Source organism: Pleurodeles waltl, chromosome 2_2 (assembly GCF_031143425.1).
Source record: "Pleurodeles waltl isolate 20211129_DDA chromosome 2_2, aPleWal1.hap1.20221129, whole genome shotgun sequence".
NCBI classification, from domain to species: domain Eukaryota; kingdom Metazoa; phylum Chordata; class Amphibia; order Caudata; family Salamandridae; genus Pleurodeles; species Pleurodeles waltl.
This window is the reverse complement of record NC_090439.1, coordinates 651,284,268-651,428,446: the sequence shown is the minus strand read 5'-3', so window position 1 is coordinate 651,428,446 and position 144,179 is coordinate 651,284,268.

Sequence of the window (144,179 nt, the reverse complement as noted above, 5' to 3'; positions counted from 1 at the left end):
TTATTTTTGTTAAATCTTTATCACTAGCTAAGGCTATGGCTATGCACCGATATATTTATTGCATGTTATCCGTTTCTATTTTTCAGTGTTGTCTTTTTCTTCTTTCTTTTTTACTTACACATTCTTTTTGTTCATTGTCTTTGTTTGAATCAGTCTTTATACTTTATTTCGGCTGAAAAGCCATAAAGGTGAACAATTTGACACCATATCATAGTTCAAGAACATATCAGTTTGTAGAAAAGAAGAATAAACGAAATAACACATTATACATTTAAAAACCCTAAATGAATTTTAAAATCAAATAATTTTAAGACAATACAATACAAACATTATTATTCTTAAAATCTTAAAATCCTATCATATTAAATATAAAAGGTTAATGGCTCAATATCTTATGCCAGTCAATTCAAGTAGCAAGTTATTATAATAAATAACTAAGACCAATATGTTAAAACATACAATTATAACAATTCTCTAGTTCTTATAGCCCATGCACTTTGCAGATATCTTGCAACTGAAAAAACTATATTATCATTTGTATCAGTTATCATTAAGCGCAATGCTATATTCCATTCCCTTATCCCCAATAATCTGCATAATGGGGCAATCCACTTCTTCCTCGGGACCACATATCTAGGGCAGAAGAACATAAAATGCGCGAGTGACTCGGTGTTTTTTTTACAAAAATGACAAAATATTAAATTCCGGTCCTCTGCTCTCCATCTCACAGTGAATGACTTGAGCGGGAGGATCCCTAACCTGAACTTAAGATAGAGCGCTTTAGCATAGGGAGGATTAATATTGTCCATATAGGCCTCAAATTTGGGACTACATTTATGATCTAGACACTGCAGGGTCCGACTACCTTTATTATTATACCATGTTTGGACCAAAATATTCTCCCAATAGTACCTATTTATGCGCTCTTTTACTTCCTTGGTCAGATTCTGAGGAGCACTCCACACCTCTTCCATATTAAGAAATCTACACATATCTCTAATGTGTCTAAACCAAGGGATCTTTAATGCACAATCATCTACTAAGAACTCTTCTAATGCTATCTGGAGAGTGGACAAATGCTCAGAAGTCCAAAGCCGAACCCAATACTTGAGTGGTCTTAATGCAATTACATTATGTATCTCATTTATAGCTAAATCAAATCTAAGGGGGATGAGAGGGGTGCTCATTGGCAGTCGTAAGAAGTTTCTTAAAAAGCGATTTTCTACTGCAGTCAAACACCTAGAATTAGTGTGTCCCCAAAGCTCAGCGCCATAGATTGAAGCTGCAACTGCCGCTGCTTTATAAACAGTAATAGGAGGTGATAGCTCCCCTTCTGAAATATTGGCAATTTTCCTCCCTATCACTGTTGACCTCTGCCTAAGGGCCGTCAAACTCTTTCCAATCTGCGCTGACCATCCTTGATCATCACTTAGCCTAATCCCCAAATAATCAAATTGACTGACTCTCTCCACTAGTTTGCCTGCTATAGTCATTTTCCCCCTTAAAGATTTGTGCGGATTAAAAGCCATGAACTTTGATTTAGTTGGGTTTATTTCAAGTCCTCTTTTAAAACAGAATTGGTAAAAAGCATCCAATTCATTTTGCAAGCCCATAGGTGTTCTCGAGATTAATAAAGTGTCGCCAGCAAACATTAAAATGGGAACAGAGGATCCAGCTAGCTTTGGGGCATCATGGTTACAGTTTAGTAGTTGGTCCGCCGCACCATTAATGTAGAGGTTAAACAATGTTGGGGCCAAAATGCACCCTTGTCTCACCCCCCTATTAACAGGTATAGCTTGAGTTAAGTCACCACTTTGGGACCAGCGTACTTTAGCATACGTTCCCTCATGTAAGTACCTTATTAAACTTAATAGTTCGCAATCAAGTTGATAGCTCTCCAACACATTCCACAATAGGTTCCTTGGGACCATATCAAAAGCAGCTTTTAAGTCGATGAAGGCTACGTACAGGTGACATTTCTTTAATGACAAGTATTTCCAACAAAGGAGATTGAATCTGAATACCTGGTCTATTGTACTCATTCCTTTTCTAAAGCCAGCCTGAAAGTCGGAAAGAATATGGGATTCATCTATCCATACCTGTAATCTATTCAACACCTGCTTGCTAAATATTTTTTGACTAACATCAAGCAGGCTGATAGGCCTATAATTAGTAGGTTCTTCCCTTGGCCCTTTCTTATAGATAGGGATTATTATTGCTCCTTGCCACGAGGGGGGAAGTCTCCCCCCCCTCAATAACTCGTTGCTAAGCGCATTAAGATACAGGGACCAAGTTGTAGGTCGGGACAGAAATAGATCACCAGGGATGCCGTCCAACCCAGGGGCCTTCCCTTTGCGGACAGATTGGAGAGCCCGAGTAGTTTCTTTCAGGGTGAAAAGGTCCAGGGCAAATTTAGGTGATGGAAGACCCCCGGAAGTTGATGAGTTTAATGAATTAGGGCAAGAATCGTTGGGTTTTCATAGAGATAGTTGCACTGCTGGTATGAGGTTTCCTATATACGTTTTTAAAATGTGTCACCCAAATTTCTGGCTGGATTCCAGGGTGATTCTCCATACCTTGAGAGTTACCTTTATCTGCCACTAATTTCCAGAATAATTTGGAGTCCTTCCCATGAAGTGCCTCTACCAACCTATTCCAGTATTTGGTTTCCCACTCTTTTTTTGCATTTTTTAGTACAACTTTGTATGCAATCCTAAATTCTCTTATCTCTCTGGGCTTCCCTTCCTTCAGTGCTCCCAATAGATGTGATTTGGCCTAACGGCAGGAGTTTGAAAACCAGCTTATCGATCTTGTCCCATTCTGTGTCTGCCTCCTTACTACCTGAAACTGCGATTTTAACCGGTTAGTCAAGGCGCCGTGCAAGTTGATCAAGTCCACCAATATAATGTTTGCATGCTTCAGTGGGGACAGTGTTTTTACAACTATTTGATAGATTAATATTTGAAAATTAACATCACCCTCCACCCACTCCCATTTCACATTTTTCAAATCATTTGTCTTATCTAGGACATAACCTTCGGCCCATGCTGTCATAGTTTTACAGGTGAATAGAGTAGAAAAAAAGGTGGTACTCAGAGCATAATGATCACTGTCACTGCGAGGGAGAACAACCATGTCTATGAGCGATTTCCAAAGAATATCATCTACCAATACATAATCAAGGTGACTAGAGTATGATCCTCTCCTATATGTGGGCGACGCCGGGGTATCTGACCTGGTGTTCCCATTTACTATTCTTAGCCCCTTTATTGCTATTAGATCTTCTAATAAGTCTACTGCTCCCCCTTCTTTCTTATTTATAAGCTTGACCGGCCCAGATTTATCCCATGTTTCTGCACACTGTATTCCTTTTTGCTGGATATCATCAATACAATTTAGATGCATATTAAAATCTCCTGCAACGATTAGGCCCTGCCCACCCGGTAGCGAATTAAGAAAGTCTGTTAGTATATTAATCAATACTGTCTTGTTCCTATGAGTGCCAGGCCTGACATATATGTTTATGATTACTATACTAAAGGACCCTCTAGCAGTACTAAGTTCAACCTCCACAGCTAGCAAATCCCTTGAAGGGGTTACTAGCTCCCTAACTTTAGGAAACAAATCATGTTTTAACCAAATTATCAAGCCCCCCGCTGCCTTTCCAGATAATGAAGGAAGCGCGGTCTTCTGGAAGGTCCAATAGCCTTCTCTATTAATCACAGATGAAGCCCATGTTTCCTGAAGTAAAATAATATAGTGTTGATCTATAAAACTACACCAGTCAGGGCTAATTGTTTTCTGGAGCAGCCCTGCCACATTCCAGGATAAGAGCCTAATCTGTGGGTCGAGTTCGTCTCCTTTATCTATTTGTTTCTCTCCGTTATTATTCAGGCGAGGCGTGGGGCCATGCGCTGTCCCCTCTGCTGGAGCACTACAATGTACTTTTGTCTCCACTCTCCAAATGTACAATATCAGGTTACTTGCTGTAGTGAAGTCTGGGCTGGATCTACCCTCTCTCCCACCCTTTATCATAAGGGCTCCACATCAATCTATATCCGAGGTTGGAGTGCACTTTGAATTCCTTTGGAGCCTTCTGGAAGTGTCTGTATACAGAGTTGTTGGAATATTATGTCTCTCTAGAGGGATCTGATTTTCCAATGATTGAGGGATTTTTTGGGTAAGTGACACTTGTGACGAAGCGCCAGGTCTCATTCTTAAATCTAATGACAGAAGGCCCTTAACTAAGGTCTGACTCCTCAATTTAAACCCTATGAGATCTGTTGGCAATCCTGCTCTTGAATATCTTTGTGCAGTGACTATGTCATCCCTTATGACAGATCTACATTTCTTTGTCCCCCTTATCCAATGGATTACTTTGTTTATAAGGGAATCCCCTGGCTCATTATAACCGTTGCTTAGCTTAGGAACATTTGTCATGTATATATCATGTCCACTATGTCTAATCTGAGTTGGGGGAGCATTACTCCAGGGTCTGTTGACCTTTTATCCAAAAGTTGAAGTCTATGTGTCTCATGTTTGGCATCTCTATTCCTGGTTATCTCCCAATTATTGGAAGTGTCCACACCAGAAGGAGTGCTTGGGCCCCCATGAGGATTCTGAATTACCACTTCGGTCCTTTTCCCCCTTAGCATTTCTGTCATGGATGGTTCGGCTCGGTGGATTTTCTTCGCCGGGGAGTTAGAGGCAGATTTGGGTATTGATTTCCTTATGTCCCCAACCATAGCAGAGATGCCATCCAACTTTCTCATATATCATATGGCTAAAGGATGTAAGGTATTCTCTGAGACTCAATATTTCAGCTCTTATTTGTACTAGTTGTTGTTCCGCAGAATGTCCCCTCTGAGTGGGTGCAGATGTTAGCGTCTCCTAGTTCTCCCTTAGGATACTCCTCTCAGGGTCACAAGGCACCAATGAAGCGAGAGGTGAAAAGCGGTTAGTACAATTTAATAGAGGGGATACAGCACCCAACTGGGCAGGCGAACACAGATTAGAACTCTCAGTTGAATGATTGAGATTTCCTGACCTATTGAGTTCTGGATTAGGCCCCTGTAAATTAGGTGCCTGTAGTACTCTACCCACAGAGGCAAAGAAAGATTTTATATCCTCCGTAGTATTGTTAGCACCTTTTTTATGAGATTTTGAAGGCTTGGTAGCTAACAAACTTTCCACTTCCTCTATAAGGACGTCAATTTGGGACAGTGTACAGTTTTCAGCAGAGTGCTGAGGTACTTTCTTTGCCCCTCCCTGCTCAGTGGGATTGCCACTAGCTTTCCTCTTCCCCATCCTAGTTAGAATTAAGAGTTTTCCCAAGTTTGATGTCCCAAAAATGTGCGGGGAAGAAAGGAAAGGTGCGATCGCTACAGCAGTATATGAAAATTTATCCTGGCCTGATAACAATAATTAGGAGCTGGTAAATTGGATCCTCAACTTGAAGCTGAATCCATTCACTACAGAAAAAAAGGATAAAAGTGCCAAACAGTACCTCCAGGCAGCCACACTCCCATGTGCTGCTTATCCTGGATCCTTTAGGGGGATGTCAGGGGGGAGGCCCTGCCCTGCCTCTTCCTGGCAATGACCGGCAAGGACGGGCCCGCCCTTGGCCCAGGCTTTGCCCGGGCATGTCCCGCGCGTCCCGCGAGCGGGAGCGCTAAAGCAAAATTTAAAGGGCTCCCTGCCCTGGTGCAGCCCCTCCTCCTCCTGACCCGGACCAAGACACTGTTACATTTGGACAAGTTGGAAATATGGGATGCCATGGTTCTACTTGCCAGTCATCCTTTTACAATGAGGTTCAGACTGTTATAATCCTTTGAGGGAAGAAGACATTTTCTTTACTAGACATTATTTAACAAATTAGGATTATACAGACACTATCATAATACATTATATGATCATCATTTGGCGGATCTTCACTGTTATTCTGCCTTGTCATAGTTTGCTTGTATAGGGAGTAGCTTGCCATTCAGGTCTATTAGTCCTGATCATGTTCCTTGTCTTTGCTTTGTACCAAGTCGTCTGGGTTATACACATCTTTTTATTGTGTGATTGTTGGATGTGAGTGTTTAATATTTTTTTTAGCGTCTTGTTTCCCAGGATTTATATTTATAATTTTCATATCATTTCTATAGATCATATTGTGTATTTATATAACTGCATTTTGAAATAAAAATATGTTAGTGTGTATATTATTGGGTGGTTCCTTTGGGACTGGTGTTTGTTGGCTAACTGTTTATTGTTTCTTTCATTCTGTGTTTTTTGTCTTCCTGTTTTTTAAGCATCTCTGCTGATTCCTCTTTTGTTTTACTTTTTTCTTTCAGTTTTGTATTCTTTTCTTTGTATTTTTATTTTCTGTGTATCATTAGGACTCCTCATGGTAGGAACCTTTTTCCTGAAGTAGGAGTTATTTCAGTACTACCTATAACTATACCTGCTCACTTTATTTTTGGGGGTATAAGGTGGGTATAGGTTTTTGTATGGTAAGGAAATTTTAGGTTTTAGGGTGGATGTAGGTTTTTGGGTAATAAGTGTTTTTTAGGTTTTTGGTGGGAATGGGTTTTTGGGTGATAAGTGTTTTTTTGTTTTTGGGTGGGCACGGGTTTTTGGGCAGTAATTGTTTTTTTAGGGTATATGCTGGGCATTGGTTTTTTGGTAGTAATTGGTTTTTTAGGTAAAGGGTGCATATGGTATTTTGGGTTGTAAGTGTTTTTTAGAGTTTAGGTTGGGTAGGGGTTTTTGGGAGGTAATGGTATTCTTAGGTTTTGGGGTGGTTATAGGTTTTTGGATGGTAAGGTTATTTTTAGGTTTTAGAATGGCTATGGGTTTTCAGGTGGCAAGTGTTTTTTATGGTTTACAGTAGGTATGGGTTTTTCGGGTGGTAAGTGTCTTTTTAGGGTATAGGTTGGGTATAGGTTTGTGTACGGTAAAGCTATTTTTAGGTTTCAAGGTGGGTATGGTTTTTGGGTGGTAAGTGTTTTTTAGGGTTTAGGTGTGTATGGGTTTTTGGGTGGTATTGGTATTTTTAGTTTTTTTCGGTGATTATGAGTTTTGGATGGTAAGGGTGTTTTTAGGTTTTAGGGTGGTTATGGGTTTTTGGGCGGTAAGGGTATTTTTGGATTTTAGGGCGGTTGTAGGTTTTTGGGTGGTAAGTGTATTTTTAGGGTTCATGGTGGGTATGGGTTTTTGTATGGCAAATATATTTTTAGGTTTTATGGTGGTTATGGGTTTTTGGGTGGTAAGTGTTTTTTTAGGGTTTAAGGTCGGCATGGTTTTTTGGTTGGTATGTGTTATAGGGTGTTAAGGTTTTTTTTTAGGGTTTAGGGCGGATATGTTTCTTTTTGGAAGTATTTTTCCGGGTTTAGGTTGATATATATATATATATATATATATATATATATATATATATATATATATATATATATATAAATATATATATATATATATATCCAAAACCAACAATTGTCAGACATATATATATATATATATATAGTGGTGACTATATATATATATATATATATATATATATATAGTCACCACTAGGTAGTTATAGTTAGCGTTTTTCACTTAAAAAACAAAGGTTAGCAGGATGTTATTGGTAGGCTCACATTTTAAATGTAACCAAACCATAGAAATTCCTGAGTTATAGTTAGAGTTATATCATGTAACTATAACTTGTGCCCTAAGGTAACTATAACTCACAACCCCACCATGCTCAGTTTTTTCCTCAAAAATGTTGCTGCAAATATTACATTGATATTATCAAGGATGTCATCAAAGATGTCATGAGTGCTGTAGTTTGAGGGGTAATTAGCAGTGCATCGTGAGGGCGCAAGTTATTGTTACCTTAGGGCACGAGTTATAGTTACTTGAGATAACTCAGACTATAACTGGTGAGTTTCCATGGTTTGGTACATTTAAAATGTCAGCCTAACTATAACGTCCCTGTAACCTTTGTTTTTTAAGTGAATTGCTATGTTTTAAAAAAAATATATATTTCCTAACTATAATGTCCCTGTAACCATTGGGTTGTTTTAGTTAATTTCTATGTTTATTTCAACTTATAGCAATTTTCATTATTATACGTTAGTCCTGTGGTCAGGCTCTGAGGCCAACCCTCTATAAGCACCCATCCTTACAATGTGCATGGCCTTTATCTGTGTGCAGCAGAGGGTGCCTGCAAGACCTGGGCTGCAGCCAGACCCTACAGCCAACCCCCCTTACCACTCAACCCCATGCTGTGCACTGGCTTTTGGCCATGCACAGCAGGAGTTGGCCTTGGCCTGTCTCTCTCGGTGTGAGAATAGGTGTGACAGGGTGTATCTGGGTGTGAGAGTGGCTCTGAGAGTGTCTGTGTGGGTGTGAGAGTGGGTGCATCAGTGTCTTATTGGCTCTGTGAGTGGGTGCGTTAGTGTCTGTGTGGGTCTGTGAGTGGGTGCATGAGAGTTTCAGTGAGTCCATGAGTGGGTGTGTGGAAGCTTGAGTGGATCTGTGAGTGGGTTCAAGAGGGTCTGAGTACAGCTGTGAGTGGGTGCACGAGTATCTGAGTGGTTCTCTGAGTGGGTGCATGAGTGTCTGAGTGGGTGCATAAGGGCATGAGTGGGTGTGTGCATGGGAGAAAGAGATTAAAAGAGAGAGATAAAGAGAGAAAGCGAGTAAGAGAGAGAGTTTTTAGACTGTGATTAATGGTATACTTAGAATGAGATATTTCTGGACAAGTTGAAAAGAAAAATGTATTTGTCAATTAAGTGAGATCACCTTTCAGTATGAACCTTATACTTTAGAAGTTTAAAAGCAATTAAAAAAAGAGAAAGACCATGGGCACACCTGGAATAGAACCCTCAAATTTCGGTGTGAGGGTCCAGGACCTTAATCTTTAGGCCATTGGTGACTGCTTACTGTGATGCTTCCAGACATTCCCACAACAGTCAAACCGCCTATGTGATTAGAAAGAAACATTAATATTCCATCACTAGGAAGGTTTAGCAGTCAAAACACTTGTAAATAAACTAACACACTGCCAAGCCATACTAGGATTTGAATGTTCAGCCTACTGAGTGATAGCACAAGATCTTGGGCATTGAACCAGCAATGACTTGGTTCGGCTCCGCATCCAAACATAACTATAACATTTGTCCCAAACATCTTGCTAGTCTTAGTCGTTGAAGTCATGCATGAAGGGACCATTTCAATGACAATCTCTCTCTCTTTCTCACTCTTCCATCCCATTATCCCATTATGGGATGGAAGAGAGAGAGAGAGTGACAGGACTGTGGGGGGAGCCTGAAGGCCCCCGTGGTCCTAGCCAGCTCCCTAAGTCCTGTGGGAGCCAGAATTGCTCCCACAAGCAGGGAGTTGCTTTAAATAGCAGTTCCCTGCTTGCAGGAGCACTGTTTTCATCTGTTTCCCTGCACGCAAATTTGCATGCAGGGAAACATATAAAAACTTCACTTTCTGTAAGTGAGATCTGTTTGACAGCTCTCACACGCAGAAACTTGTTTGCTCTGACTTGGTGGGAGCTGTCAAAGCTCCTGCCAAATCAGAGCAAACAGCTATGTCCCGAGGGTGGGCAGCAGGGGACATAGCAGAAGCCGGCCTGGAGGGTTGGTGAGTCCAGTGGCTCTGTGAGGTGGGCCATATGGCACCCATACAACATGCAAATAGCCCCAGGGAGGTGGTGGTCTCTGGGGCTCAGGTTCCAGACCCACTTAATTATTTTACTAACTACCCTGGGGAGGTGGTGGTCGGGCTGTGGGGGGCGAGGTGGCTCCTGCATTGTATTTTATTAATGCCCCGGGAGGTGGTGGTCCCTGGGGCTGCGGAAGGCCAGGTGCCCCCCTGCATTGTCTTTACTTAATGCCTTGGGGAGGTGGTGGTGGTCCCTGGGGCTGCAGGGGGACAGATGGCCCCCCATTATCTTTATTTAATACCTCAGGAAGGTGGTGGTCCCAGGGCTGAGTGAAATCTGGTGGCCCCCTGCATTGTCTTTACTTAATGCCCTTGGGAGGTGTTGGTCCCTAGCAGTGTGGGGGGGGGGTAGATGGCCCCCCATTATCTTTATATAATACCTCAGGAAGGTGGTGGTCCCCAGGGCTGAGGTAGACTGGGTGGGCCCCCCATTGTCTTTACTTAATGCCCTGGGGAGGTGGCAGTCCCCGGGGGGCTATGGGAGGGGCCAGGCACCCCCCAATACATTTATCTGAAGCCCCAGGCAGGTGGCAGTTCCTGGAGCTGCAGTGGGGGGTCACACAGCCCCCGCATAGAATCAGCATTTGATCCTCAGGGAGGTGGAGGTCCCCGGCGTAGAGATAAGCCCAGGAGGAGGGCCCATACCGGAGCTTTGCTCAGTTACCCTAGCGGAGCTTTCCATCCCACAAAGAGCAGACACTGGCCCTGCAGTTGCTTGTATGTGACTTTCAAAAACCTTTGCATCACCTGAGGAGAACAACAAGTCACCATACACTAACCCTACTACTAAAGAGGAAGTTCACTTGCCATTCTTGTAATCCATCTACACAAAGTGGCAGAGGGGAGCATTCAAGCAAAAGTATCAATCAATCAATCAGTCATTTGTAGAGCACGTCGCTGTCAATGCTGGGGCTATCTAGGCATTGGGGTGCAATTTCTCTGTCGAAGAGCCAGGTCTTGAGTCTCTTCCTGAAGTCTGCTGGTGAGGGTGCAGTTCAGAGAGGGAGGGGTAATAATCACTGCTCTCTTGACCTCCGTGAGTTGTCAGTAGTAGTTGCTCAGGGCTGCTTTGTGGGCTGTTCTATCAGAGGAATTCCTGGTGGATCACCATTGTTTCTTGAGTTTGTAGCAGCTGCCCTTGGTGGCTCTGAGTTCCAGAGTATACCAGCTGGTGTTTGTAGAGGCTTTGTTGATTCTGGCTGGTTTCAGTGGAGCAACTGAGTAGGTGCATTTGGTGCTCCAGTAAGAGAGGTTCACGATGACCCGGTCGAAGTCTGATGAGGCCTGGGGGTTTGGATGAGCTGAGGCCCTGCATCCAGTGTGATTCAGTTATTATCCTCCAGTTGCAGTAGTCCTGTGGTTCTTGGTGGTGGTGGTGCGATGGTGAAGAGGACAATGTTGTGGTCAGACCATGAGAGTTCTCTGACGTGGCTGTATCTGACTTTGTCACTGGAGGTGAAGAATGGGGTCAAGAGTGTGTCCGGCCTTGTGTGTGGGTATGTTGACTAGTTGGGTGAGGCCTATGTTGCTCAAGTTCTCAAGGAGGGTGATGGAGTTGGCATTGTTGGGGTCATCAATGTGGAAATTGAACTCACCGAGTAAAATGTAGTGGTTGGAGTCGAGGTATCCAACCTTCTAAAGTCCTGACTGAGCTTTAAGCTTTAAATTGGCCCTTTTCTAGATTTCTGGGATAGCCCAGTCACCTGGTCACTCCATTCACTCATTTGGACGCACCATCAGATTCACATGTGGCCAAACAATGCCTTCTGGAAAGCATTTCTGTTTGAATTTGAGGGGTGCAGAAGAACTTTGCAGACCAAGGGCCTCATTACAACATTGGCGGGCGGCAAGCGCCACCGCCAAGTTGTAACCGCCGTGCATCCGCCAATGCGGCCGCACTGCCGCGGTGCCCATTTCAACATCCCCGCTGGGCCGGCGGACGGAAACCGAGTTTCCGCCCGCCGGCCCAGCTGGGATGTGGGCCGCAACATGGGAGGCGGCTCCAAATGGAGCCGGCGGTGTTGCGGCCGTGCGACGGGTGCAGTTGCACCCGTTGCGCTTTTCACTGTCTGCAAAGCAGACAGTGAAAACCACATTGGGCCTTGGCAGGGAGCCTCTGCGACTCCCCATACCGCCAGCCTTTTCCTGGCGGTTCAAACCGCCAGGAAAAGGCTGGCGGTCGGGGACTCGTAATCCCCTGGGAAGTGCTGCTACCAGCGCTGCCCTGGCGGATTACTACTGCCGGGGCCATTGTGGCGGAAAACCACCGGCCCCGGCGGTGCGACTGTGGCGGAAGTAATGACCCAGGAAGCACCACCAGCCTGTTGGCTGTGCTTCCGTCATTTTAGCCCTGGTGGTCATGTACCGCCAGGGTCAAAATGACCCCCCAAGTCTTGAACCTGAAATCTAGCCTAAGGTCCAGCAAGGCACCAGTCAAGCCCTTCTGTAGTCACCCCAGTGAAGCAGAGGAGACTACCTGGTCCCGTGCAAGTATGTCCTGAGCATTATAAGACATGGCAGCATGGCACAAGAATCCCAGTTTCTGGAAGGTATCTTCTGAGTTGGGGTTTGGTCAGGACTCTCTGGGCCTGCAGAAACCTGTCCTGCGCACTCCAAGGAACTACAGTCTGGCACATGGACCCCAGATTCCAAGGGTCCTCATGCCAGGACAGCCGGAGTTGAGTCCCAGAGCCCTGTCAGTGCCTTTAACCTAGCTCTACTGGGTCTTTATGACCCGATTCTAAGTATGCTGTGAGATACCAGGTCAGAGAGTGGAACCCTGATGTAGGAACCTAAGTTCTCGAGCCAGCCAGAACTCTGACTCGGGTCCAATGAGAACTTCTTAGCCTGGCAGAACATGTTGTGACCCAGCAAGCGGAAGAATGGAGCCAGGGACTTTTATGCATGGAGAGGGTGTGGGGAGGCAGGTTAGAGGGAAATTAATTTAAAAAAACCCCACTTACCTGGCTTGACGCCGCCAGCGCTGTCGCCGCCACTGCGCCGCTCCTCTGGCTCCTCTGCTGTAGGCACAGGTTCCCAGCCTGCCCTGTGGCCAATCATGAAGCTGCTCAGAGCAGCGTTAGGCCTGGCTGGGAGGACCCAGCGCCCAGACTGGGAGACTGTGCCTGCTCTCTCCATCCTGGGAACAGTGCCGGGCTGGAGAGAGCCCTGTGCACATGAGTGTTTGGCCATGCCAAGAGGGCTGGACAAACATACATGCACATTGATGGGAGTGCCCAGTGCACTCCCCTCAGTACTCATCAAAGCCTCTGGCCCAGCCCTTTTTACTACTAAACGATAATTAACAGAGTTTATTATTGTTTTATAGTAAAAGGTTTGCAGCTGCTGCTCCTGGTGGGGGGTGACGCTCCTCAGCCCTAGCGGAGGAGCTGCACTTGACTTCTGGGTTTGGCTCAGCAATACCACTGACCTGGTCAATGAACTGCTCTGCCTCCCATAGCTCCACCAGTAAGTAGATCCCTTGTTCCTCTAAACTCCTTACCTCTGTCAGGAGTTCGAGGCCCTCCTACACCGCAGTCTTCTTCCTGCACCTCATCCCTGGTGTCTAGTGGAAGAGCTCTGCTTTCCTACTAGGCTTCCCTCTGCCTCTCTCCTCCTTTTTCCTGCTTTGCTGTCTGTGTGCTTTCTCTTCCATGTCTGTCCCTTTTGCCTTTTGCTTCTGAGTTACACTCCTTCCTTGTTTTTCTCTCCCCTCATTCTGCTCTCTCTCTCTCACTCTGGCTCTCCCCCTCTCTCTCTCTCTCCTCTGCCACTCCTGCCCCTGCGGCCCCACCCCTCTCCTCTCTCTCGCGCTGCAGCCCCTGCACCCTGCCCCCTTTTTTCATGCTGTTTTCTGCTCCCGCCTCCCATCTGTCCTCTCCCCCCCATTCAATGACGGCTGCTGCGTCGCCACGCAGTGGATGCGGCTAGCGGGCACACGGCTGGTGCACCGAAGGCACACCAAAGGCAAGCCCATCCGGGCCTGGACTGTGCCCAGTGCCAGAACCCCTAGTTCTCGCCCTCCACCGCCGCAATACTCGACTCGCCTATGACGCCACTTCTCTACACGCGCTCAACGCTGGCCACTCATCCACCTGCCATCAAGCCATCCTGCAGCTCACGTGTGGACCTTTCTCCTGCCGGAACTGCACCTTCACCAGCCTCCACGCTAGCGACCCACATCCCAAGGAAGGATGCACTCATCTCAGATGCATCCTACTCTGCACTCGCTCCGTCCACAAATACGCCATCAAACTGTGGAAGCTACTCGATTCAGCCTCCCCAGACGTCATCTTCCTGACCGAGACCTGGATGAACCCCTCCTCGGTGCCCGACATTGCCATAGCCATCCCTTACGGCTACAAGATCACCCATAAGGATCGCACCAACAGACCAGGAGGAGGCATCACCATCGTCCACAGGAATACCCTCAGTATCACGACTAGCACCGAAGACACCGTCAACGCCACCGAAAACCTGCACATCCAGATCCACACCAATCAAAACACCACCCTCAGAAGAACCCTCATCTGCAGACCCCCAGGCCCTGACAGCAGTTCAGCGACTCCATCTCTGACGTCATCAGCGCGCACACCCTCAGATCCACAGACTACATACTCCTCGGGGACCTGAACTTCCACCTCTAAAACGCCGACAACAACTCCACCACCCTGCTCGATAACCTCGGTCTCAAGCATCTCGTCACGACACCCACCCACTCCGCAGGTCAAATGCTCGACCCCATTTTCTCTGCCAGCAAACACGTCTCCTTCAGCCACACTACCGAACTCCACCAAACCAACCACCGCTGCATCCACTTCTCCTTCGAGAAACCCACAACACGCCATCACCTGCAGCGGATTCCCCAATGCAGATGGAACAAGGTCACCGAAGACCAGCTGATCACCATCCTCTCCCGGAACCCACCTATCGACGACACCGACACAGCACCATGCAACCTCAGGCAATGGATCGATGACTGTGTGAAACTCTCGCCCGAAGCCTTCTAACAGATGCCAAACAGAAAGGCCTTCTGGTTCACCGCCAACCTCCAAGAATCCAAGCAAACATGCAGAAGACTCAAGAAAAAGTGATGCCAAGAACAGACACCGGACAACAACACAGCCTTCAAGAAAGCCATCTGCAGACACCGCCAACTCATCCGAACAGCCAAAAGAACCGCCTTCAAAGAACGCATCGACAACGCACACAGTTACAAGGAGCTTTTCAACACGGCTCCAACATCAATGACATCCCGCCATCACAAGACCTCTGTGTCTCCCTAGCGACCTTCTTCTACAGCAAGATAGCAGACATCCATGGCAGGTTCAATACCCAGACCCCTGTCAACCACCGACACCACAGACTCACCGCCCCCCAGCCACACCAGCCTCCTGCTCTCCTGGACTCACGTCAATGACGACTACACCATCAAAATCATGAACACCATCCACACTGGTCCACCATCCAACCTCTGCCCTCACCACATCTTCAACAAAGCGAGCTCAGTCATCGCACCCCAACTCCGGAAGATCATCAACGGTTCCTTTGAGACCGCTACCTTCCCGGACAGCTGGAAACACGCTGAGATCAACACCTTCCTCACCTCAAGAAACCCAAGGCAGACCCAAGGGACCTCTAGAACTCTCCCTGCTCCCCTTCCCGGCAACAGTTATCGAGAAAATTGTCAACAAACAACTGACCCACTTCCTCAAGGAGAACAACACTCTGGACCCATCCCAATCCAGATTCCACAGCAACCAATGCACTGAAACCGCCCTCATTGCTGCCACCAACGATATCGGGACCATACTTGAAAACGGCGAAACCGCAGCCCTCATCCTCCTGGACCTCTTGCCCGTGTTCGACACCGTCTGCCACCACACCCTTTGCACATGCCTCAATGACACAGGGATCGGCAACAGAGCCCTGGACTGGATCACCTCCTTCCTCACCGGCAGAACCCAGAGAGTCCGCCTCCCTCCATTCCGCTCGACCACCAAAATCATCTGCAGTGTACCGCAGGGATTGTCCCTCAGCCCGACCCTCTTTAATGTCTACATCGTTCCGCTCACAAACATCATCCGATCTTACAACCTCAACATCATCTCATGTGCCAATGACACCCAGCTGATCCTCTTCCTCACCAAGGACCCCGCCACCGCCAAAACCAACCTCCACAAAGGAATGAAGGCCATCGCCGAAGGGATGAAGAATAGCTGCCTGAAACTGAATTCTGATACAACTGAGGTCCTCATCCTTGACACCACCCCCCTGCCTGGGACAACAGCTGGTGGCCTGCCACACTGGGAACTGCACAGACACCTACTGACCACGCTCACAACCTGGGGTTTATCCTGGACTCATCGCTATCAATGACCCAGCAAGTCAATGCCATCTCCTCCGCATGCTTCAACACCCTCTGCATGCGTCGGAAGATCTATAAATGGATCCCCACTGGAACCAGAAGGATAGTCACCCAAGCCCTCGTAAGCAGCAGACTGGACTACGGCAACGCCCTCTATGCAGGAACCATGGCCAAGCTCCAGAAAAGACTGCTACGCATACAGAACGCCTCTGCACACCTCATCCTGGACATCCACAGCCACATCACAGCCCATCTGAGAGACCTGCACTGGCTCTCTGTCAACAAGAGAATCATGTCCAAACTCCTCACCCATGCTCAAAAGGCACTGCACAACACCGGACCAGAATACCTCATTAGACGGCTCTCCCTCTACACCCCGACCCCGACAGCTTTGCTCCACTGACCTTGCCCCACCTCACCACGAAGACGTGGAAAACTCTTCCCACTTACAGGACCTACTTACCTTCAGGAGACACCTCAAGACTTGGCTGTTCGAGCAGTAGTAGCCCCCCCTCAGTGCCCTGAGACTCTCACGGGTGAGTAGTGCGCTTTACAAATACTTTGATTGATTGATTGATTGATTGACTCAGTGTTCAGAATTCCAAGCTGCCCTGGGAGTCCCATAGAGGGATAATTTGAAGCTTCAAGATCAGTTACATTCTAGTGGACTTATTGAGGATTAATAGGGTGAGGTTGTTTGTGACCTGCTGTCTACCTATTAGCTCTCCCTGGATGAGGCAATGGTAACAGTCCTGGAAGGCCCATGTCAGTGACCAGTGGCCAAACTCCCCCCAAGGTGGATTAGAAATCTTTGACATGGAGCTAGACCACCGCCAGACCATATACTGGCCCACTGAGTTTTAAAGTTCCTTAGTGGGGACCCCTGCTCACTGTCACATCCCTAACTGATACTTTTCTCTTTTTCTCAATGGCTTAGATTAGGGATTTTTCTTTTATGGAATGCACTTTATGCACTTGCTCTGATATTGATAATTTATATTGATTAACATTTGATTGACATTTTGCTGCTGAACAATAGAGATTTACTTGCTAAAAATGCTGAAATAAAGCATTGAAACTTGCACCAACTCTCATCGACTCCTAAAGGTGAAATTGAAAACTATGATGATTATTTGTTTTTAATCTACAGCTTCTGGTTACTCTCATCAATGAAAATGGGCCCAGATGAGAAAGCAGGGAATTAATGTCTGGGTGAGTTGGTAAGAGTTATGCCATGAATCAAATATTTAACTAAATTCCCTTCTCCACCAAAGGAAAGGCATGAATAGGAGGCCATTTCCTGTACGAAGGAAAGTAGGAATGTGATGCACTGTGTTAGACCAGACAGTCTTAGGGTGGTCACCCCTAACTTTCTGCCTGCCTCCCTCCACTTTTAGATACTGTTTTTGCTGGTATTAAGACTCTGCTCACTTTACCACTGCTAACTAGTGCTAAAGTGCATACGATCTCTCCCTTTAAACATGATCACATTGGATCAAACCCAATTGGATTACTTAATTTACTTATCAGTCCATAGTAAAGTGCACCATATGTGCCCAGGGCCTGTAGATTAAAAGCTACTAGTGGGCCTGCAACACTGATTATGCCACCCACTTAAGTAACTCCTTAACCTTGTCTCAGGCCTGCCATTGCAATCCCTGTGTGTGCAGTTTCACTGCCAATTCGACTTGGCATTTAAAAGTACTGTCCAAGCCTAAAACTCCTCTTTTTCTACATACAAGACACCCCTAAGTTATGCCCTAGGTAACCTATAGGACAGGGTGCTGTGTAGGCAAAAGGCAGGACATGTACCTGTGTAGGTTACATGTCCTGGTAGTGTAAAACACCTAAATTCATTTTTACATTGGGGCTACCCTCATATACTGTTTGATTGGTAGCTGCTGATCTGAAAGGAGTAGGAAGGTCATATTTAGTATGGCCAGAATGGTGATACAAAATCCTGCTGACTGGTGAAGTCGGATTTAATATTACCATTTTAGAAATGCCACTTTTAGAAAGTAAGCATTTCTCTGAACTTAAATCCTTCTATGCCCTACAATCCATGTCTAGCTGGGTTCAGCTGACAGCTCCCTTGTACATTCACTCAGACACACCCCAAACACAGGATACTCAGCCTCACTTGTGTAATCTGCATTTTGAATGGGTCTTCCTGGGCTGGGAGGATGGAGGGCCTGACACTTGCATGTCGAAGGACAGTAGCCTGCCCTCACACAAAGGACTGCCACACCCTCTACTGGCACCCTGGCAGACAGGATTGATCTGAAAGGGGACCTTGTGCACTTCTAAGCCACTCTTTAAAGTCTCCCCCCCTCTAAAGGCGCATTTGGGTATTTAAACAGGGCCTCGGCCCCTACCAACTTAGACACTTCTGAAGTTAGACACTTCTTGACAAGACACTCTTGTCACAAACACTTCCTGGAGAAGAGAACCTGAACCAGAATCTGCAACCTTCCTAGAAGAACTGCCTGGCTGCCTAAAGGACTCACCTGACTGCTTTCTGTGAAGGACTGCTGCCTTGCTGTGGCCCTGCTGCCTTGCAGCTCTCTGGCTGTGCTGAGACGTGCTCTCCAAGGGCTTGGATAGAGCTTGTCTCCTGTTCCCTGAAGTCTCAGGATCAAAAAGACTTACAAGAAGGACTCCTTGTTTGGTGAAAATCCACACACAGCCTGCCAGAAACGATGCACAGCCTGCATTACAGTGAAAAATTCACTGCACGCCGAACCGGAACAACACAGCCCGACTTCGCAAGAAGATCAACGCAGGGTCAGCATAGAGATCACAATTCGACGCACAGCCCACTGGATCGACGCACAGCTCAGCCGGAACAACGCAGCCCGACTTCCAGAGAGGAATCGTTGCAGTGTCTGCCATGTGGTAGAAATTTCCATGCAACCCCCAACAGATCAAAGCAGCCACTGTAACTTCATCCTGTCAGCGCCAGAAATCCACGCATCAACCCCGGGGAATCTGAAAACCCCACAACCCATAGTGGATCCTTGACAGAGCTCCGGAAATCGACGCACAGCCATCCCTGCGTAAAAACTAAATCTTGCATCGCGGTGTGTGGCCTGAGAAATTGACACACACCCCTTGTATTCCACGCAATTCCTCCTCTGCTGTTCTTTGTGGAGATTTTGAACGCGAACCAGGTACTTTGTCCTTGAAAGAGACATTTATTGTTTTAAAAAAACTAAAGACACTTTATATCACTTGTACAGTGATATCTCAACCAATACTTATTGCATTTTAATCGTTTTGACCTGCATCTTCTCAGATAAATATTATGTATTTTTCTAAACACTGTGTGGTGTGTTTTTGTGGTGCTATACTATATTATTGCATTATTTATTGCACAAATACTTTACACATTGCCTTTTAAGTTAAGCCTGGCTACTGTGTAATTTACCCTGACTAGAGTGAGGGTCCTTGTTTGGACAGGGAGTTATACAGTAGGCTTACTTCAAAGGAAAAGTCTCACTTGATTGTGAAATCCTGCCTTGCCCAGGCAAGGCCTCAGACACACACCAGGGGGTTGGAGTCTGCATTTTGTGAGGGCAGACACAGCCCTTTCAGGCAGAGTGACCACTCCTCTCCTCCCTCCTAGCACAGATGGCTCATTGGAATATGCAGGCTACACCCCAGCCCCCTTTGTGTCGCTGTCTGGAGAGAGGTGAAAACAGCCCACCTGTCAAACTAACCCAGACAGGGAATCCACAAATAGGCAGAGTCACAAAAATGGTTCAAGCAAGAAAATGCCCACTTTCAAAAAGTGGCATTTTCAAACACACAATCTCAAAACCAACTTTACTAAGAGATGTATTTTTAAATTGTGAGTTCAGAAGTCCCAAACCCCACATGTCTATCTGCTCCCAAAGGGAAGCTACGCTTTAAGCATGTTTAAAGGCAGTCCCCAGGTTAACCTATGAGAGAGATAGGCCTTGCAAAATTGAAACCCGAATTTGGCAGTATTTCACTGTCAGGACATATAAAACACAATAGTATATGCCCTACCTTAACCATAAACTGCACCCTGCCCATGGGGCTATCTAGAGTCTACCTTAGGGGCTTCTTATATGTAGGAAAAGGGAAGGGTTAGGCCTGGCAAGTGGGGACACTTGCCAAGTCGAATTTACAATATAAAACTGCACACACAGACACTGCAGTGGCAGGTCTGAGACATGATTACAGTGCTACTTATGTGGGTGGCACAATCAGTGCTGCAGGTCCACTAGTAGCATTTGATTTACAGGCCCTGGGCACTTCTAGTGCACTTTACTAGGGACTTACTAGTAAATCAAATATGGCAATCATGGATAATCCAATTAACAGTACAATTTACAAAGAGAGCATATGTAGTTTAGCACTGGTTAGCAGTGGTAAAGTGGTCAGAGTTCAAAAGCCAACAAAAACTGGTAAGGAAAAATAGGAGAAAGGAGGCAAAACGTTTGGGGATGACCCTGCAAAAAGGTCCAGGTCCAACATGACCCACCACCAGCCTAAAGCCAGGGGAGAACAATCAGTATCCTGATGTACTTCCCTGATTGAGAAGATAGAACAAGGACCCAAGCCCTCAACAACAGGGGCATGTTCCAGTTCCACGCCTTCCTGACTCCACTTGGATCCCTCTGTCCATACTCTCAGGGCCCACTAAACTAACCCATGGGGAACCTTTCTCCTCACCTGCGGATACCATCTGTGCAGCACCTAACCTTACTTTGCTCACAGATGTATCCCGGGGGGGGGGAATAACACCACCAGGGCAAACACAGTGGTGTTGCCCACTCCACCCCTGGGGTGTGACTGTTGAGCGCCCCCCAGGGGTAACTCTGTCCACCAGGACAGCAAGCCACAGTGGCCACTGACAGCTGTCAGGGATGAGAGCCAGGCCCCAAGCCTCTCAAAGGTCTTTAACCACTGTGACTGTGGAGAGTGGGGGGCGGTATCCCAAGGTGCTGGACACCCTTTGACCACTCTCCCTTTCACCAGGTCAGGGATGACAGCCTGACCCTGGTCCTCCCCTCTGGGGCTCTGTACCCTCCCTCCTAGAGCGGCACCCCCAGAGTCCAACATTGTCGTCAGAGTGCTTATAGAAGCAGCCCTGCACAATTCTTCTACCAGTGCAGGGGTGTTAACCTGCAAGTGGTTTTCCCTTCTAGGGCCCTGTACCCTCCCTCGTGGATCGGCACCCCCAGAGTCCAGAATTGTCTGGGTGCTTACAGAAGCAGTCCTGCACAATTCTTCCACCAGTGCAGGGGTGTTAACCTGCAACTGGTCTTCCAACCTGGTGTCTGTACCTTCAGGTTGGACTAGGGCCAGGGGTGAGGCTTCCCTCCCCCTGCCCTCCCTCTGGAATCCGGCACCCCCCTACTAGGAGTGCCCCCCCCCCCAGAAGACAACATGGTAGGGTCACCGTTAGCACTAGCCCCTTTCTCCAGGTCAGGGGGGACACCCTGAACCTGGCCTTCGAGTCCAGGGTCTGTACCCTCAGACTGGCCCACTGCCTGGCAAACCAGGACTTTCTAGGGGGCACACCTACCCCCACCAGGTCAGAGTTTAACCCCTGAACCTGGTCATCCAACACAGAGTCGTCACCCTGGGGTTGAACTATTGCCTGGCATGCCAGGACTTCCTGGGGGGCACACTCACCCCCACAAGGGACACACCATCCCCAAGGGCCACGCAAGAGTCTGTCTGGCACAGGTCTCCTGACCTCTGCCCATCTGGCAGAGTCTGGATCCCCCCCCCCAATCCAGAAATGGTCTCACCTAGGTCATTCCTGTGGGGCTCTGCTCTCAGAGCTGACCCCAGACCCTCCATGTCCTCCACTGGGGTCCGCAGCCCCGCTCAACCCTCTGTCTGGACTTCTGCACCCCCTCACTAGGAGTGGTATTGCCAGACACCAGAACTGGTGGGATTCTGGCTACAGTCACCCCCCCAAGTTCTTCTGACACTGCGGGTCTCCCTCAACAGGTAGCCCTACGGCACAGGCTAGGCTCCTCTCTTGGCATTCCCTCATGGAACCCTCCAGGACCTGAGACCAGATCTCGGGCACCCTGGGCCTCAGCCCATCCCCATTCCCTCTCCTCTGAGACTGGACCTGGGGTCCCTCACCCATCCCACTACACTAGGACCTACCTGGGACACTGCAATCCTTTCCCACCTCACCTGGTTGGGAAATACACAAACCGCTCCCTTCAGGACCACCCCAAATGCCTCTTCAGAACCTCTGGTACTCACCCAGAAGTCTGCCTCCATTGTAAGCTCGCTGGCGTCAGAGAACTCACACTCCACCTGATGTTGGCATAGCTCTGGAAAACAAGGACTAGACATAAGCTCTCCAGCAATTACATAGCTCAGCCCCTCACATGTATTAACCAAAGTACCCTTCGCCCAACCATCCAGTGATGCAGCCTTGAAAAAGCACTCTATATTACCCTCCTGAGATTGGTGAGAGAGTATCTGTCAGGACATATAAAACACAATAATATATGTCCTACCTTAACCATACACTGCACCCTGCCCATGGGGCTACCTAGGGCCTACCTTAGGGGTGTCTTATATGTAGGAAAAGGGAAGGGTTGGCAAGTGGGGACACTTGCCAAGTCGAATTTACAGTTTAAAACTGCACACACAGACACTGCAGTGGCAGGTCTGCGACATGATTACAATGCTACTTATGTGGGTGGCACAATCAGTGCTGCAGGCCCACTAGTAGCATTTGAGTTACAGGCCCTGGACACCTCTAGTGCAAAGTACTAGGGACTTACTAGTAAATCAAATATGCAAACCATGGATAAACCAATTAACTGTCCAATTTACACAGAGAGCATATGCACTTTAGGGCTGGTTAGCAGTGGTAAAGTGCTCAGAGTTCAAAAACCCACAATGCTGATCAGGAAAAATAGGAGGAAGGAGGCAAAACGTTTGGGGATGACCCTGCAAAAGGGGCCAGGTCCAACATGTACTATGAATGTTGGAGGAACTGGAGCTATGTTGGTGGTGTTAGGAATCAGTCATGAAGACTGGCTGGAGTTCTTACCTGGGGCCACTCAGATATTTCCAACACAAAGGAGCAGGGGAGCCAACACCAGGCATGCAGAAACCTATCATGGGCTCCTTGAGATACGGCTGCCTGGTTCATGGACCCAGTTTCCTAGGGGGCCTCTCCTGGTGCCTGCTGCTGCTCTGATTCGAGGCCTGGTCAAGACTTTAAACTCTGGCAAGGACTTTACAGGTAAGTATTGTGGTTATATATATATATATATATATATATATATATATATAGTTACAAATCGGGTCACTGGTTGGCAGTCAGTTTGCACTCTGTCTGAACAGGGACCCTCACTCTAGTCAGGGCAATGAAGGTACACACTCAAGATAACCCCTGCTTACCCTCTTGGTAGCTTGGCACAAGCAGTCAGGCTTATCTCAAAGGCAATTTGTAAAGAATTTGTACCATCACACACAGTAATACAGTGAAAACACTACAAAATGGATACCACACCAGTTTCGACAAATAGGTAATATTTATCTAAATCAAACAAGACCAAAATGACAAAAATCCGACTTACACAAGTCAAGTTATGAATTTTAAAAAGAATGAGGCCCTCATTACAATACTAGCGGTAATGCCACCTACCGCCGTGCCGACGGGCACCAAGATACAGTGATTGCGGCGGTAATCCGCCCCAGGTATTATGACCCACACAGAGAATACCGCCACAATACAAACATCCACACAAGTCCACCACACCAAAGGTCAGTGAGAAACTGGCGATAGCAAAACCCACACCGTTAGTCCAACAGGAATACGCCCACAGTATCACGGCCAACAAATCAACCCGGCGGTCTTTCAACCGTGGTAAACCATTGGTGGTACACACCGCCGCGCTCAAAATACACACACACTTACAAAACCACATCACATTGAACAATTCAAAATGCACACACCTGACACACATACACACACCACACCCTCACACTCACACCACTATAAAACACACACCCACATTACCCACAACCCCTTATAACAACAAAAAGAGACCAAGCACAGAGAGACAAGCAAAGAGCACCCACTCAATCAGAGGCACAGAACATCATCACCCATACACCATCCATGCACATCTCAGTATACACCCCAACACATCACCCCACACATCACCTCACATATCCGCACACATATCACTCACACCACATCCATGGCACCCCAAAGACACCCCAGGTTTTCTGAGGAGGATCTAAGGGTCATGGTGGAGGAAATCTTCCGGGTTGAGCCACAGCTATTCGGATCACAGGTGCAGCAGACATCCATTGCAAGGAAGATGGAGCTCTGGTGGAGAATCATCGTCAGAGTCAACGCTGTGGGACAGCACCCAAGAACCAGGGATGACACCAGGAAGAGGTGGAAAGACCTACGGGGAAGGTACGTTCTGTGGTTTCAAGACACCAGATTGCTGTATAGAGGACTGACGGACCCCCACCTCCTTCCCCACAACTAACAACATGGGAGGAGCAAGTCTTGGCAATAAAGCATCCTGAGGGTCACACAGGAGTAGCAGGAGGACTAGACTCTGGTAAGTCAAATCTTTTCTACTATATCCCCCACCCTATCACTCCACCAACTCACATATATCCCACTATTCCAACCCACCCATCCCAATACCAAGCCCTGCATGCAACAACAATGCATCGACACCCATCACAGACCTGCATGGATACCCATCACCAAAGCATGCCCACTAGAGAGACTCACCGAGCCCACAAAATCACCAAGGCGACAGGGAAAGCACAATCATACAGGGAAACACACCCATTGCACAAGATGGCACACACAGATACATTAACAATGCATTTGCATCCCAAAAGGACCCCTACCCAACGTCACCGGAAAGTAGGTCCCAGCTACATTCACCCCCCCCCAGAAGAGGCCCACAGTGATGATGGCAGCCTGGATCACAATGACCAACCTGGCCCATCAGGGACCTCTGGACAGTCGGTTACCCTGCCACACTCCCAAACCACCACAGAGCCTCCTCCTCAGGAAACACCACCACAGCACCCACCCAGCGGGCCCATACCTCTGTTCCCAGGACACCTCAATCAGCAGTGTGTCCACCACTACAGGGACCTCAGGCATCCCCACAAACCCAGGACGATCAGGGACCTGGGTTCAGTGGCAGTAGGCACACGCTTCAGGGGAGAGAGGCACAGGAAAACAGGGAAGCAGGGAGGACTGCTGTGCGACAGGGGGAGGACAGGCCCAGGGAACTGATCCTCCACGAGGCACTCTCAAAAATCATGGGAGCATACCATCATTTCCAGGAGACCATGGACACGGTACTGGCAAAGTTACAGGAGACCCAGCGGCTGCAGAAGGGACAGTACTTGGGGATCAGGGAGGACCTAACTAAAATATACACCATCCTGGTCACCATTGCATGGGTGCTGGCTGACATGGGCAGGACCATGAGGGACGCAGTGGCACAACAAAGGAAGGAGAACCAAGCCGCAAATGGTCCCTGTGATCCAGGCAGAAGACAGAGAACATTGCCAAGACCCCCGCCAGGAAATAAGACTCTCCTTATTGTCACCCTTCTGTCCCACTATGTCACCCTGTTCACCTTGAACTGCCATTGCACCACTTCCTAGGCCCCATTGGACAATGCACCTGTGATACCAATAGACTGGACTCTACCCTGGACCTACCTCCTCCATCACCCCAGCCCCTCCCACTTACCCCCATACTAATTTGCACAATAAATAAACACCCTTGAAACATAAACCATACTGGAGTCAGTGTAATGATTAGAAAGATGTATTCTTACAAGATTCTCAAAGCATTGCAACATCTATGTTCAGTGAAATATACCATAGGATGACAGTTGGTGGGCAGTAGTACATGTAGCAGTAGCCATAATGGGGTTCACAGATCTGAAAATAGAGATTCCAAAGGGAACAGTCAGTGTCCAAAGACAGAGGGTAAGAGGCTGCCATGTACAATATCCAAACGTTTACTGAAATTTAAAGTTGGGTTACAGTCTCTTACCTGTTTGTCACTGGAAGTATTGCTGTATAATGTTTGTTCTGTTGTCCACATCTTCTTCATCTGCCTCCTCTTCCTCACTGTCTACAGGCTCCACCGCATCCACAAGACCATCTCCAGGCTCATCCTCCTGCAGAAAAGGCACCTGGCGTCTCAAGGCCAGGTTGTGCAACATACAGCATGCCATGATGACCTGGCACACCTTCTTGGGTGAGTAGCACAGGGATCCACCTGTCAGATGGAGGCACCGGAACATGGCCTTCAGAAGGCCGAAGTTTCTCTCAATAATCTTCCTTGTAAGCCCATGTGCCTCATTGTAACGTTCCTCTGCCCTTGTCCTGGGATTCATCACTGGGGTCAGTAGCCATTAGAGGTTGGGGTAACCAGAGTCACCTGTAAATATCGAGGGACAACTTTTAGACACACACTACCCCTAAGGACAGCCCCATACTCAGACCCCAACTTATACTGTGTGGGGACCTTGGGCTCACCTATTAGCCACACCCGGTGCCTCTGGAGTTGCCCCATCAAATAAGGGATGCTGCTATTCCTCAAGATATAGGCGTCCTGCACTGAGCCAGGATATGTGGCATTCACATGGGAGACGTACTGGCACGCCAAACACACCATTTGCACATTCATCGAATTATAGCTTTTTCTATTCCTGTACACCTGTTTATTTCTGCAGGGGGGGGCAAATGCCACATGTGTACCATCAATGGCACCAATGATGTTGGGTATATGTCCCAGGGCATAGAAGTCAGCTTTAACTGTTGCCAAATCATCCACTTGGGGGAACACGATATAGCTGTGCATGTGCTTCAGCAGGGCAGACAACACTCTGGTCAACATGTTGGAGAACATTGGCTGAGACGTCCCTGATGCCATGGCCACTGTAGTTTGAATGGAACCACTTGCCAGGAAATGGAGCACTGACCGAACCTGCACTAGAGAGGGTATTCCTGTGGGCAGATGGACAGCCGACATCAGGTCTGGATCTAATTGGGCACACAGTTCTTGGATTGTGGCACGATCAAGTCTGTATGTGATGATTATGTGTCTGTCCTCCATTGCCGACAGGTCCACCAGCGATCTGTACACCGGAAAATGCCACCATCTCATCGTCTGCCTCAGCGGGTGTAGCCTATGGAGGAGAACGGTGAGTAGAAGGTCATATTTCCACATAGATGGCACAACTGTTTTTGAATTTATGTCACAGAAGCTGTGTGTGAAGTCGAGAGTCAGTAGATGTGCCAATATGTGCTGTGATGTAGCAGGTGCTATGCCATGTGTCCCCCTGAAATGGCGGCTACCTGACCTGTGAGGAGGGACCAGGGGAAATGAGGTAAGTGTGCTGGCGCTGGCATTGTGCTGCATCGCGGTAGGCAGACGATGACCGCCGCGCAACTTCACATTGGTTATTATTAGGCCCTATGTGTCCCAGGAGCCAATGGCGATGTACGCCGACGGTGACAGTACACACCGCCGTGGATATCACCACCTTTTTCTAGCTATTCACTCACTTGCTACCTGACCTTCAACAGGAGAGGACCTACACTGCCTGTGCTGCTGTGACCTGAGTCTGGAAGAGACAATGGCTAGAGTGTCTGGCGAAAGGGCCCCTGCTTTCACTGCGGAGGAGTTGGAGAAGCTGGTGGATGAGGTCTTACCCCAGTACATGTTACTCTACGGCCCTCCAGACAAACAGGTGAGCACACTGTGAGCATGATGTGTGGGCAATGCCTGTTTGGAGTGGTGTGGATGTAAGCCACATGTTGGGGGTTGCTAAGGCGTCCTGGCCTGATTGCTGCATGAGAGGTGTTCAGTGTATGTGCATCAGGGCATGGGTGAGAACTGGTGGGCAATGAGTATGACAGTCCGGACGGGTGAGTAATTACATTTTCCGCTGTCTTTTCCCTCTAGATCAGCACCCACCAGAAAAAGGGTATTTGTCGTGCCATCGCCAAGGGGGTGCAGACCCTGGAGGTCTATCACAGGCGGAGCACCCACTGCTGCAAGAGATGGGAGGACCTGCGCAGCTGGACAAAGAAAACGGTGGAGGCCCAGCTGTGGCTGGCCTCCCAAAGTAGAAGGGGTGCCTGTTGCACCATGACCCCCCTGATGTTCCGCATCCTGGCAGTGGCCTATGCGGAGTTGGATGGGCGCTTGAGGGCATCCCAGCAGCCACAGGGGGGTGAGTACAGAGTCTCAAAGCTGACTTTGTGCGCTTTAGGAGCTAGCAGGGTGGGGGATAAAGGCGGTGGGTGCCCCTAGGCCAGGGCGATCATGGCAGGGTAGGTCCCTTGTGTGCAGGCTCTGAAGCACTCCTATCCTAATGGTACAAGTGGCCAACAACTACTGGGCAGGGTCCTGTGGGTGTCAGGTCTGCAGATGCTGGCATTAGGCATTGTACCCCATGGGCTGGTGACTACCTTAGTGACTGGTTGGGCATGGCCTAGTGCATAGGGCTGCTCCCTGTGTGTTGTGTCCGCCAACGGTGATGTTGTTGCTGGCATTGACCAAGTGTATCCTCTGTCTCTCCCCCCCTTTTTGTTTTGTCACCCTGTCCTTGTGTGCATTAGCATCAGCTGGCGGAGGAGCAGAGGCACCAGCGACGGAGGGAGCTGCATCCCACATGAGCCTGGAGGCCGAATCCACTGAGGTTGAAGGCTCCAGTGGGACGGAGGGCGAGGGGAGCTCCACGACGGTGACAGGAATGGAGACCAGCGACAGCGATTCCTCCTCTGATGGAAGCTCCCTAGCAGTGGCGGACACCTCTGTGCCCACCCCAACAACAGGTACAGCCGCCACCCCCCTACCAGCACCGCCCTCCCAGCAGCCCCTCAGCGTGATTCCCGTGCTCACTCAACCAGGAGGGTGGGCAACTCCTTCGCCCCAGGCACCTCATGCCCTGCCCCAGTCAGCCCTGCTGCCCTCATTGAGGAGGCTATTGACCTCCTGAGATCCCTCACTGTTGGGCAGTTAACCATTCTGAATGCCATCCAGGGTGTCGAGAGGCATTTGCAACAAACAAATGCATACCTGGAGGGCATTCATTCTGGTGTGGCGGCCCAACAGAGAGCATTTCAGGCTCTGGCCTCAGCACTGATGGCAGCCATTGTCCCTGTGTCCAGCCTCCCCACTCCAACTTCCACTTCCCAGACCCAATCCCTTCTACCTCACCCTATCCCAAGCACATCTTCAGACCAGCATGCACACAAATCAACACACAAAAGTGGCTCAGGAAAACATAAGCACCACACATCATCTCACAGGCACTCACACAAGCACCATACTCAAGCAAACATACCAACATCCACTACCTCCACTGTGTCCCCCTCCTCCTCTTCGCCCCCCTCCCGCCCAGTAGCATCTCCACTCACACCTGCAAGTAGTACATCGTCAGTCACTACCTCCATCACCAGTACTCCCATCACTACACATTCCTCACGGGCAGTCACCACCCCCACAACCATGCACACGCCCCCTGTGTCCTCTCCCAGTGTGTCTGTGAGCCCTCCTCCCAAAGTACACAAACTCAGGCACACACCGACTCATCAGTCATCCACCTCACAACTGCATCCAGCCCATGCACCTTCATCCAGACTCAGCAGACATGCACCTCCTACAACCACTCCCTCTTCCTCCACTCCCATCTTCCTGTCCCAGGGTGTCAAAAAATTTTTCCTGGCTAACATTGACCTCTTCCCTATGCCTCCCCTCGTCCTTCCCATAGGGCCAGGTTGTCCAGATCCAGGCCAGCACCTCAGCCACCAACTTGGCATCCGCTGTGGTACCTGGGGGGACCCATCAGGGCTGCCAGTGTGCCACGGACCAATGCAAAGGACCACCCGATTTCGCCACCTGCCAAGGTGAAGCTGGGGCCAGCACGCAGTACAGACAAGACGCACGACCCACTCAGCATGGCCTCCTCCAAAAATGCATCTGTCAGTGACAAGGTCCCAGCAGTGTCTGCCAAGGTGGGGCAGGGCAAGAAAACCAAAGGCAAGGCACTTCAGGGCTTGGAGCCTCCAGGAGAGGGACTGGTGACCACCATTAGTCCTGACAGCCCAGCAACCTGTATCGCGGAAAGCACCGCCGCAAGCATCGCCACCTGCACCACCATCTGCACCACCACCTGCACTGCCGCTGCCACAACAACAGTCAGCAGCATCCAGTGGGCAGCCGTCCGAAGCTGCTGGTGACGGCCTGGTGTCTCCCTCCACTACTAATAGCACCTGCACCACGGCCAGCACCGTCAGCATCTCTGCCACAGACACCGCTGCAGGCACTGCCACCTGCACAGCCATATGCACCGCCACATGCCCAGCCAGGGCCAATACATCTGTCATCAGCAGCATCCACAGTGGGCAGCCGTCCGAGGCTGCAGGAGATGGCCTGGACCCACCACTTGAAGCACTACCACCAGCACCAGCACTACCAGCAGTTTGCAGCCTAAGTCGCCACAGGGTGGAGTCTGGCTCTGCCTCCATCGAGTATCATGCTACCTGTTCCCTGCACATCTCGTGCCTCAAACACCCAGGTGAGGGAAGGTGAACTGCCACACCCCAGGTGCAGCAACACTGGGCTCAAGGCCCCCTCAAGAACCAGTAATATGCATCCACTCACCCCCTCCTTGGCAGGATGAAGCAGACTGGCCACAAGGCCCCCTCCAGAACTAGTGGAGATATGTATCCACTCACCCCCTTTTTGGCAGGATGAAGCACACTGGGCACAAGGCCCCCTCAGGAACCAGTGGAGATATGCATCCACTCACCCCCTCCTTGGCAGGATGAAGCAGACTGGGCACAAGGCCCCCTCAGGAACCAATGGAACATGTCACCCAATTGTGAGACTGTGGCTTTGCACTCCACAGAACCAAGCAGTGGGCAAACCACCCACTTGACAGACTGTGGCTTTGCACTCTCCAGGACCAAGCAGTGGGCAAACCACCTACTGGAGAGACTTGAGAGACTGTGGTTTTGCATTCCCCAGGAGCAAGCAGTGGGCAAACCACCCACTTGAGAGACTGTGGCTGTGCACTCCCCAGGAGCAAGCAGTGGGCAAACCACCCACTGGAGACACTTGAGAGACTGTGACTTTGCACTCCCCAGGACCAAGCAGTGGACAAACCACCCACTGGAGAGACTTAAGAGACTGTGGCTTTACACTCCCAAGGACATTGCAGTGGGCATGTTGCCCCTCCAGGAGCAGTGGCGTAGTACCATCTTCCAGCTGAGGTGCCCACCCTTCCTCTTCCCCCTGCAGTGCCTGTGTGTTTTCGACCTGATGCCCCTGCAGTGTTCTCTCCGTTTTGAGGCAGGAGTCAAGTGTGGGCTTCACCCATATTCTTTTGGCCCACTGGGACACGGACATTTACAAATGACAGTGTACGGCCCTCTGTACATATTGTAAATATTTGCATATACTGTTGTTTACAATCGTTAACTTTATCTGCATTTTCTAAATATCACTGATTTGACTACATTCCTTTTGCCCTTGCATTCTTCCAGTGGGTTATGGGTGTACATGTAATGTTGATGCATACTTTTGTGTGTATGGTTTTGTGGGTGGGGTTAGGAATGGGGTGTTGCGTGTGTGGGTCACTCTCTTTTTCCTCCCCCCCGTGTGCTAGGTGCAGTACTCACTGTGGTGGTCGCCGTCGCCTTCTTTGATATTCCTGGTGTAATAGCAGATACACCAACATCGTAAACACCTGTAGTTCAGGCTCCATGGTGTGCTGGTTCTTCGTTGAGTGTCGAAAGTTGAGTGGTTCCCCTTCAGTGTATTGTTTCTGCCGTGCTTTTGATGTCTTTGGTACCGCCCGGGAGAAGCTGGCGGATTGGTGCCTTGTAATAGTGTGGGCGGCACATTGACTTCCGCCTGTCTGTTGTCAGTGACCGCAGCGGTGTATGTTCCTACCGCCTTGGCAGTCAGAGTGTTAAAGTGGCTGTCTATGTTGGCGGATTCCGCTGTGGTCGTTATCCCAGTTTTTTTTTGCCGGCCTGTCTGCTGGTGGTAATACCGCCACTTTAGCACCGACCGCCAGGGTTGTAATGAGGGCCTAAGAGTCTTACTACTTAGAAAACAATGGAAACGTTGATTTCACACAAAGTACCTCGTTTCAATAAAAAATAAAGCCTCACGGGTGAGCGTGCGTTGGAAAAGTCAGCAATGCATTGATTCATTACTTGCAAGTGAGGCAGCATGCTGTTTCTCATCCGGTTGCGTAGACAATGCACAGTTTTTCTCCCTCGCAAGAGAGTGATGCATCGATTTCTGGGCAAGGCACCTCAGATCTGCACAGGTTCATGATGATTTTGATGCCCAGCAACAATGCGTGTGAAATCTGGTCGCATGGTGTTGAAAAACCATGCTTCGTGGGGTTTGCGTCGTTATCAGCAGCCGCAAACGGGTGGTGCGTCATTTTTCCAGCCATGATGCATTGATCTCCCAACCACGTTGCAGGTGGTGCGTCAAAAATTTCCCCACACGGAGTACTGTGAGGGGATTTCAGTTCTTGTTCTGCAAACTTCACCTTTAAGGGCCCAGGGCCTGGATGGGGCACCACTTGGCTGGGCATGAGTCTCAGCAGAGAGCCCAGGTGCTGGCAGAGGAAGATTTTTTATTTCCCTGAGACTTCAAAACAGGAGGCAAGCTCAATCCAAGCCCTTGGAGATTCTTCACAAGCAGGAATATACCACAAATTCTAGTATTTGCCCTCTTTTAGGAAAAAGCAGCAACTGCAGGCCAACCCAGCAAGCACAGTCACAGGCAAAGGGGTAGTACTCCTCCTCCTAAGCTCTTCTCCTTGGCAGAGGTTCCTCTTGAGTCAAAAAGTAATCTTCTAGAAATCCAAAGTCTGGGGTTTTGGGTCCACTACTTATACCCCTTTCTGCCTTTGATGTTGTCCAACTTCAATGAAAAGTCTCTGTTTTGTACAGGGTCCTGCCTTCCCCAGGCCTGGCTCCAGACGCACACCAGGGGCCAGAGACCTCATTATGTGAGGGCAGGCACAGCCCATTCAGGTATAAGTGACCACTCCTCACTCCACTTTAGATCAGATGGCTCATCCAGATCTGCAGGCTACACCCCAGCTCCCTTTGTGTCACTGTATAGTGGAGATTCACAAACAGCCCAATTGTCAGTCTGACCCAGACAGGCAATCCACAAACAGGCAGAGTCACAGAATGGCTTAAACAATAAAATGCCCACTTTCTAATTGTGTCATTTTCAAACTAACAAAATTAAAACCAACTTCACTAAAAGATCTATTTTTAAATTGTGAGTTCAGAGACCCCAACCTTCATTTTTCTATCTGCTATCAAAGGGAAACTGCACTTTAAGGATACCTAAAGGCCGCCCCTGAGTTCACCTATGAGAGAGATAGGCATTGCAACAGTGAAAAACAAATTTGGCAATAGTTCACTGTTAAGACATGTAAAACACATCAGGACATGTCCCACCCTTAACATACACTGCACGTTACCCATTGAAGTACCTAGGGCCTACCTTATGGGTACCTCAGATTTATAAAAAGGGAGGGATACACTTCCCAGGTGGAATTGGCAGTTAAAAACTGCACACACAGACACTGGAGTGGCAGGTCTGAGACATGTTTACAGAGCTACTAATGGGGGTGGCACAATCATTGCTGCAGGCCAACTAGTATCATTTGATTTACAGGTCCTAGGCACCTCTAGTGCACTTTACTAGGGACCTACTAGTAAATCATATATACCAATTATATATAAACTAATCACCAATACAATTTACATAGAGAGCATATGCACTTTAGCACTGGTTAGCAGTGGTAAAGTGCCCAGAGTCCTATATATTTTTTTGGACTTTTATTTGCTTATGCAGGGTCATCCCCAATCTTTTTGCCTCCTATTTTTTCTGACCTTTTGCTGTTGGCTTTTGAACTCTGAGCACTTTACCACTGTCAATCAGTACTAAAGTGCATATGCTCTCTGTGTAAATTGTATGGTTGTATGGTTGATTGGTTTATCCATGATTGGCATATTTGATTTACTAGTAAGTCCCTAGTAGAGTGCACTAGAGGTGCCAGGGCCTGTAAATCAAATGCTACTATGTAGCCTGTAGCACTGGTTGTGCCACCCACATAAGTAGCTCTGTAATCATGTATCAGACCTGCCACTGCATTGTCTGTGTGTGCAGTTTTTAACTGTAAATTTGACTTGGCAAGTGTACCTGGGCCAGCCAGACTCTTGTGTGGCCCTTGGGGACAGTGTGTCCCTTGAGGAGGGTAAGTGTGCCCCTTGGAAGTCCTGGTGTGCCAGGCAATGGTTCAACCACAGGGTGGTGACTCTGGGTTAAATTATAAGGTTCAGGAGGTAAACTCTGACCTGATGGGGGGTAGGTATGTCCCCCAGGAAATCCTGGGTTGCCAGGCGGTGGTTCAGTCTGTGGGTACAGACCCTGGACTGGAGGATCAGGTCCAGCTGGTAAACCCTGACCTGAAGGGAGGGTGGTTTGCCCAATCACCCTCCCTGGTGTGATTTCAAGGGGTAGTCTCCCTGAGGGGGAGGTGCAGAACCCTGACAATAGGGGCAGGGGCGAGAGAGACTCAATGCAATCTAAGGGTACAGACCCTGGATTGGAAGGCCAGGTTCAGGGTGTGCCCCCTGACCTGGAGGAAGAGGCTACTGCTAACAGTGCCCCTTCCATGTTGTCTTCTGGGGGGCACTCCTAGTTGGGGGGTGCAGGACCCCAGAAGGGAGGGCAGGGGTAGGGAAGCCTCACACCTGGCCCTGGTCCAACCTGAAGGTACAGACCCCAGGTTAACATCCCTGCACTGGTGGAAGAATTGTGCAGGAGTGCTTCTGCAAGAACCCTGACAATTTGTGACTCTGGGGGTGCTGCTCCTGGAGGCAGGGTATAGAGCCCCAGAGGGGAGGATCAGGGTCAGGTTGTCATCCCTGACCTGGTGGAAGAGAGAGTGGTCAAAGGGTGCCAGGCACCTGGGGCTACCACCCCCCACTCTCTAAAGTCACAGTGGTTAGAGAGGCCTGAAGTCGGGCTCTCATCCCTGACAGTTGTCAGGGGTCACTGTGGCTTGCTTTCCTGGTGGACAGAGTCGCCCCTGGGGAGGGGACAAGAGTCACACCCCGGGGTGGAGTGGGCAACACCACTGTGTTGGCCTTGGTGGTGCTATCTACCCCCTGGGATACCTCTGTGAGCAAAGTAAAGTTAGGTGCTGCACAGATGGTATCTGCAGATAAGGAGAAGGGTTCCCCATGGGTTAGCATAGTGGCCCCTGAGAGTAACGACAGAGGGATCCAACTGGAGTCAGGAAGGTGTAGAACTGGAACATGCCCCTGCTGTTGTGGGCCTTGGTCCTTGTTCTATCGGCCCAATCAGAGAAGTACATCAAGGTATTGATTGTTCTCTCCTGGCTTTAGGTTGGTAGGGGGTCATGTTGGACTTTTTTTTTGCGTATGCAGGGTCTTCCCCAATCTTTTTTCCTCCTGCCGCCTATTTTTTCTGACCTTTTGCTGTTGGCTTTTGAACTCTGAGCACTTTACCACTGCTAACCAGTGCTAAAGTGCATATGCTCTCTGTGTGAATTGTATGGTTGATTGGTTTATCCATGATTGCACTGGTTGTGCCCCCCACATAAGTAGCTCGGTAATCATGTCTCAGACCTGCCACTACAGTGTCTGTGTGTGTAGTTTTTAACTGTAAATTCGACTTGGCCAGTGTACCCACTTGCCAGGCCTAAACCTTCCCTTTTCTCACATCTCAGACACCCCTAAGGTGGGCCCTAGGTAGCCCCAAGGGCAGGGTGCAGTGTATGGTTAAGGTAGGACATATAGGCGCTCATTCTGACCTCGGCAGCCTTTCTGAAAGACCGCCGAGGTCCCTTCTGCCAACCAGATTATGACTGGTGGCGACCCTTCACTTTTTTTTGGACGGAAAGCCACCAGCAGCCATACTGGTGGTCGGCGGTGTAGTGGAGGCTGCTCCTACGTCACCGCCACATCATCAGAACACCGCCCACCAAATTACGTGCAAGCATTCAGCGTGGAGGTGTTCTGGTGATGGGGTGCTAGCGGCGGAACTGCCCCCATGGAACCCGTTCCCCCCCGGAGGACCACCGAAGCAGGTAAGGTGATTATCCAACAGCGGAGGGGGTTGGGGGTGTTGTGTGTTGTGTTCCTGAATGGGGGTGTGAGTGTAAGTGTTTAGAGGGTGTGTGTGGGTGGTGTATGTTTGCGGGGGTGCAATGTGTGTAGTGGGGATGTAACATGTATGTATGTGTGCTTGTATGTGTGCGTGTATGTGTGTGAGTGGTGTGTGCGTGAGTGGCGGTATGTTTGGGGAGGCCTATGGAGGTCAGGGGCGGGGGTGAGGAGGGGGCCCTACCATCTTTGGGGGGTGGTAGGAGGGTTGTGGGTGTTGGGGGTGGACTCCTGGGAGGGGGAGGTGGGGACCCCTATCAGTGCCAGGGAACGAATTCCCTGGCACTGATAGTGCCTACCGCCATGGTTTTCGTGGCGGTTTAAAATCCATGAAATCCATGGCAGTATGCAGGGTCATGATCCTGCAGGCGGACTAGTGACGGCCGCCGGGCTAGAGACCGTTGTCTCCAGCCTGGTGGTCATTACCGCCGTGGCAGACGGTGTGGTACCTTGGCGGTTTGGCACGTGCCAAACAGCCAATGTCATAATGGGCCGGTAATTACCGCCAGCCTGTTTGAGGTCCAACCGCCAACATTACACCGTCTGCCAGGGTTGTAATGAGGGCCATAGTGATGTGTTTTATATGTCTTGACAGTAAAAAATTGCTAAATTCACTTTTCACTGTTGCAAGGCCTGTCCCTCTCATAGGTTAATATGGAGGCTACCTTTAAATCTGATTAAAAGGTAGATTCCCTTTGGGAGCAGATGGACATGTGGAGTTTGGATTCTTTGAGCTCACAATTTAAAAATACATCTTTTAGTAAATTTGATTTGGAGATTGTGTTTGAAAATGCCACTTTTAGAAAGTGGCATTTTCTTACTTATACCATTTCTGTGACTCTGACTGTTTGTGGATTCCCTGTTTGGGTCAGTTTGACAGTTGGGCTGGTTGCACCTCACACTAGACAGTGACACAAAGGGAGCTGGGGTGTAGCCTGCATGTCCTGATGAGCCATCTATGCTAGGAGGGAGGGGAGAAGTGGTCACTCACACCTAAAGGGCTGTACCTGCCCTCACACAATGCGGACTCCAACCCCCTGGTGAGTGTCTGGGGCCCGGCCTGGGCAAGGCAGGATTTCACATTCAAAAGACACTTTACTTTGAAGTAGGCCTACTTCAAAGGAAAAATTGAGTATAAGAAGGGCACCCAAAACCACAGACTTTAGAAACCCTTCTGGAAACAAGAGGAACCTCTGGCTGGAGAAGAGCTGAAGAAGAAGAGCTGCCCTGCCTGTGACTGTGCTTTGTGGAGCTATCCTGAAGCTGCTGCTTCTGCCAGAGTAAGAGGGCAAAGATTGGACTTTGTGTGCCTTCCATCTTGAGAAGAAATCTCCAAGAGCTTGATTTAGAGCTTGCCTCCTGTTGTTTGAAGTCTCAGGGACAGTGAAGGCTTCTATCTGCCAGCACCTGGAGTCTCTGGAGAGACTCCTACTCTGCCCTGTGGTGCCCATCCAGTTCCTGGGACCCTGAAAGGAGAAGCTGGCAGCCTAAAGAAAAGGAAATCCATGCACAGAGCACCGTGCTGGGAAAAGATCGACACAACTCTGATCTGCGGCTGAAGAAACGACGTGCCGCCAGCTCCGTGGCTGAAAATCGATGCTCGCCAGAAACGCAAACAAAGAATCGACTCACGAGCAAGAGAAACGAAGCGCAGCATCGCTGACAGAGGCTGGGAGATCGCAACCCGCGCTGCGTGGCTTTCGGATCATCATTCAGCTGGATTTCTGTTGCAAGTATCGCTGAGTGTGTAAAAACAATGCAAGGCCTGCCGGGACCCGTGAGTGCTGACCGGATCGATGCATCGCTCTCCTGCACGAGAAGAAATTACGTGCCTGATCCGATGAAAGGAGAAACTATGCACTTTCCCGCTTGTGAGTGGAATCGATGCATTGCAAGCCCTTTTTGATGCACACTCGCCCGTGCAGGGTTATTTTTGACGCACCCAAGGTACTTTTTCACACTAACAGCGTTATTGTGTGTTTAAAAATACTTAAAGTCTCTTTTTGATTTTTAATTGATAACTTGACTTGTGTATTGTAGAGTTTTGTCGTTTTGGTATTGTTTTGTTTAGATAAATATTTCCTATTTTTCTAAACCTGTGTTGTGTCATTTTGTAGTGTTTTCATTAGGTTACTGTGTGTGTTGGTACAAATACTTTACACCTAGCACTCTGAAGTTAAGCCTACTGCTCTGCCAAGCTACCAAGGGGGTAAGCAGGGGTTAGCTGGGGGTGATTCTCTTTTACCCTGACTAGAGTGAGGGCCCTTGCTTGAACAGGGGGTAAACTGACTGTCAACCAAAGGCCCCATTTCTAATATATACATATATATTATATACACACACACACACACACACACATATATATATATATATATATATATATATATATATATATATATATATATATATATATATATATATATATATATATTACCTATTGGTGGTCGCCACTAGGACCGTGGTTCTATAGAAAAAGTGTTTTTTGACTTGCCTATATCTTTTTCACAGTTTGACCAATCCTCAAAAAATGTTTAAAAAAAATTCTAAAAAAAAAATTGTGACCCAGTGGTTCTTTGTGCGTACAGAATGTTTCAGGGTGATCCGTCAAGCAGAGGTTGAGAAAAAGGAGGCAGTCCAAAAAGTTGTGTTTCCCATGTTAATTCCCGTAAGACCTTTAGACAACACTACAGTCCAAACCGCTGGACGGAATTACACCAAATTTGGCAGAAAGCTATCTTTCGGTATGCACATTACACTTTAGCTTATTTGGTGTTAATCCTTTCAGTAGCTTTTGATATATTAGGATGCCTCCTCCCCAGGGAATTGGTCGAAATTAATGCAGGGGGATGCTTGGCCCTCACAGCCCTGGGGACCACCACCTCCCTAGGACAAAAATTAATGAAAGTGATCGGGGGTCCACCTTCTCTCTGGGGCTATTCTCATGGAGCCACTGATGGCCCTGGGTACTGCCATTCCTCAGGGCCGGCTCCTGCTAGGTCCGTTTACAGCTGCCACCAAGACACAGATAACACTCTTCTCGAAACAAGGGAGAGCTGTCAAACAGCCTCTCCCTCTCTGCGATTAAAGGTTTCCTCTGTCTGCCTGTCCGTGGAGACGCAGGAAGGCACACAGAGGAAACTGCTCTCGGTGACATTAATGCTGGCTACCACTGGAGGTGGGGAGGCAGCTGGGACTGTGGGGGCCTTCAGGCTCTCCCACGGTCCCCAACATTCTGACTGGTTGCCCTGGGGGCACCCAGGTCACATGGCGGGGCCCCAGGAGATGGGGTCCCTAGAGCCAAGATCGCCCTTGGGAGGGCCCCAAAGAGATGGGGTCCCAAAGGCCAAGATCAGCCTGGGGAAGGGAGACTACGGGTTGGGTTGTTATAGGGGTTGGCAGCAGAGACAGGCCGCAGGCCAGGCCTGGCGGCCAAACTCCCACTGCGCACAGCCAAAGACTTGCCAGCAGGGCCTGTTGGAGTTTGAATTAATGTATATTAATGAAAAGTACTTTTCGGTAAGAAAACGGTCGAAATTCGAAAAAAACTAAAGTTACAGGGACGTTATAGTTAGGAAATAGAATTTTTAAAAAAACTTAGAAATTCACTGAAAAAGCCAAAGGTTACAGAAACGTTGTAGTTAGGTTCTGAATTTACGTTTACAAAAACATAGACATCTAGCAGTTATAGTTAGAGTTCTTTCAGGAACCATAACTCCCACCAAAAGGTAATTGTAACTCGAGCCCTCACCATGCACTGCAAATTACCCCAGATATTACAGCACTCATGACAACTTTTATAGTCATTAAAAATATAAATGAAACATTAGCAATCAAATTATTCAATATAAAAACTGTGCATGGCAGGCGCGCAAATTATAGTTACCTTAGGGCATGAGTTATAGTTTCTTCAAAGAACTATAACTATAACTGTTCTCTATTTTGATTCATTGCTTATACTAAGTATATGAGAAACCACTTAAGCATGGCGACCTTATCATTGGGCTGTTTCCATAGTCTGCGTAGTCTATCATCGATTTCCATTACTCACTGGTTCCCTTCTACGTGCCCTCATGGTTTACGCATCCTAAGAGATTTTATATTGCGGGCGCCGGTGACAATTTAACACGTAAGGTGCATTTCTTCGTGCGAGTTAGCTTGCTTGGACGACATTTGCTGGATCGTCTCCGTAGGATAACTCCGCGGTAGCTACGGATTCCTTTGCAAGCCGCAGGAGAAAACGAGGAAGGTGATTAAGTAGGGACTTTGTCTATATAGAGATACATCATGGATGGGCGTTTCTGAGGTAGCATCTTGGCAGAGTTCGTCATTTCATAAAGGAATGTGATTTGGAATATATAGAGATAAGCCTAATATGAACCAGTTGCTCTGCTTTTTTGGCTTTTTCTATCTAGGAGGCACATGTTTGGATGACTTACTAGGGACCCCTCTCCATATAATCAGGAGTAAAGGTTCAATAGCCTAGTTGGAAATCAGGAAGTGCCTGCCGGTAATACTTGCACTAGAACCTGTTAACTGATTACACACAAGTCCGTGCTCTGTTTTGTAAACACATGTTTACTAATCTCTCTTTTTTGGACACAATAATAAGGGGACCACTATTTCTATTTATGTTCTTTTGAAGTTGGCCTTATTTTTGTTAAATCTTTATCACTAGCTAAGGCTATGGCTATGCACCGATATATTTATTGCATTTTATCCGTTTCTATTTTTCAGTGTTGTCTTTTTCTTCTTTCTTTTTTACTTACACATTCTTTTTGTTCATTGTCTTTGTTCGAATCTGTTTTCCAAGCCGACAGACACAATAGATTTTTTAAATTTCTAGATACAAGCCTGAAGGTTGATTATTATTCTCCTGGGAAAAATCTTATAAATGTGAAATATATGTGCCCTGAGGAAGGTAGGTGACCATTGTTTGGGTCACGTTTCACCGAAATGCGAGTCAGCATGTTTTGACCCGGATCAAGACACTGTTACATTTGGACAAGTTGGAAATATGGGATGCCATGATTCTACTTGCCAGTCATCCTTTTACAATGAGGTTCAGACTGTTATAACCCTTTGAGGGAAGGAGACATTTTCTTTACTAGACATTATTTAACAAATTAGGATTATACAGACACTATCATAATACATCATATGGCCATCATTTGGCAGATCTTCATTGTTATTCTGCTACGTCATAGTTTACTTGTATAGGGAGTAGCTTGCATTCAGGTCTATTAGTCCTGATCATGTTCCTTGTCTTTGCTTTGTACCAAGTCGTCTGGGTTATACACATCTTTTTATTGTGTGATTGTTGGATGTGAGTGTTTAATATTTTTTTTAGCGTCTTGTTTCCCAGGATTTATATTTATAATTTTCATATAATTTCTATAGATCATATTGTGTATTTATATAACTGCATTTTGAAATAAAAATATGTTAGTGTGTATATTATTGGGTGGTTCCTTTGGGACTGGCAATTGTTGGCTGACTGTTTATTGTTTCTTGTTTCTTTCATTCTGTGTTTTTTGTCTTCCTGTTTTGTAACCATCTCTGCTAATTCCTCTTTTGTTTTACTTTTTTCTTTCAGTTTTTAATTCTTTTCTTAGTATTTTTATTTTCTGTGTATCATTAGGATTCCTCATGGTAGGAACCTTTTTCTTGAAGTAGGATTTATTTCAGTACTACCTATAACTATAACTGCTCACTTTATTTTTGGGGGTATAAGGTGGGTATAGGTTTTTGTATGGTAAGGAAATTTTAGGTTTTAGGGTGGATGTAGGTTTTTGGGTGATAAGTGTTTTTTAGGTTTTTGGGTGGGAATGGGTTTTTGGGTGATAAGTGTTTTTTTGTTTTTGGGTGGGCACAGGTTTTTGGGCAGTATTTGTTTTTTTAGGGTATATGCTGGGCATTGGTTTTTGGGTAGTAATAGTTTTTTTAGATAAAGGGTGCATATGGTATTTTGGGTTGTAAGTGTTTTTTAGAGTTTAGGTTGGGTAGGGGTTTTTGGGAGGTAATGGTATTCTTAGGTTTTGGGGTGGTTATAGGTTTTTGGATGGTAAGGTTATTTGTAAGTTTTAGAATGGCTATGGGTTTTCAGGTGGCAAGTGTTTTTTATGGTTTACAGTAGGTATGGGTTTTTCAGGTGGTAAGTGTCTTTTTAGGGTATAGGTTGGGTATAGGTTTGTGTACGGTAAAGGTATTTTTAGGTTTCAAGATGGGTATGGTTTGTGGGTGGTAAGTGTTTTTTAGGGTTTAGGTGTGTATGGGTTTTTGGGTGGTATTGGTATTTTTAGTTTTTTTTTGTGATTATGAGTTTTGGATGGTAAGGGTGTTTTTAGGTTTTAGGGTGGTTATGAGTTTTTGGGCGGTAAGGGTATTTTGGGATTTTAGGATGGTTACAGGTTTTTGGGTGGTAAGTGTATTTTTAGGGTTTAAGGTCGGCATGGGTTTTTGTATGGCAAAGATATTTTTAGGTTTTATGGTGGTTATGGGTTTTTGGGTGGTAAGTGTTTTTTTAGGGTTTAAGGTCGGCATGGTTTTTTGGTTGGTATGTGTTATGGGGTGTTAAGGGTTTTTTAGGGTTTAGGGTGGATATGTTTTTAAAAAAAAGTTTTTGGGGGGTTTAGGTTGATATATATATATATATATATATAAATAGTCACCACTAGGTAGTTAAAGTTATAGTTAACGTTTTTCACTTAAAAAACAAAGGTTAGCGGGATGCTATGGGTAGGTTCACATTTGAAATGTAACCAAACCATAGAAATTCCTGAGTTATAGTGTTATAGTTAGAGTTATCTCAAGTAACTATAACTTGTGCCCTAAGGTAACTATAACCCACAACCCCACCACGCTCAGTTTTTTCCTCAAAAATGTTGCTGCCAATATTACATTGATATTATCAACTATGTCTTCAAAGATGTCATGAGTGCTGTAGTTTGAGGGGTAATTAGCAGTGCATCGTGAGGGCGCAAGTTATTGTTACCTTAGGGCACGAGTTATAGTTACTTGAGATAACTCAGACTGTAACTGGTGAATTTCCATGGTTTGGTACATTTAAAATGTCAGCCTAACTATAACGTCCCTGTAACCTTTGTTTTTTTAAGTGAATTGCTATGTTTTAAAAAATATATATATTTCCTACCTATAATGTCCCTGTAACCATTGGGTTGTTTTAGTTAATTTCTATGTTTTTTTCAACTTATAGCAATTTTCATTATTATACGTTAGTCCTGTGGTCAGGCTCTGAGGCCAAACCTCTATAAGCACCCATCCTTACAATGTGCATGGCCTTTATCTGTGTGCAGCAGAGGGTGCCTGCAAGACCTGGGCTGCAGCCAGACCGTACAGCCAACCCCACTTACCACTCAACCCCATGCTGTGCACTGGCTTTTGGCCATGCACGGCAGGAGTTGGCCTTGGCCTGTCTCTCTCGGTGTGAGAATAGGTGTGACAGAGTGTATCTGGATGTGAGAGTGGCTCTGAGAGTGTCTGTGTGGGTGTGAGAGTGGGTGCATCAGTGTCTTATTGGCTCTGTGGGTGGGTGCGTCAGTGTCTGTGTGGGTCTGTGAGTGGGTGCATGAGAGTTTCAGTGAGTCCATGAGTGGGTGTGTGGAAGCCTGAGTGGATCTGTGAGTGGGTTCAAGAGGGTCTGAGTACAGCTGTGAGTGGGTGCACGAGTATCTGAGTGGTTCTCTGAGTGGGTGCATGAGTGTCTGAGTGGGTGCATAAGGGCATGAGTGGGTGTGTGCGTGGGAGAAAGAGATTGAAAGAGAGATAAAGAGAGAAAGCGAGTAACAGAGAGAGTTTTTAGACTGTGATTAATGGTATTCTTAGAATGAGATATTTCTGGACAAGTTGAAAAGAAAAATGTATTTGTCAATTAAGAGTGAGATCACCTTTCAGTATGAACCTTATACTTTAGAAGTTTAAAAGCAATTAAAACAAGAGAAAGACCATGAGCACACCTTGAATAGAACCCTCAAATTTCAGTGTGAGGGTCAAGGACCTTAATCTTTAGGCCATAGGAGACTGCTTACTGTGATGCTTCCAGACATACCTACAACAGTCAAACCGCCTATGTGATTAGAAAGAAACATTAATATTCCATCACTAGGAAGGTTTAGCAGTCAAAACACTTGTAAATAAACTAACACACTGCCAAGCCATACTAGGATTTGAATGCTCAGCCTACTGAGTGATAGCACAAGATCTTGGGCATTGAACCAGCAATGACTCGGTTCGGCTCCACATCCAAACATAACTATAACATTTGTCCCAAACATCTTGCTAGTCTTAGTCGTTGAAGTCATGCATGGAGGGACCATTTCAATGACAATCTCTCTCTCTTTCTCACTCTTCCATCCCATTATCCCATTATGGGATGGAAGAGAGAGAGAGTGACAGGACTGTGGGGGGAGCCTGAAGGCCCCCGTGGTCCTAGCCAGCTCCCTAAGTCCTGTGGGAGCCAGAATTGCTCCCACAAGCAGGGAGTTGCTTTAAATAGCAGTTCCCTGCTTGCAGGAGTAATGTTTTCATCTGTTTCCCTGCACGCAAATTTGCATGCAGGGAAACATATAAAAACTTCACTTTCTGTAAGTGAGATTTGTTTGACAGCTCTCACATGCAGAAACTAGTTTGCTCTGACTTGGTGGGAGCTGTCAAAGCTCCTGCCAAATCAGAGCAAACAGCTATGTCCCGAGGGTGGGCACCCGGGGACATAGCAGAAGCGGGCCTGGAGGGTTGGTGAGTCCAGTGGCTCTGTGAGGTGGGCCCATACAACATGCAAATAGCTCCACGGAGGTGGTGGTCTCTGGGGCTCGGGGTCCAGACCCACTTAATTATTTTACTAACTGCCCTGGGGAGGTGTTGGTCGGGCTGTGGGGGGGGTGAGGTGGCTCCTGCATTGTATTTTATTAATGCCCCGGGAGGTGGTGGTCCCTGGGGCTGTGGGAGGCCAGGTGCCCCCTGCATTGTCTTTACTTAATGCCATGGGGAGGTGGTCCCTGGGGCTGCAGGATGAAAGATGGCCCCCCATTATCTTTATTTAATACCTCAGGAAGGTGGTGGTCCCCAGGGCTGAGTGAAATCTGGTGGCCCCCTGCATTGTCTTTACTTAAGGCCCTGGGGAGGTGGTGGCCCCTAGCAGTGTGGGGGGGTAGATTGCCCCCCATTATCATTACATATTACCTCAGGAAGGTGGTGGTCCCCAGGGCTGAGGTAGACTGGGTGGGCCCCCCATTGTCTTTACTTAATGCCCTGGGGAGGTGGCAGTCCCCGGGGGGCTATGGGAGGGGCCAGGCACCCCCCAATACATTTATCTGAAGCCCCAGGCAGGTGGCAGTTCCTGGAGCTGCAGTGGGGGTCACACAGCCCCCGCATAGAATCAGCATTTGATCCTCAGGGAGGTGGAGGTGGAGGTCCCCGGCGTAGAGATAAGCCCAGGAGGAGGGCCCATACCGGAGCTTTGCTCAGTTGCCCTAGCAGAGCTTTCCATCCCACAAAGAGCAGACACTGGCCCTGCAGTTGCTTGTATGTGACTTTCAAAAACCTTGCATCACCTGAGGAGAACAACAAGTCAACATACACTAACCCTACTACTACAGAGAAAGTTCACTTGCCATTCTTGTAATCCATGCACACAAAGTGGCAGAGGGGAGCATTCAAGCAAAAGTATCAATCAATCAATCAGTCATTTGTAGAGCACGTCGCTGTCAATGCTGGGGCTATCTAGGCATTGGGGTGCAATGTCTCTGTTGAAGAGCCATGTCTTGAGTCTCTTCCTGAAGTCTGCCGGTGAGGGTGCAGTTCAGAGAGGGAGGGGTAATAATCACTGCTCTCTTGACCTCCGTGAGTTGTCAGTAGTAGTTGCTGAGGGCTGCTTTTTGGGCTGTTCTATCAGAGGAATTCCTGGTGGATCACCATTGTTTCTTGAGTTTGTAGCAGCTGCCCTTGGTGGCTCTGAGTTCCAGAGTATACCAGCTGGTGTTTGTATTGGCTTTGTTGATTCTGGCTGGTTTCAGTGGAGCAACTGAGTCAGTGCATTTGGTGCTCCAGTAAGAGAGGTTCACGATGACCCGGTCGAAGTCTGATGAGGCCTGGGGGTTTGGATGACCTGAGGCCCTGCATCCACTGTGATTCAGTTATTATCTTCCAGTTGCAGTAGTCCTGTGGTTCTTGGTGGTGGTGGTGCGATGGTGAAGAGGACAATGTTGTGGTCAGACCATGAGAGTTCTCTGACGTGGCTGTATCTGACTTTGTCACTGGAGGTGAAGAGTGGGGTCAAGAGTGTGTCCGGCCTTATGTGTGGGTACGTTGACTAGTTGGGTGAGGCCTATGTTGCTCAAGTTCTCAAGGAGGGTGATGGAGTTGGCATTGTTGGGGTCATCAATGTGGAAATTGAACTCACTGAGTAAAATGTAGTGGTTGGAGTCGAGGTATCCAAACTTCTAAAGTCCTGACTGAGCTTTAAGCTTTAAATTGGCCCTCTTCTAGATTTCTGGGATAGCCCAGTCACCTGGTCACTCCATTCACTCATTTGGACGCACCATCAGATGCACATGTGGCCAAACAATGCCTTCTGGAAAGCATTTCTGTTTGAATTTGAGGGGTGCAGAAGAACTTTACAGACCAAGGGCCTCATTACAACATTGGCGGGCGGCAAGCGCAGCCGGCAAGTTGTAACCGATGTGCGTCCGCCAATGCGGCCGCACTGCCGCGGTGCCCATTTTAACATCCCCGCTGGGCCGGCGGGGATGTGGGCCGCAACATGGGAGCCGGCTCAAAATGGAGCCGGCGGTGTTGCGGCCGTGCGACAGGTGCAGTTGCACCTGTTGCGCATTTTCACTGTCTGCATAGCAGACAGTGAAAAGCCACATTGGGCCCTGTCAGGGGGCCCCTGCAGTGCCCATGCCAATGGCATGGGCAGTGCAGGGGCCCCCAGGGGCCCGTGACTCCCCGTACCGCCAACCTTTTCCTGGTGGTTCAAACCACCAGGAAAAGGATGGCGGTCGGGGACTCGTAATCCCCTGGGCAGCGCTGCTACCAGCGCTGCCCTGGCGGATTACTACTGCCGGGGCCATTGTGGCGGAAAACCACCGGCCCCGGCGGTGCGACCGTGGTGGAAGTAATGACCCACGAAGCACCGCCAGCCTGTTGGCGGTGCTTCCGTCGTTTTAGCCGTGGTGGTCATGTACCGCCAGGGTCAAAATGACCCCCCAAGTCTTGAACCTGAAATCTAGCCTGAGGTCCAGCCAGGCACCAGTCAGGCCTTTCTGGAGTCACCCCAGTGAAGCAGAGGAGACTACCTGGTCCTGTGCAAGTATGTCCTGAGCATTATGAGACATGGCAGCATGGCACAAGGATCCCAGTTTCTGGAAGGTATCTTCTGAGTTGGGGTTTGGTCAGGACTCTCTGGGCCTGCAGAAACCTGTCCTGCGCACTCCAAGGAACTACAGTCTGGCACATGGACCCCAGATTCCAAGGGTCCTCATGCCAAGACAGCCGGAGTTGAGTCCCAGAGCCCTGTCAGTGCTTTTAACCTAGCTCTACTGGGTCTTTATGAACCGATTCTAAGTATGCTGTGAGATACCAGGTCAGAGAGTGGAACCCTGATGTAGGAACCTAAGTTCTCGAGCCAGCCAGAACTCTGACTCCGGTCCAATGAGAGCTTCTTAGCCTGGCAGAACATGTTGTGACCCAGCAATCCGAAGAATGGAGCCAGGGACTTTTACCCCTGGCAACTGGAGCTCTAAACTAGGCCCCTGTCAGAGCTTCTTAACCCAGAAAAACAAGGGAGCCTTCATTAGGCCTGTGGGACCCTGTCCTAGACAAGCCTGAGCTCTGACCAAGGGCCCATTCAGAGCTTCTTACCCCAGCAAAGCTTGCACCCTGGGCATATGGGACCCTGTCAGAGGCACTGTCTGACAAAGTGTGCCAGTGAATAGGGTCCAGGATTGCGGCTTGCACCCCTGGTCCAGTCAGAGCTCAGATTTGGGATCTGGTCAGCGCTTCATAACTAAGCAAAGCAGGGGAGCTGTCCCCAGGCCTGCTGGACCCTGTACTAGGTATGTTCAGACACAGTCAGCTGGAGAATGAAGTCCAGGGTAAGTGGCTTCCACCCCTAGGTCAGCTGAACCTCTCAGCTGGGGCCGGGTCAGAGGTTCTTAACCCTGCAAACCAGGAGAGCACTTCCTGGGCCCGCAGATGCCCGTACGGGGTGCTCTGAGATACAGCGGGCTGAGAAATTCTCAAGGTCCTGGAGGAATCTCATATGGGGTCCATCAGAGCTCTGACTCAGAGCCTGCTTAGGTCTTTTTAGACAGTGAGCAGGGGTCCCCACTAAGGCACTTTAAAACTCAGTGGGCCAGTATATGGTTTGGCGGTGGTCTAGCTCCATGGCAAAGATTTCTAATCCACCTTGGGGGGAGTTTGGCCACTGGTCACTGACATGGGATTTCCAGGACTGTTACCATTGCCTCATCCAGGGAGAGCTAATAGGTAGACAGCAGGTCATCAAAAACCTCACCCTATTAATCCTCAATAAGTCCACTAGTATTTAACTGATCTTGAAGCTTCAAATTATCCCTCTATGGGACTCCCAGGGCAGCTTGGAATTCTGAACACTGAGTCAATCAATCGATCAATCAATCAATCAAAGTATTTGTAAAGCGCACTACTCACCGTGAGAGTCTCAGGGCACTGAGGGGGGGCTACTACTGCTCGAACAGCCAAGTCTTGAGGTGTCTCCTGAAGGTAAGTAGGTCCTGTAACTGTTGAAGGTGAGTGGGAAGAGTTTTCCACGTCTTCGTGGTGAGGTGGGGCAAGGTCAGTGGAGCAAAGCTGTCGGGTCGGGGTGTAGAGGGAGAGCCGTCTAATGAGGTATTCTGTTCCGGTGTTGTGCAGTGCCTTTTGAGCATGAGTGATGAGTTTGGACATGATTCTCTTGTTGACGGAGAGCCAGTGCAGGTCTCTCAGACGGGCTGTGATGTGGCTGTGGATGTCCAGGATGAGGCGTGCAGAGGCGTTCTGTATGCGTAGCAGTCTTTTCTGGAGCTTGGCCGTGGTTCCTGCATAGAGGGCGTTGCCGTAGTCCAGTCTGCTGCTTACAAGGGCTTGGGTGACTATCCTTCTGGTTTCAGTGAGGATCCATGGCATTGACTTGCTGGGTCATTGATAGCGATGAGTCCAGGATAAACCCCAGGTTGTGAGCGTAGTCAGTAGGTGTCTGTGCGGTTCCCAGTGTGGCAGGCCACCAGCTGTTGTCCCAGGCAGGGGGGTGGTGTCAAGGATGAGGACCTCAGTTGTATCAGAATTCAGTTTCAGGCAGCTATTCTTCATCCCTTCGGCGATGGCCTTCATTCCTTTGTGGAGGTTGGTTTTGGTGGTGGCGGGGTCCTTGGTGAGGAAGAGGATCAGCTGGGTGTCATTGGCATATGAGATGATGTTGAGGTTGTAAGATCGGATGATGTTTGTGAGCGGAACGATGTAGACATTAAAGAAGGTCGGGCTGAGGGACGATCCCTGCGGTACACAGCAGATGATTTTGGTGGTCGAGCGGAATGGAGGGAGGCGGACTCTCTGGGTTCTGCCGGTGAGGAAGGAGGTGATCCAGTCCAGGGCTCTGTTGCCGATCCCTGTGTCATTGAGGCATGTGCAAAGGGTGTGGTGGCAGACGGTGTCGAACACGGGCGAGAGGTAAGGAGGATGAGGGCTGCGGTTTCGCCGTTTTCAAGTATGGTCCCAATATCGTTGGTGGCAGCAATGAGGGCGGTTTCAGTGCAGTGGTTGCTGTGGAATCTGGATTGGGATGGGTCCAGAGTGTTGTTCTCCTTGAGGAAGTGGGTCAGTTGTTTGTTGACAATTTTCTCGATAACTGTTGCCGGGAAGGGGAGCAGGGAGAGTTCTAGAGGTCCCTTGGGTCTGCCTTGGGTTTCTTGAGGTGAGGAAGGTGTTGATCTCAGCGTGTTTCCAGCTGTCTGGGAAGGTAGCGGTCTCAAAGGAACTGTTGATGATCTTCCGGAGTTGGGGTGCGACGAGAGAGCTCGCTTCATTGAAGATGTGGTGAGGGCAGAGGTCGGATGGTGGACCAGAGTGGATGGTGTTCATGATTTTGATGGTGTAGTCATCATTGACATGAGTCCAGGAGAGCAGGAGGCTGGTGTGGCTGGGGGGCGGTGAGTCTGTGGTGTCGGTGGTTGACAGGGGTCTGGGTATTGAACCTGCCATGGATGTCTGCGATCTTGCTGTAGAAGAAGGTGGCTAGGGAGACACAGAGGTCTTGTGATGGCGGGATGTCGTTGATGTTGTAGCCGTGGTTGGAGAGGTCCTTCACAATGTTGAATAGCTCCTTGTAACTGTGTGCGTTGTCGATGCGTTCTTTGAAGGCGGTTCTTTTGGCGGTTCGGATGAGTTGGTGGTGTCTGCAGATGGCTTTCTTGAAGGCTGTTTTGTTGTCCGGTGTCTGTTCTTGGCGTCACTTTTTCTTGAGTCTTCGGCATGTTTGCTTGGATTCTTGGAGGTTGACGGTGAACCAGAAGGCCTTTATGTTTTGCGTCTGTTAGAAGGCTTCTTGATCGGGCGAGAGTTTCGCACAGTCATCGATCCATTGCCTGAGGTTGCGGGGTGCTGTGTTGGTGTCGTCGATAGGTGGGTTCCGGGAGAGGATGGTGATCAGCTGGTCTTCGGTGACCTTGTTCCATCTGCAGTGGGGAATCCGCTGCAGGTGATGGTGTGTTGTGGGTTTCTCGAAGAAGTGGATGCAGCGTTGGTTGGTTCGGTGGAGTTCGGTAGTGTGGCTGAAGGAGACGTGTTTGCTGGTGGAGAAAATGGGGTAGAGCGTTTGACCTGCGGAGTGGGTGGGTGTCGTGATGAGATGCTTGAGACCGAGGTTATCGAGCAGGGTGGTGGAGTTGTTGTCGGTGTTCTCGAGGTAGAAGTTCAGGTCCCCGAGGAGTATGTAGTCTGTTGATCTGAGGGTGTGCGCGCTGATGACGTCGGAGATGGAGTCGCTGAACTGCTGTCAGGGCCTGGGGGTCTGCAGATGAGGGTTCTTCTGAGGGTGGTGTTTTGATTGGTGTGGATCTGGATGTGCAGGTTTTCGGTGGCGTTGACGGTGTCTTCGGTGCTAGTCGTGATACTGAGGGTATTCCTGTGGACGATGGTGATGCCTCCTCCTGGTCTGTTGGTGCGATCCCTATGGGTGATCTTGTAGCCGTAAGGAATGGCTATGGCAATGTCGGGCACCGAGGAGGGGTTCATCCAGGTCTCGGTCAGGAAGGTGACGTCTGGGGAGGCTGAGTCGAGTAGCTTCCAGAGTTTGATGGCGTATTTGTGGACGGAGCGAGTAGGATGCATCTGAGATGATTGCGTCCTTCCTTGGCATGTGGGTCGCTAGCGTGGAGGCTGGTGAAGGTGCAGTTCCGGCAGGAGAAAGGTCCACGCGTGAGCTGCAGGATGGCTTGATGGCAGGTGGATGAGTGGCCAGCGTTGAGCACGTGTAGAGAAGTGGCGTCATAGGCGAGTCGAGTATTGCAGCGGTGGAGGGCGAGAACTAGGGGTTCTGGCACTGGGCACAGTCCAGGCCCGAATGGGCTTGCCTTTGGTGTGCCTTCGGTGCGCCAGCCGTGTGCCCGCTAGCCGCATCCACTGCTTGGCCACGCAGCAGCCGTCATTGAGTAGGGGGGGGAGAGGACAGCTGGGAGGTGGGAGCAGAAAACAGCATGAAAAAAGAGGGCGGGATGTGGGGGCTGCAGTGCGAGAGAGAGGAGGGGGGTGGGGCCGCAGGGGCAGGAGTGGCAGGGGAGAGAGAGAGAGAGAGAGAGGGGGAGAGCCAGAGTGAGAGAGAGAGAGCAGAATGAGGGGAGTGAAAAACAAGGAAGGAGTGAAACTCAGAAGCAAAAGGCAAAAGGGACAGACACGGAAGAGAAAGCACACAGACAACAAAGCAGGAAAAAGGAGGAGAGAGGCAGAGGGCAGCCTAGTAGGAAAGCAGAGCTCTTCCACTAGACACCAGGGATGAGGTGCAGGAAGAAGACTGCGGGTGGAGGAGGGCCTTGAACTCCTGACAGAGGTCAGGAGTTTAGAGGAACAAGGGATCTACTTACTGGTGGAGCTACGGGAGGCAGAGCAGTTCATTGACCAGGTGAGTGGTATTGCTGAGTCAAACCCAGAAGTCAAGTGCAGCTCCTCCGCTAGGGCTGAGGAGCGTCACCCCCCGCCAGGAGCATCAGCTGCAAACCTTTTACTATAAAACAATAATAAACTCTGTTAATTATCGTTTAGTAGTAAAAAGGGCTGGGCCAGAGGCTTTGATGAGTACTGAGGGGAGTGCACTGTGCACTCCCATCAATGTGCATGTATGTTTGTCCAGCCCTCTTGGCATGGCCAAACACGCATGTGCACAGGGCTCTCTCCAGCCCGGCACTGTTCCCAGGCTGGAGAGAGCAGGCACAGGCTCCCAGTCTGGGCGCTGGGTGCTCCCAGCCAGGCCTAACGCTGCTCTGAGCAGCTTCATGATTGGCCACAGGGCAGGCTGGGAACCTGTGCCTACAGCAGAGGAGCCAGAGGAGCGGCGCAGTGGCGGCGACAGCCCTGGCGGCAACAAGCCAGGTAAGTGGTTTTAAAAAAAAAAAAATTTCCCTCTAACCTGCCTCCCCACACCCTCTCCATGCGCCACCCCACCCCTAGAAAGCACCACAAGCCGCTCCTGCTAGAAGTGATAAACTTCACAAGTGGCATTGGCATTACACATTTTACATCATCGATTGGCAGTGGTAAAGGTCTCATAGGGACACTTTTTTACACCCATAATTACAGTTTTGCACACCCTTTCTCTCTAGCTGTGGATAGTGTTTTTGAAATGGCATGTAAGAGACCACTGCATATGTGGATTCTGACACTGGCCATGTGGAAAACCAATTAATCCCTCAAAGTCACTGCCAATATAAACTGTTTCCCCAACATGTTGAATTCTACCGGTTTATTCCTGATGTCATAAATATTAAAACCATCATCAACTGGTTCTAAACGTCCGAGGGCTTACTGAATCCGCCAAGGAGGTGCCACATCTCGTAATAATTGTTAATGTCCTTCTACACAGGAAGTTCTGCTCATCAAACCATTCCCTAAGTAAGAGCATAGCTAAGTGGCGTGAGATTTGATTCCAATCAATAAAATACATTGCTTATTTCATGAAGGGCAGCAACAAACTATTACCAGAGCATACCAGGCACTGCAAGTTTAACAATGGATCATCCTGCTTTCTACTAGTCTTAAGAGTGCACACCAGGACAAATGTGTAACAGTTGAGAGAAAACATAAAAATAGTATTGTGAAATTTTGTTAACCTTGTGGCTTGATAAACTCTGTTGATTGGAGGAACTTCGGAAAGTACGATCGTTTTTATTTTATACTGAAAGTGTCAATTATTGCTTCACAGGGGTGCACTGGTAACTTTAAAATTTGCTTGAAATTGTTTGAGTATCAGCTTCAGATTGCACAGAGCAAACACCTCTACTATCCAAATACAAACGTTCAACCCCAAGAAAATTAAATAAAAGTAATAAATTGCATTTAACTAAGTTAATTTGTAAGGGATCAACCGCTGAGTGAGCCGTGCCTAATGGTGGCTTAGATCTCCAACAAATTATTCTTGTGTGACAGAAGAAATTAACACTCTGTTTGCAAATTGTTCTACAGTGAATACATTTCTACGCCATTGCAGAGCTGTCCGTGGTGTTGTGCTATGGCATGCTTTGTGCTCTCCTTGTCTCACTCTTAACACGCTCAGTTATTTGAGGATTCACTCCTCCCTTTTTTTCTGCAACTATATCAGAACATAACAGACACAGCTCGTTTAGCTGCATTTCTAATTATTTAAACGCATCAGTACAAACATTGTAAAATGAGTCCATAAAAAAATAGTGTGGCTTTGTTCTGACTTTTTTTGTAACTACATAGTTGTGATTTGAAAAACTCTGTATGTTGGACAAACTTTACAAGTACAATCCTTTTTTATTTTGACATTATGTAACACAGCAGTCCAGTATTATTTATGGACACTGCCAGAAAAGGTGTTTTACATTTCGGGAGAAAAGCACCTCTACCAACTCAATGCACACACTCTAGTTAGGTCAAAACCTAAACCCAACCTTGTTAGCTATGGCAGAAGCAGGTGATCCTCAGAGTAGGGCATGGCCAATTAAAGCAGTACCAACTATTTTCATCCCTTAGATGCTGTGACATTTTCCACCCTAGTGTTGAACTCTTTTTTGATGTTTGGTGTACTGAGCACCTAAGCTCTAATATCTTTTTCCCACAAAAGGTCTGAGCCAAATTTGTGTTCTTTTTTCCACGTCTTGGGCATTCTAAAGATACTCAGGGGCATATTTGTGACTCCCTAGCACCACTAGAGCATCACTTTTCGTGCAGCTCTGGTGGCGATATGCCCTATGCCATATTTATAAGGTGGCGTTAAACCACTTTTTGTGGCTTATCATCACCTTGTAAAAACGACCCCTTCACACACAGCCCATTGCATGGAAGGGCTTGCAATGGGTGCTGCTGTGGGCAGGCCACAGCAACACTCATTGCATGTTGACCCTGCTCAGATTTCGGAGTTTTCGTAAACCTGAGGCAGTGCCAAAACCTACCGCCGCCCTAGGGGTGGTGTTAGCAAGGCACAACAAGGAGGAATACTTTTACTCCTCCTCCTTTTTGCTTTTTCTATGTGCGCTGCATTCTGCTGCATGCATAGAAAGAGCAGAATACCGGAAATGATTGTTTATGTGTGGGAAGGTGCCCCTTCCTGCACATAAACAATCTTTCAAAATCACACTTTGGCACGTCTGTGAAATCACCATTAATCAATCAATCAATCAAAAAAATTATATAGAGCACGCTACTCACCCGGGAGTGTCTCAAGGCGATAGTGGGAGAGGGTTGAGGGGGGTTACTGTTCGAACAGCTATGTTTTGAGTTTTTTTTCTGAAGAGTAGGAGATCTTTGGTTTTGTGAGGTTGGTGCGGAGGAACTTCCAGGTTGTGGGGGCGAGGTAGGAGAAGGCCCTGCCTCCTGTGGTGGTTCGATGGTTGCTAGTGCAAGGTCGGCTGATCGAAGGTTGCGGGTGGGAGTGTGGAAGTTCACTCTTTCGTTGAGGTAGGTCGGACCGGTGTTGTCGAGGGATTTGTGTGCGTGTAGTGATTGTTTATGTGCAGGAAGGGACACACATAAACACTCACACCCCTCAACGCAGACATCCTTGCACAATGGTGCAAGGATGCCTGTGTTGGTTCTGGCAGCTAGATTTAGCACCACCGCAGGGGACAACACAAGGGTGCACTGTATTCAATTAAATACTGCACATCCCTGCATTGTGAAAGTGACGGTGCCCTATGCTGCCAATTTTGGTGCAGCATCACGCTCTGTCATTTTCCATTAAATATGGGCCTCAGGGTTTATGGATTTACCTGAAAGAACAGAGAAAATACAGCAAAATGTATTTTTAAAAAAAAGAAAATGTGCTGTGCAAGAAATAGTTTTTTTCTACAATTGGCATCAGCAAAAAACAAAAGCTTTGATATGCTAAGATCACCATCTTCTCAGTTTTCAGGGAGAAATTAAGTTCTAAAAGAAAATCCACTTTTTACTATGGTTTTTGCATTTTTCTAACTGGTAGTCTCTGTTCATTTGTTTGTGGTTTCAACCTATTTGCAGTTTGTGGTCGAAAAAGGTGTGAAAATCATAGGTTAACCCAAAAAGTTACACATTTCTGAAAACTGGAGAAAATAGTGGATTAACCAGGGGGTCAAATGTGTTGGTTGCTCGTGGTTTCCAAAAGTAATGAATCATTGAAATAAGAAAAAGCAATGAAAGTTAGTAACAAAAAATAGTGACCGTTAACAATGTTTTCATCTGCACTTTTTTTCCAGACAGCCGATTTACAAAAGTAATACACCAAAACACCTTTCAAATCCTTATGATTTCATTGATATTTTATTTGTTTGTTGGTATTCCAAGAACATACGCAACCCAGAACCAACAACTGAGCTGGACCTTATAATAGTTGTTTGCCTTTTGTACAAACCATGCTGCAATTCCTATGGGAACATATTGTAAATGAAAAATGGGTTCCAAAGGAAAGCTAAAGAAATCTAAAGATTTTTTTTTCAAAATGCGCATATGATGCTGAGTTTAGGAATAATGATTATTTGTACACATCATAATCTGAGATTATGCATACTATCATGTGAGTCATAGGACATTTTGCAAACTGAGTACATTCTTCGACACTGCCTTACATTTGGAAGCCAAAAATGGAGAGAAATCCAATTGGCATTAAAACAAGTAACTATTTTGTGTTCTCAATCTTCTCCTGATAAAAATATCACCTGTGACAGGAAAGACTTAAAATCAAATTTGTAGACATCACATTTGTGGTGTGGAAAAATAACCCTTTTGGGGGATGCAGGTAGCTGTGGAATTTGGGCCTAGACTCTGCTTTCACTCAGGGAAACCTACCACACTCAGACATTTTTTAGATAGCCAGGGGAGTCCAGGGTGCTGTCACTTATGTGGATCACATTAGGCTTACCTATCCACAATCCCTTGCAAACTGCAAACTTTGGCTAAAATCACATTTTCCTAACATTTCTGTGAGGGAAGATTTTGCAATCTGTAAGGATCCATAAAAATCCTACCACCCAGTGTTCTCATCCTTCTCTTAATAAAAACATAACACACTTATGTGGCTGGGCCTAGCATCACCTCAAAATGCAACTTGGAGACATAACATTTTTGGCATGATAAAATCGTTTTCGGGAACATGATGAAATGTGCACAGGGGCTCATCCATCATCCAGGGATGACAATTTGATCTACACATTTCTGAAAATTAGACACCCAGGACTGTATAGGGTATGACATATGTGGATCTTGCTACCTTTATTTTCATCCAGACTCCTCTGTAAACCTCAAATTAAAATCACACATTTTCCTCACCTTTGTGCGGGACAGTGCCACAATATCTGGAGATTTGCACACTATCTGCCACTTAGCATTCCCACACTACTTCCAATAAATCAGTAACCCACTTGTGTGGCTGAGCCTAGTGCCCACCACAGCAACTGAGGAGAATTGACCATATATTAAGTCAATGTCAGTGTGGTGTTTGCATTGTTCCCTTATAGTTCCTGCTGCTGGGAATATGCCCACCCACACAGGTGTGATACAGTTTTTATTGGGAGAATTTGTGGAATTTGTCTGAGTCCTGCTGGATGACCCAGAGCACTGCATCTATTCACAATGTCAAGTGAAAGGAAATTGGGATTTAACCGCTCTTTGCTAGTCCATATGTTAAAACTAGGCCCTAGTAAATTCAAACTTGCAATGAGGATGGGATGTTCTAAGCTCCAGGAAGACAGACATTTTGTTGTGGCATTACTTGTGGGGGTTATGCCTAATGCCTGGGTGGGGCATTCCCTCTCCAATTTGTTTAAAAAAAGAAAAATTGTCCTTGATGTCTACAGGACTTTCTGCCTAGGGGGGCAAATTGTGGGTAAACCCTCAATCTGACTCTAGCAAAGACATAAGAACTGTTTGGCCCATTCCGGGAAGGGGGTAAAGTCCCATTCCTGGGTCACCAGGACCACATCTTCTTTTACAGTGTATTAATTGCCTGATGTCTAGTGGGGTTTCTACCCCCCTCTTGGGAGGAAGATTAGAGATAAACACCCTCCTGTCTGCCCCTGAGGCGGACATAAAGAATTGTGCCCCTGTTCAGGGGTGGGGGATACCCCAGTGGTTTCCACCCTTTATTTTTATGGCTGTTTTTTTAACATGGTATCAAGTGGACATTGTGCCACCACAGGGGGAAAAATTGGGGGCAGTCATTACCAGATAGGTCTCCTGTAGGGTTCAGTCTTCATTCTCTGAGGCCTTTAATCCTTGTGTGAGTCCTCTTCTTCCAGTAGGAGTCTCTTCCAGCAAGGCATTCAGATGGAGACTTCCCAGTTCCAAGAATGTTCTGAGGTGTTCTGAGGTGGTGGTGTTGGTGGAGATACTATATTTATAATGTGCATTGGTTAATGACTGGGCAAATTCTACCACCCAGTCCAATTTTTTCACATTCCAGCCACCTCTTTTTGCAGCATTTGATCTTTGCCTGTTCCAAAATGGCAACCCCCAGTTGCCAGCAAGCAGGCCTTTTTTCAGTTCCCAAGCTGTTGATGTAATATTCATGTTAAAAAGGCCAGATAATAAGTTCCGATGCACACCACATGTTTTGGAGGGGAAGCACAGGCACTTAACTACTGTTGAGAGCGATAAAGTTCCCCAAGTCCTAGAGCTAGCAAAGAATGGCCTAAGGGAAGGATAAAATCAGGGATGATCATGCAAATAAGGCAGATTTGCTACCGAACGGTTTCCTTTGGTGGCGGGTCAAGCTGGTGGATAAATGCAGCTTTCAAAAATGAACATCAACTCTATTTCATTTAGAACATGCCCATTGAGTAGACAAATCCAGACTTCACCCAAAGCAAATGCTTTCTAAGATGGATAAACAAAATATTTTTGAATAACAATTTCTCCTATTACTATAAGGTGGTATGTGTGAAGAGCAGAACAAATTGTCCAATTAACATACATGTTTCACTTTCTGCAAATGTATAAACATCTCTGGCAATAACTTGTACTTGCAGTAGTGAGATACTCTGAAAATGCAAAGGCATGTCTGGTTAACTATTGGAGAAAAAGTGCAGTCACTGTCAATAGAGATAGTTTCTTTCAATAGCCTTAGAACCCAATGCTGCCAATGCTGAGGGCTGTACTGGTTTTTAATGTTCCTGAATCCAAGAAGGTTATTGGAACATTCCATCTACTGAGAGCAAAATTTTATAAATTAAAAAGGGGGAAACAAATAGACAAAAATGTAAATATTGGAACAGAAGGCCTATATCAGCCATTATTAGCCCTAAGACACTCTATTGTCTTCAATGGAGCTCTCAACATTCCAGTCTTCCAATAATAATCAATGTTTTTGCTGGTGAACATCTAAATATGACTGAGAAGGCTCTACTGGTAACTTATTACTGTCTCTGTCCTTTAAGCCTTCTCTACTGTCTCAAATCATATTCAGAGTTAAAACAGCCAAATGTTTCATGGCGAGTTACGATGACAAAGTTCTGAAATATTCCAAATGCTTTGAATTCAGGTATGCATGATCAATATTTCTAGAGAGCAGCATTTTTTTTATTTTCTATATGTTTAAAGAATGTGTATTGCTAGCACAGGAATATCTATCAGTCCATTTAGGTGATGACAGCAGCCCTGACCAAAGACTAGTTCAGTAGACTCTTTCCAGGGATGCATATGTTTCAGCTAACCTATTAAAGCAAACATGGCTGCATACTTTGTTAGAACTAGTAGCACATGCCTTTGAGGACATATTACTGTAGTCATAAGTTAGCTTCACTAGCTTCCCATTGAATCAGTTTTAAAGCCTTGACCACAACCATTGTTTTTTCTAGGGTAACAGCTGTATGTTTGGTTTCAGTTTGACCAGACCGTGTTGGTTTTTACAGTACCAGTGACCATTTTTTAAAAGCTGGCATTTTCTTGCCTTATTTGGAACCTCCTGCCTGTTCTTGGATCACATGACTGGGTGGAGATGGCAGGTGGACTATGTTTATTCCTCCCTGATGACCACATAACTGAGGGATTAGGGATGCTTTGATGGGATAAGGAGAGGGGAGCTGAGCATACCCCACTTGCAAATGAATAGTCTGTGCCCTGCCTTCACACGATGGACTTGTCACACCTTCATTGCTCATGCAGCCAGGTTGGAGTCAGGCCAGGCGAGGCAGGAAACTTCAAACACTTTAAAGAGAATAATCTAGAAACTTCAAGGAAGGCACCAGGTTTAAAAAATAGGACCCTCAGACCCACTCTTCAGTTCACTTTCAGGACCTATAGAAGGGCTCTCAGAGACCTTCCTGCTGCTGTGGCCTGCTGTGTACTTCATAGGACTGCTTTGCTGCTCTACTGCCTGAGATTGCCTCTAACACTCAGAGGCCTGCTCTGCAGGTTGAGCACAGTTCCACTGCTTTAATAAAGGACTACCAGAGTGGTTCTAAGGGGTAGTTGGCTAGCCTTCTGATCATAGCCTCAGGGACAGAAAAGGCTCCAACCATCTTGAATCCATACCTGTACCCACCTTTAGTAAGTCCCAACCCTCCTGTGGTCTTTGTGAGTGGTACTAAAGGTGCCCAGATTGCCAAATTCTACAATTTCTGAATTGGAATTTTGTGGCTAAAGATTGCTTTGAGAACCGAGAGGAGACTGGGACCAACCTGCTCGTCTTCATGCCTAAGGTACATCGCCTCTTGGCCCTACTTAGCAGCACCCTCATGGAGACCTTGTAAGCCACAGCCTCATCCTGCTTGAGACTTTTTGACTTCCAAAAAAGAGATGTAGGACCTATTTATAAGATGATTTGCCTCACTCCTGCACCATGAAATATGATGCAAGAGCAACTCAAACCTTAAGTCAGATTTCTGAAGCCATGCAAGGCAACTTTGCGAGGCTCTGAGAGGCTCCATAAATCTGGAGTGAGGCAACACAGCTCAAATTGTTGTGTTGCCTTACTTTGCGCAAGGGATGCATTCCATGTGCACTGGATGGGTGTTCCTATGCAAATCCTATGTTTTTTTTACACATTTCCAGATTTACCAGAGCTGGTAAAACTGTGAATGTATGACAAAGATACACCCCCCAGGAGAGGTGTAAAGAGGAGAAATGTCCATATTTCTCCTTGTTACTTTGTCTTTCTATGTGTGGTATATTCTATGTCCCTTCCTGCATAAGAATAATCCTGCATGCAAAGCAGGCACCCCTGCATCATGGTGCAAGGGTGCCTGCATTTGCGCCATGCAGCCCATCGTGCACCAGTGCGGTGCAACAAATATGGCACATTCTTTCCCTTTCCCTGTAACACAGTGCAGCAAGGTTATTTGTTGTGCTGTATGCTTTACTATCTCATAAATAGGCCCCATTAGCCTGAACATGGAAATCTTCACCAAGCCAGCGGCTCTCTGACAATGACGCCTCCCCCAGAACTTCTACCTTCTCAGAACATTTTTCCTCATATTCCTTCTAAGTCCGTAGGTAAGTGCAGACCAGACCCATTCCACTTTTGTTAGCCAACTGACGCTCCATTGTGATCAGGCACATTAATTTACTTTATCAGAATCTACTCTATTTTTTACAAATTAGTGTGCAATGTTTCTTGTGTTGTGTTTGCTCGCTATTACTGTTTGAGTACTGTATGAATACTGTAGACATTGCCTTTATTTTAAACCTGACTGCTTTGTGCCAAGTTACCAGAGAGTTAGGCACAAGTTTATTTACTGACAAGGACTGTGATCACTGCTTGAGCAGGGTTAACACCCTACTTAATCAACAACCTAATTTCACACATTGTTGTTCATTGGTGGGGTCCAGTACCTGTATTTGTATTGTGCCATACAGTGATTTCTGTAACATAAAAATCCCATATAAATAATTTGACACCAGAGTTGACTTCTTTTTAAATTCTTCTTAGTTTTCCATTGGCTGTTCATTTTTCTAAATTTAAGTGCTCTGCCTCTGTTTTTGTACTATGGATATAAAGCTGCTCCACATTGACATCCTATCCAGGGCTGAGCTGCTGAGGGTCTGCAAGGTAAGGGGACTAAAGGTGAGCAAGATGGCCAAAAAGTAGGCCTGGGAAGAGTTTGTGAAGTCCTTGTACGCGGAACTCTGCGAAGTGCCAAAAAGCTCTGCTGCACTACGCATAGTTCTGCGAGCAGCAGAGTTTGGGTAAGTCGCTCTGTTCGCACTGATTTTTAGTGCCAGGAGTTTCTTCTGTGCTTTAAAATTAGTGCAAACACCATCATGTGAAGCACCAGAGGGCACTAACTTATTTCTAGTGGCTCGAGTAGATTTTCTACTCAAGCAGCAGCTTCCTCAATGCAAGCGGCAACTTGCTCTTCATGAGTGGATGTGGCATGCTCTGACCGATCGCGTTCCGAAATCTCACTCACACTCGCCAACTTAGCGATTTCTCTTGCTCATGCTCGTCAACTTAACATTGATGAATGTGAGCGAGAGAAAAAACTCTGCTCCATGCCACTTAGTGGAGTTTTTTTTAACTCTGCACTAGTGGGGAAAACTCGGCCGGCAGAGCGGACTTCTTTGCCCACCCATGCCACAAAGTTGAACCTCCAGATAGCCCTCAGAGTCTATGAGGAAATCCAGAGTTGCAGGCCACCCCAGATGAGAATGATCCTGAGGAGGATAGAGAATGCTTGGAAGATGATGAGGAGGTGAAGGACCTAAATCTGAGCCCTGAGCTGCAGAAGGAGCACAACTCACCCCTAGAGGACGCCCATGAGGGGGTATTGTTGTGTAGCCATTTTAGTTATAATTTTATACACGTTATCTTAGCAAACTAGGCCGGCCACTGTGCACTTTAACCTAGATATGTTTTAATCTAGCCTCGTTATATTATTTTAACAATATCCACCTATGCGGTCTTGTTTTATTTTCTCTGTCTAGCTGTTCTTCGCTTACATCAGCACTCCGTTCTTAAATAAGACATTTCTTTCACCCTGTGCTTTTCTCAAGGCTGCAGTTAGATACGTTGCAGGCAAAAGTGGTATGCTTTGTCTCCAATGTTCATAGAAACATACACACTCTTACGTTGGGATCCTTTCTTTGAACATCAGTTGTTTTATTATGAAAACACTATTTTGACCCATGTTTGTTAGAGGGAGATTCCAGCCAGATGACATGACTGTATGCTGATTGCTGAGTGCTTTGCTGCAGCTGCTTATGTAGACTTCTGGCCTCTCTCTCAGGTATGAGGGATGATGTCTTCCCAGGGGGAACCTGAAGGGCAGAATTAGAGCCTAACATGCTGTGCTCTAACATAGCCTAGGTAGGAACTAGGCTTAAAAACCGTAGTGACAACATGGTAGCGTTATTTTTGTGTTTTACTATCCTTGTCACAATCTTATTCCTATTGTGCTTCATCGTCCTAGTTTTTGCAATTCCTGTGTTATTATCTAGGATGCAGTTACTTCAATAAAAACCTTAGCTAAAAAATGGTGAAAGGACCCACACAAAAATGTCAATTAGTCAAGTTCAAAGTTGTGTTTATTTGAAGGAAGAACTGAATATTTAGACTTTCTTTTTCAACACGTAGATAGTTCAATCGGGATACTTGGAAGTAACAGCCAATCGGGATACTTGGAAGTAACAGCCAACACGTGTTTCGCCCCCTCATGGCTGTTGAGCCAGGGCTTTCTCAAGGCTGTGAAAAATGTACAAAGACATATATAATAAAAAGTATAATAAAATATAATGAAATGCTAAAGAAAAAAAGGGTGCTCCCCGAAAATGATGGTTGATTGCTAACAAGCAAATAGGTCAAGCAACCAAGTCTAAATGTGCTCCCCAGGTGGTGAGAAAAAAGAAAATGTACTTTGAAGGAACAAAATTCCAGTTAAGACCAAGACATTAACTAATGAGAAAGACAATCAAAAGTGAGATATGAGTTAACCGTTGTAAGAATACAATAAGATTGAATTAAGGGTATACTCAAAAGAATAACTCCATTGGTAAATGGTTTAAAGCAAACAGTGAGTAAAAGCAAGCTGCCACTCTCCTAGTTATTATGTTAGTACATAGAACTGATGATAAAGTGAAGAGGAAAAGTATCCGATATATATATCTCAGAATGAACAGAAAAAATGGAAAAAAATGCATACCAGTAGTCAGATGCATAGGAGTACTTCAATGGTATATAAAACAATTCATCTAAGCACAGAGAAATTCATTGCTGTCAGAAAGACTAGTACAGTAAATTGAAACGATGGTTAAAAAAGCAAGAAATTAATTGAAAGTTAAGAATAGTTTAGCTGCCAGAAGAAAAGTTATTAAGTATAAATCTATCCATATCATACTCAAAATTAATATATATGTACATGCCAAGAAAATCTATAAGGCAAAAAAAATATATTTGACACATTAAACAGTACCAACATAACAAAAGACATTAAAGCGTCATGACAATTCAAAAGGAAAGTAATAATGCACATCGCGAGCCCGTAGGCGTATACTCAAGATAGGAAAGAAAATAAATCAAGATAATTTGAAAAGGCATCTGAAGGGCAACTCGCCGAAAAACCCCATTAGAACGATGTCACCATACCATATACGAAATAGTTTACATACTGTCAAAGGAGGGACTCGTGAAGGAGCAAGGTAAGGTAACCTCTACCAATGACCGCTAAAAGCGGAGAGGAGGAAACAGAGCAAAACAAAGACTAGAATAGCCAATACGTCTCCGGTGGAAACTCTCACCGATCGTAGATAAGGTAAAGTCTTGTTACGTGTCCCGCGGTGAATCGCGGATGCGCGGTGAAAGTCCCCGCGTTATAAGGCTCCAAAAAGGAGCACCCGCATGTAGTCCTTCCTCTGATCTGAGTCGTGAAAACAGAGGAAGGACTACCGGGATGGGAAATATCGAGATTTAAGTCGCCATCTTTAAACGGGCATACTTAATGAGATAGCATAAACATTAACAGATTAAGATCCAAATGAAAAGAGGGGAAAAGGAACCCAGAAAATTACTATGGAAGATGTTAAATAATGTTGCTAAAAGAGTAAGAGAATAAGGAAAATAAAACAATAAAAGTAATGAGTAAATAGAACGCGAAGTAAGGGAGATATGCATATAGATAGGAGGAGAAAATGAAAGAAAAGAATAAAGAGAAGAAGAGGAAAAGGGAAAAGAAAGGAAAAAGAGGGAAAGGGAAAAGGAAAGAAAAAAGGGGAAAAGAAGGGAAAAAAAGAAAAAGAAAAGAGGAAAAAGACCAGCAGGCCAACCAATGGGTATAAGCATATAAAGCAACAGTATATAGCCTGTAAGGGAAAATCAATACAGACAACAATAAAAAGGAAGTTAAGAGGGAAAGAGGACTAAGATAACAAATACAAATACAAAATAATGGAGGAAAAGACAGAATTACAATAAACACTGTGGTGAAAACGAAAAAGTCAAATTATAGTAGCCAATAATGCCATTCATGATCCTGGTTGAGACCAAGGTGCACTGTGTTGTAATGGATAATGATACGGCTTTCTTCTTGGCGTAATCGTAGATGTAGGTTTCCTCCCCTGGGGGACAAGGAGAGGAAACCTACATCTACGATTACGCCAAGGATCATGAATGGCATTATTGGCTACTATAATTTGACTTTTTCGTTTTCACCACAGTGTTTATTGTAATTCTGTCTTTTCCTCCATTATTTTGTATTTGTATTTGTTATCTTAGTCCTCTTTCCCTCTTAACTTCCTTTTTATTGTTGTCTGTATTGATTTTCCCTTACAGGCTATTTACTGTTGCTTTATATGCTTATACCCATTGGTTGGCCTGCTGGTCTTTTTCCTCTTTTCTTTTTCTTTTTTTCCCTTCTTTTCCCTTTTTTCTTTCCTTTTCCCTTTCCCTCTTTTTCCTTTCTTTTCCCTTTTCCTCTTCTTCTCTTTATTCTTTTCTTTCATTTTCTCCTCCTATCTATATGCATATCTCCCTTACTTCGCGTTCTATTTACTCATTACTTTTATTGTTTTATTTTCCTTATTCTCTTACTCTTTTAGCAACATTATTTAACATCTTCCATAGTAATTTTCTGGGTTCCTTTTCCCCTCTTTTCATTTGGATCTTAATCTGTTAATGTTTATGCTATCTCATTAAGTATGCCCGTTTAAAGATGGCGACTTAAATCTCGATATTTCCCATCCCGGTAGTCCTTCCTCTGTTTTCACGACTCAGATCAGAGGAAGGACTACATGCGGGTGCTCCTTTTTGGAGCCTTATAACGCGGGGACTTTCACCGCGCATCCGCGATTCACCGCGGGACACGTAACAAGACTTTACCTTATCTACGATCGGTAAGAGTTTCCACCGGAGACGTATTGGCTATTCTAGTCTTTGTTTTGCTCTGTTTCCTCCTCTCCGCTTTTAGCGGTCATTGGTAGAGGTTACCTTACCTTGCTCCTTCACGAGTCTCTCCTTTGACAGTATGTAAACTATTTCGTATATGGTATGGTGACATCGTTCTAATGGGGTTTTTCGGCGAGTTGCCCTTCAGATGCCTTTTCAAATTATCTTGATTTATTTTCTTTCCTATCTTGAGTATACGCCTACGGGCTCGCGATGTGCATTATTACTTTCCTTTTGAATTGTCATGACGCTTTAATGTCTTTTGTTATGTTTGTACTGTTTAATGTGTCAAATATATATTTTTTGCCTTATAGATTTTCTTGGCATGTACATATATATTAATTTTGAGTATGATATGGATAGATTTATACTTAATAACTTTTCTTCTGGCAGCTAAACTATTCTTAACTTTCAATTAATTTCTTGCTTTTTTAACCATCGTTTCAATTTACTGTACTAGTCTTTCTGACAGCAATGAATTTCTCTGTGCTTAGATGAATTGTTTTATATACCATTGAAGTACTCCTATGCATCTGACTACTGGTATGCATTTTTTTCCATTTTTTCTGTTCATTCTGAGATATATATATCGGATACTTTTCCTCTTCACTTTATCATCAGTTCTATGTACTAACATAATAACTAGGAGAGTGCCAGCTTGCTTTTACTCACTGTTTGCTTTAAACCATTTACCAATGGAGTTATTCTTTTGAGTATACCCTTAATTCAATCTTATTGTATTCTTACAACGGTTAACTCATATCTCACTTTTGATTGTCTTTCTCATTAGTTAATGTCTTGGTCTTAACTGGAATTTTGTTCCTTCAAAGTACATTTTCTTTTTTCTCACCACCTGGGGAGCACATTTAGACTTGGTTGCTTGACCTATTTGCTTGTTAGCAATCAACCATCATTTTCGGGGAGCACCCTTTTTTTCTTTAGCATTTCATTATATTTTATTATACTTTTTATTATATATGTCTTTGTACATTTTTCACAGCCTTGAGAAAGCCCTGGCTCAACAGCCATCAGGGGGCGAAACACGTGTTGGCTGTTACTTCCAAGTATCCCGATTGGCTGTTACTTCCAAGTATCCCGATTGAACTATCTACGTGTTGAAAAAGAAAGTCTAAATATTCAGTTCTTCCTTCAAATAAACACAACTTTGAACTTGACTAATTGACATTTTTGTGTGGGTCCTTTCACCATTTTTTAGCTCAGTATTTTTACTCAAGGAGGGATTGGGTCCAGACCCTCCGGTGATAAACTCCCACAGCTCTATCTACGGCATTCTATACAGGAAGCTCCTTGCTTTGGACCCTTGCATCACTTAATCAATAAAAACCTTATTGAACTCTATTCTGCCAGTAATTGTGCTTGCATACTTGAGACTAATGTAACTGAGAGGAACGGATGAGATCTGAGTGACCACAATTCACCTGTGGAGTCATTTGTGTCATGCGCCTGGTTGCCCAATCTTCCCTGCTCTTGGGTGGAGATGAAGCACTGTTAGTTAGCCGGAACAAAACCTGGTTTAGACCGACAGGCGTCACATGGTGTGGGCTCAGATAATGATAACCTACATGACAGCATAAAGCAGTGTGTCTACCTTGTGTCTGTTGCCAGAGGAGCTGGAGGACAGGAAGGTAGAAAGGGAACTCAAACTGCATATGGCCAAGATGAAGCTGGAAGCAGAAGAGAGAAAGGCTGAGGCACAGAGGGCCTTAGCTGAAAATACATTTCTGCTAGAGCAAGACATGTACCTAAATACACTGGAGACCAAAGCCAGGCAAGCCTCAGGATTTAGCAGCAATGGTGCTAGGAATACCTGAGAGTCCAGTGGAAAAGGGAGGGTTCACATCTCCAAGGATCTGGTGCTTATCTTTGTTGTAGGAGATGACAATGAGGCCTACAAGTTTGCTTTGGAGATGCACAGGGTCACTCAAAAGGATTGGGGATTGGGGAGCCCATCATTGGAGGGGCACTCCCAATGAAGGGGGGGTGCCCTTTTAGCCATAGGGAAAGGGACAGGATGAGGTATTTCCTCATGAAGGATGCTCTTGCGAGAAAATATGGGCTTACCCGAGAAACGTATAGGCAGAAGTTTAGGGACAGCCAGAAGCTGGCCCAACAGTAATGGATAGATTTTGTGGACAGATTTTGCAAGGCACTGGATGATTGAGTGAAGGCTGTGATGTCAGTGATTACCAAGAGCTGTACAATTTGATTGCCAAGGAGCGCATATTCAACAATTGTTTTACAGCACTGAACCAACCCTTTGTTTATAGTAGGCTCTCTAATTGCAGGGTGCTTGCTAAGGAGGTAGAGCACTGGCTCTGCAATAGGGTCCAGAAGAAGGTATCTGAGGGGGTTTGCAAAAAGGTAGCCATGGTTCCTACAAGAGAAAGAAGGGAGGAGATAAACTCAGGAAAGAGTTCTGTCAAGGACCCGTAAATGGTTATCAAGTTAAAGGGTCCCAGTCCCAAACTGACCACAAGAAACCTAGATGTGGGGACAATGGTAGTGGTAAGTTTATCCTCAAGTGCTGTGTGTGCTACAGGTTTGGACACTCAAAGGGTGATCTCAAGGGCCCTAAGAGGGCACAGATCCTTAATGGTAGGCAGATCAAGGAGTTGGCCAGTGTAGCACTTGGGGAGGAGGTGGCCACAGTTAGTGTGGGGAAAACAGCTGAAGTTACCGTAGTGTTCCAGGGTGACAGAGAGATGGTACCTAAAGCCCACATGCCTTCTAATGCTTCAAAGTGCAGGACGTGTTCACCACCAATGGAAAAAAAATATGGAGGCTCAGAGAGACACAGGAACCACCATGACTACTGTCAGGTGTCCATTTGTGTACTCAGGGCAGGAGATACCCAATCGCAAACAGTGTAAAGAATGGTTTTGCGGCTCTCAATTTGAGACTCGCAAATGAGTCAGAAATTGTGAGTCACAAATCTCTGGGTCGCACGTCTGGCCCTAAGTCTTTTTAAGTGTTCCATCTTTTTTCAGGATCTCATGGAAGAGGACATATATTGGGAAATGGGTAGGGAGACTAGCTGATCTGAAGGACTTGAGGAATGCAAGGCTCAGATGCCTGCAGCAGCTGTGGTAATATTGCTGCCTCTCTACTGCTGGGGTACAATGGAGGCAGCAGCCACAGATTACTTCTCCTTCTTCAGAGTAACTAGCCAACAAAAGTTCATGACATGGCTATGGCCTGCATCTTTTGAAGGCACATCTGAGCCATTATGTCCTGGCAGCAATGTTTTTCCTTCCCCAGGAGTCTCTGGCCCTCAATCCACATACTCCTATTTGCACTAAATGGCATTAATTAATAAATGTGGATAATTTTAAAAATGAGTTTTACTAAAATTGGTAAAAAGTGTAAATTAAATCAATTAATGGGTGAGACTTTCAACATACAGTTGGGGCCTGATTACAATCTTGAGGGATGGGATACTCCGTCACAAACGTGACAGATATACCGTCTGCTGTATTACAAGTTCCTGTATATCTTATGGAACTTGTAAAACGGCGAGTGGGATATCTGTCATGCTTGTGACGGAGTATCCCATCTGTCAAGGTCCTAATCAGTCCCTTGTTGTGTTTCTAAAAGGAATGACTAACTGCAACATCATATTGTCACAGACAGCAGTGGTGCATTACATCTTTGCTAAACAAGTTGTGCAAAGTGGCTTTTCTTAGTAAATACTCAAAATGATTTTGCATCGGGCTGCAGAACAATGTGATGCAACCCTAATGCAAAATATTGGTAAATCTGCCCAGTGGTTTCCATGTGAGACTTTATTTAATACCGGGCCTATCCCTTCCCTGATGCTATTTACCAGTGTTTTCCACAAGCGAATACCTACTGCCCTCACTGTGCCACAGTCACTGCAGATTTGGCATGTCCCTTATTAAGAGATTATTGGCCTAGGGAGGTAGAGCTGATCTCTTCCTTCACTGTAAACCCTGCTCTATTAGGCTGGATATTAGGGGCCCTTGGTGTTTATGAACAATTAAAAAAAATATAAAGTGGCATCTTGCTTTGCAAACCTTTCTCTCCTCAGAGCTAAATACACAATCACTAAATTATGGAAGGACCAAGCCCGTCCTTATTTTGGAAGGCCCTCATTGCATTAGAAAGGCTGAAAGTAGGGCCCTTTTGAAGGAGGAAAATAGGGACCTGCACAGACGCCTGATACCAAGAGTCTGGTATGCCTTACTTGAAACTCAGATAGTACTCTCAATATCAGGTTTACCTCAGCCATTAACTCCCCACTCCTCCTCTTGCACTGTACATCCCCATAGCACTGATCACCTCCACTTCTTGACATAAAAGTAAGGTATTGACTCCCTCCACTTGTGCAATGAGTTATGTGACACTATTTAATCCTACTAGAACAGGCCTACTTTCCCAACCACTGCTCCACTAACTCAACTGGCGTAAACTTGACCAAGCCCACTTTCCAACCTACTCCCTTCCCTATTCCTTATCCCTTCTAAATTTCCTGACTTGGATGTGATCCTAGCCTGTGACAGACAACACTGTGATAAACCACTGCTCGGTGACAGCTTTAAATACTAGCTCGGTCATGAATGAATTTAAAAAACTGCCTTACAGAGCTGTCTGCTTCTATACTAGCTGAAAACAAATTCTAGTCATGCAATACTCAGTTATATCAAATTAATAATTGTCTATAATTGTTATCAAGTCCGGCTTCATTATCTATACTGCGGGTACTAAAAATATCAATGTAAAATATAGAATATTAGATTTTGAGAGCAAAAAGTATTACTATTTTAAAAAGCACAGCCCGAAATATATAAGCATATTATGTAAATGTAATGTAAGATGTATTGTTTAGTTACTTAAAACCATAACAAAGATAAAAAGGAGGCAAACACTTTAAAAAAACTAAATTTGTGATGTTACTAAGTCATCATCGAGGGATTTTGCGCTTTGTCCAGTCGTTCCGATTTGCGCTCCATAGGGGCTCGTTATAAAACATAGTAGAGTATTGCTACTTAAGATTTTGCTTGCTCCACTGTGAGTAGAGCATTGCTTAATGCCATTAAAGTCCATTGTCAGGCATTGAGCTGTGAGCTATCCTCCTGTGAATCACAGGGGGGTTGGTGCTGATTTGTTAAGTCTTGCTTTTGTGATACCTGCAATAGAAGCTTGACCAAAGCACAGTTCAACTGCAGGTCCCCAGGTGCAAAGCACGCCATCACTGCTTGTCTCCATGTCCGTATGCGTTTTTCGTAAAATTTGATCTTTAATAGGGCTTTTCGTTCTGGTGCAAGATGATTGCATGAGCAGAGGACATGGAGGAGGTCTTCTGTGTCCTCACCACACAGGCGGCAGATTGAGTTGGTTGCGTCCTTCTGCCAGGGGGCCGCATTAAAGCAAGTGGTAGGAGACTAAGTCGATACTTTAAGACTTGATCTTTTCTTCATCTCGAGAAGCCCTGGCATAGGTATGACTGTGGTGTCAAAGGCGTGTCAGTGTACAAAGTCATCCATGCGTGAGACCTCTGTGAGAAGGCTGCTTTGTCCTCCAGTAGTGGCTGAAGCCTAAGTGAGTTCCCAGCTGCTTTCTTGAAGGCGTTGTGTGGAATTGGGGTCCTCCAAAGGTCGGTGAGCATGGTCTTCTTAAGTGAATCATCTAAGTGGTTTCAAATGGGGACGTGCTTGTGTGTTCCAGCTCTTGCCAAATATGGTAGTTAAGAGTGTCCAGGAAGGAACCCCATGCTTTGCTCCAGAAGGTTATGTAGGTAATGCGCTGAGCCAGGGATTGGTTCAGTAGACCAAACTCCAGTCTCAGTTGGGCAGGGGAGGTGAATCTGGGGATGTTAAAGATTGTCTGGTAAACTTTGCTCACTGCGTAGTTTAAGATATCTGAATCCCTGTCTCTTGTACTTTACTCCTGTATGTTATTGTGGGCAGGAGTTTGGCTTTTAGCACTTTTAAGAGGGGGGTATATGACGGCCCATTCACTTAGGTTTTTAGTCTTTTTAGAGATAGCGCTATGGCTAGGCCTTTTCACTTTAGGCTTTTCCTTTGATGCAAGAAGTTCGCCGATTTGTCAAATATGACTCTAAGATATTTATACTTGTCTGTTTGAACAAGTCGGGTCTTACCCCAAAACCAAGCTCTCAAGGGTGCCTTTAATCGAATTGACAGTGTACGTGTTTTGCCAAAGTTTGCTGTCAAGGCATTAGTGGCTGAGTAGCGCTGAGTGGCATTTAGTAGTCTCTGAAGGCCTATTTCCTATGGCTGATCAGTATGAGGTCATCAGCGTACATAAGGCATGGTAGTTCAAGGTCCCCAATTTTTGGAGGGTGCGAGTTTGTGAGAGTGAGTGAACCCTCTACGTTTGCTAAATATAGATTGAACAGTGTGGGGGCCAAAACGCAACCCTTTTTTTTAGACCTTTGGTAGCAGGTTTCCACCTTGAGAGATGTGTGCCTGTGCCCAATTTTATCTGGACCCATGTGTCCGTATGAAGGGCTATTATCAGGCATAGAAGTGGATGTGGAAGCCCCCAGGTATCGAGCTTCTTCCACAGCAGATTCCTGTCCACATGGTCAAATGCGGCCTTGAAGTCGACAAAGCATAGATGGAGCTGATGTTTCAGTGTTATAGCTTTGTTGGTAAAAAGGGCAATGGCCATGATGTTCGTGATGGTTCCAGTATGTTTGGAGAATCCTGTTTGAGTTGTGGCGATTATTCCCTTTTCAGTAGATCATGCAAGCAGATGATCCAATAACAGGCTTGCAAAGTACTTTGTGTCATTGTCAATTAAAGCAATCAGATGATAGTTATCAGGGAGTGACCTGTCCCCAGTTTTAAAGATGGGGGAGATTATGGATCCCTTCCAGGACTGCGGAATCGTTCCTGTTAAACCTATTTCCTGGTAGAGAGGTTCGAAAATCTTTTCCCAGAAGGATCTATTGTACTTGAAGACGGCAGGTGAGAGTCCATTTGGTCCCAGGGCGCCTTCTCCTTGGCCCTTGGCTATCTGTTTTTTTATAGTGACCGAGGCAGGGAGTAATGTGAGCAGATTCTTTAAAAAGGGCCTCTGTGGAAGAAGTGTTCCTGGTGAAGTCGTGCTTTGTGTGACCATGCTAAGTGATGACGGGCCGTTGAAATGGACTCCAAGATGTTTGGCCCAGACAGCTTCTGGTATATGCGATGTAATGACACCATGATATGGACGTGTGAGGTTGCATATTGTACGCCAGAAGCGTGCGCTGTTGTTACTCCTTGCATCCAAGTGTAGCCTGGCCCACAAGCCTTCACTGCGATTTCTATTGATTGCCCATTTTAGCTTATTCAGTGACTGTTTGTGATGCCTTAGGATTGTCAGAAGGTCTAGATTGCTGGGGCTGCCAAGGAGACGCCTTATACTGAAGCTGATTTTTCTCTTTGCATCTCATAGTGCCATCCTGTGGACTTGTGCCAAGTGAGTTGCGGCTGCAGGAGGTAGCAGTCGCCTGTTAGTAACAGGTTCAGCAAACATTCCACTAAGCCTGGTTGTGAGTTGTTCCTATTTCTGCACTTCGCTGTCGTTATCCGTTTCTAGTTCAAGTGCGAGATCCATTGCTGCTTCAATGACATGATCAATGATTGATTGCCCACATTTGACATGTTTACAGTTTGTGATGAAAGCTGTAATGTGTGTAATATTAGTTTTCTCCATTTTGGTTATCACCAGGATGATGGATAATTCCTGTGCCCAGTGGTCGCTCTCGCTACTGTTGCCTAAATGGTAAGAGGCTACTTGCTTGAATAGTGGAAAGGAAACAAGTGTGTAGTCAATTGTGGTAGAGGCTGTGGTTGAAAAATATGATGCTGCTGGAGGCAAGTGCTCTGTAAATCTGCCATTCAGGGATCTTAGCTGTAACAATTCTAAGCCATTGAGCAAGGTCCTGCTGATCTTTCTGGGACGGTCGTATTTATTGGTCCCTTGTATGGGAATGTTCCAAGCGCTGCAACGGGCAGTTGTGGTTTCATCTGTTGAGGATCCTAATAGATGCAAATTGAAGTCGCCTGAGATGATGATGTCGGCTGTGTTGGCTATTGACGCCACTGCTTATATAGTTCTTGAGTAGAGCCACTAGATTATTAATATCACTGAGTTTAAGTTTGGCGTGAAGGTAGGTGTTTACGAGAACTATCTCTGCTGTGGATGCACTCATCGTGGTGGCAATTGACACAAAGTTGATGGAGGAGCAAGTGGATTGCAAAGGTGTGACTCTAACCAATAGTGATAAAGAGACATAGGTGGCCAGGCCACCTTGCGAGTGTCCATACTTTGCCTTCTTGGTTGCTGGGGTGATAAAACACATATAGCCCTGCAAGTGGAATGGTTCATCCACCCACGTTTCCTGCATTAATATAATGTCAAAAGTGCTGATGTATTGGATGAAGTCGGGGTCCAGAGCTTTGGAAAGGAGGCTGTTTACGTTCCATGAGCATATGTGGAGGATCTCCTTTGACGATATAGAGCCCTGCTTTTCGTATGAGGTTTGTCACCTTTGCCTATTGCAGTTGTTGATTATTTATGAAAACCTTCTTAGATCATTATTGTTTGTAAAAAAGTTGGCTGAGATGAAGAGTTTTTGGGGCCGAGAGTCGCCCCTAGCAGTCGTGGAGGAATTTGAGGATCCAGGAGAGCAACCCAGAGCGCTCCTAAGTATAGAGCGTGTTTCCCTGCACTGGGGGCCTGATTCAAAGGCAGGATCCGGTGATAGCAAAGGAGTTGGGTAGCCAACCTCACTGTGCATTGTAATATTGATACCACAGTGTTTGAAGGTTGTGCTTTCTCCTAGGATTGTTTGGGCAATGAGGCTTGTCTTCCATGTGGCTTTAGTGGATTCAGGAGCAGTGGTGTTAGTTGGGTAGAGAAATTCTACTGCTAGGAGATCCATTGAATTGAGGCCGCTTGTGAAGGGAATATATGAAAGTAGGCAAAAAATATTCCCCCTTTTCAAAATATCACCAGATCCCTTAGATTTGTAGTGAGGATGAAAAACTAATGAGTTGGTGGTTGAGGGGTCTGGTCAAGTTTTGAGCTTCTGCAGTGGATGCAGAGGGTTCCCTGGGGGGTGTCTCCTCCAAGATTCCAGCAATTGTTTGGCCTGTTGGTTGTAGAATTCCCCACCTGTGTGTGGTGTGTGGGGCTAGGAGGTATAATAGTTGCTCCCAGGACCTGTTGAGGAGGGGCCATTAGCTGGGCCAAGTAAGGATTGTGGGAAGTTGCTTGAGTAAGTTGTCTGTGACTTCCGGTAGATGAAGACTGGAGTTCCCAGGTGATGCCCACCCCTTCTGCAGGCCAGGGGTGGTCGCTTTTGGCAGCATTCTTCTGCTTGGTGGACAAATTAGAGGATGGGACCACAGAGATTGTTGCTAGAGCAGGTGACCCAGGAGACATAGCTTTGTTGGAGGCCCAGATGTAAGGTAGTGTTAGTTTGGGGGCAGCTTCCGGGATCGCTCCATTCCCTGTAATTAGCTTCTTGTGGCCTTTCCTCCGCTGAGTACGTCTCTGCTTGGCATTGAGTTTCACCATGGCATTGTTATCCCCAGGCCTGCCAGTTGAGATTATATCTCTTGAAGATTCGGGTATGGTTACTGTTGGGGTCAGATTGCAAGAGTTTGATATTGCAGGAGTCTCCTGGATGGGGCCGCTTGGCCTGTTATCGCTTTTTGTTCCCAGGCTGATGGTTGTGGTCTCGAGTGGATCCAAGTGAATCTTTCCCAGGACTTGGGTGGATCAGATGAGGGACGCAAGTGTGGGTGCTGACTGAAGGCTCCCATCTTTAGAGATGCACAGAGGTTGGTTAGCCTCAAAGGTAATGTGGCTAGTTTGTCTATTATAGGGCCACATGAGCAGCTCATGGAAAGGCTCATGGAGGTCTCTTGTTAATGCAAGAGGGATTTGAGGTCACCTAAATTCTCATCAATGCCTGCTAAGGACACTGCCAAGGTGTTGAACAGAGTTAGCTGTACATCCATTTTATCAGATTGATAGTGGAGTGCTTCAACTGGAAGCTGCATGGTGTTAAGTAGGGAGGCCCAGGCGCCGTCCATATGTGGATTGAGATGGTTTGTAGCAGGGTCCTGTCCATTTGTTGATGTGGCGCTTGTGTCTGTGCTCGCTCTAGTCCTTGCACCGTCATTGGGAGACAGTTGACTAAGAGATGGAATGGCCACATTGGTCCTTGCTGCGTCATCTGGAGACTGCTGGCTGGGTTCTGAGGTAAGTCGAGTGGCAGAAGGGGAGTCTTGGGAGTATGCAACAAGCATATCTTCCCACTCTTGAGTGTTTAGGTAGGAAAGAGTTTCTTCATCCAGCCCTGTGATGAGGCCCTCTGTTTTCGTATTTGCTGAAAGAGATGAGGGGGAAGGGGCCTGATATCCATCATTTGTTGTGATTCCCTGGCGAGCAGCATCAGGGGCCATCAAAGGTATAGCCAGAGCATCTGTGGGCAGCTGTCCCACCTTGTTGATAAAGTCGGGCTGCAGCGCTTTCAGTCCAACGAATGCTAAATGAATTTGGTGGGCCGCGCTCTGTTGGGGGGAAGCCCACCATGAATTTTCTGGAGTCTGCCTGGGCTCCTCATGCACCTCTGTCCTGAGGAATTTTGCAGGTTGCCCCAGAGGTGTCAAGGTTGTACTAGCTGCGGGAGGCTGAGCAGGGGTTGGGCTTGATGAAGCCTCCATTGTGACAGAGTTTTTTCATGATGGAGAGCTTTCTGCTGTGTTTGTAAGGATCAACGGGATTAATGGTGGCTGTAGCCCCTGTGCGTCATTGCTATTGGAGAGGAGGATTGGTCTGCCATTTTTTAGAAAGGAGAACTTGGTGTAGATGTTTGGTTGGGAGTAAGTGATGCAGCATTTTTTTTTATTGTTCCAGACTGTGCCCAGCCTAAGGTCTGGAGATGGGTTGCTCTTCTACTCCTTCCTGGTCTGGCTCTGACTCAATCTCACTGAGGAGTGAGGCATTCTGTGCCTCATGTTGGCAATTCGGAGCTTGAGGTCTCCTCTTCCTTTTTCCCATTGCGGTTTTGTTAGGGGACATCTTTCTTGTTGTGCCTGACCGCATGGTCATATGGTCTCCTTCCAGCTCTTCCTTCCTTCCCTGATGCATGCACACTGAAGAGTAGATCTAATTGGTCCAGGTATTGCCACCCAGGCTAGATGGGTTGGGTTTCCTTCCGGATTGTGGCATCTAGCCTGTGATGGGATTCTCCAAATGCAGGGGACCAGGGGGCCTGTCTAGCCCGTTTAGCTGCGAGAGCCCCTGGGGGGCAGAACGGACAAAAGGGCGGTCAAGGGCAAGGCCGGGCAATTCGACCAGCACTGACCCTCCTTGCCCCCCTCTGCCTGACCCTGCCTGCTTGTCGGCACCACTAGGTGCTTGACCAGGGTGGGGGGTGGGGGGGCAGGAGTATCAGGGAGGTCAGGTGCTCAGGAGCTGAGGGCTCGGAGGCCCAGGGAGGGCGCAGGTGACAAGACGCTAGGCAAGATGCGAGGCAAGACGCAAGGCAGGGGTGGGCCAAGACGGTGACAAAGGCGGGAGAGCGAGTGAGAGGGGATGGAGAGGGGAGAGCAAGTGAGGGGGGATGGGGAGGGCAGAACCAAGTGGGGGGAGCCGAGTGGGAGGAATCGGGGGTGCAGAAGTAGGGAGAGATGGTGTAGATGCTGATAGCAGCAGGATGGCAAGCCAGGCAGTGGAGGCAAGTGGGTAAAGCCTCTGCCTGGCCGGTCCTGCTCGCCCTGCAACCACAGACCTCAAACACCCCCGTGTCCACACAACCAGCCCCGGCCCAACCAGCCTGACACTGACACCTCCCCTACCCCCACACACTGCATGCCGCTGCAACCACCCCTCCTCCTTACCACCACCTCCTCTCCTCTCAGGGCAGTACCAGCACCAGTGCCTGTGCCTCACCCTACCTCATGCTGCCCCTCAGCCCCCTCGCCTTACCTCTGCCTCCTCTCCTGTCCCCTCCCTCCCTGTCCACGGCACCCCAGCAGGGCATGGATACTGATGGCCAGCGGTGCTCCTTGAGCTCCTCACTCGTCTCGATGGCTCTCGTTACCGTTTCCGGTTCAGACAGAAGCCTCCTTGCTTCACCCAGAACTGGTCAGCGACTGTTCCACTGGGATAAGTGGAAAGTGCAAAGCCAGATATATTATGTACAAAATTTTAGTAAAATCTAAAGGGATTGGCTAACACAAGACCAAAAAATTTATCATGCACCGACACATTTCTTTGCAGCATCAGGACATAACTGCATGGTGCTTTATATTATATGCTGACGGTCAAAGAACCTATTTGCAAGGCACTTGAATAGTAAGTGAAACTGTGGTAAAAGAATGTGGAATAATGCATAAATATGCAAAACGCAAATCAGTTTTTTTGCGCTAATTTTTAGCTAGAAACGCGTCCTTTTGTCAACTTTTGGTGCAAGGACACATTTAAACAAAAGCATCATGAACAACAGCCCCTTGTATTTTATTGTTTCTGTACATTTACGGTCAATTTTAGCTGCAAATTGCGATTACGGTATACATTTTAACCATGAATGACGCGTAATTACACAAAGGGGTATAACTACATAATTTTGGAGATTACAGAAACGTTTGTATGTAACACCATTATATATTTGATTATGGTGTATATTTCTCACTAAAGCATATCATATGCACTCATGAATCTTGCACTGTTGGTGGCAGAGACTGACGATATCAGGCTGCCAGAAACATGAGGATTAAGAGGTTTTCCATGTAACTCAGCTGAACCTTTGTGACTGACTGAAGCTCCGAAGTATATCATAAAGACTGATTGTTGAGCAAGAATAAGGACTGCTTTTAGCTGATTAATATTGCCCTATAACATATTGATGAGAATGAAGTTCTCCAACTATGTTATACCACTATGGACAGCCCTGATGAAGGTGGAGGGAATATGGGATTGTCCCCCTGAAACACATATCAACAGTTTTCAGTTTGTCCATTGTTGTACAAAATTAATGGAAGATGTGGGATAATGACTCATACCTCTGCCCAGTTCTAGGCGGCTGCAAGACAAAAGGGGCCTTGCATTTATCTTTTCAGTGGACTCTGATTTGATTATTTTGTTGGCTGTAGGACTTTATCATCTTACTCCTTTATAATTTATTTCTGGGTGTTTGAGTGGATTATATCTATTTGACTGAATTGATGATGAAATTAAAAGAAAGGAAAACATAATTTATGAATAAGAATATTTTGATGTGCCAGCAGAAGTTACATAAATTGCATGATCAAATCATGCACACTTGTTGCACACATTTTTTACATCAAGATAATGTTGTTTTTATGCACTATCTTACACACTCATGAATGTGTAAAGTATGCATGAATAAATAAGGGTCACATGACTGAGCTACACATGAGCAAGTAATATATTCCATGAAAGCTACCTAAAAATATGTGTGATATGCCACAAACTATTATTATTAAATTTCAACTTTTTGAAAAAAAGAGGAAGAACAAGGGTTACCCAAATGACACACCCACTGTTTAGTATAATACTCAGCCAGATAATGCAAATGATGAGGGTATGCATATGATGTTGTAAAGGTTTTAGATAACTGTAGGAAAGTACCATCTTGCCTGGCATGTTACCTCCATTTTTACATGTATGTCAGTTTGTTTTTGCCTGTCTCGCTGGGATCCTGCTAGCCAGGACCCCAGTGCTCATAGTCTGTGGCCTGAATGTTGTATACATGTGTAGTGACAAACTGTGTCACTGAGGCTCTGCTAACTAGAACCTCAGTGCTCTCTCTGCCTTTAAATTTGTCACTATAGGCTAGTGACCACTGTTAAAAATTTCAATTGGCACACTGGAACACTCTTATAATTGCCTAGTATATGGTACCTAGGTACCCAGAGTATTGGGGTTCCTGGAGAACCGTATGGGCTGTAGCATTTCTTTTGCCACCCATAGGGAGTTCAGACAAGCCTTTATTCAAGACTGCCAAAGCAGCCTGAGTGAAATAATGCACATGTTATTTCACAGCCATTTTAACTGCACTGAAGTAACTTATAAGTCACCTATATGTCTAACCTTCACTTGCTGAAGGTTAGGTGCAAAGTTACTAAGTGTGAGGACACCCTTGCACTAGCAAAGGTGCCCCCACATAGTTCAGGGCCATTTCCCCGGACTTTGTGAGTGCGGGCATACCATTACATGCGTGCACTACATATGGGTCAATACCTATATGTATCTTCACAATGGTAACTCCGAATATGGCCATGTAACATGTCTAAGATCTTGGAATTGTCCCCCCATTCCAAATCTGGTATTGGGGAACCAATTCCATGCATCCCCGGGGCTCCACTATGGATCCCGGGTACTACCAAACCAGCTCTCTGGGGTTTTCTCTGCAGCTACTGCTGCTGCCACCCCACAGACAGGGTTCAGCCCTCCTGGGGTCTGGGCAGCCCAGTCCCAGGAAGGCGGAACAAAGAATTTCCTCTGAGAGAGGGTGTTACACCCTCTCCCTTTGGAAATAGGTGTTAAAGGCTGGGGAGGGGTAGGCTCCCCCAGCCTCTGGAAATGCTTTGAAGGGCACAGATGGTGCCCTCCTTGCATAAACCAGTCTACACCGGTTTAGGGAACCTCCAGTCCCTGCTCTGGCACGAAATTGGACAAAGGAAAGGGTAGTGACCACTCCCCAGTCCATCACCACCCCAGGGGAGGTGCCCAGAGCTCCTCCAGTGTGTCTCAGATCTCCGCCATCTTGAATCCAGAGGTGTGAGGGCACTCAAGAGGCCTCTGAGTGGCCAGTGCCAGCAGGTGACATCAGAGACCCCTCCTGATTGGTGCTTACCTGACTAGGTGGCCAATCCTCCTCTAAGGGCTATTTAGGGTCTCGCCAGTGGGTTTTTCCTCAGTTAACGACTTGCAAGAATTCACCAGAGTTCCTCTGCACCTCTCGCTTTGATTTCTGCCAAGGATCGACCCCTGAGTGCTCCAGGACACCTGCAAAACTGCAACAAAGTAGCAAGAAGACTACCAGCGACATTGTAGTACCTAATCCTGCCAGTTTTCTCGACTGTTTCCTGGTGGTGCATGATTTGGGGGCTGCCTGCCTTCATCCTGCACTGGAAGCCATAAAGAAATCTCCCGTGGGTTGACGGAATCTTCCCTCTACTCCAGCTAGCACTAAACTTCAGCGTCACGGGTACTCTGAGATCCCGCCCATCCTGACGAGCGTGGCCCCTGGAACACAGGTGGTGGACCCAAGTGACCCAGACTGTCCAGTGGTCCAACTGTCCAAATTTGGAGAAGGTAAGTCCTTGCCTCCCCTCTCCAGACAGTAATCCTGTACACCACATGAACTGCAACTACAAGGGCTTCTGTGCACATTTCCACAAAATCCTGCATGCACAGCCAAGCCTAGGTCCCCAGCACTCTGCCCTGTGATGCTCAGCTCTCTGAGTTGATCTCTGGTGTCGAGGGACCCTCTTTTGCAGTGTTGAGATGACTGCTGTGTTCAGACTTCTTAAACCCGTGTTCAAGGACTTCAGCATGTGCTACCTTCTTGTGCATGGGCTCCCTAAGTTGCTGATGGCCCCCTCTGTTTCCTCTCCCAACTGGCGACATCCTGGTCCTCCCTGGGCCCGGAGAGCACCCTTTTTCTTCAACCAAAACTCTTGCAGATAGCAAGGCCTGTTTGCAGTTTTTTGCCAAGGAAACAACTCTGCATCCTCCAGCACTCCATGGGACATCCTCTGCACAAAGGAGAAGTTCCTAGCACTTTTCGTAGTTGCAGAATCTTCAGCTTCTTCCACCAGGAGGCAGCCATTTTGCACCTTCATCCAGACTTTAGTGGGCTCCTGCCCCCCCCGGACACTTTTGCAACTCTTGGACTTTGTTCTCTTCCTTTGCAGGTCCTCAGGTCCAGGAATCCGTCTTCAGTGTTTTGCAGTATGTTCTAGTCTTTGCAAAATCCTCTATCCCAACTTTAGTGTGTTTCTGGGGAAATAGTAGTACTTTACTCCTACTTTCCAGGGTCTTGGGGTGGGGTATCTTGGTCACCCTTAGTATTTGTTTACACTCCCAGTGACCCTCTATACACTACACTAGCCTAGGGGTCCATTCCTGGTTTGCATTCCACTTTCTTAGTATATGGTTTGTGTTGCCCCTAAGCCTATTGCATCCTATTGTATTCAACAGTGTTTGCACTACTTTCTGACAGTGTTACTTACCTGATTTGGTATATTCTGTGTATATTTTGTGTATTTTACTTACCTCCTAAGGGAGTATATCCTCTGAGATATTTTTGGCATATTGTCACTAAAATAAAGTACTTTTATTTTTAGTAACTCTGAGTATTGTCTTTCTTATGATATAGTACCTATATGAAATAAGTGGTATAGTGGGAGCTTTGCATGTCTCCTAGATCAGCCTAAGCTGCTCTGCTATAGCTACCTCTATCAGCCTAAGTTGCTAGAACACTACTAATCTACTAGTAAGGGATAACTGGACCTGGCACAAGGTGTAAGTACTATCTGGTACCCACTATAAGCCAGGCCAGCCCCCTACAGTAACACTCTCCATCTCTTAAAGGTAATAAAGTTCACAAAAAATGTAAATACATTCCTTCTTGCTTTTGTTAGCCCTACAGTTAAGTGTATGAAATGGTGGCATACTCATGGCTGCGCATGTGTGAATGAATTCAAATTACTGCAGATTTCAGGCTCATTAAAAAAGTTACATATTTTTGTGACTTGCATGAGAATAGGAGAACAATGTAACAAAATCTTAAGATTATTCTAAAGGAGTTTACTTTTTGGAGAATTACAGTTAAGAACCTTCCTAACATTCTCTTAAGTTATGAGACTGTAGTAAACCAGCCCTATAATAATTAAATCATTATTTAATTAAATAACATAATTAATATATTAACCAATTAACAAGCAATATCAAATTACATAATATACACTGATAATGCTTCCCACCCTACTCCTATACAAACAATTAATTGAAATACAAATTACCTACATATTATGTAATCAGTTAATGTACATCATTATTTACATCTTTATGTTTATTTAATAAATAAGAAATGTAAAGAAATCTATATATTTTAAATAATTTACCACCCTATTCCCCTACAAACCTGACAACCAGATCCGATATTATGAATTAGTAGTTAAATTATAGAAAAATTAAACTATGCATTAAAAATCATAAAATATATTTCATTAAAATTCCAGTCATTAAATTAAATCATTTATATAATTAATTTCCACATTAAATACAAAACAGAAATATTTATACTAAAAGAATAATTTATAATTTAGATAACTTCTCACCCTAATGCCCTACAAACCCAACCACCAGCTACTAAATTATAAATTACTACATAAATATAAAAGAATGTGACTGCACATCAAAAATTACAAACTATACAATTAAAATGTTTATACTAATAACACTAAAGGCCCTCATTATGAGTGCAGTGGTCTTAAGACCGCCACACTCGCGGTGGCAGTCGGACTGCCGCCATAGTGTTGGTCCCACCGCTACATTAAAACTGTGGCAGAATCGCCATTTTCCAACTGCCGGCATTGCCAGGTTGTTGACAGTCTCAGCGTTCGTAACCTGCCAGGGCAGTGCTGCAAGCAGCTCTGCCATACAGATTACGAGTACCCTTTCCGCCTGCCTTTGCATGGCAGTTGGACCACCATGAAAAGGCTGACGGAAAGGGGGTGTCGGAGCCCCGTGGGGGCCCCTGCACTTGGCATGGGTAGTGCACGGGCCCTCTTGGACTGCCTTGTTGCCCTTTTGCACTGAAAAACATGATGTCGCACCCGACACACCGCAACATTGCCGCCAGCTCGATTTCAAGCCGGCATCAATCTTGTGGTGAGTTTCCCGCTAGGCCAGTCCAGCAGGAAACTTGTAATAGGGCCCAAATAGGGATGGCGGCATAGGAGGTCATCCCGATGCGGGACTTTTGGCGGGCAGCCTCCTCCGTCCCCCAAAGTCGTAATGAGCCCCTAAGACTTTAATATAGTATTTAATATATATCAAATGAAATAAAAAACTATAATTTATGCAGCTCTATTAATGTAAGCAATATTTTAAAGAATATTTTAAAAATTGGTATGAATGAAAACATATTCTCAAATTCTATATTCTTTTCATCAATGTTTCGTATTGACGATGTTTTTGACACAATATTCATACAACTCCATAGTTTGGTTTATATTTGTTTTTTCTATGACATCTGCTGTGTATTTGTGTTCTACGCTGTGTTGTGTTTTAGTTATTGCTGTTTTCTGTGCTGTGATTGCGGATCTGCTATATGTGTTTTTGATGTTCTGATGGTGGTCTCTTGCCCATTATGAGCTACATTTATTTTTCTGGTTTTGTGGTTTTGTCTGTTGTGGTGATGTTACTATTTTATGTCATGTATTGTTGGGCTGTCTTCTGTTTTGTCCGTTTGTTTCTGTTGTTTGTATTGTGAGCTGTGAGTTTTGTTGTGTACTGGTTGTTCGGCTTATTGATATTGACATCTTGATGTCAGTGTTGCACATGCATGAACAGGGTTTCACTGGGACAAAAAAAGGCCCGGGCACCAAAATAAAAGAGGCCCCCATTAGTGAAGAAAATAGCTAAAAATCTGGTAATATCAGTAAAATCAACAGAAAAAAACGGGCCTACTTTGTCATTAAACTGGCCCAATCTGCTAAAAATACCAGATAACATACTGATTTGTGAGATATCCTATTGGGCATTGCCTGATTTCCCTGAAGGCCAGTCCGACCCTAGGCATTTATCGTTTATTCAGATCACTTGCAGGAACAATGTCAGTCTAACTATGTCTCTCTCCAGCATTAAAGCCCCTGAAGTTGGTATGGATACTTACAACATCAAATGGGGGAAAAGGGTTGAGAGAGAGCCAAAACAGGAGAGCTGTTAACAGCAATGGCTTGAGGCTCTGCCAAAACCAGCTCTGCTGCACTGCCAGATGTAATAAAAATACAACAGTGCAAACCAGCCACGGTTTATACAGTGCGTCTACAAAAATACAAATTCAAACTACTATTACATACTACGAGACCAACACATGTTTTTACACATTTGTACCTTTAAAAAGTTGGGGTCACACAATGCTGTGTGTGTGCTGTCTGCTGGAAACAACAATTTTCTCAATTATTGTTTTTGGAATTAGTACTCTTCATAAATCTCAGCTGAAAGAGCAATAAACTTATTTTGTTTACGGGGAATGCACAATTATTCATAACGTTTTCCTCTATCGAACCATAGCGGTATTCCTTCACAATCATGAATTTAGTTCCGAGAGGGCCTGATTACGAGTTGCTCATAATGTTCAGACTAATGCCCCAACTTGTAATTAAGCATTGGCCGGAATTACGAATTTGAAAGTATATAATTCATATCTTGAATAACTCAGCACTTGTTACATTTCAGCAGGTCTAACCTGCTGAAGTTTAACAGGGGAAAACACATTATTTACCATACCATGCACATTTTGGTGCATTAAACACGAAAATTCACATGTTGTTCCCCATAAACTTGTAATAGGTGTTATTTATCTCACCCTATAAATAATATATTATGTGGTATCTTTATTCGGGGTGAAAATAACACCTTTACTCTCAATCAGGTCCTCCGTTTTCGGTTAGTGCCAATTACGGTGTGCTAGTTTGTTCTAAGTTGCAGGTTACTCTTGGGGCATGTTTACTTACTTCTAAGCATCTCTAATATGTGCACCGTTTACATGTGTCTCCTTCTTGCATTTGACTTTATGTCAGCTCTTGGCACTTGCTGATGTAGCCGATGAAGGACCTCAACAAAAAATGCGTAGCTCAGGTAAGTGTACAATAATAATCAGCCTAGCGAAGAATACAATCTGACCTCACAAGTGTTTTCTGTTCTTCGCACATGAGACAACAGATGTATGTGCTAAGACTATTTCCGGATGCACAGATAAATGATTCTGAACATCTTTTTAAAGACCGAAGTGCAACGTTTCAAATGTGAGTCCTCTCACACTAGTTTTCCTTTAGGCCTGATTCATGTTTGCAGATGGGCACAACTTATGTCCAAGCCGCTCCCAAAATGTTGCCAACATCCAATGTTCCTGCAAGACGTTTGACAAGACATGGAGGGTTCCATGTGAATACAATTATATTGGCTGAAAGCCCTTGTCTGCTTTGTAAGCCAACAATAGAAACTAAGGGCCATATTTATACTTTTTGACGCACAACTGCGCCAACGCAGTTGTGCGTCAAAAATGTTAACGTCGGCTAACGCCATTCCAAAGCGCCATGCGGGCGCCTTATTTATGGAATGACGTTAGCAGGCGCAGCTGACTGGTGTGCTTCAAAAAAAATGACCCACACCAGGCAGCGCCGGCGTAGGGGAAAATGGAGCTTGGGCGTCAAAAAATGGGGCAAGTCAGGGCTGAGGCAAAATATTGGCCTCAACCCGATTTGGGCCATTTATTTTTACTCCCAACCCCCATTGAAATTACTTGTGTCTTAGCACAGACAGGAGTCATGCCCCCTTGCCCAATGGCCATGCCCAGGGGACATATGTCCCCTGGGCATGGTCATTGGGCATAGTGGCATGTAGGGGGGCACAAATCAGGCCCCCCTATGCCACAAAAAAATATTTAAAAAATGCTTACCTGAACTTACCTTAAGTTCCCTGGGATGGGTCCCTCCATCCTTGGGCGTCCTCCTGGGGTGGGCAAGGGTGGCAGGGGGTGTCCCTGGGGGCATGGCAGGGCACCTCTGGGCTCCTTCCGAGCCCACAGGTCCCTTAACGCCTGCCCTGACCAGGCGTTAAAAAATGACGCAAAAGCGGCTGGACGTCATTTTTTTTGACCCGCCCACTCCTGTGCGTCATTTTTGCACGGGAGTTTAAATAAGGCGCACATGCCTTGGAGTCATTTTTTAGACGGGAACGCCTACCTTGCATATCATTAACGCAAGGTAGGTGTCCACGCTAAAACATGACGCAAACTCCAAGATCTTTGGCGCTAGACGGGTCTAACGCCAAAGTATATATATGGAGTTAGCTTTGCGTCGGATTTGCGTAAAAAAAAAACGATGCAATTCCGGCGCAAACAGAGTATAAATATGCCCCTAAGGTTTTAGACTCCAGGTGGCTGGTTTCATTGAGTGCTAGAGCAGTGGTGGCCACCGTAAATCTCAAGTGGGGGGATGGGGAAGAATGGAGGAATTAGGGAAATAATTAAAAGAAAGTACCTGTCCTGCTGCCTATGCTGCTGGCCACCTCACTCCTCTTCTCTCCTGGTACCGATGGTGTCCCAGCAGTCCCTGGACACGAGCACAGGCTCCCCCACGCAATCCTGATGCTGCTCTCATGATATACCTAACATGAGAGCAGCACCAGGACTGGCCTGAGCGACTTGGCCTGCCATGCAGACAGTCCATGGGAGTCTGTGGGAGAAACCTAAGTGTGCTTGTCTGTTTGGCCGGCCTAAGACGGCTGGCCAAACTGACATGCACACTTTTAGGTGCACTCCAGTGACTCCAGTCAACTCCACTCCTCCTCCCTCTTGTCATGGCCCGGCCTCTCCCTGCACACGCTGGCTCAGCCAGCAGCTTAAAGATAAAACAATAATAAAATATTGATTTATTTTTCAGCTGCTGGCTCTAAGTCAATGGGACGACACTCCACCGCCATTGCAGGGGAACCGCCACTGTGCTAGAGATGATATCGAACTGGTGAGGGCAAGAAGCAACATTCACTCCTTATGAAAGGGGTTTTTTTATGTGGCTTTTGGGATCCCAAATAGATGGGCACAAGGCTCTAATATTGGGGCCATGACAAAGCAGAGCATGACAGTTGAATCAATGTATTATTTAGTCATTGGGATGTGTTCATGTGTATGTTATGCTATGTTGTTATGCTATGTGATGGGCTATGATTTTGTGTTGATATGTTTCATGTTGATTTGTTTTGTGTTTTGTTTAGTGAATTGTTATGCTAGATTGACGTGTTGTTGTTTCTGTACTATTTATATTTTCCTATTGTGTTGTATTGTGCTGTACCATCTTCTGTTCTTATTGTACAATTGTGGTTGTTATTTTGTTGCGTTGTTGCATTGGATTTGTTCAGTTGGTGTGGTGTTTTATTTTATTGTGTGTTCTTGTATTAGATTGTGTAGTATTGTGTTGTGCAGTGGTTTTGTTACTGCATTGCGGTGTTAAAGCATTGTTCTGTATTGCAGTTGCTATTGTGGTAGTGAGGTATTGTGAAGTGATTGTTAGTGTGTCTTGCAATTGGTGCTTCTCAACTGCACTTTGCAGTGTGAGGTTTGTAGTGCAGAGGGAGCAGGAACATGCTTTAAGTTAGGTTGAACAGTGGAAGAGATATTTTGGTGTTTTTACTTGGTAATGGAGTTGGAATGGTGGCAATGCAATGGTGGTGGGTGCAATGTTTGGTAGGCTGCAATAATGTAATTGATAGTGACTTTGTAGGGCAGTAGTGTAGTGGGGTAGTTAGTTGTTAATGCAAGGGTGGGGATGTAGTGCAGTAGTTGTTTGTTTCTGTGTCTGAGTACATGGTGGTATGGTATGCTGCTGTGAGTTGTTTTTGTAGTGATGAATTTGGTAATGAAGTGGCAGGGGTGCTTGTGTGGTGTTGTGGAGGCAGAGGAGTCCTGGCAGTAGTAGGAAAGAAATACTGATGGTTTAGCTTGGTGATGAAGGGCTAGTAGTGTGGGGTGGCTCTGTGGGGCACTGGGACATAGGTAGCACTATATTGATAATAACATGATGGGTTTGTTCTGTGGTGTGTAGCGATAGATCAAAGTTAATACTCTAAAGTATAGAGGGATGCTGTTGCTGATGGGATGGTTGAGCAGCTGTGGTTGTACGTTTGAAGTTTTGGGGGTGTTAGAGTTGTGTTAGGGTGGTTGTGTGAAGTTGGATTGTGGTAGTGTAGCACATTGGGTAGAAGTGCAGTGTTTGAGAACAGGAACATAGTGTTGTGAGTTGTAACATAGTGTGGGAGTACTGATGTGGTCCGCTATAGAAGTAGTGACATAGTGGCAGTGGAACAGCGGTGTGAAGACCAAAGATGACAACCCAGTGAGATGGGCATCCTCGTGGAATATGATAAGGTGATAATGTTGTCATGGAGCATTGTTGTTTGGTAGTTATAAATGGTAGTGTGGTGCTGTATTGCTTTGATAGTAGCAAGTGAAAGTGTTGTGCCACAAGGTGCAAACGTGATAGTTTTGAGATGAAGGTAGTAGGGCAGTAATGAATTTGGTAGTGTCAGGTGGTGAAGTGAAGGTAGAATGGTAGTTGAGCATTACACGATAAATTCTACAATAACTAACACACAAGTAAGAGTCAGTATTCTACACTTCTGGGCCAACACCACTCTACCCCCACAGTACTGCTAACTTATACACTGAACTACCACTTCATACAACGAAATAGCCGAACACCTCATACTCTACTATAACCACTTGTCCATAACATACCTCATAAGCCGCACTCTCGGGCACCACTCACCCTCTGCAGCACCACACAATCAACTAATAACAGCAGCCAACCAACTTTACCACACAATTACAAATTACTCTTCACTTCAAGTAGAGATGGTGTAACAAAAACTAACTTCTGCAAACAAGCATTGACATAATCAATATGTGTAGCTGTACTGGAGATCCAAGGGTTCCTTCATTGGCAAGTTTGTGTATGGTTGTATAGAGATGTAGTTGTCATAATGTGAAAGTGAGTAAACAGTTCAATGAGGGGATGCATGAACAGATGGATGAATGAATAATTGAAGATGTGAATTATTAATAGATAAGTGAGCCAAATGCACTTTAGTCACAGAGCTGTAGATCAGCAATCAGTACTTCATTTCTGTATCAGGAAGCAATACACTTCCGTTACAGGGCATGAATGATTCACTGCCCATATATTCTAATGGAGGCAATGTGAGGTGCAGTAATATGCATAATAGCTAATACGATTATATGAACGAAAAATACATCTATGGTCTGATCCAGGATGTGATTGATACTATTTCAAAGCGATGACCGAGGTGGGCAGACCCAAATCCCACCCTCCATGAACTGTATTTAAGAGGTCTTTAACTTCACCAGACTTAAAAAGAAGATAGCCAAGGCGCTAAAATCTGCCACAGCATGATGATTTCGCAATATTACATAGCCTGGAAAAAATCTGAGGTCTTGAGCTCAATGGAAACTACATTTGCAACATATAATGAGCCATGCGCTTTCGTTTTCCTGACCAATGCGAAAGAGACAAGCACACCGGCAAAGTGCACTGCACTAACACTGTTCTTTAATCATGTACCTCCTGAGAATGGTTTAAATGTGATCCAGAAGCATCAAGCTAGCAGATACCAAAACCAAATAGCGCCACGAGAGCACTGCATAATGCTATCCCACAAAATGTGGGATGTAGAATGATGTGCGACCAAACAATGCATTTTACAGCAAAATGTTTGAATATATTTTGGTTTTAAAAGGGAATAATGAAATACATTTTCACATTTCTTTCCTGGTTAAAAAGCGCTATTGCAAAGTTTAAATTGTCCAGGAATTGGGCTTTAAATATTGTGAGACACCGTGGAACCCAACTTAGCAAGAATGCATTACATGGAAGGAGAAAAAAGAAGCAGGGACAGCAGTGGTGCCAGTGTTTAATACATAACAAGTAGAGCCCTGATTACAATTCGGGTGGAGCTGAATTACTGTGTTGAATTTTACTCTGCCCAGTCACGATTGACCCAGTGTTCGCGCACTGAACGAAACATTTCAGCCCCTAAAATCGCTTGAGACTTTGCCTGCAACAGGCCACACAACTTCTCCTCCTCTGATCTTTTTCTCATGAAATAATCTTCACCTTTCCTTCCCTACTTTCCATTCCCCCCTCACACCACCCTTGCCAAAGAAGCTATGCACATATTTCCCACCTGCTCAGAGCAAGTGGTTAATGTAAATGTGTGAATCAAACTCCTCTGAGTAGGGAATACCATGTGGAATATCACACAGTAGTTCTGTATCCACACAGTTCCCATCTGAAGAGTTTCACTGATATTTGCATGATTCTTGCAGGGTCTTACCACATGCTAAAGTCATTTAGTGTGCGGATGTTGAACCCCACCGGCGCAGTGCAGGTTGTGTTCAGGGCTCATGTGAATATATAAAGTACCCTTGTTGAGGCAGCTCTCTCATTTTCCCCACTAAGCAAAGCACAATTTCTAGGCTTAGTGACAGTGGTTTACATATTGGGAAAATTAGCAAACTGGTACCGTACTGAAATGTTTAACATATCCCATGATACGTAAACATCATCATTGCTGAGCCAGGTTAACGCACATAGCGCACATAGCGGAGGCACTTTATATGCCGGGAGGAAATGTGGAAATTGATTCAGAAGTAGAATATTATATAAATGAAGAAATATGTGAAGCGGCTTAGCAATGGCGCCTTACAAAGGAGAAAACAGGAATCTTTCGGTGCGGGGGTGTTTTAAAAGAAGGCAAGTAATATGTAGACTGGCTTGGCAATATGTATTTTATATACTAGGGTCTTCTGGCCACGGGGTTATGACAGAATAGATAAAGGATAATAAAAACAAAACACCAGCTTGCCATGGCCCCATTGGTAACAACCTATAAGAAGCGTGGCTTTCAAGCCAAATTATTTGAATAGATGTGTTGTTAAGCAAAAAGCTATTATAAATGTTTAGACTTGAGGGAAACCACCCCACCCTTCCTTCCAATCGCTTGGTCTTGCCCATCTCCTACCTTTGGTTACCTGGAGGGATTTGAGGACAGTATGATTTTTATGTATGTATGTATTTATTTATTTATTATTTTCTTCGTGCTACGATGACTTTCCGGGCCTGGATGTGCACAGTTGCTGCAAAGGATCTTAATGGGTGTTGTGGGGTCACTGAAAAGCAATTAAAACTTCTCAGACTAGAATCATTTACTTCCTGAAAATAGCCGCAGGTGGCAGCTTTTTTCTGCGCCTTAGGTCCCGTATCCCCGTGTGCTACTTACATAAGAGCATCAATCCATTCCAGGCATTGCAGCAAAAAATAGAAAAGCGTATTTGCTGCCACCTCAGTAATTGCACACACAAGAATTTAAGCAGAATGGGCAGTCAAAGCCGTTTTTCTCCTCACGCTTCTGTGCAGTTTTTTGTTATGTTCTTTAAGTGCTGTTTTAACTTAAATCAATTCACTGAGGGTGCAGTAAAAGACCTATAAAAGCTTTCCTTTCCAAAAATTCACACAATTGATTGCTCACCCGTATGAACTGTTTGTAGGAGTCACCCACATTCATGAATTTCTTAGTAGTTATGCCTCTGGTGTATTGCATGTTGATGAAAGAAGAATAGTTGTGTTAAGAGGTAAATGCAACACATGTAGGAGGTATGACACAAGGCACAGCCGATGCCCTCCTACCTTTTAATGAAAAGAAGCAGACTGTGCTGAAGAATACCACATCACTGCTCTTTCTGTTTGGAACAAAATGACCACATTTCATTTTCCATGTTTTTCAAAATTAAGCTAAACTGGTGTAAATAAGCAAGTGTTTGTAATAATCTGTGAGATCCTTTTCAATGCATCAGTACAGCTGAAACAGTACACACCTGCACTTACAGCACAACAGTCCCAGGCAGCTATGACTAGCGGATAGCCACACCTCTGGTCGATTGCTCCTTAGGATTTTTACCCAGGTTCGTCTTCTCTTTGGGATGAGATGCACAGTTCTGCCACCACATTGAAGTTTTTAGTTTTAGCCTTTATTAATAATCTATCCAGAATACACTACCACTACATCGGCAAGGAAGGTATACACGGGCAAGTGTGGAGTTACTCCACACATCCTCATCTACTTATCTGTATTGTACATCTATAGATGTGCATCCACGATTTTACATAATGCAAAACTACACATAGAGCTTCCGAATTATCAAAAAGCTAAGTTTAGAGACGTCTGGGAACAACTGCATTGCAACAGGCCTAAAAAATGACATATTGCTTTAGATAATTAACGGCTGTGTGCCAGTACTATAACTAGAAAATACAATTTAAATGAGAAATGGACCACAGCCTATGGGAAAGTGACCTATGCAGGAACATTTCAGTAACATAGCAGCAATTTCAAAATGAGCCTTGTGCGGAGAAAACTAGTTTTAATCAGTTTACAACAACAAAGCAAATAATATATGAGGCAAAAATACTAGAGTCAGGGAGCATTGCTGTTTTTCCGAGCAACTCGCTTGAGTTGTCACTTCACTAAAACGCAAACATAAAAAGAAAGTAGGAGAAAAAAATGACCACATTTATTTGCACACCCAGACAGTATCAGTTCCCACTGATCTATGGAGATAAATCTGCCCAGAAGGTACTGCATTTGCCACAATCAGAAGCCTTATCACATAAAGAAAGCGTGTCTGCTTAATTTGTGATTGACTACAATAGAATGTAAGAGAGCAGATAGAACTACATAGACATATTTTTTGCCCATGCTGGGAGAAAAAGTACTCGTCACCTTCTCATGTCTTTCATGTATAAATTGTACAAATGTGGTTAAAGGTGATATGATCAGTCCCCCAATACATAGGCGATAACATTCAAATGATATAACATATGAGGCACGACTTTACAACATGAACTTTCCCTGTAGTTCTTTATATGTAGTAAAAGCAATGGGAAAAGCAAAAAAAAAAGTGGAGCTAACATAGATCAAATATTCCTCTACAAGATACGAAACTGACTCTTTGCCAACATTTTATGAGAAAACAACGCACAATAGCTCTAGTAAGATTCCAGGTCCTGGAACATGTTCCTCCGATGGATATGTAAGGGGATGAGATCACTACAAGATGAAAAATGTACTTTGTGATATAGTTTTGCGAGAAACTGGCACCTCAAAAACAAAATAGTGTATCATAATCGTGCCTCCATGGAGATTATTAAAGTCAACACTTGATATTAGGCAGATTGTATGGCAAAATAGTATACATAATGGATTGGATGTCATAGCTACATTGTTGGAAAGTTAGCATGTGAAGTATCAGCAAGTGAACTTCCTAATTCAAAGAGAAAAAGATGCTGAATGCCAGACACACACATGTTCATGCTCGTTTAAAAAAGAGAAATATTGGCATTGACAGTGATAAGTAATTAGAAAGGATCTGAGGGATGGACTTTGAAGAGAAAACCTATTGGTTTGATTTCTGGTTTAAATTTGTGGCTGTATGAACACTTTTATTATGAAAAATGCACCTGCAAATCTGAGATTTTGGTGTTGTACACGCATTAAAGATTAGAACATATTTTTATATATGTTTTCGTAATTGCTTGCTTAGGAGAAGAAGAGTGTATTAAATAGTGAAACTATTATTATTATCTTCAGACCATGTGAATCCCTTCTATAAGAGAAACTGTACCTACCAAATACATATTCTAATAATGGTCAAAAATAGATTGAATGATTCTGAAACATTATTGTATTAGGGTATCGACGTAAGAACTTCAACTAACATGATACATTGGCTGCTAAACAGTTGGTTTGGCATTTAAAGAGTTTTAAAACCCCTTTCTTACCCTTGGGTTATAGCAGCTTTGCTCATATTGAGTCCTAATACTAATCATACCTCTTAGTCTTCAAAAGGAAATTTTTAAACTGTGACCTTAAGTAATGAATCCTTTTATTTTTTTACTAAAGTCCAATCCTTAGTATTACATTACAGTATTGGTTAAAAACAGTCAGTTTTAAGGAGAGAGCTATGTCGTCTCTAACAGTCCACATATTTTTGATTTACCATCAACACATTTTCTATCTTTTGTACCAGTAATCCACAAGTAAACTGAAAAAATACTAATCAATTGTGTATCAATCTCTAACATGGTTTGCTGCCACCTTGTCCCAATGTTATGATCAGTCCTGCCCTTGTTCTTGAAAGAACTGAGCTATCAACTCCAAGGACATTGCATGACAACTCTTATTGGTTACATGCGCACATCATTTTCAAATGGTATGCCAATAAAGTTTTTGTTCCACAGACAATGCAAACCCATATTCCACAGTGGGTAAATTTTGAAAAGCTAGGAATTTGATAATAGACCACGAAACCTAAATTGACCCTAATGTTAAATTTTATGTCTGGTTACTCGTACTTGAAATTCTGAACCTGGAAAGTAGTAGTTAGTATCCTTTCATTATCCCAGAAATGATCTTACATCTACTCTACTAACATAAATATTCTTATTCTCTAAAACTGTGCAGCCCCCTAAGAACATTTACGATGTAGAAGGCCATAACTAAAGATCTTCAAAGTTTTTTCCTTGTCATCGAATTTGCTCCAGAAGCCAATACGGATTTAGATATCACTGTTTTGTTTTTCAAAAGGAGAGTTCCACAAACTGAAAATGAGGAAGAAAGAAAAAGCTAAAATTGGAGGAAACTACTATCTTTACAGTGATATGGGGTAGTAAGGGTGAAAGGTGCCGCACATCTAGGGAGTAAAACCAGTACAGTTGGCTAATGCAAGTACAGTAAGAGTCTGGTGCCAAATGGTCAAGTGCTTTACCACCCAGTAGGCACAAAAGTGAGTACCAATGTACACAGTAACAACAAAAGCAATGTGACCACAGCACACAGAAATAAATAGTCCAATCACGTAGCAAGGATATGTATCCCTGGTAGAATAGTTGAGGTTGGAGAGAAAATACGTGAAGATCCCAAATTCGTTAAAAAATGTGTCTTTAATTGTAGGCACAGTTTGCCTCAGGATTGCGCATTCTTCAAGATACAGCCAACACGTGTTTCGTCACTCAGGTGACTTCATCAAGGCTGCAAGACAATGATAAAAGCAAACTTGTATGTAATAATACCTAGAATTTGGTGAGACCTAAAACGTTTCCGATGGTAAACTAATACCAGTGCTTACAAGAGATTCTTGAGATATATGAATATTATTAGCAACTCAGTAGGCTTTGACTCTTAATATTCTTTCTGGTTTCTTTTTTGTCCTTTCTCTACTTTAACTCACCACTCTGGCATATTTCAGTCTGGGAATTAGCTATAAATTGCATATCACTGTAAAGAACTTAAGGCTTTTACCCAAGAGTGTGCAGTCTTGGAACCTTCTTGACGCCACTAACCCACGGTGGCATGTTTAGATTCCAGCACAACCACTATCCCGTAGGCCAATCTGGCTCTAAATGTTTTGAGATTATGATTCCTTATTCATGAAGATTTTATATGTTTTCCTCATTTCTGTCATGCGATGCTTGTTCTGTGAAAATTTGACCGGTATCCCTTATGGTGGAAGTTTGGACCTGGAATAATATTCAGTTTTGGGAATTTTGGGTCTGGTAATATATGATACAATAGAATTATGGCTATGTTTGATGTTATTTGTTGATATGTTTCGCTTCCAATATATACTCATTATTTCTGTGAATTTTCTTTTTGCATTTGGATCTTTCTCTATAATTCCTGCAACCCTAAAATTGTTGGATATTTTTTCAATTGTAATGGGGTACATTTATTTCAACTATATGATGTCACTTATATGTACTGACTTACTCACTTATATGTCTTTTTTTTTTTTTATTTGGAAAAGAAAGAGTGATAATTACAATCATACATTAATTTACCCATAACATAAGAGATCGAAAAATGATTACATAATCCAATTAACCTAAGAAACAGAGTTTCCATTATGTCAGAAGGGCAACGCTTTGACCTAATCATACATTAATGGAACAGGATCCATTCCTGAAGTTGTCCCCATATTACTTTCCCTTTTTTCCTGGCCGATCTCCCCTTACGTTCATACAATGCAGCTTCCAAATGATACACAAACAACAATTTACCCAGCCACTGCTGCCATGATGGTGGTCATGAGTTCAGCCATGCAGAGGAGATGCATAATCGATAAACCGCCATGGCAAGAAAGATGAACGCTCTATGGCGTCCCCTCGTTTCCTCGGCAACCCCCAAGACCATAATTTCAGGGTTAAGGTCCAGATCATATCTCACTACCCCTTTTAACACAAGTTCAATGCCATCTTTCAATGCCATCAATTCCCCGCAGGTGGCAAACATATGAATGATGTCTGCTCCCTAAACCCCACATCTTGGGCAGTTTGTCCCTAGTGAACCACCCCACTTGACGAGATGAGCTGGTGTACGGTACAAGTCAAACACTGTCTTATAATGTTGTGCTTGCAATGAGGAAGAAAGTAGCATGGTATGTCCCAGTTCTAATGATTTGAAAAAGCTAATGCTTCCATCGGCCAGCTTGCCCTTCCACCTCGAACTATACTTCTCCAAATCATCGGGCTGTTCTGCCATCAGTGATGAGTAAATTAATTTGATTGTTATATTAGGTTTTTCCAAGATATCCTTAAGCAGCAGATTACTTCTGAATCCCTGTGCCCCCCCGTTTTTTTACCCAGAAAGTCTCGTATCTGTAAATATTTGAAAAAATCCCTTTGCTCTAGACCATACTGTTCTTGAAGACTCTTAAACATCTTAACCCCGAGATCATCAAAAAAGTCTCCTAACCTTTCTATGCCTAAAGAAGCCCATTTTACCATATAGTTATCCTTAAATATTTCGGGGAGCGACGGGTTGTTCTTTATTATAGTATAATAATTGATTCTTCCCAACCCATTCTTCTTCCGCCATGACCGCCAACATTTATAGGCCACCTCTAGTACCTTATATCGAGCTTTCTTGTAATACCCAGGTTCATGAAACCTTAACAAACATCCGTTTGCTGCTGATCCTACAAGCAGCTCATAGATGTTTGGACAATACTCTACCTCAGTCTCTTCTGTCTTTCCCCCCATAATGGGCGCATATACTGAAAAGCTGCTGCAAGTTGATATAGTTTCATATTTGGTAGAGACCACCCCCCTTTTCCCGAGGTAGAGACCTAAATTTACCAGCTCTTCTGCACTTACCATATGCCCAAATAAATTTCATAGCTGACCGATCCATCTCCTCAATCCGAGAATTTGTAAAGCTCAGTGGTATAACGCGGAAGATGTACAATAATTTAGGGAGGAGAATAATTTTAACCACATTACACCTCCCCATTATACTCATTTGAAAATTATCTATTCATATTGTATTTGGCTTTCGCCAGCATCGGGTCCAGATTCAAATTGATAATTTCACCTACTCTTGGAGTAATGTCAATACCCAGATATACTGCATCATCAACCCTCCGGTTATCCTGAGTGCTCACATATCGATAAATCAGCAGTTGCATTTTCGTTCTATTAAGCAAATATCCAGAAAACATCCCAAATTTGCTCGTCACCTCTTTGACTTCTTTCAATGCTATATCATTCACGTATGCTAAGACTTTTGTGTCCCATTCATACCTTCACATCGACAGAATCCTGTTATTCCTTTCTAGCTCTCTGAGCAGGGTATCTATATAGAGAGCAAACAACAGCGGGGAGCATGGGCATCCCTGTCTAGTGCCCCACCCTACTTGGATACACTCGGATTGCCCTCCCATTAGCTGTATTCTCTCTCCCGGCGACCTGTATATAGCTTTTATTGCTAGAATAAATTTCTTCACCAAACCATAATTTTCCATAACCTGCCACATATACTTCCAATTTACCCGAACAAATGCTTTCTCTGCATCTAATAATGCGACTGCCATAGGTTCCACCAACACTTCTGTAGCATGGAAGAGCGTGATGACTCTTCGAATATGTTCAGTAGTGTCTCTACCCGGGACAAACCCGTGTTGTCTAGGTGTTACCAATTTCTTAATCACCAAAGATAGTCGAGCGGCAAGTATTTTTGAATAGATTTTAACATCACTATTAATCAATGTGATTGGCCGATATGAACCCGGGCTCTGTGGGGCCTTCCCTTTCTTCAGAAAAACCACAATGTTGGCCATATCCCAAGATGGCGGGGTTTTGCTACCATTCTGTACCTGAATAAATAGCTCCATCATCAGGGGGAGCAGAAGTGTTTTAAAAGTTTTATAAAACTCTAGGGGGATCGCGTCAGGCCCAGAAGCTTTCCCAGTGGCAAGTTCACTTAATGCCTTGTCTAGTTCTAGACTATCAATATGTCCCTCCAAATACAGATAATCTTCCTCTGACAGTTTACTAATCTCGATAGAGTTTAGAAATTCTAGCATCTCTACATCTGAAAATGTAGATGTAGCGTTATATAGCTCTGTATACTACCTCTGGAACACCTTCCTGATCCCATCCGCATCTACCACTATTTGTCCTTGCTGGTCCCTTATCTCTCTGATGACCCCAGCTGCTACTTTATGGCATGCCCTTACCGCCAACAGGTGCCTGGATCTTTCTCCAAACTCGTACCCTTCAGAACGTTGCACCAGATATTTTTCTGCTATTCTTTTTGCAGTGACCTCATTTATTGCTGCCTTTGCTATAGTGATCTGTTCCTGAATGTTGTTTATATCCTCTCCCTTTTCCATGGCTATAATCAGCTGCCTTTCTACATCTCTGAGCTTCATATGCGAGTCCTTTATTTTACTTTGGGTACTTTTTTGTTTCCTAAGGCTAAAGCTAAGGGTTTCCCCCTGTACTCCTGCTTTTAAAGTGTCCCAGACCATTTCTAATGGGGCCGATCCCTGATTAATCCCCCAAAATTTGACTATCCAGTTTCTCATATAGTCACAATATTCAGGATCCTTAAAAAGCCCTCTTTCAAATGTCCACCTCCTGACTTTATGCTCGAGACCATCTAAATCAAAGCCCAATACTAATGGGTTATGATCTGACATAACCCGTGGGAATAGTTCCATGCTAACATGCATTAACAGTTCAGGGGATGTCAAGAAGAAATCAAGCCGAGCCAGCTTCTCATGAGGGGCAGAGAAATAAGTATATCCATGATCTGGGTCACACAGCTTCACCCAGGCGTCCACCAATCCTAGATCTTTCTGAATGCCAACCATTGCATTGAATATGTGAGGCTTGCGTCCCTGATATTTCTTAGCTACGGGTGTTAATAAATCCTGCAATCCATCCCAGGAGCCATTAAAATTAAAATCCCCACAAAGAATATACGGGGGAGACCATCCTGCTAGTTCTATTGCCAGGGTATCCATTACTACCGGATCGTCAGTAACTACCCCATATATAGAGCATAAAGTGAAACATCCTTTTCCATAGCAACATTCTGCGATTGCCCATCTACCATTCCTGTCGGCCTTCTGTCTGGCAAATTTTAGTCTATTGCTCCGATCTAATAATGCCACCCCTTTAGTTTTAACATCTTGTTCTGAGCAGACTATTGTTCTCATACCAAGTGTCCCTAAAATTCTACTATTCTTGTATTCCATATGTATCTCTTGTAGGCAATAGATATCAGCCCTAAGAGTTTTTAAGTCTTCTGTAACTTTTCTTCTTTTTCAGGGATCGTTTAATCCGCAAATGTTAATTGAGGTTATTCAAAGTCTAGTCATTTTCTATTCTTTTTTTTTCTCCTCCCTCCAGTTGCTTTTTTTCTACCTTGCTAAATGGTATCTCGGATATCTTAGGTATTCTTCTATTCTTCGTTTCCTCCCTTGCCCTTGTAATTCTCGCAATTCTCTTTATCCCTTCCTTTCCCATTTTTTCTTTCCCCCGTTCACCCTCCTCCCGTGCCCTTCTTCCATCCCCCTCCCCACACCACTCCCATCCAGCCCCTCCCTCCCCACTAGGACTGGTTGGGATCTCCCTTTCCCAGCCAGCCCCCCCCCCATCCTGTTGAGCAATCAGACCATTGCTGGCCTGAATGTTGGTGAAGTATAGATGTGAGCCACCCGCTTGCCCCCAAACTCATTTTAACATCTTTGACCCCCATATTTGAGCACCGTCAGCTATTCTTTAGCTTGGATCTCTGATGTAAACACTCTTATTTTCCCATTCACTACCGTTTTTAGGCAAGCAGGGGCCATCAAATAAGCTTCCCCTCCCTTATCCAAAAATGGTTTAAGCAGCTGTCGGAGCCGCTATCTGTGCTCAACAGTTGTATGGCAAAAATCAGGCTGAGTAAAAAAATTAACTCCTTCCACACTACGTGGGGCATTTGGACGAGCTTTGTCGAAAATGGCCTGCCGTAACAAGTAATTACCAAAAAAGACTAGGATGGCTATAGGATATTTAGGTTCTGCTGAGTGCCCTCCCTCCCGTCGAACTGCCGGAAACCTATGAACACGCTGAACCTCAGTTTCCCAGTCCCAGTTAGCCAATTACGGGAAAGCCCCAGTAAGAGCTTAATCATGTAGGCCCGAATATCACTCCCTTCCAACCCTTCGTCGATGCCCAAAAAACGCAGGTTATTTCTTCTTTGTCAATTCTCGTAATCTTCCAGCTTCCATATTATATCAGTCAATTGACCATCTTGCGTAACACATTGTTCTCTTAGGGCATCAACGTCCACTTCAAATGCCTCTATCCTTTCCTCCATTGAGCACAATTTAGACTTTGCAACTTTGCGAACTGTTCCATGCAAACGCTTTGTAGGAACCCTTGCGAGGCGATTTTTGATCCTAGTCTCTGTTTGGAGTTCTTTGATTGAGTTGTATATCGATTGCAACATCCCAGAATCAGCGCCAACCGTACAGGCGCTACTTATCGGATCGCTTGTACTTCCTTCCATATTGTTATAATCCATCTGTTGACCATTCGCGGTAGGTATATCTGTTAGTCTAATGCCAGAGTAATCCCATTTAAGAGTCTTGCTACCGCTAGATGTAGAGAATTCAGTGCCCTCGTGGGGGCCAGACTGCATTTTTGTGCATTTACGTTGCCGCCGCAGCTGCCGTACTGTGGGCTTGTTTCTTGATGATACGTTTCCAGTCTCGGAGGACATACTGCTATCGGTTTCGCTTGAACTATGCTCACCGCTAGAAAGATCGGATTCCTCTCTCAGGGAATAAAATTTATCACTGCTGTCTTTAGCCCAATCTGGAGGTTTCAGGCCTCTTTCAGTTTCCTTGTCTCCTTCCATCAGTTTTGGCGGCACATATTGCACAGCTTCAGTACCCAATGTAGCGGTTGTATTATACAGATCACTTGCAGCCTCTCCCCCGGTTAGGGTCTCAGACCGTTGTGCTTGAAGCCCCTTTTTACTAATGGGGGAACCACTCTTCTTTCTTGTCACCACACTGCTATCCGGGGCCCCTGATAGACCATCATCGCCTTGTGCAGCTTTTATAAGGGGTTCCTTAATTTCGGTAAGAACCTTCTCGCTGTAGGTACCCAAGGATATGGTTTCTGTTACAGACTGACTATCTACTGGATGGGGGATTGTGCGTCCAGTGCAACTTTCTTGTGACCCCACTGCAAGAAAAGACATAGGGGGTTATTCCAACTTTGGAGGAAGTGGTAATCCGTCCCAAAAGTGACGGTAAAGTGACGGATATACCACCAGCCGTATTACAAGTCCATTATATCCTATGGAACTCGTAATACGGCTGGTGGTAAATCCGTCACATTTGGGACGGATTACCACCTCCTCCAAAGTTGGAATAACCCCCATAATAATAGACTGACTTTTGTCTTTCCCCCTAACCTCCAAAAGGGGAGTGGTACTGTCGTCAGTCTTGGCATCTTTCTCAAGGCCAGTAGTTTTTTTCCCAGTTGGTTTGACCATTATCGAGGTAGGGCGCCTGCTTGCTCCAGCTGAATCCATTTTATCCTTTCTTATGCGTATTATTTTAGCTCCATCAGTCCTATCGCCAGAGTTCCGGGCAGTTTTTGGTGCCATGTTTATTTTCAAGGTGTAAGGAAATGCTCTCACTAGTCCAGCTAGTCCTATTACTGCTGTCATCACATTCTGTATCACCCTTTTGATAGCACACCTCGCAGACTGATAAGGAGTGCAAGGATAGCCAGCTGTGCCAAGCTGGGTAACAAATAACATTGGAGCTACCAAACATTAATTTAGATTGTAAACATTGGCCTTGAAAAAAGCATATTTCAACTGGAGACCTGGTACTTCGTCTGCAATCGATTGAGATACCCCACAATAGATGACCCTGTAGTAGGAGAGGAGTACAGCTTCAGATAGTACTCAGTAATAATTCGCTTAATAAGTGTCTTAGGGCCAGATGTAGGTAGGTTGAAAATTGCGACTTGCAATTTGCGAGTCCGTGTCGACTCGCAAATTGCAAGTCGCAATTTTGTATGCAGAAAGGTGTATCAGACACCTTCTGCAACTCGCAATGGGGTCGCAGTTTGCGACCCCATTGCGAGTATGGGCACTCACGGGGATGGTGGCCTGCTGGAGACAGCAGACCACCATGTCCGTGACTGCTTTTTAATAATGCAGTTTTTTTTTCTCTATCTGCAGCCTGTTTTCCTTAAAGGAAAACGAGCTGCACTTAGAAAAAAAAACGAAACCTTTTGTTTCGGTATTTTTCAGAGCAGGCAGTGGTCCATAGGACCACTACCTGCTCTGAAAATTTTTTTTTGTGATCATTCACAAAGGGGAAGGAGTCCCATGGGGACCCCTTCCCGTTTGCGAATGGGTTACCATCCACTTCAAGTGGATGGTAACTGCGAATGAACTTGCATAGCTTTGCGAGTCGCAAATAGGAAGGGAACACCCCTTCCTATTTGCGAGTCGGAAATGCATTTTGCAGGTCGGATCCGACTCGCAAAATGCATTTCTGCATCGCGGAGAGGCTTTTGCGCCTCGCAAACAGCGTTTTTCGCCGTTTGCGAGGCACAAATCCTTTCCTACATCTGGCCCTTAGTGTTTTTGTGTTTTTGTCGTTTTAAATTTTTTGTATTTAGCATTTGTAGTGTGCTTAGTCTGCTTTAGAAAAACAAAACTTACAGTTCAGGTGAGTACTGCCAGAGCTTGCCCCTAAATAGAGTCCATTAAAGTACCTAGTGCCTTGTCTAGGGCCCAGCAAGTCCAGCCACCTTCCTTCCCTCCTCCTCTTACTTGATTTCATAGATGCTGGGAAGGAGCGGGAAGGACATCCTCCTTTGTAGCGCTCCCCCGCTGAAACCAATGTCCGGGGGTAGAGACACGGGTGGTGAGCCCAGCGTTATTATGACAGCAGTGGTAACGGCAATCGGAGCACACCGCTCCAGAAATCCTCCTCAGTCCTGTGTGCACGGGCCCTTGCGATCGGGTGCCGTTGCTGTTGCCTCTGCCATAATCCGTCTCGGTTCACAGAAAAGAAGCTGGCGAGCCGATGGAGGGAGAGCAGCTTCTCACCGACCACTCCACGTCCCGCGCGCTGCAAACTGACGGCGTCCGGAATCCGGAGTGGGTGGGGCCAACAGGCCTCGGCTACGCCGCTACACGGCAACCATCTTACTCCATCTCTGCGTCACTTATATGTCTTTTATATGTTCTTTTTTATTTTGATTTCCTTTCTTCTTTCTCTTTTTTCTAATTTTATTTTGAATCTTTATGGCGAATCCTGTTTTGAAAAATGTGGGCTCTTGTTAGGTGCACTGTAACTTAGATATTGTACGTTTTTTATATGATCACTATAAATGGTTTCCTATCCTTGTGCCTACTATGCTGTATAACTAGCCTTTAAAACGTCTCAGGATTGCTAGCTACTTGGGGGCGAAACACATGTTGGCTATTGTGTACACATTCTTTCCTGACTTAGTACAATATAGATACTGACAAGTGTAACACATTTTTCCCTTTCAGGCTTGTGTAAATGATTGCAGATTCCTCCGCTTTACATATAATCTGCATTGGAGTCTGGTTGCTTAGCAGTGGTATTCATTTGACACAAAAATATGTGTAATGAGGAGTTTATACTCTGAAATGGACTAATCTAATCTATGAATTAAATTGCTAGGTAGAGTGCTGCATTGCGTGTCACCTGAATTAAAATCAGTGTGAAAAGTAAAATAAAGAACAAACATAATTTTTGTTCCAGCCTTCACAACTCTACAAAAAGTCACTGAAAAAGAGACACATGTCAATATGAGTTTTACTCATTTCAAGTTTGTTAACTCATTCTTCACAATGATAGACCTACATTTGGCACTCCTGATTTATGCATTGGAGCAGACTTGCAATGTACAGCCCAAAAACAATTTCAACAATAGTAGCAAAGCAAATAGTTTTTGACTTTAACAGAAAAGTGCAGTGTTGTGGCTTTACCAATGCTTTTTATTTTGCCATTCTAAAATTTCTATCAGTAATGTTGGAACAGTAAACTTGAAAAATATTGCCACTCTGATCACATGCGCATAACATAGTTGTACAATGCATGATGGAAGACACATTGGCATTTGAAGCCAGTTTGGCTTTTTTAACTTTACCACTTCAAAATGACTGATGCCCATTGTAGAACAATATTATTTAAAAATAACAACAAAGAAGAACGCGATCTACCCAGTAGCACTTGGTCACTTGATGGTTCTTGCTTAGACATCAAGAGTGACGAGTGGTCTTTTATATAAAACAAGTATAAAAATAAATTAAAAATTAATAATGTCAATGTGTATTGACTAATTTTAGTTAGCTTTTGCAATATCACTGGCTAAAATATCAGCACCAAATTTATTACCCAAAAAATATAGAGGATATAAATAACGACTTAATATACTTTGGATGTAAAATCAATTATCTTGACAACAAAAATATTGAAGACCTCAACATCATAAACATGAGCTAAGCAAATTGAATTTTTATGATTATGGACTATTAACTTTAAAACATACATTAATTTCAAAATAATATTACATTAAAAAAATACTTGCCATATAAAATACATACATATGTACGAAATGTATGACTTACACACAAATGAAAAAATACACCTTAAAATAATTGAATATATTAAATACTAATTAGAGAAAATAAAAACATTATTCTAAACATAAATAATAAAAATACTGATAATTATAATAGCAAACACTAGATGTCAAAAATAAATAATGTATCCAATATCATTAAAAATCAATGATTTCAAAAATAACAGCTAAAAAATAAATTAAACAAAAGAATATATATTAAAACAACTAAAAATAAATATATAAATTAAATCATATTTAGATTGGTGACATTCATTATTCTCACTCCAACCTGAACAACAGTATTGAAAATTGTGGAATCTGTAGGGATCACATTTAATATTTCCTTTGAACAACGAGAAGCAAGTGCCCCCCGGAAATGTGGCAAGTGGTTAAGCGGCTTTAGATCGAGTGGCTCAAGCGATGTAATACGAAGAAGCGGTCTTTGCCATTACTGAGACTCTCCGCCCATGCCCTGCTACACCATGCAGTAGTATAGATCATGCCCTTACATTGTTTTTGGATCAGGCGGTGGTTTTTAACATGAACTCCAATGCTAAGGTTTAGCTTAAACATGCATTAGGAACACTATAACCTTCATGGCACAAACTATACATTAAACTTTAGCCCTTTGATACAAGCAGTCCCTGCGAATTGAGGATCATAATAGGGACATACTCTAAGCACAACATAAGGATACAACCCTTGCGCTGAGTCACATAACCTGGGGGAGCCTGGGAAAATATCACAGCAAGAGCACCAAATACTGTGAAGAAAATAAGAAGGGTGAAACTACTCTGTTTCTTTATATGATCTAATCTAATTTAGCAACAGCACAAAGGGTCTCAAATAGTTAACCATGTATCTCATTGGTTCCAGAGAGAGTCTTGTACTGCAAACTACAGCGCATGAGACTTCAGCCGCTATACAGCAAATGTATGGCAGCTTTGAGGACCCAGAAGGGGTCCCTTCAAGTAGAGGTGAGAGTGGAAAGCTACAGAAGTGGTCCGCAAAGTCGTGGATGCGGCTTGTGGCTTCCCGAGCTAGGCTCTCTTGCCTTTGTTGCCAAACCACTCCATCCAAACCTTCGCTGTGTGAATCAACGAGTTGGCTCTTAGACAGCAATGGCAAACAGGGCTGGTGAAGCTCTTGTGGGATACTTCATTGCAAGCCCGCGCTGCCAGTAAACCTTCCAAGTCCACTAAATATCAGGGATACAATGCTTCCAAAGCCATAAACAGTCTGGGTGCACAAAAGCATGGACAGTCCAGACAATCCAGCCAGTATAGAGGTCATTTTAGAAACAGTTTCATCTGAGGGCGTAAAGCTGATTATCAATAATATTCAGGCAACCAAAACACCAGCATCACTATGGCCCGCAGTCAACAGGAAATTCACATTTCTGCCTTAGAAATGCTGGGGCTCCAGGAGGGAAAGCCCCCCCTGTGTCTTCAGATATGGAGAGAATGGGAGTGACAAAGACTACTGACGTGAGTCATCAGGTTGTTGCGTGCCCAAACTGGGGCCAGTGTTAGGAAGTCTCACCATTGGCGGTGCCCCCACAAGCGGAGAAGGTGTACCAAGGGCCGTACTAGCCTATCTCATATTCACCATCACTAATTCTAACTAGAAGGACCCACAGGGTCTGCAAGTCCAGCAAGACCAGCGAATAGAAAGAACAGTAACAGATGAAGAGAGGAAAGATGGAATCACCCTTTTGTAACAAATAAATAGTACAGGGGTCACAGATCTAACCCACTTACCAGCAACTCTCCACAAGGAACATGTACCTCCCAGCACTACAAAGGGTTCTCCAGATCAGATTCATAAGGAGGGCAGAGTGACAGATGCTCTTTTAAGCACCCCCCCAAATATGACTCCAGGGCTTCCAGGACAAGATATATCCTCAACCTTGCCATCCACACTCTCAGTGTAGATTTCCCTGCATCAAGTAGTGGGAGAAATCTGCAAGATGAAGATCTCCCAGGAAGAGGCCAATTAAAAAAATGAGTGAACAACTCAGTCAACTCAACACTAATATGCAGCTCCTGAGTGCCCTGTTGTCCCAGATGGAACAAAGAATCTCAGACTTGAAGGACATCAAGCTGAAGATGAACCCAGCATCTTTAAAACTACAGTCTGAACTTGCTGACTTGTGGTGGAAACTTGACAATCTTGAGAATCGATCTTGTCGGGCTAATTTGCACCTCATTGGTATCCCAGAAGGGGCACTAGTAATTGAACTCATAAATAAATATACCTGTCCCGACATGGCTTGCACAGAGGTAGACCTTACAAATACTCAAGCACAAATGCTATTTAACTAAAACCCTAATTTCCAGCATCCACAAACTTTCTTGGTGAACTTTGGAGACTATTAGGTAAAAGAGCTGATACTATCCAGTGCTATCAAAGATAGAGTGTACCACACAGCCAATAATTTATCATTTAGAGTGTTCTCTGACTTGTTACGTTTGACAGCACAATGTCAGAAGGAGATGAAGGGCACGATTGACATTCTCAAAACTCATGGGGCACCTGCAAGAATAGTTCAGCAGTTGAAACTAAAAGTCATATCCAAGGGGCATACACACATTTTCCAGTCAGTAGAACAAGACAAGACCTTTCTGGATCAAATTCATCAGAATTACACAGCTGAAAACTTGGTGACTCATTTCTATACTACAGTGTTTTTTAAAGTTTTTTATTTGCAGGCAAGGGTTTATACACAATAGATCAATTTATGTTCAGGACCCAGATGTATATTAAAAAAGGAATTGTGGGGGAAATCAGATTGGTAGATGGGTTTGAACATGGAAACGTCCTCTAACAATTTTTCTCCTAGGAACCTGCCTCAGATGCCATAGCAATGCACTACTATCAAGGGAAGGGGGGTGGAGGGAGGGATGGAGAATGCAAAGCGGGGAGGGGTCAGGGTCCAAGCTCTCCAACAGGCCCTGGGCAGGGAGGGCTTCAAGGACAAGGAGAGTGGGAGAGGTCCAAGGGGGTAGGAGGGGAACCTTGTGGGGAGGTACATGGGGTAAAAAAGGAGAATCAGGAGAAGGTATATATTATAATCAATGCTTTATCGAGGCCCGAAAGTGCCTCTAAATAGTGGAAGGAAGAGGGCATGGCAATGCAGGCAATAAGGGCCCCTTTATCTTACACCAGGGTAAACGAGGAGGAGCCGGATGGGATAGGATCATTATGGCTAATCAGGATTTAACAGAGAAAAAACCTGTGATCATTTCATGTAATGCAAATGGTATCAATCCTAGCAAATGTAGATCTATTTTATTATGGTTCAAATCAATAGGTGCGCAAATAATTTTTCTTCAAGAAGTGCATCATAAGGTAATCACAAATCAACTGGCTTTGCCAAAATACATATCACAGGCTTTTTTGCATCTGTGGATGTGGCTGTCAATGGGTTCACTATCTTTTTCATTCAAAAATGTACGGGGGAAATGCTACGGGTTGTGTGCAATCCGAAAGCCCAATGGATTTTAGTGTCAGTAGGAACCAACAGCACTACAATCCATCTAGTCAGTTTTTATGGTTCCATAGAAGATAAATCAACACCATTGCAGGATCTTTATGCTATTTTATCCCCTTTAACAGGATTAGTTTTAATTGGAGGAGATTTCAGTCTTACAGAAGAGATCACTTGAAATTGTTCCCAACAAAACACTGAATAAATTGAAATCAGCAAAGGTTTTGGCACAAAGCCAAAGGGATCTCGCTCTGATAGATCCCTAAAGAGCAGATTACCCCACAGAGCAGAAACGTACATGTTTTTCTAAATGTTTCAATACAGCGTCTTGCATCAATTATTTTTTGGTATTCAACATTTGGCAAACAGCAGGATCCGGCTTTCTGTCAAATCCTTTCTCCAATCACTGTGCCCCATTTGTAGATAAGCAACCCAGTTAGAGGGACATTAGGGATGTGCTCTGTATAGGTCTTTGGCATGGAAGAAAGCCAGGGGTATTTGTGTTCTTATTAGTGAAATAGATCAGTAGGCTATGGCCAAATGAAATGAAGCACTTTATTATCCTGTAACGTTTTATATGTACAAATGAATGAAGTGTCAATAGCACATTTTTTTCTTTGTCAAAATATAATCTTGAACTTATACATCTGTATATCTGACTTTCTAATAAAAATAATTATAAGAAATGGAAGGTGTTGGACTTTGGAGGGATCAGATTTACTATTCCCACCCCAATAGTAGGGAAAGTGTTGCACTTGGAAGCTGTCTAACTTACTATTCCAACTCTAACATAAGCAATATTTGGAAAAGTCTTGCACTCTGGAGGTGTCAGATTTACTGTTAACAATCCAATGTTAGCAGCAGTAGGGAAGGTGCTTGACTCTGGAGGGTCCATATTTATTATTTCCACTCCAACGAGAGCAACAGTAGGGAAAGTGTTAGAGTTTAGGGGGGGGTTAGATTTACTGTTCTCTGTCCAATTTAAGCAAAAGCACAGAAAGCATTGGATTTTGAAGGGGTTAGATTTACTATTCCTAGTACAATATAATCAGTAGTGAGATAGTGTTGGGCTTTGAAGGGGTCAGATTTACTACTCGCTCTCCAATCCGAGCAACAGTAGGGAAAGTGTTGGACTTTGGAGGAATGCGATCTACTACATCCATTCTAACATAAGTATGAATATGGAAATAAGAAAATAGGTGGAAAGCTCAGCTGTAATTTTCCCTATCCTAGATTAATGCACAAAAGATTGCATATATGTAAAATGAAAACAAATCAAAAATATATTCAACATTATGTAACCAATAATATACACACATACACATTTTAGTGGTATATATATAAATATATATATATATGTATATATGTGTATAATTAAAATCAAACTAGAAAAAACATTTAAAATACTTCCCTCCTTTTTAGCTTATCAGTGTATTAGATGTTGCAGTTACACCTAAATAAAATGCATGTGCTTATTTCAAACACTAACATACTTTCATTCGAAAAATTAACAAACCGGTATTTGCCTATCAGTACTGCGCGTTTTACTAGGAATTTTACAACAGAGGATCAATGGTGGGAATGCTCACTGTGATCAATGAGCATATTATGAAAACTGCAACAAGATATAGACATGCTGGGGGCATGGCTTTGCGCCACTGGAGTAGGGAGCAGAGGCAGACAGCTCCGGAATCCCCCTTCAGGAACCATCCTGATGCTCTAAAACTGGGGCCACAGCAGTTTTGACACCCTCAGTATAGCAGGGGGTGCCAGGAACCAAAGTCGGGGAACTGGAGAACGCAAGATCTAATAAAGACGGCCCAACCCGGAAGAGGGGCCAGACACGGCTGAAAACAAGATGGCGGGCGTGGTCTGATCCAGACGGCCGCGACCAGATGGGGGCCTGTCCCCACTGAGAGTGCTAGAGTGGTGCCTGTGGCAGAGCGCAAGTGGAGGAGATGTGATGGCCCCGACCGAGGACCAGTTGAGCGGAGGGCAAAGCATGCTGGGCCCGAGTCAGAGGCGGCGAGCAGGCCCGGCCTGGGGAGGAACTGAAGATGGCTTGAGGCTGTGTCCTACGCCTTTGCCCCCTTTGTGTCAGTTCTGAGACGAGAAACTCGAGCGGAGGGGGGGTGGTGGTCAGTGGTGATTTCCCCCCAGCCTTGCCCTGAGTCCCTGAGTGAGATGATGGAAGCTGGTATTGAGGGCGGCGATCGGTCACATTGTGCCGCTTAGCACCTGGAGTGCTGACTAAATTCTCCTGCAACACCAGAGGTGGGCCGGCCTGTGAAGCGGGTGGAAAGTGAAGGGGGCCCAGAAACTACTGCCGTCTGATGTGCGGCTGGCCCTCCCTAGATGTCCTGGGGCCCCTAAGCTGGGAGCCGCAAAAGTAGATAAGGAGCCTGCCATGCAATGGAGAAGCCACTGCAATGAACTTAGATCGATGAATACTGGCACATGAGACGGCGCTACAGCAGAACGAGCAAGGGCCCTAAGATCTGTGCTCCAATCGAGTGCTGATAGAGGACTTCAGGACTATTCCACAGTGGAAAGACAAAAGTGCCCAACATGGACTCATAGATCTCTGATGGAGAAGCGCTACTGTGAGGGACACCCCTCCTTGCTGCCTCCTGCACTGCTCTTCACAGGGATATCTACTGCACCCGCTGATGACCATGGGGAAATCAAGTAAGAAAAAGGACAAGGCTCAGGATAATATGCCCCAGGCAGGAAGCACCGAGAAATGCAACACAGAGATGGAAAAAGCGGCACTCACAGAAGGTCTAGAGAGGCCATGGAGTTCAAGATAGACACCCTAACAATAGATCTGGGCCTGCTGCGTGAAGATCAAAGACGACTGGTGGAGAGAGTCAAAATGGCTGAGTGAGATGTTGTGGATATTAAGCCGGCGCTCTCCGCGACAGGGGGCCAACTAACTACCTTGGAAAAACAAGTGAAGGCCCTCGTGGTCCACCATGAAGACACTGAAAATAGATCTCACCGGAACAATATCTGGGTAGTCGAACTGCCTGAAAAAGTTGAGCGCAATGACATGACTTCCTATCTGGAAACCTGGACCAGCACAGAGGTGGCGCCGGAGGGCCTAACCCCTTTCTATGCCTTCGAGAGGGCTCAAGAGTACCTACCTGACCGGTAGTGGCCAGACTGCTAAACCACAAAGACCGAGACAATATTCTCGGGCAGGCCGGGAGACAGGGGGAGATGAAAGTAGAGAACAGTGTGGTCCGCATCTTCAGGGATTTCTCACAGGACGTGCAAAAACAACTGCTGACTTTCCAGAAGGTAAAGAAGCAACAGAACATGCTATGCTCTTCCCAACCACGTTGAGAGTGGTGGAGGGATGGGGGCACACTTCTTCTGGACCCCACAGGAGGTGCAAGAATGGCTGGATGGACAGCCAGGGGCAGACAACAACCAGATACACCGGGGGAACTGACCGACCCCGGAGTCGTTGCCGGCAGTCTTGGGGGCCCCGTCGCAGCGAGGCGGCACCATTCTTGAAGGAAGTGAAGAGAGAGAGGCTAAGAGCCACAGCAGCCGTGGCATCCATAAGTGGAGGCCAGACCAGCTCCCCGGTCTGCAGTGACAGAGGAAGGTGCGCAACATTCAGAGTCGGATGGGGAATCTGGATCCTCAATGATACCTAGCATGGAACTGCCGATAGTAACACCGGGGACATCAGAGAATATCATATGATGCTCCTAAAGGAAGCAGAGATGAGGACTGCTAAGACCACCTCATGGCGCTTAAGGGAGGACAAGTCAAGCAGTTCTGGGGACACCTGAGGCTGGATGGGGCGAGACCCGGTGCTGAGAGCCCTGCACCTCCTTGGGCCTAGCTGCGCACACCTCATAAGAGAGTTCTTTAATTAAATACTAGTTTGGATGGGGGTTGTTTTTTCATCTGTCCTGGGGCATGGGAGTTGGGAAGTTACTGAGTTGATATTTTAAGGGAATGCTGCTGCTGCACCCCTAGAGGCGTAAATCAGGTGAGTGAAGATTGGCCGACACAAACTGTATACTGCAAGGGAATGCATAGCAGTACAAAGTGTTGTCCTATTTACAAAGAAAAGGGACTCACATAGCGATGCTGCAGGAAACACACATGACTGATTCGGAGGGTGCGGCTGTGCAGACGAGGTGGAGGGGTCAGGTGTACTACATATCCTACTCTGCTTATGCTCAGAGAACTCTCATATGAATTAGGGTGGGAGTCCCCTTCCAAAAAACAGGGACACTCATTGACACCAATGACTGCTAGAGGGTGGTCACTGGCCACCTGGAGGGAAGGGACATAGCACTCATTAGTATCAACGCACCAAATACTGATCAGGGAGCATTTCTGAGGCACCTCTCGGGGCACTGGCCCCTCACTTAATGCATGCAGTATTGATGAGAGGAGATTTCATCTGTGTAGCCAATCCTGACATAGACAGATCACATCCCCCACTTGGGAGTTCCCCGGTATGTAGAATAGCTGATGCGTTTTGAGCATGGCAGGCTAAGTGGGGCTTGGTGGACTTGTGGCGATACCTTTACCCACATACCTGGGGCTACTCCTTCTTTTCCAATAAGCATGACTTACATATCTGTTTAGACAAGTTTCTCGGCACCCCTGAGGTCCATGGCCAGGTTCAAGAAGTGGAGTACCTGGGGAGGACGATATCTGACCACAATCCCGTCCTTCTCCATCTGCCCTGGGAGAGAACCAAACCCTGCATTCCGACTTGGCGGCTCAAGCCAGAAACACTAGAAGACCCAGTCTTCCAGGAACAGATGGGGGGGTCACATTAGATGATCTTTTACAGAAAATGAGGCCACTGCTTTTTCTCCCCAGATCCTATGGGATGCATTTAAAGTAGTGATACAAGGGAATTGTATAGCCAAATCGGTAGGAATACGGAGGACACTACTAGGGGAAGTCATGGCTGTTGGAGAGTGTGTTACAAACACTTGAAAAATGGCACCCTGAGCTGCAAAGGGAGGTGAGCAGGGCAAGGGTGAGAGTGTCAGAGCACACTGAAAGGCTTTGTTGCTTTGACTACAAAAATTATATGATAAGAGCGCATGGTGAAAGGGACAAAACGGGCACACTTCTGGCGTGGCTTGCTAATCCCTCGAAGAGGGGGACACCCATTATAGAAATTAATACCTCAACAGAAAAAGTTGAGCACAATGCCATGACTTCCTCCCTGGAGAACTGGATCTGCACAGAGGTGGCACCGGAGGTCCTATCCCCTTTCTATGCCTTTGAGAGAGCTCACAGAGTACCGACCAGGCTGCCACCTCCGGAGGCCCCCCTGAGACCGGTAGTGGCCAGACTGCTACACTTCAAAGACCAAGACTATATTCTCAGGCAGGCCCGGAGACAGGGGGAGATGAAGGTAGAGAATAGTGTGGTCTGCATCTTCACCGATTTCTCACGGGACGTGCAAAAATAACGAGCGACTTTCCTGGGGGTAAAGAAGCAACTACGGTCACTGAACATGCCATGCTCTTCCCAGCCATGTTGAGCGTGGTGGAGGGACTGGGGGCACACTTCTTCTGGACCCCGCAGGAGGCACGAGAATGGCTGGATGAACAACCAGGGGCAGACAATAACCAGATGCACCGGGGGAACCAACCCCGGAGTCATTGCTGGCAGTATGGGGGGCCCCTCTGCAGGGAGACTGCACCATTCTTGAAGTAAGTGAGGCGAGAGAGGCTAAGAGCTACCACGGCCGTGGCATCCTTCAGTGGAGGTGAGACCAGCCCCCGGTCTGGAGTGACAGAGAAAGGTGTGCAACATTTAGAGTCCGATGGGGAATCTGGATCCTCAATGACACCTAGCATGGAACTGCCGATAGTAACACCGGGGACCTCGGAGAGTATCATATGACGCTCCTAATGGAAGCAGAAATGAGGACTGCAAAGACCACCTCATGGCGCTTAAGGAAGGACAAGACAAGCAGTTCCAAAGACACCTGAGACTGGATTGGGTGAGACTCAGTGCTGAGGGCCCTGAACCACCTTGGGCCTAGCAGCGCACACCTCATAAGAGTTCTTTTATTAAATACTAGTTTGGATGGGGGTTGTTTTTTCACCAGTCCTGGGGCATGGGAGTTGGGAAGTTGTTTGGTTGATATCTTAAGGGAATGCTGCAGCTGCATCCCTAGAGGCGTAAATCAGGCGAGTGAAGATTGACCGCCACAAACTGGATACGGCAAGTGAATGCATAGCAAGAATTGTATAACAAGCAGGCCAGATGTGGGCACCACAGAACTATAAGATTGTGTCCTGGAATATTAGGGGCATGCACACTATGACTTAGCGGTGCAAAGTGTCCTCCTATTTACAGAGAAAAGGGACTCACATAGCGATGCTGCAGGAAACACACATGACTGCTTCAGAGGGAGCGGCTCTGCAGAAGAGGTGGAGGGGTCAGGTGTACTACACATACTACTCGCCCTTGCTATTTGCGCTGGCAATGGAAGCATTGGCCACCCAAGCACGGACAGCTCTTTGGTGTCAGGGACTACAGCATGCTGATACCTCTCACCGTATAGCGCTCTATGCAGACAATTTGCTCATGTTCCTACGAGATACATCGTCAGAACTAAGGGGGGCTCAGACACTCCTAGAACAATTTGGCATGATATAAGGCTACGGGTGAATTGGCAAAAGTCACAACTCTACCTACTGTCAGCAGACTGTGACCCACCGGAGGGCTTAGGACATGTTCACTGGGAACCTAGCTGCATGACCTACCTGGGAGGCAAAATCTATCACACTATGGCTGATCTTTTAGAGGGTAACATAGGCAAAGCCACTAGAGCACTGAAAACTAGTCTGGACTCTTTGTCAGTGGTGGGGAGAATAGCACACCTCAAAATGGTGGCTCTGCCAAGACTCTTATACTATTTTGCGGTCCTGATGCTCTGGATACCTACTGCGGTCTTTATGGAGCTAGATTCCCAGACCACTGCGTTCATTTAGGAGTCTGGGAGGCGTCAAGTTGCCCTCGCCACCATGAAAAGACCAAGGGCAGAGTGGGGACTGGCAGTCCCAGGCTACGAATCATACTATCTGCTGGCTCAACTACAATGGCTGACCCAATGGATAGCGGGGCATCGACTGCTGACTGGTGGTTTGGCTTCAACAGTCCCCCATCTTCCTTTATTGGTGGAAACACTATTAAAGTTCACCGGGCCCACTCACGTAGACACGCCCGAGGTCCGCATCATACGCAAATGTTGGAAGAGATGTCTCCAAAAAACTGACACGGGTACACCTTACTCACCTGACATGCCAATGGCTTGGCTGCTATGGGTGCCCCTCTGTGGAGACTGGGGAGCATCACATCCTGGGTGGTTGTGGGGGCTACACAACTGGGGGACTTGTACAGAGAGGGGGGGTTTCTTCCCTTTGAGGTGTTCCGGCAGGAATATAACCTCCCACAAGGTCACTTCCTGCTATCTCGTGCTGTTACCCTCGCTATCCAAAGTTTTAGCACTCAGGACAAAAAGGACCGCATGCTCATGGAGTCAGCAACTACATAGTAAACTCAGAAGCTACCTACAAGACAGTAACCTGCCTATACGGGGCAATCCGAGTGGGAGCATTGTGCTCCCTGGAGGCTATGCACATAAAGTGGGAGACGGAGTTGGGGATCCAGATACCAGAGATGTCCTGGGAGTAGATATTAGAAAGAGCACCAAAGGTATCTAGAAACGCCCAATTTAAACTAATACTTTTCTACGTACTGCATAGGGCCCATCTCACCCCTGACGGCCCACAAACACTTTCAGGTAGTAGATGCTAAGTGCCCAAGTTGCAGAAAAGCAGCTGCAGAGTTCATGCACATGCTATATGGTCCTGTGCGAACCTAACCGTCTATTGAAGGGGGCTAACAACCCACATGGCGGAGGTCCTGGACCGAGATTTCCCTTGCACGCCTGGACATTCTTCTTCATTGGTTCCCCCACACTCCCAAGAATAGGGCCACTAGCAGACTGTAGGACCTTGCACACATACTAGCAAAGAGGGAAATAAAGAGGAACTGGAAATGTCGAGCTGACCCTAGGCTGGTTAGTTGGAAGAGGGAATTGGAACATTGGGTGGAATATGAGTGATTGGTCTTAAAATGAGAGACCGGGCAGGGGTTTGCCAGAATAAGCACAAGATTGGGAGCACTTGGTGGCGGCCCTGAAGGATGAGGATCGGCTGACCCTCAATGACCCCATAGGGACCTTCCCAGCAGCCTCCCGCCAGGAGTAGACGCATCCCCGAAGAAAGTAATTAATTGCCTATTAGAAAACTTAGGACAGTAAGGCTACTGACCTAGTACTCGCCTAGAACACCTGTAGATAAATACATGCATACATACGGATCACATTCAACTAGATACAGCTCAAGCAAGGGTGGGACGGCACAGGGCTGGGGGGACGGAGGATTACATGCAAATTATTTAGAAGCACTCTGTGTTTGTATGTTGATATACTAAAATTGCCAATAAAATCTGTTTAAAAAAAGATATGGGCATGCTATTTAAAAATATGAACGGATCAACTGATAGGAAAAGAGGAAATGATGCATTATCCATCTACAAATGTACAGTTCTTAGACAACTTTTCCTCATATATGCAATACAATTTGGTGGACGTAAAGTCACACACCGGAAGGTATCACAGGCTTGAGAAATGTTAATGAGAACCAAGAAAGCAGAGAATGGTTGGAAGAGAGGTAAAAAGCTGATCTTGAAGGCCCCCTAAAATTACTTTTAGTGAGGGAACTCAGAAAACTCCCGAAATAATACATCCCAGTTTAGGGTGTATGGTGCACTTAAGGCAGATGATGGTTCCATTAGAGAATCCTTCTATTGGATGTGTGTGTGTGTGTGTGTGTGTGTGTGTCTGTGTGTGTTTGTGTGTTTGCATATGTGTGCATATGTGGGTGTCATGTGTGATGTGTCTTTATGTATTTGCTTGTATGTGTATCTCCATGTGTCAGGTGAGTGTGTATAGAGAGTCAAACTGAGTAAAGGAAAGGTGAAAGATATAGTTATAAAGGGTATGCTCTCCCCTCACCCTTCTCTCCATCTTTATCTTTTCTCTGTGTTCTACTCTGCAGTATGGCACAAGACTTTGAGACCTGTGAGGTAGAGATTAAGTGGAAAAAGGGTTTGAGAGAATTGTAGCAAGAGGTAAAGTAGTACACACGTAGAGAAATAGATGGGTGTCGTAAAAACAAAGATGGGGTTGTGTGAGAAATGAAGTCGATGGAGGAGAAAAACAGGGACAATGAATAGAAAATAAGCAGTGAGGTTCAAAGGGAGGTACAAAATACAGAGAGAGCACAGTTAGAGAAAGAGTAATGAGAATGATAGATATAAAGGTAGGCACAGAGACTAACATAGAAGCAAAACCATGAAAGAGTGGTTGACAGAAATGATGTTGAGGGAGGTGTATTGCGTATATTCAGAGAGGTGAGATACACAAAAGTGAGTTAAAAAGAAATGAGATCGAGAGTCAGGGTGAAGGCACATAGAGCTAAGGAAAGTGAAATGAGACAGTAATATTATGTTTTAATTTAACTGCCACTAACTGCCTGCACATGTGAGGGTTAAGGATGAGCAGGCAAAGGGCCAGTTTATCAACACTTTCAGCTGTGCATATACCAGAACTAAAGCAAACTGGTGCAACGTGTTGGAAAGTTGCCTAAAAGTAATTCAAAGTAGCGCCTCAAGGGGACATTCCAGAGGTGGTACATGTCAATTCCCACCCTATCTCCCATTTGTGACAAAAAAGCATTTTGTATTAACATTTGTAGTGCAAAAAAAGATATGCCACCTTGAGGCGGGCACAAGGTAGGGGTTAAGCCCCTCCCCCCCCCCCCCACTGTAGGTGTGCTTTAAAGGTAGTTTAAGTATAGTGTTTTGTAGTAGGAGGCTACCCTTCCAAAACAACCTATGCTAAACTCATGCACTCAACTTTGCATTATGGTGCACGTGTGTGTGAGCGTGGGACAAAGCAGCCATGCTGTGTGCAGCGCTTGGCAAAAGAGCAGCAGCACCATATCTTTGATAATATGGAGCTGTCCTTTTCTCTCCTTTTCTCACAATGCAGTGCAGCAACTTTGGTTAAGTCTTTAGCTGAAGCTCATGCTACATAGACTCCTGTGACAAAGTGCAGTAAAACACAAAACAGACCTACAAATTGAAATGCAAGTAATTTGCCATCATTTCCCATGTTTACCACCTCTCCTTGTCAAAGGAGTACTATGTGCGGAACCACAGCGAGCGGGGATGCATCTGTGACTGTCTTTTTGGGAATGGAACAGAAACGATTGCGAACAGAGAGCAAGAGTTTTCGATTTATGGCCGAACCATGTTTCAGGCACATACAAAGTCTTAAAAGAACTATTATGCGATTTGGCATCTTAAGACATTCAAGTACCTTGAATCACAGACCTGACAGTTCTCCATTCCTAACTTGTTCTAGTGTGTTTAATAAGTGATAGGAAACTGTATGTGAATCTGTCTGTTTCTCTGTACAGTGCTAAAACAAGACGTGTTTAATGGAGATTTACAATAGGAAGCTCGGAACAGCTACCAGGCGTGACCTATTAGTGCGGGAATAAGTGCCTTTTAAATGGCAGGCGATAGACACAGGCAGCCATTTGTTCATTACGCGCAGACAAGCTCCAGTCTGGAACAGCTACACATTGCGGTCCCTGGAAAGGCCAGACTGATGTCGCAAATGGATGTCTGCAGACTGTGAGAAGCTAAGCAACTGCAAATGGGCTTTCTTTTTCCATTGTTATTTAAAACAATCAATATGAACTTCTAAACACGCATTTTTTTTCCATAAACATAGTATGTGAATCGTCCGCATATAATGCTTATACCCTCTTTTTGGACCTATCGGCTTTGCTATTTCTGTTTGCGATGCTTCCAAGTATGCGCTATATGGAAATTGCTTTTGTTGATGCTGTACTGTAGCTACAAAAAATAAGAAAAAGGCTTGATGAAATGGCTTCATTCTGTGGGCACGTGCATGCGTCACTACGAATTTGTAGGCCTGCAGAATGACACATGTATACTTTTCCTTTAAGTGTATTGACCGATCTAAAACAATAGATAGTACTTATATCGGTAAATAAAACAAAAATACTGGGGAAGTGAACTGGTTTTGATCTTGTTGAGCGCAAGGCAGCTGATAGCAGCTGCTGGGAATTCCAAACAAAAATATTTAGACGTCTGCGAGGCGTGACAAAGCAGCAGAGGATACATTTGTGGAAAAGCAGTGGTGGAATTAAATAAAAATAAAGCCAGGTGTGAAGGAGAGACAAAGTAGCACACGAGGGAGGGAAGAGCTGCGGCAGGAAATATAAAAATAGTTAATTCTAAAAAACGAGGTGAAGTTTTTTTTTCTTATAATGCGTAAGTATATTGTTTTTAAAAATTCATTAAAACATAACTTTCAATCACCTTTTTGGAAATAAAATGAAAGCATGTTACTAAGTGTGAGTGACTGTATTTTTAAATTGTTTATAAAATAAATTGATACACGTAAATTATTTGACAAATTATTTCGAATTTAATTTTGGAATGTGTATTAATGTAAATTTTTATTTATTCATGTAAGTTATTGAACACAATTTAAAATTAATTTACAATTATATTTTCCAATAAATATGTATATAAACTTCAATTATTTTGCTTATATTTTCGTACTTGGAGTTCTCTACCTCGGTGGTAGGTGTCTCCACAAACACCAGAAAGTTACTAATAATAAGTTTATAAGGTAAAGTGGGTTGTATGAAGGTCCACGCCTAGGTGGAAATCTCTATGAAGTGGTGGATATAAAAAAGTGGAGATTTACACCAAAGTGTCGGAGCAGGTGTACATGTAGGTAGATATATACATATTTATATTTTGCTTTTGATTCATTGCATTAATGTTTTTTTTTTTATTATGTGTTCACATTGGTTCTTTCCTTCTCTGAATTACCCATAGTATGTAATCCTCTCTTGTAGATATGTCTCTTGTTTCAAATTACATGTCTTGTACGTATTTTTTAAATGAGCCAGTCTTTTGTTACTCATCTATTGTTAACTATTTTTGTCATGTATTTTTTTTTTGTAATGGCTTGCCTATTACCAGGCACGGCTCCTCTGCTAAAGCGGAGGAAGGTTGCCCCCCCCACCAGCAGCAGCAGCTGCCAAACCTTTACAATAAAATGATAATAAACTATGTGTAACCATGTTTTATTGTAAAAGGGGTGTGGCCATGGGCTGTGACGAGTACGGAGTGCACAGCACTCCCCTTCAGTGCACATGCCCATTAGGCTCTCTCTAACCAGCCACTGTGTTGCCAGGTTGGAGATAGCAAGCAGAGACTCCCACTCTGCCTTGGAGCACCATGGCTTGGCGCTCCTACCAATCCAGATGCTGCTGTCATGCTGCCAGCAGCATGACAACAGCGTTCACATTGGCGACTGGGCAAATTGGGAGTCTGTGCCTGGGGCTGCAGTGAAGGCAAGAGGAGCGACGTGGTGGAGGCAGCAGTGGAGATGATTCAGATAAGTGTTTTTTTTCTTTTCTTTCCCCTGCCACATGCTGCCCCACCCCCTCAACGCACCGCGATCCGCTCCTGCCTATTACCCATAGGAGTACTGTCTTTCTCATTTTTCTCGGTCTGCCTTAGTTTTCTTAGCTAGCCACCCATCTCAACTAAAAGTGATTTTCACTGGCTCTGATCTTTGCAGGCCTGGAATTTGATAGATTGCAGTTTGAATGGAGAAAGTAGTGCCACCATTCAATTTCTTACTGTAGGAAGGAATTATTAATTGGAGTGCCAGTCTAGAAAGACAAGTCTTGGTTTGGGAGTATTTTGTGATTTTTGCATGAATTTATTTTGTTTCCTTGCCATTGATAACTGTCTGAGTGATGTAAAGTACTTTTTAAACAGGAGGTTCTTGACAGCCATTGATGGGTGAGTACAACAGTTATGGATGAGTGTGTTTGTGTAGCAAGGAGTAATCAGGATTTACTGTGAGTCTTTAAGGTGTTAGATGGAGGAGATTTTGAGGGTGGGTTTGTGAAAGGTGAGTATGAGGAGGTCTGTGATTTTTTATGGTGGTGATGCTGTTTTGGTGTTAGATGGAGATTATTGGTAAGTGATGGTGTGTTTGAGTCATGTTTGAGTGGGACGTTTTGTGCATGAGGGATTAGGTGTTAGGCTGTATATCATAGCCTTACAGCACGCCGTAGTGGGCTATACCGGCCATTAAAGGCCCGCCCCAGTGTTAAAGGCCCGAGCCGAAGGCTCCCGGGAGCGGGAATAGCTATAAGGCTATTTTAACATTCTGACACTAGATGGCAGAATGCTGTAATAAATAAAACAAAGTCCTTATGTACCCCCAGGAGTTTAAAATCCCCTCCGGCTCTGTGAGGCCTTTGTTCACAGCAGTTGCTGTGAACAAAGAACATTGGAATTTTGACGCTCTGGGCTTTTACCAGCCAGTAAAAGCCCAGAGCACTTCACTGGCTCCAACGGAGCTCCCAACATTTCAATGTTCTCATTCTGGATATATATTTATGTTCAGATGTCAATGTCTGGGCTGCATGTATCCAAATTCAATTTTTGTATCATGACAATGCCCATTCTGTTGTACATGCATAATCTCCTTTGTATTAAATAAGAGAAAGTATGAAAGTATAGACCACATAATTAAAAAAAAAAAACATGTATAAGTGGAAAAATATTTTAAGCTATGGACAAGTATAGTCTACACCTGCTACACAAATTGTAGCTCAGGTTATACTCTTGCATATCTAAATAGCAGAGTCAAATGCTCTGGTGGCATTTATAAAGAGATCTTTAACTTCGGAACTCCATTGTCTGCATTGTTGATCCATTAAAGGAAAGGTTGTCTCCTAAATATTAAGCAGCAATTTGCAGCCCATCAGCAGGTGTTCGGTCAAGTATGAATATATCCTTTACATGTAATAAGCACTACTAAACTGTAGTTTTACCTCGGGCAGGAGTTGAAGGAGATATATCAGATAAAGCTAAATAATATAGGGCTAAATATACACCCTGATACAAGTATCTTATTTAATAATTCTCAAGGGTCATCTAGTACAGTTTGTGGCCACGTTTCAGTATGAAACATTCTTACTTGGTACAAAGGGCGCCTTGGAAATGCTAAGGATGCTAACTTCTACCAGACTCTCTCAATCTACAGTATGGCAGCTAGGTTAGAGTGCACCGAGCAGGAAGAAAAACAACTCTTGTTACTTCTTATTGATTTCCCACGCCATATTCCAGAATGAGACTCCCAATGGGTAGAGCACATGCCTTCTCAAAGGCCAGCCTGCTTTCATAGAATACCTGAGGATATAGCTCAGGCCTGCACACACTAAGCAAAGGCAAGCAAAATGTTAGCAGAATTAACAGCAAGATTAACCTATGTGATGCAGGATTGTGTATATCACTTCTTTTTCAGAAGCAGCCTTATAGATGAATCTATCAATCTTCCTGACATCCAAACGCACCTAAATAATGGTAAAAAAAAATAAAAAACCCGGCCAGACCAGCTTTTCCCAATAACAGAAAAAACAATTCCATTGGGGGTCTGACCCCACACTCTGCTAGGGTCATCACAACCCCATCTGCTAGCTTGGGAAAGTTAGTCATTCCTTTGCTCTCCTTGCAAGAAGTTTCCTGCTGCAGAGGGGCATGCAATGGGTGTTGCTGTGGGCAGCCGATCGCAACACCCATTGCTTTTACCGCTGCCCCAGATTTACAAGAATTTGTGGTGTTCGCTTGGTGCAACGAGGAGAAATACTTTTATTTCTCCTTGTTTTTGCTTTTTCTATGTGCTGTATTCCGCAAAATGCCATGAATGTTTATGTGCAGGAAGGTGTCCTTCCTGCACATTAACAATCATTCAATAATGACGATTTGTTACTTCTATGTGTGCTGCATTCTGCAATCATTCCCTTCAACGCAGACTGCCTGGCACTATGGTGCAAGGATGCCTACGTTGGCAGGTAAATTTAGCACCAGCACTAGGGCGAACACCGGGTTGCACGGTTTTGTGTAAATACGGAGCATCCCTTCATTTCAGAAGTGATGCATCACGGCGCTGCCAATTTTAGTGCAACTCTGCCCTTCGCCACATCTGTGTAAATATGCTCCATAGGACACATATTTTGATAATCTTTAAGCAGTGGTGTCCTCACTAAGGGATTTCCATGAAAAAAACTCCTTCAAAAAAGTAGGTCACTCAGCCATGCTGTATGAGGTCTTCATTGGAAACAAAATAGATAAACACAATTAAATTGCCAGTGTCAGCTGTCCCCTAAGCATAGTCATGCGGTTTGTCAGAACAATATATTTCCTGCAAGTAGCTGCCAGAGGTATAAATCATGACAAATACACATGGGAGCTCTGTGTGGACAGTAAAAAGCAGTAGTCATAGACTCCAGTGCCTTTCAGTCTCCTCTTCCAACATTTTTTTGCGGTTTTCAAAATAAATAAAAGAATACAGTTTAAACTGAATGCAATGCCCTGCTTCGATAATCATGAATTCTGAGGCGTTTTCAATTTCACAGGTGAACAATGACACTTGAAGAAGGCGAATAAAGGGTAAATAGCTTCAGATTGCCTGAATACAGTTGCTCCACTGCTAACAACCTCAGGCGGGGAGGGTAAATGGACTACTGTTTATGTAGAAATTACGTTTCCATAAAAAATGAAAAGGTTAATTTATTTCGAAACTTTCTTTCACAATTCCTTCTACACCATTGTGATTTTTTGTTTTTCTTTGGGCCCAGGAGAGCTTTACTGCAGCTATCTAGCTCTATTTCTTCTAGTCCCAAATGCATCATAGGAGATGCCAAAATCGGCAAAGAAACTTATTGTAGCAATCTCGCGAGCTACCTGACAGGTTATTGAATGTGAATATATTTTGATTTTTACAAAAATGTTACTTAGGGAAATCACTGATTATGAGGGTGTTTCAACCCTCCAGGCAGGTGACCTTAATGCTTTGAGTTACATAGTTGGTGATGGTACGAAAAGACTCACAAAGTATATGACAAGTAGCCTCCAATATAGTCTAAGGATGGAGCTGGAACATCAAACTTTTTTCAACATTTGGGTGTCAATTTGAATTCTGTATAGATCTAGGGTCTATGAAATCCTAATCACTTCCCTTTCCGTAATTGTGTGAAATGTTTGAAAACATACATAAAGTTTTGAAAAATGTAAGCCTGACATTTAATACTATATTCAGTGGAAAATGCATCCTCGTATTCATTTTGGAAGTGAGTACACTATTGCATTTATGAACCGGCTCAAAACACAAGTTCTACGAAAAATAGCCTCTCACATTGTGTTTGGTCATGTTGGTCTCATGTTTCCTATGATATAATTTTTTATCCAAAAATACACAATGCTTTATTTGCACTCTGGGCAGGGGAATGCAAGGGTCCACTAAACAAGGGACATTCCCATCCCAACCATATGTAAATTGGTGCAAGAAATATGGAGAAATAGGCAGTCTTGAGTGTCTCTGTTTGATGGCTTTGGGGTGCAAAAAGGAATGGTGTATAACAATACACACTTCCCATGCCAGCTTCTCTCCTAGGTATCGCACAGGAAATGCCTGAAGTCAGGTTACCAGCTTGGCACATCCTTGCATACATAAAGGCTGGAACAGAGAAGATGCATGCTCACCTCACATGTATTAACACTGGGATGCCGTAGAGCAAGACTTGTAGTAATGAAGATCACAGGCAAGTATTTGGGACATCCCTTCTCTCTTAGTTCCCAATGTAATTAAATATTTTCTACTTACAGGCATGGCTACTTAGCATAACAAGGCACCTTTTACTCAAACTGCGGCTTCCCATCAAACTACTGACTTTTCACCATGATAAGATGAACACCCATATAGAACATTAACAAGTCTTGCTACTTGAGAAAGAAGTGCTCATTTGACAATTGTTGAGTTTTTGTGTGTCATAGAGTGGATTGGTTATTGGGTTAATGAAAAAAGGGGCGATTGGTTAATGAGTGGATAGGTGAGTGATTCCATGGATAGATAAATGATGGGTGACTGTATGGCTACAAGGCTGTAAACATATGTATAAGTACCAAGAGAAACTATTGTTATAGACAGATATTTGAATGAGACAAAGCACCAGAGTGCTTTTAAGAATTGAAGATTGCAGAGATCCCAATGTATTTGCGCTATGTATTCTTGTTTTAATACCTTTCAATGGGTTATTGTAAGACCCTGGTAGTAACACCTGCACCCATTTCCATCTGGGGTGTTTCAGTCATGCTCCAGGAATTGAGGGTGTGGCATGGGTAGTGGCATGGGTAGCCACACCCAAACTCCAAGAAGTAGGAGGTGCTGAATACTGGAGAGCAGCCTTTCACATTACATTCACTGCCTTTGTTGTAGCCCATTCAGGCCTGAGATCTAACACACAGAACAGATAAACCAAGGATAGGATAGCAGCTATACAACCTTTCCTCCCACAAGCCCATACACCCACATATATCCCGTCAACAGTGAAATATTCTCGTCAGACACTATTTGCACACCTTGGGAGGTTGCCTCATGTAGGGTATAGAACTGGAATATAGGTAGACTTAGGCTGCCTTGGCAAAGAATCCACTCACCAGCACCAATCTTGTGCACAAAGATCAAAAGGTTCTTCTAGTTGATTCAGGCCTGGGATACTCAGAGTGACTGTTGACCAGTTCAAAGTCAGGAAGCCCGCCTACTGACAGAAGTCTGTTATTTACTTTCTCAATCAAATACCAGATTTTCCGTCCAACTCTAACCCACCACATAGTCTGAGAAGCCCAACAACCAGCAAGCAATGAGAACCCCACCACAAAATCTCAGTGACTCCAATTCAATCCTCAATTGTCACATTTTCGCATGCCTTTAATATTATATTACCGTCTCTGTAAGTATAGAAGGGACTTGAAAGTGTTACTTGTGACCCTGATTTACAAAGGGTTTCTTTGGGTAGTTGCACCTCATTGTTGACTTACTCCTAGAATTCCAGGAGCACTCACACCTACTCATAAAAGAAAAAGTTATGTCAAGAAATTGCCATAGAATAAAGGAGTCAAGAAAGTGAACAGTTTGAATAAGTGACATTGCAACATATCTTAAAGCATATCTGGGAACATATGCATTACATATACCACAAATGTGAACAACAGTGTGTACCTGGGTTTCATACAAGAGCTTGTCTTGCTCTCCAACTCTCTTTCAATTTTGTCTTTAGGTTTTTCCCTATGTCTATCCCTATCTTTATCTATCCATTTATTTCCCTATCTTCTATTCTTTCTCTCTCTCCATGTCTTCCTTTGTCTTTTTTTCCACTCCTCATCTCTTTCCCTATCTTTGTCTGTCTATCCCAATCAGTCTTCCCTTCTATAAATGTTGTCTGTCTCTCCCAACCTTCTTTGCTTCTCCTGGAAACTCTCACTGTGTTTCTCCCATCTTCTGTTTCTCCTTATCTCCCCCCTCATTATTTCTTTCTCCTTCTGGCATGTTTTTCTTTCTCCTGCTGTCTCTCACTTCCTTTTACTTCTGTTTTTTCTTTCTTTGTTTCTCTCTCTTTTGTAAGCTATATTCCTTCACATATCCCTCTCTCTGTTTATCTCCCACTTTCTAACTTTCATTCTGTGTCCCTGTATTTCACTGTCTTTCTCTCTTTTGCCTTTATCTGTTCTTCCATAATCTTAGTCTTTTGCTGACTTTCTCCATCTCTCCGTCTCTTTCCCTGTATCTTTGTGGCACAATATCTCTCAAAACATAACAGGACAGGTAGGCTTCGTGACCACAATCTGATCCTGCATCCGCAGGGACAGCAGGGGTCTGAGGACCAAATCGGTGCCAGTATCTGAGGGAACAGAAGTGTTTTGTGGCCACAGTCAGTCTCTGCATCTGTGGAGACACAAGTAGGTTGGGGCTCATTCTTTTCCAGGATATTGTGAACCCAATCTGCACCCACACCTGCCGCGACAGAAGTGCACTGTGGGCTCAATCTGTCCCCATGTCTAAGGGGAAAGAAGTGTGATATGGAGCCAATCTGTACCCACACCTGCAGGGCCAGAAGTTTGTTGTGGGCCGAGTCTGTCAAGCATCTACGATCACAGCATCTATATGGGCAGCAGTGCATTGTGCTTCCAATCAATCTTTACACCTGCGGGGACAGAAGTGAGTTCCAGGCCGAATCTGTCTCCTCATCTGCAGATACAGAAGTGAATTGTGGGCTCAATCTATCCCCACATCTGTGGTAACAGAAGTGATTTATGGGCCCACTCTATCCCTAAATCTACAGGGAGTGAAATGCATTGTGGGCTCAATCTTTCCCTGAATCTGCAGGAATAGAATTGCATTGTGGGACCAGTCTCTTGCAGAAGCTGCAGGGACAGTAGTCTCAGTCTTCTCTGGCTTCTGTTTTTCCGGGATTAAGAGATCATTTCCTGTGACCCTGCTATTCAGTAAATGAAGTAGAAGGTTGAAATGTCACACGTCCCTTTTTTAATGAAGACTGACCAGAGAACTTATTTGAACATCACATCATGGTGTTCCTTCAAAAGGGACCAGAACCCTCACCCATTGACAGTGCCATGCTTCATCATCCAGTTCCTCCTCACCATGACCTATCAGCAGTGCTTGGAATCTTTATTTTAACTACTGTTATGGCTTCATGGGGTTTGAATTGTACAAGTCATCCTGTATCTTTCCTTTCATTTATTCAATTGGAAGGTTCCACCATTTAAAAAGACTAAAATAAGTGTCTATTTCTTCCACATTTTTACACGTATTGGCCCTGCACGCTCTCAAATCTCAGACAGCGGCTGAAAGAGGTCTCTCTCACTGGTTGTGAAAAATCTGTGCAAAGAGTTCCTAAAGGCTCCCTCCAAGTACTGCTAAATTGGGCATAGTTAGGAGGAATCCAAAGATAAAAAATGCCTCTAGTGTTGGGTGAGGGTTCTCATCATCTTTTAAGGAACACTATGTCTCAGCTCAAAAAAGTCTTGTTGAGTCTCCCTAAATGAGGGACATCTAACACTTAAACCTTGTGTTTCTCGTACTTTATATTTACATGATTTGTTATGATGTTCTGAGGACACATCAGGCAACACTAATCTTTCTCTCATTACCTTATTGTTGTTGATGACTACTACCCACTGCCACAGCATGTATGCTCTGACCCTATAGTTGCATTGGTAAAATTAGTTTGACATGATTGGTCTATTTAAATTTCTGAGTAGATCATGGTAGATGGCTGTAAAGAAATGGCTCCCTGTTGCAGTTACCCCCCACTTTTTGCCTGATACTGATGCTGACTTGACTGAGAAGTGTGCTGGGACCCTGCTAACCAGGCCCCAGCACCAGTGTTCTTTCACCTAAAATGTACCATTGTTTCCACAATTGGCACAACCCTGGCACCTAGGTAAGTCCCTTGTAACTGGTACCCCTGGTACCAAGGGCCCTGATGCCAGGGAAGGTCTCTAAGGGCTGCAGCATGTCTTATGCCACCATAGGGACCCCTCACTCAGCACAGACACACTGCTTGCCAGCTTGTGTGTGCTGATGGGGAGAAAATGACTAAGTCGACATGGCACTCCCCTCAGGGTGCCATGCCAACCTCCCACTGCCTGTGGCATAGGTAAGTCACCCCTCTAGTAGGCCTTACAGCCCTAAGGCAGGGTGCACTATACCACAGGTGAGGGCATATGTGCATGAGCACTATTCCCCTACAGTGTCTAAGCAAAACCTTAGACATTGTAAGTGCAGGGTAGCCATAAGAGTATATGGGCTGGAAGTCTGTCAAAAACGAACTCCACAGCTCCATAATGGCTACACTGAATACTGGGAAGTTTAGTATCAAACTTCTCAGAATAATAAACCCACACTGATGCCAGTGTTGGATTTATTAAAAAATGCACACAGAGGGCATCTTAGAGATACCCCCTGTATTTTACCCAATTGTTCAGTGCAGGACTGACTGGTCTGTGCCAGCCTGCTGCTGAGAGACGAGTGTCTGACCTCATGCGGTGAGAGCCTTTGTGCTCTCTGAGGACAGAAACAAAGCCTGCTCTGGGTGGAGGTGCTTCACACCTCCCCCCTGCAGGAACTGTAACACCTAGCAGTGAGCTTCAAAGGCTCAAGCTTCGTGTTACAATGCCCCAGGGCACTCCAGCTAGTGGAGATTCCCGCCCCCTGGACACAGCCCCCACTTTTGGCGGCAAGTCCAGGAGAGATAATGAGAAAAACAAGGAGGAGTCACTGGCCAGTCAGGACAGCCCCTAAGGTGTCCTGAGCTGAGGTGACTCTGACTTTTAGAAATCCTCCATCTTGTAGAAGGAGGATTCCCCCAATAGGGATAGGATTGTGACCCCCTCCCCTTGGGAGGAGGCACAAAGAGGGTGTACCCACCCTCAGGGCTAGTAGCCATTGGCTACTAACCCCCCAGACCTAAACACGCCCTTAAATTTAGTATTTAAGGGCTTCCCTGAACCTAAGAATTAGATTCCTGAAACTACAAGAAGAAGAAGACTGCTGAGCTGAAAAACCCCTGCAGAGGAAGAACAGAAGACACCAACTGCTTTGGCCCCAGACTTACCGGCCTGTCTCCTGCCTTCCAAAGAAACCTGCTCCAGCGACGCTTTCCAAGGGACCAGCGACCTCAGAATCCTCTGAGGACTGCCCGACTTCAAGAAAGACAAGAAACTCCCGAGGACAGCGGCACTGCTCCAAAAGAACTGCAACTTTGTTTCAAGGAGCAGATTTAAAGACCCCTGCAACTCCCCGCCAGAAGCGTGAGACTTGCAACACTGCACCCGGCGACCCCGACTCGACTGGTGGAGAACCAACACCTCAGGGAGGACCCTCCGGCGACTCCGAGACCGTGAGTAACCAAAGTTGTCCCCCCTGAGCCCCCACAGCGATGCCTGCAGAGGGAATCCCGAGGCTCCCCCTGACCGCGACTGCCTGAACTCCATTTCCCGACGGCTGGAAAAGACCCTGCACCCGCAGCCCCCAGCACCTAAAGGAACGGAACTCCGGTGGAGGAGTGACCCCCAGGAGGCCCTCTCCCTTGCCCAGGTGGTGGCTACCCCGAGGAGCCCCCCCCTTGCCTGCCTGCACCGCTGAAGAGATCCCTCATTGAAATCTACAGAGAACCCGACGCTTGTTTGCACACTGCACCCGGCCGCCCCCGCGCTGCTGAGGGTGTACTTTTTGTGCTGACTTGTGTCCCCCCCCCCCCCCCCCCCCCCCCGGTGCCCTACAAAACCCCCCTGGTCTGCCCTCCGAAGACGCGGGTACTTACCTGCTGGCAGACCGGAACCAGGGCACCCCCTTCTCTCCATTGAAGCATATGCGTTTTGGGCACCTCTTTGACCTCTGCACCTGACCGGCCCTGAGCTGCTGGTGTGGTAACTTTGGGGTTGCTCTGAACCCCCAACGGTGGGCTACCTTGGACCCAAACCTGAGACTTGTAAGTGATTTACTTACCTGACAAAACTAACAAAAACTTACCTCCCCCAGGAACTGTGAAAATTGCACTGTGTCCACTTTTAAAACAGCTTATTGTGTTTTATGTAAAAAGTATACATGCTAATGCAATGATTCAAAGTTCCTAAAGTACTTACCTGACAAAACTAACAAAAACTTACCTCCCCCAGGAACTGTGAAAATTGCACTGTGTCCACTTTTAAAACAGCTTATTATGTTTTATGTAAAAAGTATACATGCTAATGTAATGATTCAAAGTTCCTAAAGTACTTACCTGCAATACCTTTCAAATGAGATATTACATGTAGAATTTGAACCTGTGGTTCTTAAAATAAACTAAAAAGATATTTTCCTGTAACAAAACCTATTGGCTGGATTTGTCTCTGAGTGTGTGTTCCTCATTTATTGCCTGTGTGTATGTACAACAAATGCTTAACACTACTCCTTGGGTAAGCCTACTGCTCGACCACACTACCACAAAATAGAGCATTAGTATTATCTCTTTTTGCCACTATCTTACCTCTAAGGGGAACCCTTGGACTCTGTGCATACTATTCCTTACTTTGAAATAGTGCATACAGAGCCAACTTCCTACATTGGTGGATCAGCGGTGGGGTACAAGACTTTGCATTTGCTGGACTACTCAGCCAATACCTGATCACACGACAAATTCCAAAAATTGTCATTAGAAATTGATTTTTGCAATTTGAAATTTTTCTAAATTCTTAAAAGTCCTGCTAGGGCCTTGTGTTAGTCCCTGTTAGCATTTCCTTTTAGAGTTTAAAAGTTTGGTAAAAGTTTGAATTAGATTCTAGAACTAGTTTTTAGATTCTTAAAAAGTATTCCAACGTTTAGAAGCATAATGTCTAGTGCAGAGATGAATGTGGTGGAACTCGACACCACACCTTACCTCCATCTTAAGATGAGGGAGCTAAGGTCACTCTGTAAAATAAAGAAAATAGTAATGGGCCCCAGACCTTCCAAACTACAGCTCCAGGAGCTGTTGGCAGAGTTTGAAAAGGCCAACCCCTCTGAGGATGGCAACTCAGAGGATGATGATAGTGACTTGGAGGGTGATTCCCCCCACCAGTCCTATCTAGGGAAGATAGGGCCTCTCAAGCCCTGACTCCACAAATCATAGTCAGAGATGCTGGTTCCCTCACAGGAGGGACCAACCTCTCTGAAATCACAGAGGATAACTCCAGTGAAGAGGACATCCAGTTACCCAGGATGGCCAAAAGATTGGCTTTGGAAAGACAGATCCTAGCCATAGAAAGGGAAAGACAAGAGATGGGCCTAGGACCCATCAATGGTGGCAGCAACATAAATAGGGTCAGAGATTCTCCTGACATGTTGAAAATCCCTAAATGGATTGTAACTAAATATGAAGATGGTGATGACATCACCAAATGGTTCACAGCTTTTGAGAGGGCTTGTGTAACCAGAAAAGTAAGCAAATCTCACTGGGGTGCTCTCCTTTGGGAAATGTTCACTGGAAAGTGTAGGGATAGACTCCTCACACTCTCTGGAAAAGATGCAGAATCTTATGACCTCATGAAGGGTACCCTGATTGAGGGCTTTGGATTCTCCACTGAGGAGTATAGAATTAGATTCAGGGGGGCTCAAAAATCCTCGAGCCAGACCTGGGTTGATTTTGTAGACTACTCAGTGAAAACACTGGTTGGTTGGGTAACTGGAAATGAAGTGCATGACTATGTTGGGCTTTGTAATTTGTTTATGAAAGAACACATTTTAAGTAACTGCTTCAATGAAAAGTTGCATCAGTATCTGGTAGACCTAGGACCAATTTCTCCCCAAGAATTGGGAAAGAAGGCGGACCATTGGGTCAAGACTAGGGTAACCAAAACTTCCACTGGGGGTGACCAAAAGAAAGGGGTTACAAAGCCTCCCCAGGAGAAAGTGGGTGACACTAGAAACAAAGAAAAAGAGTCCTCTGTAGGCCCCCAAAAACCAGACCAGGTGGGTGGGCCCGAGACACAACCCAAAACAAAGGTGGGTACCAGGGTAAGAACTGGGATGCCACTAAGGCATGGTGCCATAACTGTAGACAGACAGGGCACCACACCAAGGACACTTCTTGTCCCAAAAACACCCCCCCTAGCAAAATCCCAGGGGTGACCAGTGTAGCCATTGGGGATGACTCCTCAGATGAGGAGGTCTTCATAGCCTTCAACTGGAAAAAGGGCCCAACAGGTGAGTTGGAGATTCCAGAGGGAAGTAGACACTTCCACCACCTACTGGTGAATGGAATCCCAGCCACTGCCCTGAGAGACACTTGTGCCAGTCACACTATTGTGCATGACAGGCTGGTGTTCTCAAACCAGTACATCCCAGGTGAGATGGCCAGAGTAAGAGTTAGCCCAGACAGGGTCACTGATAGGCCTGTGGCTTTCGTGCCCATAGAAGTGGGTGGGACTTTTAGCTGGAGAAGGGTGGTAGTCAGTACAGACCTCCCCCTTGATTGTCTCCTTGGAAATGACTACCCAGAGGTTAGTCAGAGCCCAAGAGAGGCACTGGTCCAGTGCCAGTCCTCTCCCAAGGATTCTGGAGTTCCTGCCTCTGCAGTAAATGCAAGTAGGCCCCAGAAGAAAAAGAAAAGAAAACAGTGTAGGAAGGGTGGACAACCTTTAGCCAAGGTTCCAGCAAGCCAAGGAGATTCTGCTCCAGTAGGGGAGAACTCCAAAAGTGGCACTGGTAAAGTCCAACCTGATCCACAAGAAGTCCTGGCTAGTCAGGCAACTGTTCAGCCTGAGTGGGTGGCTCCTCAGCTAACAGAAGAAAGAGTGGAAGAAGGGTGTTTACTACAAGATGTGGTAACCCCCCACTCTAATACAGCAGACAGGCACCCTGAACCCAAAGAAGCCTGTAACTTAGCCCCTTCCCTTGTAGGTGAAGAGCTAAAGGTGTGGTTCTGGGCACTGACAGCTGTCAGTGGCCTCTGCTGGGTGTTAGCCTTTATGGCTGCACTATCCTTGGCATGGTGGTCTGACCCCATGCCAAATAGCAAGTTAGGCCCCCTTACCCTGTTGGTCATGGTGGGGTTACTCCAGCTCTGGGTAACCTCTTTGGGTAAGCTAGGGGTGACCCTGGCTAAAATAAGATTAGCAGAGGTGGATACCTCTAACCCCAAAATAGAGAGAATGGGTGAAGACATAAAAAGCACAGACAAGAGGCAGTTCAGACTAGGTCCTATCACTGTGGAAGTGGGTCAGTTCCCCAGAGGGAATGACCTGAACAGGAGGATGTAAGGCAGAGTAGGCCCTGCAACAAACCAGCCTATTTCCTCTACTCTTCCTCGCCTGACAGACTAGGAAGACTCTCCCAGCTTTGGCTGAGTCTCCTGGCCTGTGGGCTGGGGGGGGCTTGTGTAAAGAAATGGCTCCCTGTTGCAGTTACCCCCCACTTTTTGCCTGATACTGATGCTGACTTGACTGAGAAGTGTGCTGGGACCCTGCTAACCAGGCCCCAGCACCAGTGTTCTTTCACCTAAAATGTACCATTGTTTCCACAATTGGCACAACCCTGGCACCTAGGTAAGTCCCTTGTAACTGGTACCCCTGGTACCAAGGGCCCTGATGCCAGGGAAGGTCTCTAAGGGCTGCAGCATGTCTTATGCCACCCTAGGGACCCCTCACTCAGCACAGACACACTGCTTGCCAGCTTGTGTGTGCTGATGGGGAGAAAATGACTAAGTCGACATGGCACTCCCATCAGGGTGCCATGCCAACCTCCCACTGCCTGTGGCATAGGTAAGTCACCCCTCCAGTAGGCCTTACAGCCCTAAGGCAGGGTGCACTATACCACAGGTGAGGGCATATGTGCATGAGCACTATGCCCCTACAGTGTCTAAGCAAACCTTAGACATTGTAAGTGCAGGGTAGCCATAAGAGTATATGGGCTGGGAGTCTGTCAAAAACGAACTCCACAGCTCCATAATGGCTACACTGAATACTGGGAATCTCTGCATCTGTGGAGACACAAGTAGGTTGGGGCTCATTCTTTCCCAGGATATTGTGAACCCAATCTGCACCCACACCTGCCGCGACAGAAGTGCACTGTGGGCTCAATCTGTCCCCATGTCTAAGGGGAAAGAAGTGTGATATGGAGCCAATCTGTACCCACACCTGCAGGGCCAGAAGTTTGTTGTGGGCCGAGTCTGTCAAGCATCTACGATCACAGCATCTATATGGGCAGCAGTGCATTGTGCTTCCAATCAATCTTTACACCTGCGGGGACAGAAGTGAGTTCCAGGCCGAATCTGTCTTCTCATCTGCAGATACAGAAGTGAATTGTGGGCTCAATCTATCCCCACATCTGTGGTAACAGAAGTGATTTATGGGCCCACTCTATCCCTAAATCTACAGGGAGTGAAATGCATTGTGGGCTCAATCTTTCCCTGAATCTGCAGGAATAGAATTGCATTGTGGGACCAGTCTCTTGCAGAAGCTGCAGGGACAGTAGCCTCAGTCTTCTCTGGCTTCTGTTTTTCCGGGATTAAGAGATCATTTCCTGTGACCCTGCTATTCAGTAAATGAAGTAGAAGGTTGAAATGTCACACGTCCCTTTTTTAATGAAGACTGACCAGAGAACTTATTTGAACATCACATCATGGTGTTCCTTCAAAAGGGACCAGAACCCTCACCCATTGACAGTGCCATGCTTCATCATCCAGTTCCTCCTCACCATGACCTATCAGCAGTGCTTGGAATCTTTATTTTAACTACTGTTATGGCTTCATGGGGTTTGAATTGTACAAGTCATCCTGTATCTTTCCTTTCATTTATTCAATTGGAAGGTTCCACCATTTAAAAAGACTAAAATAAGTGTCTATTTCTTCCACATTTTTACACGTATTGGCCCTGCACGCTCTCAAATCTCAGACAGCGGCTGAAAGAGGTCTCTCTCACTGGTTGTGAAAAATCTGTGCAAAGAGTTCCTAAAGGCTCCCTCCAAGTACTGCTAAATTGGGCATAGTTAGGAGGAATCCAAAGATAAAAAATGCCTCTAGTGTTGGGTGAGGGTTCTCATCATCTTTTAAGGAACACTATGTCTCAGCTCAAAAAAGTCTTGTTGAGTCTCCCTAAATGAGGGACATCTAACACTTAAACCTTGTGTTTCTCGTACTTTATATTTACATGATTTGTTATGATGTTCTGAGGACACATCAGGCAACACTAATCTTTCTCTCATTACCTTATTGTTGTTGATGACTACTACCCACTGCCACAGCATGTATGCTCTGACCCTATAGTTGCATTGGTAAAATTAGTTTGACATGATTGGTCTATTTAAATTTCTGAGTAGATCATGGTAGATGGCTGTAAAGAAATGGCTCCCTGTTGCAGTTACCCCCCACTTTTTGCCTGATACTGATGCTGACTTGACTGAGAAGTGTGCTGGGACCCTGCTAACCAGGCCCCAGCACCAGTGTTCTTTCACCTAAAATGTACCATTGTTTCCACAATTGGCACAACCCTGGCACCTAGGTAAGTCCCTTGTAACTGGTACCCCTGGTACCAAGGGCCCTGATGCCAGGGAAGGTCTCTAAGGGCTGCAGCATGTCTTATGCCACCATAGGGACCCCTCACTCAGCACAGACACACTGCTTGCCAGCTTGTGTGTGCTGATGGGGAGAAAATGACTAAGTCGACATGGCACTCCCCTCAGGGTGCCATGCCAACCTCCCACTGCCTGTGGCATAGGTAAGTCACCCCTCTAGTAGGCCTTACAGCCCTAAGGCAGGGTGCACTATACCACAGGTGAGGGCATATGTGCATGAGCACTATGCCCCTACAGTGTCTAAGCAAAACCTTAGACATTGTAAGTGCAGGGTAGCCATAAGAGTATATGGGCTGGGAGTCTGTCAAAAACGAACTCCACAGCTCCATAATGGCTACACTGAATACTGGGAAGTTTAGTATTAAACTTCTCAGAATAATAAACCCACACTGATGCCAGTGTTGGATTTATTAAAAAATGCACACAGAGGGCATCTTAGAGATACCCCCTGTATTTTACCCAATTGTTCAGTGCAGGACTGACTGGTCTGTGCCAGCCTGCTGCTGAGAGACGAGTGTCTGACCTCATGCGGTGAGAGCCTTTGTGCTCTCTGAGGACAGAAACAAAGCCTGCTCTGGGTGGAGGTGCTTCACACCTCCCCCCTGCAGGAACTGTAACACCTAGCAGTGAGCTTCAAAGGCTCAAGCTTCGTGTTACAATGCCCCAGGGCATTCCAGCTAGTGGAGATTCCCGCCCCTGGACACAGCCCCCACTTTTGGCGGCAAGTCCAGGAGAGATAATGAGAAAATCAAGGAGGAGTCACTGGCCAGTCAGGACAGCCCCTAAGGTGTCCTGAGCTGAGGTGACTCTGACTTTTAGAAATCCTCCATCTTGTAGAAGGAGGATTCCCCCAATAGGGATAGGATTGTGACCCCCTCCCCTTGGGAGGAGGCACAAAGAGGGTGTACCCACCCTCAGGGCTAGTAGCCATTGGCTACTAACCCCCCAGACCTAAACACGCCCTTAAATTTAGTATTTAAGGGCTTCCCTGAACCTAAGAATTAGATTCCTGAAACTACAAGAAGAAGAAGACTGCTGAGCTGAAAAACCCCTGCAGAGGAAGAACAGAAGACACCAACTGCTTTGGCCCCAGACTTACCGGCCTGTCTCCTGCCTTCCAAAGAAACCTGCTCCAGCGACGCTTTCCAAGAGACCAGCGACCTCTGAATCCTCTGAGGACTGCCCGACTTCAAGAAAGACAAGAAACTCCCAAGGACAGCGGCACTGCTCCAAAAGAACTGCAACTTTGTTTCAAGGAGCAGATTTAAAGACCCCTGCAACTCCCCGCAAGAAGCGTGAGACTTGCAACACTGCACCCGGCGACCCCGACTCGACTGGTGGAGAACCAACACCTCAGGGAGGACCCTCCGGCGACGCCGAGACCGTGAGTAACCAAAGTTGTCCCCCCTGAGCCCCCACAGCGATGCCTGCAGAGGGAATCCCGAGGCTCCCCCTGACCGCGACTGCCTGAACTCCATTTCCCGACGGCTGGAAAAGACCCTGCACCCGCAGCCCCCAGCACCTAAAGGAACGGAACTCCGGTGGAGGAGTGACCCCCAGGAGGCCCTCTCCCTTGCCCAGGTGGTGGCTACCCCGAGGAGCCCCCCCCTTGCCTGCCTGCACCGCTGAAGAGATCCCTCATTGAAATCTACAGAGAACCCAACGCTTGTTTGCACACTGCACCCGGCCGCCCCCGCGCTGCTGAGGGTGTACTTTTTGTGCTGACTTGTGTCCCCCCCCGGTGCCCTACAAAACCCCCCTGGTCTGCCCTCCGAAGACGCGGGTACTTACCTGCTGGCAGACCGGAACCAGGGCACCCCCTTCTCTCCATTGAAGCCTATGCGTTTTGGGCACCTCTTTGACCTCTGCACCTGACCGGCCCTGAGTTGCTGGTGTGGTAACTTTGGGGTTGCTCTTAACCCCCAACGGTGGGCTACCTTGGACCCAAACCTGAGACTTGTAAGTGATTTACTTACCTGACAAAACTAACAAAAACTTACCTCCCCCAGGAACTGTGAAAATTGCACTGTGTCCACTTTTAAAACAGCTTATTGTGTTTTATGTAAAAAGTATACATGCTAATGTAATGATTCAAAGTTCCTAAAGTACTTACCTGCAATACCTTTCAAATGAGATATTACATGTAGAATTTGAACCTGTGGTTCTTAAAATAAACTAAAAAGATATTTTCCTGTAACAAAATCTATTGGCTGGATTTGTCTCTGAGTGTGTGTTCCTCATTTATTGCCTGTGTGTATGTACAACAAATGCTTAACACTACTCCTTGGGTAAGCCTACTGCTCGACCACACTACCACAAAATAGAGCATTAGTATTATCTCTTTTTGCCACTATCTTACCTCTAAGGGGAACCCTTGGACTCTGTGCATACTATTCCTTACTTTGAAATAGTGCATACAGAGCCAACTTCCTACAATGGCACATACATTTTTACCTGTAGTATAGAAGTTAAATGTTAGGTGTGGGCTGAAGTGTGTGTTCACACCTCCCACATGTGACAAAAATATATGGCTGCCAGGAGCAACGCTGTGCTGTGGTCCAGGCTGTAGTCTAAAATCATTGTAATAACACACAGCGAGAAAAGTGTCTTTGCCATGCAAGTTGTTATATTCCCACCAGGCACAGAGACTAATATATGAAAACAAATCTTGTACACTCTATATTTCATAATGGTGCCCTCACAACGATTGAAGGCCTAAAAATCCTTTCTATTATGTAGAAATAGCTACATTCTAAACAAGACAGGCTTGGGTGTGACCAACACATCTATTTTCAATCTTTGCTTGGGAAAATGCTAAATAAGTTATTCAAGTTATTTTTCCCTTAATTTCCAAATTCGGATTTAATTGTGAATTTCAGATTTTTGATAGTGTTAATGGAAAAGTAACAATAACATACTTTAGGCTGTCTGACTCTGAAATTGCCTAAAACTGTTCTGTTACTCATTCTGTCTCAAAAACTGGTATGCACAACTTTAGCTGGGAGGGAGAGTCAGAAGACCATAGCCTGCCTCTGAGCCCAGGACAAGCAGGGTAATGTTAACTAATGGCATCTTAGCAGCCTGAAAAACATTAACACTTTTTCTTTAAGATTGCTAATCTCACATGGGGCTGATAGGATCGGATCTCACTCATTCCCAGAGTGTAGGAGGCAGGCCTGGCTTATAGTGGGTACCTGATGGTATTAACACCTTGTGCCAGGTCCAGATATTCCTTATTAGTAGATTAGAAGTGTTCTAGCAGCTTAGGCTGATAGAGGTAGCTATAGCAGAGCATCTTAGGCTGAACTAGGAGACACGTAAAGCTTCTACTATACCACTTACATGATATAGCACTATGGCCCTCATTCGGACCTTGGCGGGCGGCGGAGGCCGCCCGCCAAAGTCCCGCCGTCAGGTTACCGTCCCGCGGTCGAAAGACCGCGGCGGTAATTCTGACTTTCCCGCTGGGCTGGCGGGCGGCCGCCTTCAGGCCGCCCGCCAGCCCAGCGGGAAAGAGGCTTCCACGATGAAGCCGGCTCGGAATCGAGCCGGTGGAGTGGAAGCTGTGCGACGGGTGCAGTTGCACCCGTCGCGTATTTCACTGTCTGCGCAGCAGACAGTGAAATACATTTAGGGGCCCTCTTACGGGTGCCCCTGCAGTGCCCATGCCAGTGGCATGGGCACTGCAGGGGCCCCGCGACCCCCCCCCTACCGCCATCCGGTTCCCGGCGGGCGGGCGGACCGCCGGGAACTGGATGGCGGTAGGGGGGGTCGGAATCCCCTCGGCGGCGCAGCTAGGAGGATTCCAATGGGCGGCGGTACACTGGCGGGAGCCCGCCAGTGTTGCCGGTCCGACCGCGGCTTTACCGCCGCGGTCGGAATGCCCATTGGAGCACCGCCGGCCTGTCGGCGGTGCTCCCGCGGTCCTCCAACCCGGCGGTCATGGACCGCCAGGGTTGGAATGACCACCTATATCACAAGAATCACAATACTCAGAGTTACTAAAAAATAAAGGTAATTTACTTTAGTGACAATGTGCCAAAATATCTCAGAGGATATACTCTCTTAGGAGGTAAGTAAAATACACAAAATATACACACAAACCAAAATCAGGTAAGTAAACAGTTAGAAAGTAAAGTGACCCTACTTCCTCAGAAACACACTAAAGTTGTGATAGGAGATTCTGCAAAGACCACAACTGACTGCAAAGCACTGAAGATGGATTCCTGGACCTGAGGACCTGTTAAGGAAGGGGACCAAGTCCAAGAGTCAGGAAAGTGTCCCGGGGGGCAGGAGCCCACTAAACCCCAGATGAAAGTGCAAAATGGCTGCCTCCAGGTGGAAGAAGCTGAAGATTCTGCAACAACGGAAGGTACCAGGAACTTTTCCTTTGCACAGAAGATGTTGCATGAAGTGCTGGAGAATGCAGACTTGTTTCTTTGGAGAAAGACCGCAAACAAGCCTTGTTATCTGCAAAGAAACACAGCAACACAGAGAGCCCACGCACAAGAAGGCAGCACCCGTAGAAGTACTTGAACACGGATTCAAGAAAACTGAGCACGGCGGTCGTCTCAGTACTACAAAAGAGGTTCCCATGAAGCTGGTGGTCAACTCAGCCAGTTGAGCAATGCAGGACAGAGTGCTGGGGACCTGGGCTGTGCTGTGCATGAAGGATTCCTTGCAAAAGTGCACAGAAGCCCTAGCAGCTGAAGTTCAGACAGTACACAGGGTTACTGTCTGGAGAGGGAAGGCAAGGACTTACCACCTCCAAATTTGGACAGTTGGACCACTGGACAGTCTGGGTCACTTGGGTCCACCACATGTGTTCCAGGGGCCACGCTCGTTAGGATGAGAGGTGTCAAAGAGTACCGGTGACGCTGAAGTTTGGTGCCTGCTGGAGCAGGGGGAAGATTCCGTCGACTCACAGGAGATTTGTTCTTGGCTTCCAGTGCAGGGTGAAGGCAGACAGCCCCCCGAGCATGCACCACCAGGAAATAGTTGAGAAAGCTGGCAGGATTAGGTGCTATAATGTCGCTGGTAGTCTTCTTGCTACTTTGTTGCAGTTTTGCAGGCATCCTGGAGCAGTCAGCTGTCGATACTTGGCAGAAGTCGAAGAGGGGAATGCAGAGGAATTCTGGTGAATTCTTGCAAATTGTTATCTGAGGAAAAGCACACAGGACAGACCCTAAATAGCCCTCAGAGGAGGATTGGCCACCAAGAGAGGTAAGCACCTATCAGGAGGGGTCTCTGACGTCACCTGCTGGCACTGGCCGCTCAGAGGCCTCCATTGTGCCCTCACACCTCTGGTTTCAAGATGGCAGAGGTCTGGGACACACTGGAGGAGCTCTGGGCACCACCCCTGGGGTGGTGATGGACAGGGGAGTGGTCACTCCCCTTTCCTTTGTCCTGTTTCGCACCAGAGCACGGGCTGGGGGTTCCCTGAACCGGTGTAGACTGGCTTATGCAAGGAGGGCACCATCTGTGCCCTTCAAAGCATTTCCAGAGGCTGGGAGAGGCTACTCCTCACCAGCCCTTAACACCTATTTCCAAAGGGAAAGGGTGTAACACCCTCTCTCAGAGGAAATTCTTTGTTCTGCCTTCCTGGGACCGGGCTGCCCAGACCCCAGGAGGGCAGAAGCCTGTCTGTGGGTTGGCAGCAGCAGTAGCTGCAGAGAAAACCCCAGAGAGCTGGTTTTGCAGTACCAGGAGTCCATGGTGGAGCCCCGGGGATGCACGGAATTGGCACCCCAATACCAGATTTGGCATGGGGGGACAATTCCATGATCTTACACATGTTACATGGCCATATTCGGAGTTACCATTGTGAAGCTACATATAGGTATTGAATCCTTATACATATAGTTAGTGCATGTATGTAATGGTGTCCCCGCACTCACAAAGTCTGGAGAAATTGCCCTGAACTATGTGGGGGCACCTTGGCTAGTGCCAGGGTGCCCTCACACATAGGAACTTTGCACCTAACCTTCACCAAGTGAGGGTTAGACATATAGGTGACTTATAAGTTACTTAAGTGCAGTGTAAAATGGCTGTGAAATAAGGTAGACGTTATTTCACTCAGGCTGCAGTGGCAGTCCTGTGTAAGATTTGTCTGAGCTCCCTATGGGTAGCAAAAGAAATGCTGCAGCCCATAGGGATCTCCTGGAACCCCAATACCCCGTGTGCCTAGGTACCATATACTAGGTGATTATAAGGGTGTTCCAGTGTGCCAATTAGAATTGGTGAAAGTGGTCACTAGCCTATAGTGACAATTTTAAGGGCAGAGAGAGCATGAG